The 144,179-nt window shown below is 40.4% G+C and overlaps 6 protein-coding genes across 7 annotated transcripts; all 6 read right to left on the reverse strand.

The window, feature by feature from the left end:
• Window positions 1-16,832: 16,832 nt before the first annotated feature.
• Window positions 16,833-34,063, reverse strand: stk40 (serine/threonine kinase 40). The gene is made up of 11 exons (XM_068735650.1): window positions 33,853-34,063; window positions 30,237-30,361; window positions 29,570-29,655; window positions 28,786-28,929; window positions 27,457-27,681; window positions 26,927-26,979; window positions 22,877-22,992; window positions 21,247-21,391; window positions 20,890-21,009; window positions 20,587-20,671; window positions 16,833-20,370 (listed from the first exon to the last, which is right to left on the reverse strand). Exons 2-11 carry the CDS (start codon window positions 30,352-30,354, stop codon window positions 20,152-20,154), a joined length of 1,311 nt encoding a protein of 436 aa, XP_068591751.1. The 5' UTR covers window positions 30,355-30,361; window positions 33,853-34,063; the 3' UTR covers window positions 16,833-20,151.
• A 2,208-nt stretch (window positions 34,064-36,271) lies between these two features.
• Window positions 36,272-42,073, reverse strand: oscp1b (organic solute carrier partner 1b). Its single transcript, XM_068735629.1, has 10 exons — window positions 41,853-42,073; window positions 40,612-40,766; window positions 39,997-40,164; window positions 39,515-39,595; window positions 39,294-39,397; window positions 38,766-38,894; window positions 38,563-38,632; window positions 38,191-38,330; window positions 37,991-38,054; window positions 36,272-37,140 (listed from the first exon to the last, which is right to left on the reverse strand). The coding sequence occupies exons 1-10, from the start codon at window positions 41,962-41,964 to the stop codon at window positions 37,021-37,023; spliced, it is 1,143 nt and encodes a 380-aa protein (XP_068591730.1). The 5' UTR covers window positions 41,965-42,073; the 3' UTR covers window positions 36,272-37,020.
• Window positions 42,074-43,389: 1,316 nt separating this feature from the next.
• On the reverse strand, window positions 43,390-45,344 carry LOC137891171 (cornifelin-like). Its single transcript, XM_068735649.1, has 4 exons — window positions 45,238-45,344; window positions 44,331-44,478; window positions 44,066-44,202; window positions 43,390-43,848 (listed from the first exon to the last, which is right to left on the reverse strand). Exons 2-4 carry the CDS (start codon window positions 44,440-44,442, stop codon window positions 43,750-43,752), a joined length of 348 nt encoding a protein of 115 aa, XP_068591750.1. The 5' UTR covers window positions 44,443-44,478; window positions 45,238-45,344; the 3' UTR covers window positions 43,390-43,749.
• A 1,028-nt stretch (window positions 45,345-46,372) lies between these two features.
• mrps15 (mitochondrial ribosomal protein S15) lies at window positions 46,373-51,071 on the reverse strand. Its single transcript, XM_068736335.1, has 8 exons — window positions 50,840-51,071; window positions 48,766-48,834; window positions 48,600-48,675; window positions 48,426-48,474; window positions 48,178-48,262; window positions 48,005-48,063; window positions 47,382-47,573; window positions 46,373-47,084 (listed from the first exon to the last, which is right to left on the reverse strand). Exons 1-8 carry the CDS (start codon window positions 50,973-50,975, stop codon window positions 46,986-46,988), a joined length of 765 nt encoding a protein of 254 aa, XP_068592436.1. The 5' UTR covers window positions 50,976-51,071; the 3' UTR covers window positions 46,373-46,985.
• Window positions 51,072-52,308: 1,237 nt separating this feature from the next.
• Window positions 52,309-61,743, reverse strand: csf3r (colony stimulating factor 3 receptor). Of its 2 annotated transcripts, none has more exons than XM_068736251.1 (17): window positions 61,636-61,743; window positions 59,589-59,690; window positions 58,748-58,822; window positions 58,269-58,562; window positions 57,832-57,964; window positions 57,513-57,679; window positions 56,853-57,022; window positions 56,047-56,197; window positions 55,664-55,746; window positions 55,338-55,545; window positions 55,040-55,228; window positions 54,723-54,824; window positions 54,300-54,446; window positions 54,081-54,221; window positions 53,879-53,975; window positions 53,721-53,799; window positions 52,309-53,125 (listed from the first exon to the last, which is right to left on the reverse strand). In XM_068736251.1, exons 3-17 carry the CDS (start codon window positions 58,809-58,811, stop codon window positions 52,652-52,654), a joined length of 2,499 nt encoding a protein of 832 aa, XP_068592352.1. In that variant the 5' UTR covers window positions 58,812-58,822; window positions 59,589-59,690; window positions 61,636-61,743; the 3' UTR covers window positions 52,309-52,651. The 2 variants fall into 2 exon arrangements, with proteins under 2 accessions (XP_068592352.1, XP_068592351.1); XM_068736250.1 differs by having other exon boundaries at window positions 58,269-58,565.
• A 5,817-nt stretch (window positions 61,744-67,560) lies between these two features.
• Window positions 67,561-68,959, reverse strand: LOC137891460 (uncharacterized). The gene is made up of 3 exons (XM_068736065.1): window positions 68,905-68,959; window positions 68,744-68,802; window positions 67,561-68,604 (listed from the first exon to the last, which is right to left on the reverse strand). The coding sequence occupies exons 1-3, from the start codon at window positions 68,931-68,933 to the stop codon at window positions 67,928-67,930; spliced, it is 765 nt and encodes a 254-aa protein (XP_068592166.1). The 5' UTR covers window positions 68,934-68,959; the 3' UTR covers window positions 67,561-67,927.
• Window positions 68,960-144,179: the final 75,220 nt, after the last annotated feature.

The following is a 144,179-nucleotide window of genomic DNA, read 5'->3' on the forward strand; positions in this document are numbered from 1 at the left end:
CGGCTTTTTTTTTTTTTTTGGCTGTAAGCCACAAACAATTGTACAGCCTTGGGAGCACAGCACTCTCAAAAGGCTGCACATAATGACATAGAAACTGGCATTAATAATATGTCAACAAACAATCTGTTTCCATTCATGCTTTTCCCACAGTGAAGGGTCTAACATGAACTGGAGCCGGGCTGCACGGTGCACATATGCCTTGCAAAACGAAGATGCCCTTAAGTCAATTGTGATCGCGTGTGGAGACTTTTTCAGCAGTGTAAAACCTAGGTGTGGCTACATGCACAAGTATAAGTGTATTGCATTTACATATATATGCAAGTGTGTGCCCTTTAAATGTGTGTATGCACAGTGTGTGTCCAATAGTGGTGGCCAGAGCCATTAGATGCTGTCTTTTTTTGCCTCCCTCTCATTAAGGTGGAGCCCGGAGGAGTGTGCTGAAGGAGTGTAATCGAGATAATAACACGGTTGCACAGACAGCTGCTGATGGGGACTGCAGAGCTGAGCCAGGTTGAAAGTCAACACTGCTGATAGTCAGAGTGCAGGTTTACTTGACAGCGCATACTGCGGACAGGATCCAACAGGCCAGGAGAGAGAAGAGAGAAAAAGCAGATGTGAAAGGTAGATGAAGTAGTGCATGTATAAAGGAATAATCCACAAAAAAATACTCAAATACTACTGGAGCCTTTACGTTCTGAATAATTCAAGTTTGTAGCTTCTTTCTTCACTGAGGATGGCAACTGTAATCAGCTTGGATTCACAACTGTTACATGCATCCCATCAATTACCCAGCAAAGCAAAATGTTAAAATTTCCACTGAAACTTCTCAAACCATCCCTGCACCAGAATCCTCCTCTTCACCATTCATCCATATCTTCAGTGTGTTCCGCAACAAAGTTTGTCCACAGGACAGCAAAAATTAGATTATGCTGCAGGAGGAGAAGTTTCTTTGGAACATGATTATACTGTAAAGAAAATATGGCGCTGTTTCAAAATCAAACTATGAGTGATCAGACTACCGTAACATTTGAAGTTAATTAAACAGTTTGTTCAGTTTAAGTCATTTCTAAAGCGCAAGCTTTAAACTTTTCAAGCCTGCAGGCTGCATATTTTGTACTTTAGAGATTATCAGTGCAGTATATGTACACATCATTCATGCACACCAACATCACAATCTTACACACACACACAAACATCCGCCAACACTATAATAATTACAGCAGTCCACACTGACATCAGTTGGTAACGTTTTTTGCTTCTGAATCACTCAGGCATCTGCTTCCTGTTTGCCCCCACCCCAGGAGCTTAAGCCCCATGTAATCGTTCAACACCATTGCACTTCCTTTCCTCTGTCCCTCCATCCTGCCATCCCCCTCTGCTGGGAACTGTTGACTCATGGTTGACTAAATCAACAGTTTTGGGTCAGAGGCATCCATCTGGACTGTGGTCGCCGCTGTGCCCTGCTGGTCATTTACCTCTTCACCGGAACAAGCCCCTGGAGTTACAGTCAACACGCATGGACACTTGTGATAACAAGCTGAGCTGCTTTTTATTGGAAATCAAGCACTTTGACACCGTCGCACAGTCGGTGGAGCAAAATCGTGTCAAAAAGTGAATGAACAGCTTGTTAATGTGCCAGAACAAGTTTGTCACAAGTTCTGTTTTCAAGACCCGAGGTTTTTTTTTTTAGGGAAGCAGGTGTCCTTCCATGCTCTGTTCTCACAGAACTTCTTTAGCCTGCAGATGAGCGTGACCCTCCTTTCTTCGAAGAAAAAAATTAAATAAACAATTTTTGCGAGCCAATGGCTTCATTCAGAGTGAAGGAATTCTCAAAGATTTTAATCTGTCAGCATCTGTCTTCAGTGGATGCATGTACACCTTGGGGTTAGCAGCTATAAAGTACTTAATGACTTTCTCCAACCTTTGAGGAGCTGGAGCAAGAGCTGACATGTACAGGACAAATCTCATCTTTTTGTGAACCCATTTCAAAGCACCTTTTTATCGTAATCTATTGCTTCCTTCAGGTGCAGCCAAGATTATATATTATTATTATTATTGTTATTACTGTCATTCAAAATGCAGAGCGACAGAGTTCATGAACCATTTGTTCTTATTAACATGATAGCATGTCTGCCGCACAGACAGGTCGGAGTAAGATGATATACAGTATATGAAGAATGTGGAGACCCATCTTCAAGACTCAAATTTAAATTTTGGTGGTTTTTGAAAAAACTATTTAATCAGAGTGAAGCTCTGGGGATTCAAATATCTGCACACGCAGCACTGCATGAACAGCCACACAAAATCCACCCTGACAATCCCATGCTTTTCACAGACATTGTTTTTTTGATAGAAGGTCCCTTCAAGCACGCTAACTCGAGCACCACCTAGTTCAGGGAGTGCGGTTAGTGAAAGTGTGCACACGCAAATATGTGTGTGCTTACACCCTTATGAATTGCACTGCATGTGCATGCGCGTGTACGTGTTGCATTGCATTTTTCAGCTGACAGGGGAATGCAAAAACATAACTCCCTTGGAGTGGAAACCATCTGCCTCACTTGTAATCAGCTTGTGCAGTGTCAGGGTGTTTACATTGAGGCTGCATGCTTGAAAGAAAACAAACGGGCAAGACTTCATCAATCAGTTTCCTGTTTAAACCCCCAGAGTTTGTGCGGCCACAGCATAGTGCGATGCTTATCGGGGATGTAATGAGTGACCTGCAATCAGGAAAACAGCCAAAATCCTTTGCCCACATGCAAAAGCTTCTCAATTTTACTGGTTCTTTTAAAGTGCTGTTGTGTCTTCCGGGTGTTTTTAGATAGAAACTAAAAGGGCACTCGAGTAGCGCAGACCTTAGCCAAGGCCAAATGAGCTGTGTAAACGAAAGTGAAAAATAATCTGTACATCCGTCCTGTGAATCGGATCCGCTCCAAATATTAAGGAATTCTTCCTTGGCCCATGCTTCACCCTTCCACCAAGTTTCATGAAAATCAGACAAGTAATTATGCCGTAATTCTGCTGACAAACAAACCAACCGAGGTGAAAAAACAGAACCTCCGTGGCGAAGGACACAAGATGGCGAGGCTTGACATGTTATCTATTGGTTAGTGTGTTTAATCGTTGTCTTTTTTAGTTGGACTGATTTTATATCTGTGAAAAATGCATGAAGTCTTTCATTCGTTATGCACCGAAAGTAACCCCATCCTTCCTATATACAGTCCATGATCCAAACTCGCTCCAAGGAGATCCTGTCTTTTGCTTCAGTGGTTGAAATGTAATTGACGTCTCCTCTGAGAGAATGAAATTCCAGCACTGCAGCTGTGGCGCCCGACTATAATGCAAGCAGGCCAAGACTGCATGATTCCCCTCCCCAGACGGTTCACCTCTCTCACAGCATGAAGTCTACTCCACTTGCTTTTTCGACCGCACTTCTTCTGGATCCAATCTGAGGAGCTGCAGCATGAATGCTGTAACATGAGGATGAAGCGAGTGGATCGATGGGAAATTAAAGGGATTTAGTGAAATCTGCCTTCCACGTCCAAGAACAATGTCTATAGCTTGAACATTCATCTATATGGATTCCAAACCAAACAGTTTCCTCTGATTAGGTTTCATTGAATGTTAATTACATCAAAAGACCTTTAATTTAATACAGTACGTGTAACTGTAGTTGCCTTTGGATCTTCTCCTTATGGCCTCAACAATGTCTTCTTACACAAACTTTATCGAAGGAGTGCTCTTGGTCAACAGCAATCTGTATTTTCATCATTCTTAGCTCAAGTTGACTCATGGTCGCGTCATTTTCAGCATCCAGAAATAGAATCAACGACTGTTTGGTTGGACAGTACAGTACAGGGGGTAATGTTAATAGCCTGGAGGCTCCTCGAGGCCAGACGTGCAATCTGGAGAGCTCGACTGCTGAGTTCACCCCAGGACACATGAGAAAATAAAACATTACAGGCCCACAAAGTATTCACTTGAAGCAATGGGAGAGTGTGTGTGTGTGTGTGTGTGTGTGTGTGTGTGTGTGTGTGTGTGTGTGTGTGTGAGGGTGAGAGAGATGATGCATACAGGTGTGTAGTGGGAACAATAAACACAGCTTGAAGCCTTGAACTCTAAACCACAGGCTGTTATGCCAGTTTTAATACATATTGGAGCATAAATACAGCTGACACCTTGTCAAAGTTGAAAAAATGAAATCTAATAATTTCCCAGGACACCATTCTCCCTTTGATTATAAACATGTTGGTTGAGGGAGGCACCAACTACGCAGATGAAATACAGTGTTATTGTGAAAATACTTATTCCCAATCCGCACACCAGTAGAGAAACTGTTCATCTGATCTTCAGAGACGTTTGAGATGTTGCCTTTGAAAGTTATTTCTTTTCTCCTCTCTGTAACTGATCCCTCGCCACTCTCCCGAGACATTAATCTGTCCGGGTACCGTTCACCGTCTGAATCCCCGACGCTCCAGGTGTTTGGAATAAAAGCCTCTGAACCCGCTGCTCAGGTGGCGACTGGTGTGAGTGCAGATGACGGAGGAATGGAGTCAGTGGGAGCCTAATAAATAACAGTCAGGCCCTCTAAAAGCTTATTTTACAGTACCAGGGATCATTTACAACAAGAACACTGCAGCAAAAAAATGCACTCTGGGCTTTGGTGCAAAGCAATTCCACAGATGGAGGAGAAGTTACTGTTCTGGTCAAAATGGGAGTCCAAGTTTCACTATGTGCAGAGAGACTTCAGACATTTCAGTTTCTGTTTCATGCTTCTATTTATTTGCCAATCAAGGCAAGAAAAGAAGCTTATTTGTAGAGCACCTTTCAACAACAAGGAATGCACATTGCTTTACAGAAGACATGAAAAGAAATAATGGCAGGATATAAAAGAAACAGATAAATATTATTTTAAATGATATAAATAAATGGAATGAAACATAACAACATAACAGAAACATGTTAAGCCTTGATTTAAAAGAACTGAGAGTTTGAGCCACACATGCCTCTCCATGCTCAATTTTGACTCTGGGGACAGAACGCAAACTTGTCCTAGTTCATAATGTGATGAAATGTATTTTGGCTCTAAACTATTCAGTGCTTTATGACAACAGAAGTGTTTTAAAAGCAAACAGGAAGCCAGAGTCAAAATATGAGAACTGGCCTGTGATCCACTTTCTTGATCACAGTGAGGACGTCAGCAGCAGCTGTCTGATGGGGTCTTTAGAGGGACCTGCAAAGACAGTCAAGCCTACTGCTGAGACATACGTCCTTAAAAGGTGCAGCAAACAACATGCTATATGTAAAGAAGAAGCAGAGTAATCTTATGATAGGGATGGGCGACACCGCAAAATGTGGTTTTGATCCGATATCAGGTACTACAGGGACAGAATCGCCAATATCTATAGCAATACTTTTTATTATTTATTATAAGCACTTTGGGCCTATGTGCTTTCATGTTGCTTTCTACTAATTCATGATAATAACTAATAATAATTAGTTACTAAATCACATGCATGTTAAAACACAGGGCACTTTTTAGAGGCAAATTATAAAAATATGATTTTTTTATTTTTGTAAATTGAATGTGCTAACATGTTTTTGTTTTTATATGAACAAAGTGCAGATGTTTAACTGTTGAGATAAGATACGTTTTCTTTTTAGTTAATCACAGCTGTGAAGTAGCTCCAAGCATGCTCCTTTTTCGTTCAGCCATGATGTGTTGGTAACTATCAGCTCGTTTGTTGCTTGAATGCACACAAAACAGTGAGGAGCAACGAGTACACTAGAACGTTGTTTGCACAGAGAGTTCTGCTTTTTGATGAAATACAATTGGTAGTAAAGAGAAACTGATCTCCTCTTTTGTATCAATCGTGTTGACACTAGAATCCATCTTCAAAACAAGACATAGGTGTCTAGTCTCAATAATTTCAGATCCATCAGTTCACTCCCTGGGCAGAGAGTGAAGTCGCTCACCCTCTGGGTGTGTTGTTATCCGATCTTCTCCTTGCTTTGTTGATATAGCCGGGTCGGCCGCACATGCTTTTAGTGCATGTTCGTGCATGTGAGCGTGCCCTACTGGTTAGCTCTCGGCCGCTGCTACACCAAGATTTCTAGCTTGAAAGCAAAGTGAAGTTGAGCTCATGGCTTTTAATTCTTGGCTCCACAAACAATTATTTCTATTTTATCTTAGTTTAAGTGGAGGAAGTTTTGGACGTCCGATCACTGATTTGTTCAATACTGACATCAAATTAATAATTACAACATAAAAGTGTTTGGTTCCAAATCAAACACACACACAAAAAAGGGCAATGCAGAGTTTAAAGTGTTCCCAGAGATGAAATGGCTCTTTTGGTTTCTGAATTCAATTAACACAGGAAGAGATGCCATCTGTGTAATATTCAGGCTTCGGAAACTGCTCCTTTATCCGTGTTATTTCAGTGTACTTCACACACAACACTGTGCGTCACTTCCAGAAATGATATAGCTTTGCTGCCACACTTTTCAAATACAATCATTTTCTCAGGGGAAATGATAGCCTCTCAAGAGCTTCAGCCACTGCTGCCTTTAAAAAGGCATGAAAAGAGCAGGTCCTAATTTTCTATGTCTAAACAGAGCCAAAGTACACACCCTGCGTGTGCTGTAATTCAGGCTGTCATCTATTTCTGTCAAAAATGCTAAATGATTTTCAAACAATGTGTGCTGCTTATGAATTATGCATGCAACACAGCTTAATGCGTGTAAGGGAAGTGTTAACATAACTGTGATGTTAGCAAAGTTTGACAGGAAATAGTATTTTATTACATCTCCAGATAAAGTAGCTGCAGAACACAAACACAACATAAACACACAGTTAGCTTCTTGGACACTGAGAGACCTGTCATGACAGAGTCCAGACTGATCCGTAACTAACCAAACCTCCGGAATGACTGACAGTGACCGCATGTAGAAAAACAGTCTGCTGAAAAAAAATCCACCAGGTAGCAGCCACAGGGCTCCTCCAAACATGGACATGGTCTGTGCTGACGACAGACATCTGGAGACTTCGTTCCTGTTTCCTACATCCATCCTGCTGTTGCGACCCCACACAAAAACCATGGAAGTGCAAAGCAAACCAGCAGCCATGGGACCGATCCCAAACCAAACCCCTGAGGAATTCACATTTGGGCCAGCGTGTAGCCAGAGTAACGGTCCAGACTTGTTTCTTCTCCATAGGTGCCTGGCACCACTTGGGAAATCCTGGTTGGGTTTTAGTAAGTGGCACTCCACCCATGCCTCATTGGGGTTGAAGACACAACCACAAGAATTACACCCTATGTGAATGTTTGTCACCCAGTGTCTACTCTAAGAACCGCTGTGCACCCACTTCTCTCTCGCTGAGCAAGAATAGACCTGAGGAGTCATTCAAGCGATGCCCTGGGAAGCCTGTAATGACTACCTCCGGTTCTTTTTGGCTTTCCGTGGGAAGAGTGATGGCGCAGAGAGAAACAGAAACACTAGGTACAAAAAAAAAGAAGTACTTGTGTAGGTGGGTTTTTGTTTTCTGTTCTTGAATTATTCCACTTGTTTTGTTTTTCTCATGCAACAAAGTCAAAGAATGTGTGGTGAGGTTGTCAAAAAGGTCAACATGTACTAGTTTGTAATGCTGAAACATCTGAAAATAAAGGTACACATACACATACCAAACTAAGGAAATGATTATGGCCTAAATTAAAGATTGACCCGCTTGAAGCTTGAGTTAATACAACATATTATCTTGGTATACTTTCAGTTACTGACCATTTTTTTTTAATTTATGCTACAGAGTTTTGTGGTTCTTAACTCCAGCAACAAACTGTTATTTTATCTTTCAAAAGTCACAGTGTCCCTTTAAACTAAGACACTATGTGGATGTAGAGAAAGGTCATGCAATATGGTGTAATCCATATTTGTTTATCGCATAAATGAAATCATAAACTCCTTCTTACTACAAACACTACCCAAAGTTGAAGAGACGTGCACTCACTCTCTCTGTCACTTAACTCGTCTGCTTCATCCTGTTCTTTGATGTGTGTCTCAGAGATTAGACCGAGCTCTGAAGTTTGACGCTTTGATTGGAGAAGATATATTTACAGCACACACAGACATGTCTCAACCGCCCACACCAAAGCTCCCTTATTGAAGGGGCAGTGAGAGGAAATCCAAGGGCTGTTTGCCACCAACAGATACAGGATGAAGGAGTGAGAGGCACTCAACAGGAAGAGGAGGAGGATGCGAGAGTCAGAATTTAATCAACATTTTGGTAATCTAGTGTCTTTACTGGCATAATGACGAGCATAAAGCCCTGTGGTTTCTCAGCACATTGCTGGTGGGCTTTATTTCCCTCCACATTCTTATATGCCAAGTAAAATCACTTGATTTCTGTAAATGATTCAGCTTTTAAACGCCCACGCGTCTGATGCTGAGACTCATTGTCTCCTCAACATGTTCAGCTGACTAAAAGTTGTGGTGTCAAAGTAAAAAGAGCTTTTTTAAAGGTGTTGAAAACAGAGAAAACAATTGGCATTTTACAAAAACAATTTTGAACATATTGTATTTCAGGAAAGTTCTATAGAGATGTCTCGAGAAGGTCCTGACATTCATAATTACTTTTCAAAACTCATTCTATGCAGATAGTGCATGAACAAAAACATAAAGACAATTATTTATTACAAAAAAGGCAGAGGTTAAAAAAGAAAATAATTATGGATATACTGGACTAAAAGTTTAGAGCCAAACTAGCGACTGTGAGGCGGTAGGCACAGCGGTGCTTTAAATAATGTTTGACATGTTAGCATATTTGCTAATTATCATTTAACACACAGTACAGCTGAGGCTGATTGGAAAGCTGAGTTTATTTTCGCAGGCAGTTGGTCATAAACCTAAATTTTGGTCATTTCTAAATGGACTTGCATTTGTAAAGTGCATTTCTAGTGTCTGAACCACTCAGTGTTGTACACTCATGCCAGCATTCACCCACACACATTTACCCACTGATGCCAGAGGCTACCATGCAAGGTACTGCCTGCACGTCACGATCCTAAACTCATTCACACTTATACTCCGATGGCACAGCCGTCAGGAGCAAGTTGGGGTTCAATGTTTTGCTCAATGACATTTTGACAACTGGGGGAGCCGGGGATCAAACCGCCGATATCTCATCACCGGCCCGTTGATTAGTGGACGAATTGAAATCTTGACCTGCTGTTGGAGGCAGATAAAAAAAAAGTCTAGTTCACCAAAGTTTCTGCAATTCATCCCGGGGGAAACATGAATATCTGTACCAAATTTCATGGCAATTCATCTAAAACATTGTGGAGATATTTCAGACTAAACCAAAGTGGTGGGCCAACTGACTGGCCGGCAGAGATTGCCGTTGCTAGAGCCTAAAAGTTTACGTTAGAGGCAAGAGGATCTTGATGAATCCAAACGAGGCTATAAATTTTATGTGTAGCTGTAAATTCATCCAGTCAAATGGAACCTTTATATTCCCAATATAGTCATCATTCTCGCACTTCTCTGCGCCGCAGCTGCCATCAGGAAAGTACAGTATCTGATTTAATAACGTGTCTCTACTGTTTATGTCTCTATGTCAGAGGAAGAATGTGGAATGAGTCCAAGCATCATTAGAGACAGAGAGGTTCAGACAGACAGCTAAGTTTTCCTGAGTTTTTCCACAGCATACATTAACAGTTTTCTCTTCGCTGACTGTGCTGAGTGGGGACAGCTGCAATATCGTAATCACCCGCGATGGATAGCGGCTCTTTTCCCAAGCTAACACTCCCCAAACCCACAACTTTGGGGAATGGCTTGGATGTAAGTGTATTTGGGATTGTACACATTCACTTTCAGTATTTTTCATTTGGAGGGCAGTAAAAGGAACAAAGACATCAGACTGTAGGACAGTTAAATGTTCCTTCACAAAAGTGTCTCAGAGGCCAGGACCTGATTCTGTCATTTTGAATTTGGATAAAACCAAACAGCCTCTTCATTCAGTTCCCACTTGATTTTACATTGATTGAGTCTTGCTTTTTTAATGACAAAGAATATATTATCTCATCAGCCTAGTTCAGAGGAGTGTCCCATTTCATATAATGGTGTCCCAAAGCAAGTTTTGCAATCAATGTTTGCACTGCTACAGAGCAGGAAATCTAGCTGCACAGGGAGCTACGGTTTAAATAATGTAAGCAGCTCTAAACTGCAAAGGAAAAATCTCCATTTCCAACAGTCAAAAAGAAGAAGAAATTGAGGCCTTCAAACAAACTTTTGACTACTTTTTGAGACTTTTCAGAAATGAAGTGTATTAATTGAATATGTGATGTGGAAACATTATCTAAGTACAGTGATTTTTCAGGCCAAGTTCCTCTTCAGCGTGCTTAATGTCAGACACCAGTTCACATGCAGGAGGAGTGTGCTGTCACTACTTACTATGTGCACAAGTAAAAAGAACCAAATGACAACAACTCAGCATCTCTAGCTGACTAACTGGAAGACTCTTCTTTATTTCAACAATACATTTATGCACCTTCATCGGGATGTTTTAAATCCCAGTAAATGGGTAGTGAATGAATTAGTAAACACGATGCATATGGTGCAATTACAAAAAAACAAGATTAGGTGTCAATTTTAACAAAGGAGCACGTTTGCATCCCCACATAAAGGAGAGAAGCCTCATAGATCAGAAACCGAACCACATGTAATTCTACAAACACCTGTTTCTGTCTGTAAAACCAGGAGAGCGTTAAAGACAAAATGTGCTTTGCTTAGTGATACATTAAATTGCCAGTTTTTTCGCATTTTAAGTAAGTTAAACATGACTTATGTAATCTCAAAAAGACAACTTTCCCTTTCCCACCAAGGTTCTCATAAGTGCACTTTGCCATATTCAGATGCCTACAGTTGGGTCTCTGTGTGACGGGTCATTAATACATGGTGCCACACATGGAGGTTCCATTCAGATATTAAGGTTTAAACTGGTATACACAATTAAAACAATTAAACATTTATTACATTTTACATGTTGTGGAAAGACTGTTGTAGTTTATTTTTGCATCAAGAGGAGGGTTCAAATAAAACAAAGTGAAACATAAAGGTTCAGCCTGTGGCGGTTCCCCAGATTTTCGCTAACCGGCTTCCAACCACAAAATACAAAAATATTCGGAAACAAGTATCACAAGTGCCTTCTCAATGAAAAACACATTCTTCAATAATAATGAAATGTGTACAAGAGTTTTTGGATGGAAAAAAACCCATTAAAAAAAGACAGGCTTTAATATATTGTTAGGCAAGCACACACTCTGGCACTGATAGCACTAAGGCCTGCCTTGATGCAGGTAACCTAGTAGAAGATGTTCTTTAATATTTATTCCAGCTAGGTTTCAGAATGCACCAAATCACCCTTAATCATAAAATTGAAGACTGCAAAGAAGTCTCAAAATGGCCTAGGATGGAGGATTTCTGGGTGAAAATATCTGCTGAAACGACATCTGCATTGAGACAAGGAAGGATCCGAAAGCTGGGGATCCCCCACCTCTCTTAAGCCCCAAAAAAAGGGTGTTGTCACACCCTGATTGGCCGATGAAATGCACCAAGCTGCTCTCAATTCTTAAGTAGGAGCAGGAAACAGGTGATCTGAATAACCCTCCAATCAACTCAGGAGAATTGTGACATTACACTAAACAAATTAGTAAAAAGGAGAAAAGGGAAAAATTCAGTCCCTATCACACCTCATGACCTGAACAGATATCCATAATGTTATTGATTCATGTTTTTTGATGAATAAGTTTTAAGATACATTAAACACATGAACTTTCTTGCTTATCAGATGCTGATCAGTTGTGAAATCTGTATGTGTCCTGATCATGGTTTTGGTTATTGCACCGGATGTGCATTGTTGACTAATTAATTCAACGCCTTTTTATTGCTGCTGCATGCTGAAGAAAGGTTGCCCTTTTTTATTGCAGATGGAAGAAAAATTCAAATTACAGTAACTCCATCCACAAACATGTGAGTCGATGCCTGTTAAACATCATTCCAGTATGAACACTATCGGTCACGCATTTAAAAACACACACATGCCTCCTTGTTCACCTTGTGGCGGGCTGTTCTCATGGTGTCGACAGGGGAGACAAGGCCTCCCATTGACAGGGTCACCCTCCTCCCTGTAGGACCAGATGTTCAGAGTTAGCGGGCAGTTTGAAAATGACACACTCATTCTTGCGCCATTGTGGATTTACCACTTTTTTTCCTGACACATGAGGTGAGGAGGTGAAGAAAGATAGAGGGAGAAGAAGGAGTTCAGTCAGATGTAAGTTTGCTGCATATGTAGGGGAAGAGGAAAAATAGTTCAGAGATAGTAAAAGGACTTTGAAAAGACAAAAAGTCTGTGAGCAAACTTCCTCAGCTGGTCGGGATCTTCACAGCGTCTTCCTCTTGAGATTTATGCAAGCTATTTCTCAACACAGAATAAAGCCATGTGTGTAGGCAAAGTATGCAAATGATGGACGGACCATCACAACCCTTCTGTATCACATCAAATGCAAACATACTGAAAACATATTACAGAATGTATGAATGTCCCAGGATGTCATCCTAAAAGAGACAAGAAACAGAGGTGTTCCAGTCTCTCACAGAAACAGCACAAGGTCACAAGGAGACACAGAGCAGCTGTAAACAATCTCCTGCAGCTCACTGATGGGTCTCAGATGAATATGAGTAAGAGGGGTTGTGCCCTGGGTCCACATGAGGCTTTATTAACAACACCTTCTGGTAAGAGTCAAACCCACAATATATATCAGACTGTTGATGAAAAAAAAAGAACAATACAGTAATAAAAGTATGATTCTTGGGAAATACGTTTATTTGCTTTCCTTTCCAAGAGTTAGATGGGAAGATTGATATCACTCTAAGGGTTTTCAAATAGTTTATTCAAGTTTCGATGTAGGAGGATGATCTCCACACATGAAGGAACACTTCATCCTTCAGTTTATCACAAAACCAACACATTTAAGCAACATGACACTTCAATTTTGTATCGCTTAGATCATAACTAAGAGCAGCCACGTCGGAAACACGGCTCACGTCTGCTCACGTGGTGATTCTAAGTCTTACAAGCTAGAGGCAAAATGCCGGCAAATTTGGAAAAAATCTATTAATTATATAATACATGAATGCAGCAGACTGGAAGCAGCTAAGATAACTCAGCTAAGTGTCTCCTGATTCCAGTTCTGTACTCTGTACACAAAAACAACAATAATCTTCTTATCTAACGCTCGGAAAGAAAACTAACTACGTAATTTGATTAATTCAAAATTTGCGATTGCAGTTTAGGGTATTATTGAGGTCTATAAAAAATATATTCACTCAAACATTTGGCACAATTTTCAGTATTTTTATGTAAAAAGAGTTAAGTGCTGAGAGAAATAACCAGTTCATCACAATAAAACAATTATGATCTGTATTAGACTTGGACAGTTCTCTGGTGGCGTTGCTGTAGGGCACACCATGTGTAAAGTGCCACAACAAAGTCTTTGCTTCTGCTGGCACCAGATGTAGAACCACATCTGAAGTCACACTGTCTGTCACTGAATTAGACTGCACTCTTTAATGTGGGAGGACGAGTAGCTTTGTTACCTCGTTTAATTTATTGATTTAAATGAAGATATCATGTTCAGAGAACTTCACATGGTATAAGAAACAAGAGCACTGAATTTGAAGTCACACAGTATTAAGTTTAAGAGAACACGGCGGCGTGTGACTGTAATCAACTGAACTGTAAAGTTAGTGAAAACAAGGATGAAACAAGGATATCTGGACACTTCAGAAGATGTATACGTTTGTGGTCACTAATTGCGTTTGTCATTTTCAGATCTTCTGTTTAATCATCTGTTTTAACAACACTCAAATATGAGTAACTAGACTGAAAACAGAGTGTCTTTAAATGAGTAAAGAAAGACCTTGAGCAGATGTTTTCCTTCCTTGTTGCACATCTGGGGACCGTACTCTGGCCATGACTCTGGCCATGACAGCTCGCCAACAAAAATGAACTTAGTTTAGCATGTCTGTGAGTACAAATCATAATGCTGCTAATCTCATTTTCTCTTTTCCTTTTTGAGTCTTTGAAGTGGAAGAATACTGAAGCAATTCCATTTGTTTCCACCTCAAATAGGATCTACTACACTGGATATTAGTTTTATAGATTCACTTTTTTTCTCCAAGTAGTATTGTGAGCTAAGAGGATAATTATCAGCTGGTTGTTTGATCAATCTGTTCAATCTTCTAGAACAAGATATTTTAGCAACCACTGGCCAGATTGGCACATGTATTCTTCATATTCATTGTCGCCAGAGGATAATAAAGATTTTGGTTAGCCCCCCAACAGGCCAACCGTTTTCACCTTAACAGAATAAACTGTGTGCATCAATGCCCCTCTGAAGTTGAACCTTTTCTACTTTGGAAAAGTTTCTCTCCAGCAATACTTTCAGGCCAAAATTTCAACTTTACAAACACAATATCTCATATTCTGTCATGAAATTTCCTTAGCAACTCTTTTGATCGTAATGATTATGAAACATTTGCTGCACCTTCAGTAAGGCTCTGACAATAGATACATGATCGATACTTCCAGCACTTTTATTTTCAGGGGTTTAGTGTTCACTGCAACCCTGAAGGACCTTTACAGATTATTATCATCTTTGTCATTGAGAGGAAACATTCCTCTTGCTTTTTTCTTGATGAAGAGCATACACAGCAGAGATTGGAAAAGGCTAAACACTGTTTGATTATTATCCAGTGGAAGCACATGTCCAGAGGTGGAACTTCCACCAGCAGCTATTCACAGTGGTGGAAGAAGTATTCAGGTCCTTTACTTAAGTAAAAGCACTGATACCACACAGTGAAAATACTCCACTACTACCTTAATTAAAGCAACCTTAAAATTGAAGAGGGTTTTTTAAATAGTTTATTCAAGTTGCGAACACTTTATCCTTCAGTTTATCACAAACATTCAAAACAAACAAATGTGGAGATACATGGGTTTCACTGGACAGACAGGGTATGAAAAATTGTACTCTGAAAAGTAACTAAGGCTGCCAGACAAATGAGCATTTCCCTCTGAAATATGTGGAATGGTAAGTATAAACTTACAAAAAATGGAAGTAAAGTACCGGTACAGTACTTGAGTAAAAAGTACAGTACAGTACTTCTCAACAGCAAGAAAGCTGATATTGAACCCTTTGAGGCATCGATCAGCGAGTTCCATGTCTTCTTATTCTTCTTAGGCAGCTGAGAGAACTTTGTATCTGTTACTCAATGTAGTGAATAGTCACATGTTTTGTGTTTTGCTCAAATACAAAAGAGGTTTGGTTTTGAGTGTTTGCTGGAATGTCTTGACAGGGGGGTCATAAAGCCTCGGCCTGCTGGACACAGTTGGAGACACATTCACACACTCTGACAGACATAAACACAGAGTGATAATTACTAACCGAGCAGATGCAGCTGTGCACTGAAATCAATTATTTCTAATACATTTTCAACATTTTATATACACTGCTACCAGTAAAGTACACAGACACACAAAGCTGACAATACGGTTACATACACACATCTGGATCTCTGTTCATCCTTTGTCATCCATGTCCAGCTGGATAAAGCCAGCTCTTTTCTAGAGAAACTGAACACGTAATGCTCTCCAAGGTAATTAAGAAAGAGCATCGCTGATGTCTGACGTAGCCTTTAATGAACAATCGTTTGTTTGAGACACATGAATCCAGGATGGACCTCCTGAGAGCCAGCTGGTTGTAGTTTAAGGGGACAAACTTTGTGCAACTTTGACCCTTGAGAGTTTTTCGCCCTGTTTGACGTGTTGAGAGAGGAGTGTAACGCTCTAGAGGAGAGACCCACTTGAGACAATCTCTGATGTGAGGATCTCAGAAGGGTGGGAAATGTTACTCATAACCCCGTTATTCTTTTGTTGAGTGAGTCAGCACATAATTTATGCCTTTAGTACCTACTAAATGACTAAACGGCTCCTAATTTGTCTTTCAATGCCACAGTGTTTGTGGGTTTAAGATTAAATTAAATTCCCTTCAGTGGGAGACACTTTTTTTGCTCAAATCTTTTTGGAGTCACAGTTAGCCGTGCATCAGTGGGCTATAGAAAGGACCAAAAAAAAAAAGTGCTGCATAGTGGCTTAACATGAAACATTTGCACATTATGACAGATTTAATCCAATATGTCTGTCAGGCCTGCGTATGATGAGATATCCACGTGTATTCTTTGGCATGCATGACAGGATTTATAATTGAATTAATACCCTGCTCAAGAGTGTGTGTGTGTGTGTGTAGGTGTGTGTATGTATGTTCAAAGGCCTGAGTTGAGGTGGGGGAATTGGCAGAGCGGCCCACAGGGTCCTGCAGTGCTGTCAGAGTCAGGCGGTTTCCTGTTCGAGTACCTCTACCTCGGTTTTTGGTCCAAAACCCGACTCACCACAAAACTGAGGCGGTATAGACGCACAGAGACTCAATTATTCTCTATTCTGTTCATTCTTCACACAAGTCTCACCCTCAGAGGCCTGAGACAACATCATGTAAAAGCACATATAGACGGCTGGCACTGTGCAACTGAACATTTTCTCTAGATTATATTTTCCACATATGGTAGTGAAATATGTGGAGGCCAACAAAGACTAACGTTCAGTAGAGCTTCCTAATGCCAACGTTAATTATTGTGGTCCCACTGCCGGCTTTAGTTTCATTCTTTAAGAAAGTGCTCCATCTTCTGGAAGTAAAAGGAAGTGTCAGAACACAAAGACAAAGATGAATGTTTCCATATCAAAGTTTATTGCTGACATGCATGTAGAGATCTGATGAAGTAGAAAAATATGTTTTTTTTTTATACAAACGTGTTTTTCATCTGTACAATTACGCTGTTTTCCGTATCTAGATGCCCATGTCCGACCAAGCAGCTTACAACACATATCCCATTGGGTTTAAACCACACCACGTTTCTTATCTTACAACTACTATCCTAAGTTTCCAGTTGAAACAGTCAGCAATATATCAGTTACATACTGCAGACATAGGACTTTAGAAGCAGAGTGAAAATCATAAAAACTGAAATTTGGAAAAATGAATAACATTTTACTACTTCTTCAATTTGGGAGTTTTATCTACTTTGCTTTGTAGTTTCCTGAAGGACACCGGAAGAATTGTCATTATCTGCAAATGTTCAATCTGTTGCTCTGGCACACCTTGCAAGTTTAAAATCATGCAACAGTCACGTGTTTCACAGAGTTGAACCTCGCACTATGTCCACGCTTTTCAGTCCACGTTGCAGTCTACCATTACAACTCCGTAAAACGAAAACATTGAACGTGGTACAATCCACTAGCTAGAAAGTGAAACACTTTTTGATTTAGGGCGGGGACAAAATGACATCTATATCAAGGGTCTATTGAACCTTTAGTTACTAATCTGTAGTTGGGCATCATGGAAGATTGCGTAAAACACTTTCCACAGACAAATCAGCATTCAGCAATGGCTACGGTGTTCACGAAACACCCGTCTTCTGATGAACAACCTAAACTACTACAATACTGCTGTATACCCATGGAATTCACATTGAGGTGGGAGAGAGCCGACCGCTCCCTTTACATGTAATTTCAGCTTCTGGGTGTGGTGGTTGATGGCCAACGTGGCCCATAATGCACGTCGATCGGCATGTGTTGAAACAGAGTCGGTGTCTCGCTGGGTGGAACTACATACAATATGACTGGCGCATTCATGATGGTACATATTTACATACTGACCGGAGAGTGCAGCCTTATGTGGGGGTTTTTAGGGGTAAATGATAGGGGGGAAAAAAACACCCTCCTATAAATCAAGATAATGTGCGAGTATCATTTTTGTTTTCTGTAAAAAATATAACTATGCAAAGTCAGTCTTGTTATTAGTGTAGCTTAAGTGGACCACAGACTTATAAATGGCAAGAAAAAGAAGAAAAAAAAAAGGGGAAACACAAAAATTAGATGCTACTCCTTCGTGAATGTGGCTGAAAATTATCAAAATGTGAACCACTGTTGGAGTTACCAACACTTCTTAAAGCTGAGAGAGCAAAGAGGTTTAGGGCCCCGTCACACTGGCACAAGTTGCGCCGAGTATTTGGGGGATGGGCGGTCTACACAAGAGAATAAATAAATCAACATGAAATTACAAGGAAAAAGAATAAGTAAAGACATTTGAAAATATTTCAGAGCCTATGTTCATGCAATCAGTTATAAATAGGAAGAAGTCTAGATAACCTAAAGCAGGTACCAATACGCAAAGGCAAGTTGCAATGTACAGATGCCTAACAGTCACTGGTTAGTAGCTTTGCCATGGTTTGAAGAAACCCCTTGGATAAAAGACAAGAATGCATTAATAGCCAAGAAGCCCCAGCAACTAAACTAAGAATCTGAGTCTGTATTTTCATTTCTCTATAAAATATTACAGTATCAATTACCGGCCACCACCTAGTCTCTCTGTATAAAGAGACTAGGTGGTGAGATAATACAAGCATGTACGAGTTGAGCTGGAGAGAAGGCTTGAGAAATGGCAATAGAATGTGATAGTTTTCTATCTTGAAAGAGAGCATTCATGGCAAATCGGTAAAACATTCAGTCAAGCCCCGTCTCAGCAAAGCCTGCTCTGGTTTTCACAGTGTCTGCCACTGAGGCAGGCCAGATAACAGAACACAATGATTGGAGGTTAGCTTAAAGAGTCGGTGGCTGTCAGAGGTGAACAGCTCCACAGACTCAAAGCATAGAGTGACAGTTCACATTCATACTGAAAAAAAACAAACAACTAAAAACACTCGTCTCATTATCTTTCTTGATAAAGAGAAACTGGGAAGTTGGAATACCTGGAAGCCATTTGATTCTGAATGAGGCTGTGGGTACCAGTTTCCTTGGCTAAGAGTTACTTTAAGACATTATTTTTGGCAATAGAAACATGACAGTGCTTAGATCTCCACTATAATGGCACTGAGGAAGCGTTACCATCAATATGCCTTGGCAGGGAGGATCCAACAGTGTTTCCCATTCAGTTATTGGCATCGTGGCTTCCAGGTACCTCACACTAGCTGCCTAATGCTAATAGATTTCCACAGGGATGAGCAAAAGCAGGAGACCATGCATTCTGCAAATATCAAAAAGGATGCATGTACACATTCTTTGATATTCATTATCTTCAATCCAAACGGTAGGGATGAAATGCTACTTATTAAGGTTAATATGAGAAAAAGCTTATTCAGATTTTGTTTTTGAAACCACTGAAAAAGGTTTCAAAGCATTATCACTCTGACAGAAAACGTTAATGCTTTATGTCACTGGTGGCATCAAGACTCCATTGTTACAATCCCTTGTCTCAGAACAGTGAGCATGGTTTACCGACAGACAAGAGAGACAGAGAGGTAGATTGATTTGAAGTCAGAGTTACAGACGGGACCAGTCTCGATCATTTTCGGTACAGTAAACAATAGAGAGGAAGAGGAACGAGTGAGAGGAGGAGGGTGGAATGGAGGTATAGAGAAGTGACATCTGTGATCAGGTGATCTGACTTGAGGCAATACCATTAACCACTAGGAAGAGGGGGGTTGCTACATGATTCTGGCCTGTGTTGCTCAGGGGATCCAGAGTTGACTGGGGGGGGGTGTTACAGTAGGGAGATCTCACAGGAGGAGGAAGAATATGGGGTTTAACGTCTCTTCAACACTGCAGACGGAGCCTTGTGTTAGCCTCCTGTGGGATGGTGCCGTCAGGTTGGTTGCACAGTGAGATCTGACTGTGGGTGACCTGAGGGCAAAGGAACCTTTGGTTCAGATCTTCCTCCTGGTCATTCCATGTTTCGCTGGAGGCTTCGGATTCGAGGAGTGAAGTTTGAAATTGCCAGTTTTTGTTGTGGCGCCCAACTCACACCTGCTCCACCTAGCTTGCGCAAAGCCCACCTACGAATGGGGGCTGCCTGTTCCCTGGTTCGGGCCTCCTGTATGCAAGTTCAGTTTTGGGGGCTTATCCTCCTCAGTCCTCTCTGGACTCCACAGGTCTCTGTACTCCCTGGGGAGGTCGGGGGGGAGGGGGGGCTGCCATGGGTGGTTGGGGGACTACTTCCGGAGGAAACGTTGTGCCAGGATGGCAGCATCCAGCGGGCTGACAGGCTGTGCGTCGTGGCCCAGACGCCTTACAGGTGGGATGCTGCCAAACTGGCGCTTGGTGAGAAAGCTCTTGGCCTCGTGGATAGTGTTCTTCTCTTCAGCCAGCAGCAGCTGCTGGCGCATGTAGTTCTCAAACTCGTACTGTGAAGACTCTTCTATCACCTTGGCCTGAGGGAAGAAAATATAGTCTGTTCAATGTGCTGCAACAGCCGAGCTGAAATCAAACATGTTCTCCAAGTTTATCAAGGACGTAATGTAGATATGAAAACTATAGAAATACATAATTGCATCCAAGTAGTGCTCTTTCTTGAGTAGCTGTATTTTAGCTGATCTGGATTTATCCATATTTGAGATCGGTCATGTCATGTTTTTCCAATAATTTACCTCCTGCAGAAGTTCTGGGTGATTGACCTGATCGTCAATATCCGGCACCACCTGCAGAGGGCCACTCAACGATGAAACAGACTGCCTGTTATTAGGAAAACACAACAAAGATGATGATTAACACCAGTGATCTTGTCATTCTGAAATGTACTTTCAGCAAGATACTTATATCTGCCTACATGGCGGCTGGCAGTAGACGTTTTACACAAAGTCATTATAATTATTTCTTCAACAATAAATCATGACTTGACAATCAACACGTTTGATGACATTTTTCAAACATCCAGCAGGGGGAGCAATTACCATGAGGCAATGATGCCACTGAGAGACTCCAGCACCTCTCCTGCAGTAAGCCTCTGCTGAGGGTCCAACACCAGCAGCTTTCGGATCAGACACACCGTGTTCTCCGACACACGGCCGTCCCTGTGAGGAGGACAGAAAGGGACATTTATTGAAATGTGACTGTTAGTCACAAAGCCACTATTGGAAGATTATACTGTCATTTCTTCAGGTCCAAACTGAATATGAAAATGTGGTAGATTCTCAGCAAATGTTCTGCACATAATGTCTTAATCGCAGATGAAGTATGCAAAACTATTTGGTAAAAACATATGTGTATAAATCTCTAACAAATATCACATGGACCGGACAAATACTCACTCTGGGATGGAGTACTCGGCAGCCTTGATCTTGCGGAAGAGCTCTTGAGGTATGCTGTCATAAAAGGGGAACTGGCCATACAGCATGGTGAACAGAACCACGCCAAGAGCCCACATGTCACTGGGTTTACCGCGGTACGGCCGGCCTGGAGAGACAGGAAGGACAGGGGATCTGGATCAGTGTCTGACGTCAACAGAAGGCATTTGATATGGTGACAGCAAAGTGCTTTGCTATACTCAAAAAAAACAGATTCAAATCAACGTTTTATGGACTGCGTGACTCAGGGGTGATCAACCCTTTCAGTTGAATTCCTGTCATATCACCGGGTCTAATGATTAACGACATGAGTAAACAAACAGGAGCTACGACTCCACATCCATATATATTTCATAGAAATGTCCAGCCCAGCGCTGACTTTTGAAACGGGAGCTGGGAACTGTTTTCATCATCAACGCTGAACGTTGAAACCAGCCATGGATCGGCGATGAATAAACTGGAGCCGTTGAAGGTGGAGCATCATGGCTGTGCATGACCATAGGCAGTGTTGTTAGCGCCTGGCAGGCGGTAGCAACAGCAGCAGGCAATTATGTTAAAGCTTGTGACACACACACACACACACACACACACACACACACACACACACACACACACACACACACACACACACACACACACACACACACACACACACACACGGGGAGGGGAAGGGGGTAGATGGGAGTAGTTTCCCTCCAGTGAGTCATCAGTGCGTGAGTCACTGAGGCACTGTTTAATTGTGTGCCTGTCACGTTATGCTGATATACAGGCCCAGGTTTCATCTAGTTTCTGAGTTTGTTGAAATACATATTCTTCTCAATCTTGTGCACTGTCCAGGACTATGTTCTGGACATGGCATTGGGGTCTACCGTGGAAGTGCCTAAGGCCTAAGAATCAACCCGATTGGTTCGTGGCGCTCAGGTCTGCACGTTTACTGTGACAAATGAGCATTGCGAAGCGAAACAATAAAATGGATTTCTGCTTCTTCTTTTTTTTTTTTTCCCACACAGAGGAAAGCCGCTTCCTCTGCAGACACATACCATGAGCAAATGCAACATCACCATGATTACACAAACAAAGACAAAAACTAAAAAAAAAAAAAGCCGTTTCTAGCTACATCCGAGATTGCAACATAAACCCTTTCTTGTTGCCCAATAACCACAAAATCAAACACAAGACCGTCTGCTTAACATTACACAACGCTTGTTAAAAAGAATCCCAGGATCCCTTCTGGACCCGGATCTCAAGGGTCACTTTTCTAACCAGAACCAGGTCTGGCATTTTGTATGCGTATATAATGTACATTAGACAATTGTTTCTCACTTGCAGTTATTACGCTTCACAACTCTATTTCACATCTTAAAGTGGACGCGGCAAATCAGGGGCAAGTGAGGAAGGTTTTCACACCCGTGTGTGCACACATGATCAGCTGCTGCAAAAACAGGTGCGACTGTCAGTTTTTAAAAAGTGACAAAAACTGGGTGATGCTGACTGGTTTTCAACACTGTTCTTACGGTCTGACTGGCACCATGTACGACACATAAACGGTCCTATAAAAACAACATGCATGCAACACATTTGTTTTGTCACTCACCACTTAATACATCAGGGCTGATGTAGGCCGGACTTCCTCTCTGGTCTTTCAGCAGGTCGTCCTCGCTCACCAGGTGCTTTCCCAGACAGAAGTTGGTAATGGTGATTCGGTGAGTCCTGTGAGCACACACACACACAAAACGCCTGATTAATAACTTTTATATTTTTAATCAAATAATGACTACTGATGAACACACACCGAGTACTCTCCTCTTTAACGTGATCAAACCACGGCAAAACAGTCTTACTCATCACAACAAATGTAAGTTTAGAATGTGGGACACTGCACTTATCGCTCAAAGCATGAAGTGAACACAGGCTGACAGAGATGAGAAGAACTTGCAAGCATGCCTTGTTGTTTTAATAATCTCACAGTTCACTGGGCCTTAATAAAAATACATCAGTATCTCATGACTGCCAAATGCAAAACAGTGTGCACACTCAGTCTACACGAGGAAAGTCTCCCATCTTCCTGGGTTATCATTGCAGTTAAGATACAAGTTGTCTTTTTCTTTAAAAATTAAACACAAGATTCTTCATCTCAGATTCTGACCAGCACTATAAACTGACAGAGGGTCTCCATGTCCACAATGTTTCCACAATTTCCGATTTCGATTCAGTAGTTCCTTGTAAATCTGTTGTACTATTCCTCTGTAGCAGCTGTTATAGTCTCCATTTTTCTGCATGCATGTTTATCTCCAGGTGTTGATCTTTAGTGGTTTCAATACAAAATTCAGAGCGTGTCTATTGCCTCCACACGGCTCTCAACATGGCGACGTCCAAGTTGGCGGTTTGCGGCCATGGATGTTTAAAGTGAACTGAATACAGAGTTGAAGTTGTGCAAATCATTCCTTTGAACGTTGCTCAGTGGTGCATGAAGCCAAAAAAAAAAAAGCTCTCTTCAAAGTATAAAATTCTGATTAAATTATGCCAATGGCCTCATGTGACAGAGCAGGAAATTTGTCAAATTTGCTTCAAATCCCGAAGCTCTTCCTGCGGACATTAAGTATCATCAACATCACTGTGTTACGTGTTGGTACACATCAGGCCTGAGACATAAAGATAAAAACCCTGCCAGACACACTGGCACTTGTAACAAGCAATGTTTGATTAATTTGCTTTCTGTGGAAACAACGTGGCACTAGAAGATCTTTCTCTGAGTCATTAAGGTCAACTTAGTTTGCTTGTGGTGGAGTGAACCCGACAGTATTAAAGATGAGGGACTATGGACGGTTCCATATCACAGTGTTCTTTCAGCAGAGAAAGAGAAAATAAAAAGCTACACTTTGACAAACATATGAGTCAACTTGTGGCTTGGGATAATTGTTCCGATGACTAAGCCTGCATGGTGATGGGTTGCCAAACGAGTATATGAAGCTCACGCAGATTTAAAATATGTACAGATACGCGCAACTTCAAGTGCACCCACACGATCACTCCCATGGTGAACACGCACACACACGAAAACACACTCTAAAGCAAATGAGTGCAGACAAAAGCAGCCAGGGGCTAGAGCCCAGGTCCTCTCTCGATCACACTCCTCACCCACATCCGCTTTCTAAAAAGCCTGAGGTCAACAGCTTCCCCTATTCTCTCCTACTTTCACACCCTGCTCCATCTCTCACACACACACACTGCTCCTATAACAGCATCTGGAGCCAATTCCTGTCAAACACTCTATTTTCGACTAAATGCTCCAATCTCAATTTCCCCTTAGAACATTTGGTTCAAATAATTTCCAGCTACTTATATGATCCGACCCTTGAGCAGCCTTTGTGATCCAAATCTCTATAACCATACAGTGGCCTTGTGATCTGCACAGGGATGGGCCAGAACAGAGTGCGACGCTTCAAGGACCCTCGGCATAAAAGCTTCCTTTATAGAAGAGTCTGTTCTTTTGTCCGTCTGCATCACGACCCGAGCTTCTATTCTTGCACCGGAGATTGGGTAAATGAAATTGCATGTTTGCCTCGTGAGGCAAGGGTCCCTGAGGACCGAAGAGAGACCACACCATCTCTGCATCCTGTTCATGTGATCCCGGGTAAGCCGGGAAACTAGAAACCAAAACAGCCCCCATGATTTATCCTCCCTAGCCGCAACAGTTTGCTGAAAATACAACAGCTGACGAGAAGGGAGGTTAAAGGCAGGACAACTTCTAAAGATCATTTTCTCAGAATAGTGATTTGGAGGGTTATAGAAGTACACAAACTTCACAGAAGCAATTCTTTATCACATTTTTTAAAGTTGATGTTATTGAATTATGGCCACTGCTTGTCTAATATCATTGCATGTTTCAAAAACAGTAATATAATATAACAAAATTCATCGATTCTTGAGACAATACAGCATATATGGTGATGCAAACTGTCTGGAAGAGATAAAAACAGAAAGAGCACCTTGCTGTGGTGCGTCTCCATCTATGGAAGTCAACACAGATCTGACATACAACAACCCTGCAGATTCATTTATGACGTCCTGCTTTCATAACAGCTGGCTCTGCAAGAGGAAATCACATCATTCATGTATAAACTGCTGAGCTGGTCGATGGCATCGGTGCATTTCCCGGAGTGACGACGGGCAGCAGGGGAGGACAGGGGGGATTTTAGGAGCGGTCTGCGTCTAAAATTGTCCCACGTCCTTCCCGTACGGAGAGTACATTCATACACATCCAGGGTGGAGTGACAAGAGGAAACATGCAAGCAAAGCAAAAGTATGATGCATAAAGCAGGCGGGAAAGGGGATATGACGAAGAGACAATAAAAGCAGGAAAGGGATTGGGGTGTAAAAGAAAAATAGAGGAAAAGCAGAGTAGAGGGTAAATAAATGATGACTGTGTCCACGTGTGTGTGTGTGTGTGTGTGTGTGTGTGTGTGTGTGTGTGTGTGTGTGTGTGTGTGTGTGTGTGTGTGTGTGTGAGTCAGCTCAGAGCTATGGGGCCTTTGGCAGGACTCTCCTTTGTCTTCAGCTGGGACGGAGTGTTCCGCTCGTCTGCTCCTGTCCCCACCACCTTCCCCCCCTGACCAAAACACTCCGGTTTCATCACCACCACCACCACCACCACCACCACCACTACTACTACTACTACTGCTACTGCTACTGGTGGTGGAGGAGGAGGACACAACAGGCTCTGACCTGAGATGTGTCATGTGGTAAAAAGGTAAGCCGGGAACGTGACATCTCAATGCATGTACTCACACTGACAGATAATGTATAAGAAGTGACCTAGTACATTGTGAGGCAACTCCATGACTACGCTCACTAGTGCGTGATGAAAGCATGCTCTATGTTTGGATGCAACGGTATGTTCAGCAAGCGTAGGAGCAGAGTGTGTGTGTGTGTGTGTGTGTGTGTGTGTGTGTGTGTGTGTGTGTGTGTGTGTGTGTGTGTGTGTGGTCACATCCTTCCAAATGAAAAGGTCGGCTTTGTGGGATGGTTGTCAGAGTCTTCAAGAAAGTGCGTGCAGACCTCTGCTGTTTGGAGGCAACCATCCACAGGTTCAATGCAAAAATCTAGCTGAATCATCTAAACTTGCCTAAATGCATAAAGTACCAGATAGCAGTCAGATAGCAGCCACTTTCACACTGTGAAAGTGGCTGTTACCCTGAATACAAACACCTCTCTTAACACTCTGTGCAAATGGTGTTAGGAAAGGGTTTTAAATAGGAGGTGCACTGAGGTGCACTCACTGTCCTGTGAGCTACACAACACGGCTCGCTCTTCCACTGAGAACAAAGCAGTGGCTTATTCTTTGCTCTGTTTTGCACCAGAGTCCGGTTCACCCTCCGCTTCCAACAATCCAACCATGGAGAGTAAATCAACAGCCTTTGCTCGACACAGACACGAGAGCAAGGCTTTGGGTTCCTACCACTGATCTCAGTCTTAGTCTGAGAATGTGACCCCTGCTTGGATTTGAAGCCAAACGTACACTGGATACAGGCTGCTGGGGGCCACTCGCACACATGAGCTGTATGAGCAATATACCTAACCTGGTATAATGGGAGAGGTTATTGGCCAGCTAACTGATTGGACAAGTTTGAAAGTTTCATCTTACCGTTTGTTCAGCACCATGTTTCCCAGCTTGAGGTCTCTGTGTACAATGTTTTTCTGCACGGAGGAAAGAAAGAGACGAGAGGAAAAAAGAAAAGAAAAAAAAGTTTGCTTAGATTGTGCTTCGTGAATCATTGGTATCAAAACAATGCGTTTGTTTTTGAGAGTGACACACGAACATGGGAGATGAGTAATCACAAGGTAAAATGTGAACTTAACTAGCTAACAATAACAAAGTGATTACATCATTTTCTGGCACGCGTCCCGGTTTCACTATGGCGAGTATAACAAAACTTTAAGCCTCACCCACTTGCCCGGGGCAAATAAAACGCCACGTTGGGCAAGTAAATTTGGCAACTCACTTGTTGTATCACGCAACTAGTAAAAATAATAATCACACACATATAGCTGAGGATGGAAGTAGCTACGGGGTGAATTATCCTGGAAACAGGAGTTTAGTTGGGTGAAATAGAGGATGAAGTCTAAGTGCATCTTTTCTTTGGAGTAGTTTAACAAATTCTATCGTAGACTCACCTTATGAAGGGCTTCCACCACACGCACCACATCGTAGAAAATAATGATGGCTTCGCGCTCGCTTAGTCTCTTCTCCTTTATAACGTAATGCTGGAGGTTTATTAGATCTGCCGTCTTGTCGCTGAAGTCATGAGCACACAGGCAGTCCAGCACGAGACAGATCCGCTTCTTCATCTTGCGCACCTTGTTGGCCTCCATGTCCTCCACTATTTCGTAGGCTCGATCCTGGAAGGTGAAAAACAACAAAGAGAAGCGTGAGCAGCTATCTTCAGGAAGGGACTTACTTTGTAAGTGAACAGAGTTGTTGATGCATTTTAGAGGCACTTTCCAACAGCGTCCAATCAATATAGGTTGAGGCATTCATGAATGCATCAAACTGAATGGATTCCTGTACGATGCCAGCTGATCGAGCCGATTCATTCAGCTTAGGACATAGATTCACGCAGGGTAGAGGACATCAATCATGTAGCCAATGAATAAGACACGTCCACCCCGACGCATCGGTTGGTGGAGGATGAATAACAGAGCTCATTCCTCGAATTCCAACTCCAGTCCCAAATAGCAAAGTCACCACTTCTTATTGAGAGCTGAATCAGGTTGTCAATTGCAGTCAGCGCCTCTGAAAGTGTACATTATGAACTGGTTCTCTCACATTAGAGATGCACTATATTAGCCAATATCAATATCGCAGGCCTAAATGAATCGGAGTGCATGGCTCAATGCTGCTATTCTGAGAACACAGGCAGAATGGAACCGACAGACGTGAAAGAGAGACAAAGGGGGGGGGGGGGGAAGAAAGAAAGAAAGAAAGAGAAGAGAGAGAGAGAGAGAGAGAGAGAGAGAGAGAGAGAGAGAGAGAGAGAGAGAGAGAGAGAGAGAGAGAGAGAGAGAGAGAGAGAGAGAGAGAGAGAGAGAGAGAGAGAGAGAGATTGAAGAGGCAGATGGAACAATAACAAAGTTAAAGGAGGAGGCAGACGGGAATACAGGTGGGTGGGGGGGTCATTATGAATGGATGGGGCTGTGGATAGAGAATGGCTACAGATATATATGGCTTTTAAATGGTGCTCCCACTTCTCCCTTGAAACAACCCTGATAAGGAAAAACACAAGCAGCTGGCAGGACTAATGACAAGCTCTCCGCTGCCATTACCGGGCTGATAAGAGCACGGTGTTAGTTGCACTTACACGGTGACGGCACATTCTGAACTCAATAAAAAGTTACAGACACGTCTTCACGTCTAATGTTGGTGTATTTAGCATTTGCAAATATACAGGAAACGCGGCACACACAGTGCCGAGTAATACAGTAATAATGCAGGTGTCGGTCTACCTGAAAGAGGCCGTGGTGGTGGACCACGCCATCCTGGTTGTGCAGCAGAGAGAGGAGGGAGTACTCCGTGTGCAGCAGCATCTTCCCCTGCCTCTCCTCCTGAGTCTCCCCAGCGGAGTCCACTCGCTCCTCCAGCGTAAGGATCTGCCAGAACCACACGGGAGAACAGAGCAAACATTAGCAGGTCACAAGACAAGAGCTCATACCGGATCAGACGGCAGAACGACAGCTTTAACCATTTAGCATGAAGCTGATCTTCAGACACTACAGCGGTTAAATAACTGAAGGCATTACAGGAAGATACATCTGCTTAGCATTTAACAGGAAGTTACAAGCCGTGCAGTGGACATGGTATGAGAGGTTTGCAGCTTTAAAATAGTGGCTCATAGGTAAAGCAAACAAGCTGTGCAGCAGACAGGGAGGCTCTGTAGTCACGGGTATGAGGGGAGGGTCACGCACTGACTCACTACATGGTCGTGGGGGTTAAAAGTGGACATTCCAGGTGGGGCGCTACCTTCCTCCCTTCCATACACCCCCCCCCTCTACAGCCCCCTCCTGTATGTAACAGACATTGGATAGCCCCAATAAACAGATTGCCCAGCTGAGATTTTGTTGTTTGCACCAGACGGAAACAGGGGGCCATAAAATGAACACCAGCGAAGGAAGGTCAAAGGTTCAGATGTCTACTGGGACATCATAGCTTTGTTTCGAATTACGTTTTTATTGAAGCATGCGCTTAACTCTGAGTTTGTGAGAAAGAGAACCCCCACCAAGAACGACTTACTTTGAGCTGATAGAAGTCATCGGTGCCGTCCTTTCTGGCCAGACATTGCACTATGCTGGGCACGGGTGAGTTGCCCAGGCGAGGCCCTGCGAGGATAAGAAAAGAAACAGCTGCATGACCAAAAGGCAGGCTACAGGCCGGAGTGTGTGCTCCCACCGCAACTCATTAAAGGCCGCATGTGCACGTACCCATTAACACCCCTAGTGTAATGTTTTCTTTGGCACTCTGCATTGCAAATAGTGGAGGGGTCGTGTAGTAGAAAACATAGAAGTTTGAAAGAAAGGCAGAGACATTTCCCAGAGGGAGGAAATAACCTTTCTCCAACACAGACTGGGACCTTTCTGGCCGATGTCAGGGGGGGGGGGATCAGCGAAATTCTTCACATTTTTGTCCTAGGCGTGCGTATACACAGGGACACCCCACGACTCTCTCTCTCACACACACACACACACACACACACACACACACACACACACACACACACACACACACACACACACACACACACACACACACACACACACACACACACACACACGATCTCCTGCACACACAGATGACATGTTCACAAAATTGCACACTGGGTACAATCTCAGCCACTCAGACAACTTTGCATTCCATGTTCATACTTTTGGGGCTCGTGCAAAAAACATAGTTGCTTCCTTACCGAGGATGAAGGGCCCAGCTCTCTTGGCGTTACTGCCGGATATCCCGGGACATTGAAGCTTGCTGGCCTTGCCTGATGTCTCTCCAGCCCCCCTCTCCGACGAGCGCCGCTTGGACATACTGGAGCTGTACAGGGGAATAAATCTGATTAGTGCACAGGATAAAGATAGTCAATGGTAAGAGCATCCACGTGACCGCATGGACAAAACTCTTAACCGATGACGAAATAAATAGTGGCAGCAATCTGTAACCAAGCAATGGCTTTATAAACAGTCTGTTTAGAAAGAAAGACCATACCCAGAGCTTCAGCAGTAGTACTACAGAATGCACTTATTAGTGAATAAAGGAGAAAGGAGGTAAACTTCAGGGCAGCTCCTCCCAGCCTATTTTAAATACCCCTCCCACACATTTACCGACACCTCAGTGTGAATGCGAGGCCATTACGGCTCCATTCAGAATGATGGCTGCTGGCGTCAAGGGCGACACCTCAGATTCAATCTCCCCAACAGGCAATGCGAATGTGCCACAATCTGCAATTTAAATTCCAAACGCTGACATGTAAAGGCATGACACTGGCGCAGAATTTTTTTATTTTTTTTTTTAAAGCACATTTTTAAATTTGAGTCTCAGCACTGAACCACATTTCCTTCTCCAGCATTTCCTGCTGTAGTGGACATGGGTTTAGAGAAGAAAAAAAAAAAAAAAAAAAAAAAAAAAAAACTTCCACTCTTAATCTGCGTGTTTTATCTCAAAATCTGTCCAGTCGGCTTATCTGGCATACCTTCATCTGAAAGGACATGCGTGTTCGAACAAGGCCGAAACAAAAAAAAAAAAAAAAAAAAAAAGCCAAGCCCTTACACCACGATAAGGAAATAGATTCACATGCCAGAGGGACCTGTGACACAGTATGACACATCATCATTACACAAACTACTTTAACTGCCACAGTAGATCTACCTCCCAGAACTCAGAGAGCAAGAGGTATGCTTTGTTTACTGACTGAGTTCCTATGTGATGAAACCCCGTCTGTTTCCCGTAACAGGGAAGTAGTGCCTTGGACCGAGAGGAATGATTCACCCGGCTGTCGTCCTCACTTTCCATTGGACAGAAATGCTTTACTGGCCAGGTGATGACACCAATGATTGTAAGACAAATGCACCACCAAGCCTCTGACATGCACCACATCAACTGAAAAAAAGAATCACCTCATAGAAGTTACGTCCACAAGACAAGCGACACAAAGTGACATATCTGAAGTAAAAATGTCACTTACTGATAGCAGTGGTGTGCATATGTCAGCCAACTTAACAAGAGAGGTGATTCAGACTAATAACATCCAAAATATCTCATAAAGTGCAAACCAGACATTGAGTGGAGAGCTGACAAAGACCAAAACTACTTCAGGATATGAAACCAGTCTTGCAAATGGAACAAACTTAAAGAAATGTAATATTCTTAATGAATTAGGCCCTCTTCCTGTTTCAAAACTAAATCGTGCGCCACTCGCCAGTTGGCGTTTTTGGGCAGAGAGGAGGCAGGACAGTTGGCAGTCAGTATGGGCTGGTATGAATTCTCACTTCCATGAGGCTTTTTGTGATCCCAGACAGCAGACAGTGTCATCATCATGTCTCTCGCCCATCTGTCTCCATCTCCACTAGTCATCACCCACTGAGTCTGATGAGCTGAGGTTTTCTGACAGCATTTATGGCACAGGCCAGGGTGACACCGTCACCCTGCCAATAGTAAGAGAGCATCTCACTCTAGAGCATGCAAGGCGAAGCAATGGATAATCAACTACTGCAATTCATGAGGCTCCTGAAGAAAAAAAAAGAAAAGGAGGTTGGCAGAATTGAAAATGTACATACCACTCCCATTGCTGCCAGATTAATATTAAATTGTTGGTTGAGTGCTAGAAAGGCTGATATATGAGTAAAATAAGCAGACTCAAACTAGAAAAAATACAAAAACATATGAATCCAAGCACCTGAAAACACACTAATCAGACTCTACTCATGCACAACACACTGCAAATGGTCCCATGGCCATTCATCTACCTACCAAACACCAGCTATATTGCTGTGGAGCCAACCCCTGACACATCTAAGAAGCAAAAGGTCAATGCAACCAACTAATGCACACTGACCTAAATGACATCAGCGCAATGACAGCACACAGCTATCCTTGCCTCTCTGCACAGCCAGCGATCTGGCAAGCAAGGCTGCCTCTGCCTCTGACTGTACCAGAGGGAGGACAAGAACAGATACAGCCTCTGAATCATATCACACAAAAAAAAGAGGAGGAGAGACACGCTGCCGGTGCCCACGAGAAATGTGGGCTCCTTAAATAGTATCTGAACAAAACAACCATGTAGGTGTCTCAGGATCCACCCACCCAGACTCCAGGACACTTGTCTGGCTCCATAAGAACAGCTTGATTGCAAAAAAAAAAAAACTCAAGATAGTATCAGGATGGACAAAAGACAGCATAAGGACACTAGAGCAGGTAGTAAATATACAAGTCCATAACCAAATCTGGAGTGATCATAAAGCCGGGGGAGATAGTATGATCCGAAAATCAATGAACCCACAAATAGATCAAACAGGACAAAGAAGTAAGGCAACCCGGAGGTCACACAGGCTTCAATCCTGCTGCTTTGAATGAAATGTCAATCATTCATGTCAGCTCTTACACACATCCACCGCTATCAAGCCTATAACCCTGACTGCAGTTGTTGACTACATTATTGCAAAAACAGCGTCCTTGAAAGCACAACACGTCTGCGTACGTGAGGTCACATTTACAAATGACAAGACGAAATATAATTACTAAAGCGCGCGCACACACACACACACACACACACACACACACACACACACACACACACACACACACACACACACACACAGTCACACGTTGATTGGTGCCATTTTGCGACCACAAGGTCTGGACACCGTTCAGTTCTGGAGTAAACGACACGAGTAAAAACGCTGACGTTATGCCTCACAACTTGTGCAAAACCTCTCCACAGGCAACCAATAACTCCAGTAACCAGGTGCTAATGTGTTTTGCCCGCAACAATTAATTAACGTTACTATTTGACCACCTAGAGACGTTTAAAGCCACGCAAACTAAACCCGCATTTACACGGTGTGCGTTAGTGTCACCGGGTAGGAAACGTCTGGCACGAAGTGGTTACTTACGCGAACACAAAACATACATATTTACCATGTATATGTACGCAGTGTATTTGCGTAGCTTTGTTGTCGTACTAAGTCTGCACAAACAGACAAAGCTGGCTGAAATAGCCAGCTAAAGACGCTGCCCGAGCTCCAGGCACACACCGGCCACACAAAGGGGCACACAACACAACAAGGAGTTGGGCTTTCGTAGCAAACTACACAGGGTTAGCTAGGTTTACGGCTACTTACACACGTAACGTTATTCGTATGTTGCCACCGGTGTTACTATCACGATTGCATGCGAGCGACGTTAGCTAAAGCCCAGCCTGGAGGCAACACAGCAGCCGGGAGGCCATTTAAACACAGTGGGTATAACATTACAGCTGGCTAGCTTTGCCAGAAAAGCTAGATAGCAATGCATTTCACCACCTCGCTTACCTCGAGCCGAAACCGCCGGGTAAAGTCTTGCGTTGTCCGCTTACAACATGGATGTTTCTTTGGGGTAAACGCTGTGGTGGATACGCGGAGCTTCTCGGCGAGACCACAAGAGGGTTGGTTTCGGGGTTGTTTAGCCTTCTGTTACTGAAATGAGCAATTAAGGAAAAGCCTCTTGCTCTTCGCTGATCGCATCTTTCCACAGCGACAGCACCACCTGACAACGGAAATGACGCACACACTTATTTGATTGACAGCTGCGATCGACCAATGCAAACACCTGTCTGTTTTTTTTTTCTTTCTTTCTCTCTCTCTCTCCTGGAAAATGGTTGCGCACCGATGATGACATTTTTTGCATAATACAAGTTGCAAAACCAAAGACATTACATCATAGTTGTTTTTCACAGGAAAGGTTTAGACCATTAAAATAAAGTTTGTTGGACTATGAAGCAACACCACTTTCAAACATTATCATAGTTATTTATTGTGGCATGCAAATATATTCCAAGCACACATATCATTGTAACGGGGGATTATTTGTCAGACAGAACATAACTTCTTACGTTTAACATTAGGCATCTTTGCAAGCTAAGCATTTAGATTATCTATAAATAAAATCTGCAACAACAAAAAAACACAGGTTTAAATAATCATCCGGCCGGAGGAGGTCGTCAGAAAACAAATGGAGCAAAAGTGTAGCTCTTATATTCAAATCTAATGAGCAATATAACATGAAATGGAATTAATCTTCAGTCCTATCTAAATCAGTCTTTTTTTTCTCACGTGAAACAGCATTTTCTCTTCAGGGAAGCTATTAAACTTAGGTGATTTTTACATGAATAACTGTGCATAAAGAGATCTTTGACTGTTGGTTTAACATTGTTGCTTCATAGAAAGCTCTCCACTGACACATATTGCACTTAATTCACTTTAACCAAATGACTTAGTGAAAGTTTAATTAGTAAGTTACTCATAGAATTTCTGTACCAATGCTATCTTTGTGTCGAAATTGCAATGAAACAGGATGTCATTGCTAATACACCCACCAATTCAGCTCACCAAAAGGAAAATTACGTGCTCATTTACTCAGCAAACATTTGAATGACAGTGACATTTATTAAAGCCCACCCATGTTCCTTATTTAGACTCCACTGTTAACCTTGAATTCCACCCACAGCTACCAGTTTCATACCAGTGGGCAGGTGTAACAGAGAGGGCAACCTAAATGGCAAATGCTTATTTGAGTTGCACTCGTCTTCCTGCATTGACTCAGCAGAGCATATGCCCCCTGCCACATGAAACACTTGTCATCCTGTGGCTTTACAGTGTCCTGCCCACAGCCTTTAAAGAGGAAACTGAATCATAACTCGAATGCAAGGTTTGTGAGAGAAACACATTTGAGCATCTCTTTTGGTGTGTTTATAGGAACTAAATCTGCTGTACTTTAAAGACTTTGTTGTTTTTAAATTCATTTTTTTCCCCCTAATGGGACAAACAGTGCAAGTCTTCCCTTTCTAGCAATATTTAAACTTTGTACATCTCTTTAAAACGAGTGACTGTTATTCATTATCTTAGAAATCCCATTTATGGTTTTATGAATATGCCAAAAAAATAGAATTATCCTGATTATGAAATACATTGAAGCAATCTTGCAAATCTTTATGGTGACATGTTTTCTAGTGAGCTTGGTGACTCCGGTGAACAGTCTTGCAGGGATGACTGGCATGAGCTCTGGTTTCTGTTTGTTTTTGTAGGTAGGTTGTATCCTCAGGGCACGCAGTGTTTCTTGTCTCTCCTTTGCCAAGATTATTCGGAAGACCTCACCAGAATCCTCCTCCCCCGGATCAGATCAGAGAAATGTCTCAGCATGTCTTGCCTGCATGGTATGCACCACGTTCAAGTGTGTGTGTGTGTGTGTGTGTGTGTGTGTACGAGTGTGGTTTACTGGGGGAGTGCAGACTATCTCACTTTGACCCATGTGCAGGCAGACTTCACACAAATATCTTGCATACAGATAGTTGTTGCTTCAGCAATTCTCATAGGTTTGTGCTTGTGGATGGGAGTCTAGTTGGGGATTACATTCAAGCATCTTGCTTTTATTGTTCTGGTTTGGTGGTAGCTATAGCTGAATAAAATCAATCACACTTTTATTGTTTTACATTTCAGTGAACCCTATACACTCATATACTCCTACAGCAAGTGAGTTATTTAAAAAAAAATGCACCGTAGCAATGTGTGGTAGTCACTTTGGACGGACCACACACATTACACGATTTATTATTTATTATTATTATAAAAGGTCAGACAGCTCCCCCTATTGTTAGAGCTGTTAAACTGCAACAAGCTGTTACAAGGTTCACGCCATTGTTAACACTCAATTGCATCAGTACCAAAGCCGAAGATACGGTCCACACAATATGTGTAAAAACAAACATTCATCTATTTATTAAAAATCCTACATAGCACATTTTACAATTTACCAACTGTAGCAATATTTATACAAATAAAATGCATTTAAATAAATAAAGTATGCAATAAACATATTTACATATTAGACAAACACTTAAATTGCAATACTCTATAATAATAACATACTCATCAATGAGCAAATTTCTGGGCCGTACGTCAAGACTATAGACATCACAGGATAGTGAAAAAAGCCTTACAAGTGGCTCCTCATACTGTTTTATGGACGTACAGTGTGATGCAAGATAAACATATTTCTTACCAAAATAAAGATTTGAGGGAATTCAAATCACATCAGAAAGAGCACTTGGGTTTCCTCCGATTCCCCCACAATATCATCACTTCTTCATAAGAATACAGCAGAAGTTAACATGGTGTGACATGGAATTACGGACCATAAATAATCAAATCAACTAAAACTGAGATGAGAAATACAGTGTCTTACAGCTTAAAGCTGGGCTCACCACATTCTTTGCAACTTAACTATGCAAATCTGCAGTTTGCAGTTGGTCATTTGACAATCAATGGAAACACCGGCTCACACCTGCATTTTGAAAAAGCACCCAAAGAAGAAGGATTTCTAACTGCATGTGAGGTTTCTGCAGTGTATATGCAGGTACAGACAGCAGACTGGCCTTCAGTCGAACATGCTGTTGACGATGCATTGCGCCGCACTCCCTGGGCATTTCTGTCAGGGTGACCCCGTCACAGCCCGTCCATCATGGCCAGAAGGTCGTCTCCTTTGCTGCTGGAACTGGGAGATTGATCTCCAGACTCTGTGAACTCCCCCATGATCTTGGCCAGCTCTGCATTGGCCTGCTGGTCCTGAAAGACAACGGCCCCATTCAGACCTGGCATTGACATTGACATGGATCTGGGATGACCCCGATCACAAGTGGACATCCGTCAATCGCAGTGCCAGAGTGGTGATCACAAGAACGTACACCTTGTTACAGTAAATCCTGTTAGACTGGCAAAGCCTCAAATCTCTGATCACTGACTGTATAAGTACTGTAATAGCCTATCATTGAGATGATTAACAATTGGCCCTGAGTCCTATCATGGGTGTTGATTATCAAGGGTAAAAGACTACAATATCTTTATCCATGATTTGTCTGTCCCAGACAAACGTCTCAGTTCTGAGATAAACAAAACTACAACCTTGAGCCATTCTGTGACGGGTCCTGCCCACGTCGTGAGCTGTCCCAGACGCTACGTCACTTTTTAAACACATTTGATTTCACCCTAGCCAAAAACAAGATGCACTAGTTGGGACACATTAGAGACCAGACTGAGATGGGATGAGAGCCAATCAGAGGAAAGTAGACAGTCCAAAATAAAACAAACGTCATAGCTACAAAGAGGGTTAATATGAGGATAAGCGTTTGACCTATTGAGTGGACACGAGAGATGGAGGGGAGGCTCCATGAACTCTGGCCCACTCAAGCTCCATCACTAGCCTCGTAAACAAACAGGACATCATTTTCGGTGAGAAGCAGATTTTCAGAGTCTTGTAGTCTGCAATTGCCCTTAGATGACAGAAAACTGACGGTATGGTCAGACGTTTTGCCACTAAATGTACAATAAAGATTACATTTTCATGACACAAATAATGGACATCCAATTACATTAAACTAAAATGAACAGGTTGTGAGGACAGATAACTAAGCTTTACCTTCGTTGCTTGGATGTTTATGACTCCATATGAAAGGTCATCTGGTCTTGATATTAATGCCTCTCTGAAAAAAAAAAAAAAGTCACAATGTTAGTTTTGATTGATTAAAACAAGTTAAACAGTTCAATGTTAGTATCAGTTTCATATGATCAAGTGCCACACCAGCCAGTGACGGTACACAAACAAAAAAGGAGACTCACTCTTCTTCCTCATCGGTGGCGAAGAGGTTGACTCGGAAGCCGTTGTCTGCATTTCCTGGCTTCTGAACTTCTAACCCTCCCATTAACTTGGCCAACAGGTTCAGCTCCTCTTTGGCTAGAGGATTGGGAGCAACGTTGACCTGTTGATACACAATGGCTTGTTTACTTCAGTAGTATTGGTGCTAAACCTATTTTTTTTTTTTTACAAGATCCTGCAACTGATAATTGTGCATCTGTAAGCAGAGTATAGCTCTGGACCAGGGTCACAAGGTGTTAAAGACAAGGTGTTAAATGTGCATGAAGTTCATGCACATTTTGTGTATTCATAAAATCAGGATTATTTTTACAGAGCTGACAGTGAAGCTGTTTCACCTTAGTGTGCTGAGCAGAATTTTTAGATGTTCCTGACATGTGGGTTTCCACTGGGCGGCTTACACTGTACCTGAAAGAGAAGATGAAAAAGAGAGAATGAACACTTCAATGCTACATAATGCCAAAGATGATCTGTGTACTCATCCAGAAGGCTTTATACTTTTACTGACTAGCATTTAAATTTCTACTTTGCAGCGTCTCACATGTTTGTGCCTAGTTTGGTGACTCTGTCTCCAAATATCTCGAAAGATCCCTCCCGGAGAGCAGCGGTATAGTTTCCTCCATTACTGAACTGCCGCCTGGTCACCTCTTCACCGCTGCAGCTGAACATCCTGGAAGTACCAGATACAAAAACATTTAATATTACAATACTTTTTTACATTCAAGCATGTAAACAAGTTGAAGTAGAAACCCAAAATACAAGTATGAACCTGGAAATGAGCATCATATGTCTGTCTCCTTTAAACAATTAGATCCAAGCTGAACATACAACGAACGCATCTAAAATTAGAATGTAAATTCTTGTTCAACAAAACCTCTGTAATGCCATTAGCTGCAGATAGGCCTACTTAACTTAAGATTATGGCGTCTGGGAAAGGTCAACAAGCACATGGAAGACCAAAAAGTAAACATTGAGAACGTTGGAAGGACCAACGGTACATTCTACTATCCAAGCCACTCAGTAAAGTCAGTGTTTGGGTCTGAGTGAAAACAGCCATAGAATGTGGTACCTTATCAAGCACGGGACTTGTGATCCATAAGGCACAGGACCACTGGTGGGAAGTACAAAGCGGCCATTAGAGTTCTGCACTTTATCCTTGAGGAAAATAGACACCTGGCATAGAAGAAAACATAGGCTTGTAAAAGAAAAGAAAAGAAAAACAAAGACAACTTAATATTATCCAGTATATTTACTCCTCATGACTCAAATTTGAGAACAAAATGGACTTACTCTTATATGCATGTCTTGGAAGAAGATAAGGAGAGTTTGTCTGATCAGCTGGAATTCTCCACTAGACAAGGTTGTATACATCTAAAAATTAAAGATAGGATAAGATAATCCTTTATTAGTCCCGCAGTGGGGAAATGTACAGGATTACAGCAGCATAAAGAAACAGCTCAGTGGTGAGCAGGAGCTGCTGTAAAAGGCTGCCACTCGTGCGGCACCGGAAGTCTCTAAAAAGTAATTTAATTACAAACAATTTTAACACAAACAATGAAAAAATATAACATGTGAAATCACCCTGTAGTCTGATGTATGCGATTATAATCCAAATAGTTTGACATTTAGACAGCATAGTATATATCACTCGAAAATATTGAATCAGGAAAGTAGATAAAATAAGTCGGAGCCACTTAAATTGCTGGCTTGATATGTTGACATTAATACTCGTTTTGATCATAAGACGCTGTTGTAAGTCACACGTGGCATACCTCTATGAGCTGTCGGTATGTCTCATCAACCTGGCCGAGAATGCTGGGAGTGTCTTTCACAAAGTCTTTGATTGCGTCCATGTGGTTGAAGGAGACGAGCAGGATGTCCTTAGGTCGAGGACAGAGAAGCACCTGGTACTTGAAAGCCATGGTCATCAAGTCATAGAGCTGTGAGGAGGGACACACATGCATGACTTCGCTGACTAAAACAATGCTAGTGTTGTATAATTAACAGCAGAGGGAGCCATATACGGCAACATGCAGTCTTTAAGACATCAATCGCGCTATACTTCAGAATTACTGTTGTACTCTACGCCTCAAGGCAACAAATTATCCAATATTTGAACACTTGTTGTATGACTACGAAGCATTGATTGATGTGTAGATGTATCTAATGTAGATCTGTAGTATGCTTGACTCTAAAATACTAATGTAGTGTGTCTACTGAGGCAGCAACGACTGGGCATCACTGTGCTGTTGGTGAGAAAGTGATTAATGTGTGGATAAACTGGGAGTACTGAAGTGAAAATTCCAATTAGACGAAAAAAAAGGAACAGGGACAATTCAAAGCGTGCATGATGCAACGGAGTGCTACACGACTACATGACGAGTTACCTTGTCCATGCTGGCTTGATTGAGTCTCATTATGGAGGCATGGGCGAGCCTATCGAACACAGTCCGCAAGGCTTTTTTGGAGTAAAGCTCCTGTGGCTTGAAAAGCTCTTCTAGGAACTTTTTGTTAAACATGGTGGTGATGATGTCATTCATAACTATTCAAGCAAACAAAACAAAAAAAAGTCCACAAAAAACTGAGGTTAGACGAATGTACTTTCCACACAGTAGGCTCCAGAAGCAGGCAGCATTTTATACTATATGTTGGCCCAAAATCATTTCATCCTAAGCCTATCCCAACGGCCCTAATGAAGCAGTAGCTTGGAAGGCCATCAGCGTGTGCCCTAGCAGGGCAACAGCCAGATCGGCCATGTAGTTTATGTTGCACGTGGGCCTGTGAGGTCGATTGAAATGCTCTTTAATTTGATTAATAGAACTTGCAGATGTCAATCACTGTTTTACAACAACTCCCGTCATTGTTAATGTGGAATAACCAATAAAGTTTATGGACAGGACCTGAGCATTTGATTAGAGCAACCGTCTAGCTAGGGTGCAGAGACTGCAGAAAGATTATTTGTGAGCTGATCTGCGCAAATGTCGCATCTGTTGTATATTTCTCATGCACTACTGTTTAAATAAGCGTGTTGCTTCAGTCTAAGCCAAAGCGGAGCAAAGAGCCACAAATGCATCCAGTGCATGATTATGCTGAAGCTCTGCAATAATACCTCTCCTTCTGTCATCCTCTATCCAGTCAGCTATTGTGAAAACTTTGTGATGTGAAAGGAGATAGATAAACGAAATGGTGTTATGAAAACCAGATTGCTCAATGACAAATGACTCAAAACTTAAACTTAATGCTGTTGCATACCACAGTTGAATATATGCTAAAATTCTACATATTCTACACATTTGACAATGGAGTATTGAGAGTTAGCTATATATTTAAATGTACTCAGGGCTCATAATTACAGTGCCCAATGCAACAGCAACTATCTATGCGAGTTATGATTTTATCAAAATATGTGATTATATAAGACAACCAGTTGACTCACTATTGTTAACTCTTGACCTGAATTTATAGCTTTGCTATATATTGACTTTCTGTGAATTCTGATTCTTAATTCACCAACCAGTAAACGGACAAACCGACTGAAATTAATGTGCGGTTAACGCAATGCAACACTAACGTTTTACTGCAGGGTGACATTTGTGTTGTGGTCTGGGTAGCTGCTAAACTAGCTAACCTTTCTTAGCTTTGTCAGCGGGGATATTCTGAGCTCGAAGCCGTTGGTCCAGGATGTACAGCATTTCTCCGCCGAGGTTAATGAATAGCAGAGGCAGAGTTCTTGAGGACATGATGGTATCTGGACGGTTGAATCTCTCCAGAAGACGTAGGCAGCTAGCGGTCGTAGCTAGCTCGAATGCTGGCTTGTAGGGGGTCTGTCTGTTTGGTAAAGCCTCTTCTGGTTGCCAGGCCACGAAGCAAACAGCCAATCAGCGCGCTGTGCATTGTGGTGAACGCCCCCCATACTAGCCAGAACCGTAAAATGAGAGAGTCGCGTCAACAAAGGTTCCAATGCTAGATGGTCACGTGATTCATGTAGACTTCAAATAGATCCAGGAAGTGCTTGACGGGCAATTTCCAGGCGTAGATATTGGTAGAAATCAGTACAAACAGAGTTAAATAATTGCTATTTTTGATGATTAGTCGTCAATAAATTAATCAATTTACAATATTCATATGGAGCAACAACATAGGTATTTAGATATATAAATTTTGTGTTTTAAAAAAAATTGAATTAGCTAATATTTGAGGATTAGTAAGTGTAACAACTAGAGTTACCTGCCTTGTTAACATGTTTTAGGCTAAAGTTCCCTTGTTTAAAGGAACAGAGTGAGATGACAAAAAGCTGCAGTCAACTCGGTCTCAAGCAGCCTTTAAAGAATATATACAGGAAGTCAAAGAAATAGTTACATCCTGTTAGATCCGATCTGTAGGCTACTTGTAGTTTGCAGATCACATTCGGATTTATTTATATTTGTTTGTATATATTTTTGTACAAATGTGTTTGTATCTGGCATTGTATTATATCCTTCATTATTTGTACATCTGCCTTGTAAAACACTTTGCTGCTCGTTGTGATAACAGCTCTATGGATAACCTTTATTATTATCAACCACACAAGATGTGTTTAGATTAAACCTTCATTGCACAACATGAGACTAATAGCCAACCCTCTAGTGTTAAAGATTACAATTACAATTTACAAAATGTGTTGTTTGTGTTCAAAACTAAGAACCAGTCTGCTCTCTGATCAGGTGACAGCCAGGCTTTTCCCATCATGCCCTAGGTCTTGCAGTTGGTGGAAAGCAGCAGTGGTGCCTGGCTCCAAAATCTTAGGCTGCCTTGATGTCGTGAGGTTATCGTTGCCCATGTGTGCATGATGTCAGAGCAAGTCGGGATCAGGTCGGACACAAACATAGACTGTATAGAAGAAGACACAAATCTAATATTTGAGTATGTAATGCATAGTTTGCAATTTCGGACGCAGCAATTATGATTTCATCATGTCAGAATAAATCATGTTGCAGCAGTGGTTCCAACCCAGAAGTCACAAGACACTGTTGAAAAAAATAATGCATATCTTTCTGGTTTTGCTGTTCTTGTGATACTGAATACTCTTTACTTCCTCTGCCTCTAAAAAAAGATCTGCGACAGTGTCTCAAGTACACTCTTTACTTGAAGGGGTCACAAACCACAAACTTTGGGAAGCACTGAAATGGTTTCTATTCACCAAAATAAGTTGATTTTTTTTTATTGACAACGTTGTACAAAATGGTCCATGCTTAAATGTAATTAATCATGTTGTGAGTGACTGAACAATGCAGTTTATTTACAGTAATGCAGATCAGTTTTTAGCACTTTGTTAGGCAGTTAGACAGATACACAGAAGGCAACAGGTAACATATTACAAATAACCTGAATGCATTGTTCATTAGCCCCCCCCCCCCCTTATTTGCGGTGTGCATGAACGCTAGGCCCGCTACAAGAATAAAGAAATGATTTCCACAATAGCTGGACAGAATCAACAAACTGAAAATGCTGTATATAGTGGACCAGGATATTTTGTCTTCTTGTGATTATATCTCTCCATTCCTGATGTGGATTTCTCGAGCCATCCTGCAGACCTCGCAAAGTCCGCAGCAAAAGGTCATCAAGGCGTCATTGGTTATTGTTCCCTGTGGTTGAAAGAGTGCAAACACAATCAAAATAGGGAACATCAACCATTTATGAGGAAATGCACTTTCTCAATTGCAGGGAACACCCAACATTTCCACTGTTTTTGAAATCTCTGTCTTTCACAAGATATTGAAAACGTGAGACTCAGAGCATCACCCGAAACATGCACAAACAAGGGTCTACTAGAGAGTTGTGATAATGATATAAGTCACTTACTTGAATGCCGTAGGTCAGTCTCATATGAGTCCTTAAAGCTGCTGTGCCTCCTGGCACACAACCCAAGCAGCAGTTTTCTCCATACTTATTAGCTGTGTAGCAGCTCAGCGCAATTGGACAGATGCAACCAAGAGCACCTGCACGACAGAGGTGTGTCTCATTGTGAATTTTTGAAAGAGGAAAATGCAATGAAAGTGTGCCTGAGTGTGTCTCAGTGTGTCTCAGGACAAAAATGTCAAATGTAAGCATTTTGAATGGTACTCACAGACAAACAAGTCACTGAAGCAGGAGCACAGGCCTGTGCTCCACTCTCCTGTTTGGACATTTGTCCCAAAGCTGCCTGCACCTGGTTGATGGGTGACCACTGGGTTCGACATTTTTGGATTACTGGATCTCCTTCTTGATTTTGAAGCCTGTAAGAACATATTCAGCTGTTAGCACTAGAATAGAGCAAAACGCTGCTGGAGAAATGACATAAATCAATCTTTCCATGTGCCACAATTGTTTTACTTGTATTGTACTTTTCTACTATACTGAGTATAGGTAATATCACAGTTTGAGTTTTCAAAGAAAAATTCAGAGGTATAAGTAAATATATTTTAGTGCTTTCCAGAATAAGAAGACGGAGTTCATGTGTTATTCATACTCTACAGCTCAATCAGCATACATGAATCACCCTGCAAAGCATAAAATACATGTTTCATGGGCCGCTTCCTTAACACAGCACGAGACACAGTTTGTGGGTTCTGAGAGCTCTTGTGATTTACTAATTGATTAACTAATTAATAGATAAATATTTCACATGGGTTCTTAATCAGAAATATACTTTGTATTTTAAGAAAATCCTTCTCTACACAGTCAGTGTGTAACAGCTCAGCGACTAATGTTGCTCAGAATATTTTGCTTTGGTAATTCAATTTCAAACTTGAAATACTTGATAATGATTTATGTGAAGGGGCTACTTCTGTGCTACTTCAGTACAAAAGAGCATGTGACAGCCCATGGTGTCTGGTATTGGTGCTGCCAGAAGAAGTTTATTGGCGATGCAGAACTTTTAAAGTTCTAAAGTTTAAAGATTTGTAAATATGGTTATAATAAGCAACAGTTTAACTAAATTAAAAGTGAATTCTTATGTGAATCTACTGCGAGAGGAAAAAAAAGGTGTCACTTACCAGAAGAGTCTGTCAGTGTGCAGTCCTGTTGCTCAAACTGACGAGCTGCACACCACACAGGAAGCTGTGACGAACTGAAGCTGTGAAATACTGGTTTGCAGACAAACTGCTGATTCTGAGGATGACAAAGATCTTTGGTCATTCACTGACAAACTCAGGACGATTTACTGCAACTGCTGCTGTGCTATGATGCTGTTTGTGGCTTTAATCACAAGCAGCTACAGATCACACAAACATTTATCTGTTAGATTCAAATTAAACGGGTTTCCAATCTCACATTAGATCATCACACTTCAGTGAAATCTCACAGTTGTCAGAGTCTTTCACACCATGTTTTCATACAGCAACTGCAAATGCATCATGAAATGCATCATGTCCCTGTTGTCAACCAGCTTACGGTTTTAATCATATACTATGTTTCTAATGCAGTTTGTAAAAAGAAGGGATGGGTTTAGTCAAGACTAGAACCACTACAAACCTTCCTGCAGCTGCAAAAACCTTCTGATTGATTAAAACGCCTGAGGTATTTAAAATGTTCAAATGGATGTCTCAGTTATGTATATATATATATATATATATATATATATATATATATATATATATATATATATATATATATATATATATATATATATATATATGCACACGAGGCTGCATTTGTTAGTATGCTAAGAGTTAGGTGTGAAATAACTTAAATATATGAATGAAAAAAATGTAATATAAATGTGGAGCAGTCATTAAGTGGTGATACTGATTTCTCAGAAAGGTTTGTTGTACAGCATATGAAACATAATGATGACTAGTTAGTTACTTGGGGAATAGTATGAGGTCATGTTGTACTGGATCACATTACAGTAAGACCCTTTTGGTATTTGGACAAAATAAGAGAGACGTTGCAATAAAATAAATAGTGAACAGTTTCATCAACATCACATTGTGTCCAACTCCTGTGTGACGGCTAGTTCAAAGCCTTTTATCCGCAAACACTTGATCTCAAACTAGTCAAAGAGAGTTTAAAAAAAATCATCATATTGTAACATCAGCAGGCGCTCTTGAAGATAATGCAGGGTGTTGGCATAATGTGAACTCACATATTCTGCACAAGGCCAGCAGAAAAAAATGTCAAACCAGTAGATAGATAGATAGATACTAACTTTATTGATCCCGCAAGGGGAAATTATTTTGTTACAAGCAGCAATAGGTTACAGTACTGAAACAGTGAGGAGTACTTCTGTTTTGATTGCTTAATATTTAACATTATGCAATCACTTGGTGGAAACATATTTCAGCGATTTATTAGTTTGACGAATGTTGAAACAACAGGAATTCAGGCTTTGTAAGCTGATTGAAAAATACCATAGATGGAACATAGTGGACACGTTCGACCCAAAAAGAGGAGCCTATAGTGGAAAGTAGAGTAAAACATGAGATCAGTGAGATCAGTGGCAGCCTTATTTGTTTTGTGCAGATAAATCTAATTTAACACCTCTAACTGATAGTCACATAATTCCTCACAAATAAATATACAAAGTCAATTTGAATACAACTTTCTGGAATATTTTATTTTCACAATCATTGTGAAAGCAAAAGAAAATAACATTGTATGTTGGTAACACATGAAAAAGGAAGCTATTTATCCACATGCCACATATCTGAAGGTGTCAAAGTGAAAATGTTAACACAAGCACGATGAATCCATTGTTGTAATATACGGGACATTGTCTTTTATTCATTGTCTTTTATTGGGTTTAAACAGCTTTTATCTTGGCTGCCTCGGTGTCTGCGGAGGCTAAACTTTGCTTCATCAGCCTCTGCTCTGCTTTCTGCTTCTGCACTTCCTTGAAGACCTGAGAAGAGACACACATGACCAAGTGTCAGTGGAGGCACAAAATAACACCTTCCACATGTTAGTCAGTGAGATGAGTGTACACATCAACCCACAGAAAGCTTGAGTCAAGCTCTCAGACACAATAAGCATTATTGTTTCACTCGTGTGGAAAGAAACTCGTTAAGTGTTTAAAGTCTTTAGATATGAATCAATTGAAACCATTATTATACACCGCAAATGAAAAAAACAAAACATATGTGTATGAAATATATAAAATATGGATGTGAACAGAATAGAGGGGTCATTTGTTTGCTACCTTAATGCAGAAGGCCTTCTTGGCCAGCCAGCGGCGTGTGGCCCGTCTGTAGTACTCTGGAGGGAAAGTGTAGGTGATGCCCAGCTGCTCGCACACTTTCTCAAAGGCGTCATAGTTAACCAACCTCAGGTTTTTCAAAAGCTTTTTCCTTCGGTCGATAGCCATGAGCATCCGCCTCTTGTTAGCTTTGTCCTGGAATGAAATAACACATGACAAGAACTACAAATGTGATTCAAAACAGGCTAATATGGGAACACTCATCAGCTTATGAGGAGACACTTGGTTACAAATGCAACACTATCTGTGTCAATTTCAACAATGTTTGATGTATGACGTAACGTGGAATTTTCCAACCATGATCATGCTAAGCATGTTCTTATTTTATGTGGGGGAGTACACAGGAAATCCTGTAGCACACGCATGCCTCAAGCCAGAGGAAGGCTCAGAGGAAATGTGAAAAGACGTATTCATACGTAAGCGGCCTTAGTGGTGCGAGTAGAGTACGATATGATACGTCATCTGACATCTTTACAAAAACCTGTTCACAGAACAAGCCATTCTGTGAAGCTTTCATTGGAGGAAAATGCTGCTTAAATGCTGTTGATTGTTGGTCCTTCACTCACTTTGTGGTGTTTTTGCAAGTGCTCCTGATAGTTTCGGATTCTTGCAGTCAAAATAGCCACTGAGGAAAAAGAAATGAAAACGAGGACTGAATCAATAAACAGTAAAAAAACTATGTTACATCCTGTGTTTGTATTTCAGTGAGAACAACATCTACTGAAAGAACGCAACTCACCCCGGACTTCCACTGAGCTGCGGTCATTCTTGTCCCTCTGGACTTTGGCTACCAACTGTTCCTTTTTCAGCTGCAGCTTTTCACTCTGGAGACATGAAAAGCAGACGTCATGTTTACGACTCCAGTTGTTTTTAACCTGGCACGTCAGCGTACGTTTCACGAAACGTAATCATCATCATCATCGAAAAGTAGTGGGACACAAGAGAGCAGAGTAAAATATGACGAGGCGTTCTGACATGAGAACTCACATGACTCGCCAACTCCAAAGACAGAAGTCTTTTGACAACATCATCGGTCCTATCAACAGAAAATACTCTTGTTAGAAGAAATACAATAATGCATATATGAATGCAGATTTGTAATGAATTGCGACTATACTTCATATTTTAATCAGTTCATGTACGGTATAAACGTCTGTTTACGTTTGAGCGAGGGGCACAGCTGCATAATCCATCTTCAGCATAGTTGAAGGAAGATCGCTGAGCTGGCTCTCAGGGCCTGCAAGAAACACAACATGTTTGGATGAAAAGCGAACATTTCAAAATGTCCAAAAAAAACACGGTGCGGCGACACGACGAGGCCTCATACCCGTCTTCTTTTTCTTTGCAACCCGAGCGTAATGTCTCACTGGTGGTGGAACAGCAAAGCCGCCTGCAACTGAGGAGAGAGAGAGGGATTGATGGAGGGAGTGAAGTAAAAAAACACAACTCAGACGGAGACGTCGGAGCTTATTTGAGCCCAGAAGAGGTTCAACGGCTGGTCCCCGACGAAAAGGTGAAACCAAACTTTGGGATGTGATCTAATGTTGCAAGACAAAAGGAAGACTTGGGAAGACTGGCTCAGGAGAGGATCACCAGCTGCCGGCCAAAGTCGACTGTGAACTACACGGAAACTACACGTAATGCAAAAGTTACAGAACTGAATTAAGACATCTGTGGTGCAGTTTCAATTAAAATGCATGTTGTGACCCTCACAATAAGGAGCATGAAAGCTGGAGTGTGATCAATTTAATATTTTTGCTTGCAACATGCCACTCAGCATGGATAGCGTGCGATGAAACACTTGTTTTTGATGTTGTGCTGTTGAGAGGAAAGTTACAGGATGATGAAGCAATTGATTCACAAGTTGTAAGATGCACGATTAGAAGAGCACAACCGAGATAATCTGCAGAGCACTGGCTGTCCCTCACCCCAGATAAAAACACAATTTCGCACATATCAGATGGTGAGAGGAAATTGGTTTTCAATATCTAAAATCATCAAAACACCAAATGATGTCACTTCCCCCAAAGCAGCGGTGCTTCATCCCTGCAGAAACCCAGAAACACGTACAGCTGACATGATGGTGCACAGCAGCTGGTCTCTCAGTGCTTTCTGTGCATTAGAACAATAAACTGATTTCCCAGCATTTGTCATCTGGTTGAGGAGACAAGTGATCGGCTAGCTTGACGCAGTAAAAGTGATCTGCAAGAAGACGGCAACTTGTTCTGTTAACGAAGTGTGAAAACCAGCTTTCACATTGTAGTAGACCTGAGGGGCAGAAACAAGTACAGCTGCTCTAGATGCTCTTATGATCACCATGAAGCGAGATTGGTGCATCAGATTGAGCAGAAACAGACACTCACATAAACACTAAGCCAAGTTTGGAATAGTCTGTTTGACTTTGACAGGTTGCCTGATTTTAGCTTGTCTTGTTCCTATGAAATTCACTTGTCTTCATAGTTTTTACCGATGAGAGAAAATGGGATTTTTTGGGTTTACTCATCTACATTAACCATCCAATAATCCACTTTCCTTCTTAACTTACTGTTCATTTCTATCATACTTCTGGTCTAACAACTGTTTATGCGATCTCTATTTTTTCTGATTTGTAATCACTACCATATCATTTGTTTTCCAACAATGTTTCCCAAACTGCTTTCAGTAAAAACCTCCTTGACTTTATTAAAAGCCATAGTGAAGGCAGACGAGACATGTCCACTCAGATCTATGGTGATATCGGAGGCAAGCTTGTAGTTTTTCATGCTGTTGGAATGTATTGCATAAGTAGAAGTGTTTTTATTATTTAGCCAACCCTCACCGATATAAATGAAGGTACATTAAAAATACTACACATACTTTTGTCTAGGTGTGTAAAATAAACTGGCAACTAAGTGTAAATATCAGTACGCCAATCATAGGCAATTATTCTGTATGTTTCAATGATTTCAATCAGTGCAATACATTGTAAATGCACTTTATTTAATATCCTTATTTAATATGAATTCAATGTGACGCATGGCTTCTGTCTCAACCTCTTACTGTTGTGAAAGCGTCTTAGACATTTCAGGTAAAGCCTTAACGCTGTCTGGAACCCACAATGTGTGACCACACTGTACCAGACCAGGTCCAGATCTAAAATCCTCTATATCTAGACTTGTCAAATCTGGACTAGATAACCCCAGAGAAGACGGAGACGCTTAAACACAGTTTTAGATTTGTGAAAACATTAATCTATTTGGGAAAAAAGTAAAAAAAAAAAAAGGGGTTATGGTTTCACTGATATAGGTATTGACAGACAGTAACGTTAGTGTTCGACACAGTGAACAGTCAGGTGTAACGCATTAGTCAACACATCCAACGTTAGTCAGGTCCCTCTGGTCCTCTCTGTCGCTTCCACTCACCACAGCCGACTCTCGGTCCCGATAATAAAGCCGAGCTGCATGTCCAGGGTTTCACTGACAGAGCGACGCTTTCTCGCAAAACACCAACTGAGGACTTGAGAACAGCTCGCAGAGCTCCGTTTGTTAACATGGCCATCAGGACAGCTCACGAGGCCGAAAATAAACCCCCCAAAAACTATGAAAATGTGATAGTTTATCACACTCGACCCCTAGATGAGGTTCGCCATTTTGACTAGACCGCACTAGCTGAGTGAGGATCGGGTACTCCTCTTTTTAGGCTAAGCTAACAATCCCAGAACACATCGATTGGACGAATAAAGAGAAATTCGTTTCGGTTTCTGTCATGGAAAACAGCAGTTAACCGAGTCGTTGTTCCACTACTGCTTTCTTTTAGCATTAAATATGGGTTGCTTAATAACTAAATCATTCTAATTTACTTTTTTGAGAAGTTTTTTTTGAAGAGTGGCTTACATTTTGGGAGACTTTGGGGTTTCAGGTTGAGTGGGATTTTTAGTACAGGATAAATATTGTATAGTATAAATATATTATATAAACAACCAATATCAATAAGTTAATGAATCAACATATTATATATGTATATATGTGTATATATATATATATATATATATATATATATATATATATATATATATATATGTATATATGTGTATATATATATATATATATATATATATATATATATATATATATATACGTATATATATATATATATATATATATATATATATACGTATATATATATATATATACATATATATACATATATATGTATATATATGTATACATATATACATATATGTATATATGTATATATATTGCAGTTGAAGCTTGTGTGTTGAATTAATGATCCAACATAAAATTGCAAATTACAAAGAGAAAGAGGAGAGAGGAGCTAAATCAAATCAAAATACAATATAATGAAAAGCACAATAGTACAAAGGGGAGTCGTTTAACAAATCTTGTATTTTAATCCCGAGTTTTATATCCAATGCATTTTTATCACGTTTCAGTTTAATATCCATTACCTGCATGTTATAAAATGAAATGGAAATTAAAAGCAGTTTGGGTTTCACTGAAATTTTGGAGTAAACAAATAGTCGTTATGGAATTAAGAGTCCAATTTTACCAACAAAAGATAAGAGTAAATACTGTACTTCCAATTGGATTTCACTGCAGTAATGTCTTTGAGGACCTATTCAAATAAAAAAACTAAATATGGACTAATGCTCTTAAAAAAACATTTCCCAACACCCCAGGCTGATTTGTTGTGTGAACTGATTGTCAGTTTTTACTGGAAATTATTCTGCTTCCATTTTAAATTATATCCATTAGCTACAGAGAACAACTTTTTTTGGCAAGCACGGTTGGTAAATATCAAAAGTAAAGGTATTGTGATGAATAATCAGTCAACAGGAGAATTGTTTCTGTCTTCATACAGTTTCTTTTATTCAAAGAAATAGTTTTAACTCCAAACTTGGCCTAAAAAAGTAATTTTCATTTTTATTTTGATGATATATGTATAACCCCCACGACAAAATCATCTCAACAATATATTTTTTTTCTCCAGTAAAAAAATTTATTTGTTAAAGAGGTGACATATCTACAAAGTGTGGTACGAACAAAGTGTGGACATTATAATCATTAAATATAAAAGTGATTTTAGCATTAAATCTTGCATGCATTTACAGCTATGTGCTCTGCTGAATCAACTTATCACAATCGGCTCATTTCAAACTCAGAACTAGATGAAGATCTTGCAAAGCAGCTACTCTTATAATCACCAAAGTGCTTCTAGACATTTTGAGTATCATTCAAGGATAATGCTCGGAGAAAAGGAAAGTCATCCCACACTATGGCTGGATCTGCCCCTTTTTCAGGTACACAATCATGGGAAGGTCCAAAAAAGCATTGCTCACTCTGCATCCTATCAGTTGCCATGTTATGGTAGCACTTTGGGCTGAAGGACTCTTCAGCCTCCAAGAGGGGCTGGGTGGACTCAGACCGCAGGTAGACATGAGCTGTAGGGCTGTTACATGGACCAGAGAAGACCACAGTAGCGTAAGGAACAGAGTCGCTGTTGGAACCGGAGTAGTCAGGGGTGAATGGTGAACCACAAATGGACTCCCCCAGGTCACTGGTGTTCTCTGCACTGCTTGACCATGGGTCATCGTCCCCTTTGGTTAGTTTCACAGGGAGGTCCAGGAAGCTCAGGTGGGACAGGTACATTGGATTGGGCTCCTCATTGTCCAAGGCAAGATGGGAATCCTGCATAAGGAAAATAAATAAGGCCTGTATTTTGACAAGTATATCACTTAAACATATACGCATACATAAGTATGTTACAAAGCAGAATTTGTGTCTTGTTTACGCGCATGGCTACTTTGGAACAAGCTTTAAATGATGCACTGAAATATAAAGTTGTGGTAACTGGCTGCTAAATGCTCCAATATGATCATCAGGTATTTGCTAACTTTGTCCGTCTGTCTGCTGTTTGGTGATGGGCAGGTGGTGCACAGAGAATTTATCGAAGACTTTTTGCCAAAAAACAGCTGTATGAGCACGTATCGGAGTCTGAGCCTGTGACTGTGTCCACAGCGGAGACTTCAGATGTTTTATTTTGTTGGTTGTTGGGTTGATGAGAGCACTGAGAAAATGTGCGGCTTGTAAAACCAAAACAATGAGTTGAAAGTGGAGGGGAACTGCAGAGCTGGTCATAATTATCTGTGGGTTCATCCTTTTTACCAATTCCGTTCACATTGCTCGTAGTCATTTGATCCATTGTTAAAATAAAATTGAAGCTTTTGAAGTGGGTTATTATTGCACAAAAGCATTTAATGCTGCAAAAGTAAATTGTCTGCACCTGTGTTGATCCTGACGTCCATCTCTTGATGCTGCTATTAGCCGGATCTGGAACAGCAGGCCAAAAACGCCTCTTTAACCTGCAAAAGAAAGAAAAATGTTTTCAGAATAAATGGCACCACAGCTTCACAGCTTAGGTCAGCGTGGCAATGATCTCACCTTTTGTTGTTGGAGAAACAAGTCATGACGATGAAGACAACCATCAGTAACAGTCCAACAACAGACACAGTTACAATTGCCACAACAGCAACTGCATCTGAGAGGAGAGAAAGAAACGTTCTGGATGACATATCTGCTGTGGGAACAGACACTGTCTTAATCTCATGTTTCTAGAAAGCCACTGCTGAATGATAATACGAACCGAAGGATTTCATTTGGAATTCAATTGTTGACCCGTTCAGGCTCCCACCAAACGTGCTAACCATCATAAAAGCTTCATACAGAAGCACATTGTTGAGGTCTCTCAGGATCACTCTCCTCTTTTCCAGGTCAGCGTTCTCAACTGAAAGAAGTGTCACACATCAGGATCAAGTAAAGAAGAAAATGTTTTAGAACAGTTAAATTAAGGTCTTTAACCTACCGTTAATGGGTCCCTTTCTAACACAGTAGAAGACTGTGAACTTCTGGATAATTCCGTTCCTCTGGTCTAATGGTATTTCATCCCAGGTGAGCTCAACATGTGACTTCCAGATCTTTTCAATTTTCAATTTCGGAACCATGGATGGAGCTTAAAAAAATAAATATTGTGAGTGATTATTCCAGCTTTAATAAGTGTTTATGCTCATGATTTGAAATCTTCAGGCCAGCAAAAAAAAAAAAAGTATTCATTTCAATCCACAAGAGGGCATTATTACATCATGTCTCAGCTGTTTCTAATAGATTGCACTGTTTTTGTGAAATCATGTGGCAACCTCTTTTCTCACTTCTTCAAAGTTGAGGCAGCCCAACTCTCACACCCCTGCCTGCTCTCTGTGTGATCCTCTTCGTGTCTTTGGTGACTTACCCTTTTGTCTCGAGTAGGCATTAACAGTCTGAGGAAGGCCGATCCCATCCTTAAACCTCGGATACACAGAGATCCCATAGGGCTTGTAGGGCTCAAAGCTGCCTATTGATGAGAGTGAAGAGGTTAGAGTGTATCAGTGCCCATAAGCTCCTAACAGTGTGTACAGGCAGGGTGTGCACAGGAAAAAGAAGACATTGTATGAGAGTGGATTCTCGGGGTGAAGGATAAACACTAGATTAGGAAAGTCAAATAAAAGTTGAGTAAAATAGGAGGGACATGGATCCCAAAACCTGCAATACAAATACTATAAAACATACCTGTTATAACAAGGAATGTCTGGTTTCTGTCAATTAATTCAAACTGGGTGAAAGAGAGGTCCGTCTGTAACAAAGGTCTCCATTCCACCACAAAACCAGTGAGACTGGAAGACAGCTGGCTTCTCCACTGTACCAGCAGGGATCTGTCATCCTGAGGAATGACTGTGACGTCTGATATCACTGGACGAGCTAAAGACACAAAACACATCATACACATTGTGGGACAATGTATTAATCTGTATCATATTTGAGCTACTTTCTAAACCAGTTCAAGCAGGTTTAAAGTGGTCAATTTTACCTCTAGGAGGGCAAATCCGCACTTCAGTGGGGGGGGATTTCCCCGCTGCATTAACAGCACTCAGGTACACTTTCTTTGTTTTCACGGGAAGCTGGAAAGTACAGTAATTCCCCATTGTAGAGCACACCTTTCCATTTTCACCTGGCAGCTTTTTCACCGAGACAATGTATGACACATTTTTGCCGTTGGCACGAAATTGTTTTGATGGCTAAAAAAAAAAAAAAGTGAGAGGGCATTTTAAAAGCAGACCTCGCACACTCAACAAGAGCTATAACAGAAAATACATCAGCCCGTGACAGGTGTCGAGCAACATGTGATGTGTGTACCTTCCAAAACAAGAGTATGTTGAGTTGTTTGTTCATGTGATCCCCTGATACCCTCATCCACGAGTCTAGGCGCCCAGTGGGAGCTGAAAAGAAAGAGACGGCTGTCAGCTTAGTGGTTCGTCAGAAGCTTGCACTTCTCTCCTCACTCTTTAAAAACTAAAACTTTCCTCTATAAGACAGGTGGCTGTGGACTATGGATTCACTGCCTGAGTGTGCGGCAGAACTCAATACATCAATTCTGCCTGTGCTATAGAGCAAAGCAATGGGAGATGTAGACATGGCATTAGCATATATTGAAAAGACCAGGGAATGGAAGAAAAGGCAATAGATTAGAAAATGTTAGAGTGACTGATTGTGTCACTGTGAATTGATCTGAGCCCTACCACTGTCCAAGGTGACTCCAGAGTGGCTGCTGCTCCATTCACTCCAGGGGCTCTGCTGGTATCTGACTCTAATCTGGGCGAGATATTGAGTCCCATGGAGGAGACGGCACTGGTCCACGGATCTGGTTGTTTTAACCCGGTTCACCAGGATCTATATAATAATAATAATATATAATATATATAATATAATATAATATAATAATATGTAATAGCACTTTAAAAGCAAACAGGTTTCACACTAAAGTGCTTCACAAAGATATGTACGCTTATATTCAACCATTGAGACACATATGTGCATGGAAATAGATAAAACAAGATAAACCCAGGGAATTGGATAAAACAGGTTAAACACACTTTGCAGCCAGCCCACAGGGTGGATCTGAGGGGTCTGGTGGCGCTGTAAGGGATGTGAAGCTCTGAGATATATAGGCAGGGGCGTGAACATGAAGAGATTTGTAGACAGTTAGAAGGTTTTTGATGTTTATCTTGAAATGAACAGGGAGCCATTGTAAGGATGCAAGGATAGGGGTGACATGGTCTTGTTTTTTGGACTTTGTTAATAACCGGGCAGCAGCTATTTTAATTAGTTGTAAACGGGAAATGTTAGCCTGAGAAATGCCTAGATAAAGGGAGTTACAGTAGTCCAGCCTGGATGACATTATGCGTTTGTCTCAGATATACAAATATGACTCCAGGCAAGCACATTATGAAGTTAAAGCATGTGTTATTACTGCATGGCTGCTTATAGCTACTGTGTCAAAAGTTAAAGTTAAGTTTATCTTGACACTGGAATGAATTTTACTCACTGGTTGTTCATTCCATTGGCTGCTGTCAGCAGTCATAAGCCGAACTTCCAGGTTTAGGTGGAAGACAAACATCCAGGACTGATGCTCAGATAAGCTCCAGCTCAGCTTTAGGCAGCCGTACCTTTTAGGCACCGTTTCCATCTTCAGAATCGTTGGTGGGTCAAACTTAGCTGTGACAAAACAGTCAAGAAAGCAAAAGCTGTGATTAAAATGCAATTCATTTTTACTTTTACTTTTTCTAATATGTGTAGAAAAAGTTGATATTAGATGTATTCATTTGTCACAGAGCTAGGCATCAGCTTTTCCAAAAGATAAAAATAGAGGGATCTTTAAAATATCCAGATGGTCATATAACAACACTAAGGAGCCGGTCTGAAGGTGTTTCCAGAATACTAAAAGCCTCTTCTAACCATCTGGATTAAAAATACATATTCCTTAATAAAGATTTTTAACTAATTTCTCAAGTTGCGACCTCATTTCCCAGTCCAAACAAACCAACACTGACTCAAATGACTTCACTTGAGGCAATTTGCCAGATTCGCTAATCTCCTTCTGGAGCCACAAAAGGTTAGCATGTAATACACATCTGCAGTAGTACTCTCCAACAATAGAAACAATCAAATATTTTTTCAACAGATGCATATCTTCTATATTTCTCACCTGCGCCGACAGGTTCCAAAATGATAGGTGCTGATGTTGCTTCTCCAAGTTCATTCACTGCCTTCATATATATCTCCATATCTGAGAAGAGGCCGAAGCCAGAGCGAGGGATGGTGTAACGGTGGACTCCTGGTTGGAGCTCGTAAGTGTGGTTCTCGTTTGAATCCCTGAAATGAAATTAGAATTTGGGAAACGCAGTTTGTGCAAACTCACAGACATACTTTGTCACACTGAACATTCTTGACACAAAATGATGTTTGCGTTCTGGTAAGTGCTTCAGGCTATTCCTGGTAGCTGGCATTTACAGGCAGAATATTACCATATCTCGGTGTGGAGGGAGTACTTTGTGCGCAGGTGGGTCTCCTGCTGCCCAGGGTCCCAGCTACAGGTCAGGGTGTTCGGGGTGGTGAGATTTGTCTGACAGCTGAGGTTTTGTGGTGCTTCTGGCGGATCTATAGAGGAGAAATAACGTGAAAAAGGTTATGAAGTTGTTACATTACATTAGTATCCATCTCCCGATCCATTAACAGGTGTCAGATCTTTTAGATAGGTGGACAAAAAGATATACTTTTAAATGAATTACTTTCGGTTTTACTCTCTATTTCTCTTTCAAAGTCCTCCTTACTTAAAAAGTCTTTTGAACCAAATATTCCCTTTTTTTTTGTTTTTCACTGGTGGATCATGAACAAGCTGTAACGGCAATTTAATTTGATTATAAACGAAGAAACTTGCACAAGAATTCTAAATCGTTCTCACATCCAGCTCTGATCTCCACTCCTCCTACTACTTGAAGAGGAGAGGCCTGGACACAGCAGGTGAGGAACTCCCTGGTGCGATTGAAGCTCGGTATAACAACCTCAGAAATCCTGCCGTTCTCATTGACCACGGGGCTGCTGGGGAGGAAACGATTGCCAAGGCGCCACGTTATGTGAACAGCTTGCCCAACGACCAGAGGGCAGTCGTCTCTGATGACACAGGTGGCTGTGACAGGTGACCCCAAAGGCACCACTGAGCTGGACGTCTGGACCTTGGCACACGGCTGTATGTCGTCTTCTAGCAATGAGAATGAAAATGAATTTAGACGTGCCACGTTGATGAGAATCTTAATTGTAAATGCCCAGCTTTAAATTTAGTTTGGAAGAATCTAAGAGTCAGAAAAAGAAAGGTGTAAAAACAATCGTCTCTGTAAATTTTACATTTAGATTTTCGTCTTCATTCTGAGAGCACACACTCACCATTTTTCGCACCATTCACAAACGCCACGAGCACGACAATCACTGACACTGATGTGGATATCATGACGATAAAACCTGTTGGGCAGCCAAATTGAAATGCATTATTCCTAAATTACAAACTTTCATGCCCTATCAACACAATATTTGAATTGTCGTTTCTTCTGAGCGACACTGTGCGTTGTGTAATGAAAGTATTGAGAGTGATAATGTCCGTCGCTTGAAAAGACATCATCAACGTGGTGTTTCAAGTGTTTGGCATGGCAGGGTGATGTGAGCAAGGATGTGATCTCCATAATGCATAATATTTCAAAAATAAACGGACAGATAGAGAACGCATCCACTGCTTCACAGCGTAATAGTTGAGAGAAACCTGCAGTGCTGCCTGTGTAAGACACATGACGCACTCGTGAATATAAAAATCAACATTTATGACAGCTTGAGTCCACATTTGTGCAAAATTATTGCACAAAATATGTGACATTCTAGCTGTTACACAAATGAAATGTAAATGCTCTGTAGGCAGAATAGATAACTCTCTCCTCTTACACTGTTCTATTAAAGGGATGAGACTCCTCCAAGCAGACAGGAAGGTTTTGATTGCCAGTTGTTAGAAGGTAACCAGCCTTGTTGGGTGTGCGCTCAATAGCTGATTGGTGATGTATAATGAACAGAAGACAGGGGCCTGTAAGCCAAGCAGATGGGAGCAATTCTACAGCATATTAACTCTGATCACAAGTCAACAACCTGGTTCTTAAATTCAAGGATCAGTTGGGACCTCAGCTTAAAAGTGCAGGTGTTAAGTTGAAATTAATTTTGAGGAGTGGGTTTTTGAAATACTCACCATTACACGACTACAAAGCGTTAAAATTCAACAGAACTCTGGTAGCTGGCTCACAAAGCAACACCAACGAGGCACAGACATGCCTTCACAGCATTTCTGTGTCTGTGTGGGAGGAAAGACAAAGCAGTTATTCATCTGGAATCACGTGGAAACAATTAGCTACCCTCTTTACGTATATGAATTAGTTGGTTGATAGACAGAAAGCTGACAAAAGAGTTAATTTATATGTAAAACACCATTTCACGTAGAATCCACTGAGAAACTAACATCAGGTAGTTTGAAGTGGTGTTTCACATGTAAGGCATCCCATGAGAAAACAAAGATTTCACATGTAATATCATATGTAATACATAAGTTCACTTATCGTTTATCACAAACAGCTGTCCGCGTGACAAACCACACATACAGACTTGTGGTTTTTAGACATTTCACAATGTATTTCACAATATATTTCACATATGAAAACATGAGGATATTGAGTTGTTTCAGTGATTTATGAAGCAAAAAATGCTTTAAAAACTTTGCAAAGTTCAATTCAACTTTAAAGGCAAAATTAATTGAGATGATTTGCAATTAGTTTTCCATAAAACCCGCTTCCAAGTATTTTTGGTCCAGAACAATTGTCTACCTTTTGGCAGAAATGTTCAGACTGTCAATTTAGCTGATAAGGTATTGCTTTAATAATTTGAAACTATCACTCAAACTCACAGTCAGATCGCCTCCCTCAGCGCACAACAACATACTATTTGGAGAAGTCCACGTTAAAGCGATGTGAAAGAAATGCAATTTCTCCCTGTTTCTTATCAGCCGTGTGCATAAAGGCCTAAATTTCCACAGCTTTCCTTTCTAGAATTTCTGCTTACCACTAATAGGTAATTGCCTGTGGCTCTGACAAAAGGCAGTCGAGATAGAAAGAGGGAGAGAAGAGATGTGATATTAAATTTCGAGTGTATTTTGTCAACAATCACAATTTGATTCAGGACAGCAAAAAATAATGCTGGATATTTTAGGTGTGTTGGCCTATTTTGTTCCTCATGTATTGATGAAAATGTTATCTGGATTCATGTTGGTGTGTCAGTGAGTCATGTCACTGTGTGTAGAGGTACATTTCACTAGCCAACATATGTTTCCTTTCCCGTTACTGTTGGGGGTTACAAAACGCCCACTATCAGGATTTGGCAATATCCTTGAAACATGTGCAATGACAAACTTGTCACTATTTCCCCTTTTTGGTGATATTTCTCACACTAAGTATTGTGCTTTAACTAAAGGAGTTGATAGGAGTTTTTGTTTTTTTATTTAGTCACCTATCAATCATAGAACAGTTCCTCCAACCTCAGACAGGGTGAGCTTTAGTGTCAGCAGATATAAAAGTCCAACAAGCTAAAAAGGAGGAATGTAACCTGTTTCACATCCCCTTTTTTTAATGGATGACCAGAACATATCTATGTTTTCTTTCACTTAACATGCTATTGTTACTTTCAGAGCAACACTGGCCATTTCGAAGAATGCCACAATCACAAAACAGCTGAAAAAACACACAAAACGATTGTTTTCATAAAAGTAAAGCAAACTTTTTTTTTTTTGTATTATCTTAAAACTCATTAATACGTTTTACATGTTTTCAGCATTAAATTTCAAGTATCTTTACTTTGAGGGTGTTGTCTTATCTTAGAATTCCTCATTAAATCCTTAATCTCTGAAGATCCTCTATATCTGTAGTATTCCATGTTTGTTAAAAATGTACTGGCGTTATTAGACAGGAAACTACAAAGGTTGATAAATGGCACAAGTACAATACAGAACAGGCAAAAAAATAAAATGAAATCTGACTAAGCAAGTGTTGAATTAATAATGAATAATTAAATGAAGTTGAGCGGTCCGTAAAATGGATCAGAATGCAACTCTCCAGCCTGAACCTGTGTCATTCAGAAACAAGTTTTGTGAAGTTTCCCTTTTCAATCTGGCACAAGTACCAAAATGAAAGGAGCGGCAAATCGCTTGATGTGAAGATAAAGGAGAGCCATCAGAGAGGCTTGCCACTCACCACACAGCAGCTGCAGCAGACCCAGAAAGACGAGAGGCTCTCATCAGCCCTGATAGCACTAGATGAAACAGTGTGGCTCAAAGCAGCTCAGACTGGAGGACATGTGTATGTTCGCCAAGCAGCAGCAGCAGCAACATCCTTGTTTTGAATTTGTGAAACTCCACTATTTTCCAGGAAGAAACACATGACTGATGGGGCCCAGTTACGGGTAGAAACAAAGTGGGGTGTTTAAAGCTGGGTCATTCTCGAAAGAAAAGAGTTAATTTATGTTTTGTTAAACCTTTATTTTCCAGGATAATCCCCTTGAAATTTTAAATCCCTTTTCTAAGGGAGTCCTGGCCAAGACTGCAGCATGAAAGTTTCACACATAAATGCACAAATAACAGACTTAAAGACAAAACTGAAAAAAAGTTAAAAACAACAATTTCACATAAAAGAGACAATTAACAAAAAAAAGCAAATTAATCATAAGTACAAGCATATCCAGTGTTCAAATAGTCCTTTAATCCTGTTTTTAAAATTGTGCATATAAATAATCTAGTCTAAAATATCTGTAGCTCACACCAGACATTTTTTATAGGCAAATGAATCAACCTTGGACAAATTAGTTTTTTTTTTTACAAGTGATATCGGTTTATTTATTCCTATATTATATATTGCATTTGTGATTGCTGATGGAGTAATAAGAACAGTCCTTACAACTCAATTTGAAGCAATTTAATGTAATCTCTAGACAGACGAGGTGTCTGGCCTTGTATGAGAGAACGGAGGTACTTCAACTCTACTTGACGGTCTTTTTTCCCACCAGGTGTTAATATGGCGGCTATCAAACACCCTATGATAAGACTCCAGGGAGCCGTCTTGAGGAATGGAGTAAGTCGGGTTCAGACTGACCCCTCAGTGTTGAGTGTGACCTATGAAGTAACGGATCTGCTGTATCAAAACGCAGTCATCTCCCTCTGTGAGCCTGTCCAAGCTTTTGTCAGCAGGGTAATAGAACAAGCTTCTTAAATGGGATTGTAAACTGTGCCTTGACCCCCCAAGGGCACTTCAAACTACTTGCCATATCAGGTTTATTAGCTTATTAAATTGTAAAATGATTCGCTGAGACCTCATTTAAAATGGTGCACAAGGCAAGCCAGTGAGCTCACCCACTCAACTTTTAATCTCACGGCTCGGCATCCCGCTCGGTCACTCCGCCGCTCTCAAAAACATAATGGAAGCTAACTGTTAATCAAGAGGCGCTGGAGGAGGAATTAAATGCACACAGGGGTAGGTTTGTGAATGGGAATCAACAGGAGAAAAGAAAAGCATGCACTAATTAAAAGTACATTAACTGGTTATCATGCGTTGACATATTTTGCTTGATCTTTTTTTCCTAATTGGCAGTAATGAACAAAGCGCTCTCCATCTATTGGGTATTACATACTACGTTTCAGTGAGCAGTAAAATTAGCTGAGGGCCTGCAAGCTAAGTTGAGCTGATGACGCTTTGCTAGGTTTGATTACGGTTCTTGTACTGTACTTAATAGAACGCTGTCTCCTCTTTAGATTGTTATTCACATTAGAGATGTGACTAACCCCAAATTAGTCACTACTGGGAATATCCTCTAAAATCTATGTCCTATTATACAGATAATTACAGTAGATAACTGCAATCACAACTGCTGTAATCACGACATCTGCTATTAATGGAAGCTTATATTCAAATCTAAAAATGTTTAAGGCCCGGTGCCTTCTGATGAAACATCCTACTGCTCTACTCAACCCCATAAGTCAAAATCAATATACTGCAGCCAAGGTTTAAGAGTAAAGTTTTGAGTTCTGAAAGTGTTCTCAAATCAGTCCTTTAATCTCCAACTATGAGTCAGAGATATTTATGTGCTTTTAAATACTTAATACCTGCCTCACAGCTTACAACAACGTTTGAGTGCTTTAGTGCGTTATTAGGTGCAACGAAGAACAATCTAAATTGTACAACAGCCTGTTTAAATTGGGGCTTATAGCTTTCATGTGTAAATGTGTCTCAATCAATTGAACAAAATTGAATTTCTTGAGTGCACCAATTTAAGAAGGAAATGTTTTTTTTTTTTATGTAAAGCTCAACACAAAAGTCAAGCGAGAATTCAAAGTATAAAAACATAACGGAATATAATAAAGTAAGGCTCTCAGGCATTCTGTAGTGCTCTCAAATATGTATTTTCCTGTAGATCCAACTTTTCCTATAATGTAATCTCTGTTTAGTCAACACCAGCGTAGGCATGATTTACTTTTCTCTCCTCTTTTGTGTGTTTTGTTTTGAGGAATTATTCTCTATAAAAGTCCATATAGCATCTAATCACATCAATAAGATATCAATACATTTTAATGACTTTAATAGCTTATGTGTTTGATGGTCAAAACTTTCTGCACATTCAAAACGAACCCCACATATGTGTTTTCTGAGATTGCATGTTTTACTTGAAAAAAGTTGTAGTATTTTGATAATAAAGCTGCAATTTAATGAGAATAAAGTCATAGTATAATAAGAAAAAAATCAACCTGCCCAAAAGTCTGCTGTGCCATTATGAACTTCACAACCTACTTCTTCTTCTCCTTTGGTTTTACTGGAGGACTACATAACGCACCAATGACACGATAAAGGCCTTTGAACCTGTAAGTGTTTGTCCCGTCTCTGACCGACAATTTCTCAAAATCTAATGTTGAGAGCTAAACATAATTTCATAAAATAACAGCAGACCTAATACATAAATAATCATTATTTTTCGAGTTGCTAAGATGAAATTTAGGTGTGCTTGAGCATCCCTTAAAGGAGTCTAACATTGCTAATGATGCAAGCTAACTCGCTTGAGAGTAATTTTTGATATTTTAATAAAAAAAAGTGAACCAAAAACCCCAAAACCCCGAAAAGTCAGGGACTACCATAACAATAGAGATATTCAAGTCTGGACCAAAGCGGTGGACTGACTAACTGAATTCATACAGACTTCTGAAACTGTATTCAGCAGTGAAGGCTCAGACATTTTCTCTACTAGCTGCCCACATGATCAAAAACCCCCAGATGGAGCGACCATATGTCCTGAGAAGTGACAGTGTGGAAGGTGCATGTCCCCGTCACCGCTGTTCTAATCACATGTGTACGGATGCTGTTTGCATATGTGCTCAACAAAGTGCCCTGCCATATGCATTTTATTCAGATGAATGTAACCTATCTATTGTAATGTGTGTCTAAGAATTATCATATAAGACAAATTCTGATTAGAATCACAATCATTTGTACTGTATTCAATATACATATTATAAATATATACATATTTTAACATTGACGCTAGACGACACGTAATGCGTGAACATACACCTGAGTTGTGTTTTTGGTTGAGCTAGACAGTGAGAGAGAGAGAGAGAGAGAGAGAGAGAGAGAGAGAGAGAGAGAGAGAGAGAGAGGAAAGGGGTAAGTCAAGTGCCGACTCACGCTCCGGCTCCTTACATGCACCCAATCCACTCCTATCTAGTACCTGTCACACGCTGGCTGCAAAATGGAATTGACTATCGATTTCCTTCTTACCACAGGTCAGTTGCGCTGGCAGGATATAGTGGGCTCACAGAGAGCCACAAGAGGAGAGGAGAGGAACACCAGGAGGAAACGCACACAGAACACAAAACTCACACAAGAACAAATACACGTTCTTATTAACCACCACTGTCTGGGATAGTGTAAAGGGAGACAGCAAAGGTTTCTTAAAAAAGAAGTGTGTGTGTGTGTGTGTTACGCCAAGTATGGACTGAGGACGTGGCAGAGCTTTGCTCAACTGTGGTGGGATTTGTTTTGTGAGGCAGAGAAAGTTAAACAAGCGTATGTGTGAGATGTTGCGAGGCATTCCATATTTGCATGCTAGATTGTGTCAAACTGACACAGAGGGATTCATAACTTTTTAAAGTAAAGCTACAGGTTATTACCAGCTGTGACAGTTGGAATTGTTTTCACTTTGCTAGACAGTGTGTGCGTGTGAGTGTGTGTCATCATGTTGAGATGTGGTCCTAGAGAGGGAACTACCACAGAGGCGGTTTTGAGTACTTCTGTAGACCAATTTCGTCAACGTGATTGCGACGCAACTGTGCTAAATGCACCCAGGGAACTTTACAGATGATGAGCAGGGGTATGAAAAGATGGTGAAAATAACCATTGATATTTGTCAGAGCACAAAGGCTACTATTGATGTTTGAAGTGACAAAAGCACTGCCCTTCCTCTCCGATGAAGTAGTCAGGGTTGTTTTGGGCTTGAACCCTTGGGTGCATTTTGTTGAACAGAAATGAAAGAATAGAGCTGAACTACAACTTACAGTGGTTCATAATATTTACACTCACAAAAACCACCAAATCATGGCTTGTGAGAAGGTTGGAAATGTAATGAGTACCATCCTAGTTATGTTATATTTTAGCGCTCAAATGTTACAGATAAATATAATTTACTGCTGCTCATTCCTAGATCTGCTGAGTAAAGCTGCCAAAATAACCATAAAGTAAAATCAAAACCCTTCGAAGCATTAACAAAAGGTATTCCTAGTACACATCATAGTAACACTTGTGTATGCATTTTAAAATTACTCTACAGGTATAAATAATATTCTGTCTACCATGCGCACATCAATGTAGTTCTTATTTTTCTCCAACTAAACCGACGCTAATATGGACAAACTGTCACTCCCTCTGTCATGTGAAGACACTGTTTTCTAGGCTAACTGCTCTCCATGAGATATGTGCCGTCAACCATCTTATCTGTCAGTATAAAAGTTGAGTTAAACTAGATAACTGCAAGGGAGAGGTTCTGATCTAAAGAGGTGTCAGACTTATTTGTCACTTTATGCTAATAACCCTTCCATCTTGCATGTTTTGACATTAACCCAGCGAGCTGCTGGCGATGTACGCTTAAAGAAAGTGCAGGTGCATCTCAAGTTGCTTCAACCCACACGTTTGTACACAGCAGATTCTCCTACTTGCTGGCTTTCACCGTCCATTTTTAAACCGTACAAGGGGTCATTAAGTCATTGATCGAAGGTAAGGAGGCGAACAACTGCAGGATGTAATGGGAAATGTGTGTGCGTGCAGCAAACGGGAACTGTGAGGCCCAGCTTGAAGGGTTACTATCTCTCCATGTACTTAGTGTGTGATGCTCAGAGATCAACATTATTTATGCAAGACATTCTGCTTCTAGGTTCTGAATACTGCCTGACATTACCAAAATGTGTGGTCTCCAGGTGGGATTCAAGCCAGCTGCCTGCAGCTGCTTAACATCTTTTTTTTTCCTGCCCAACCTGGCATCTTGTATGATGTATGGCTACTCTTCGCAGCTCCCCTTAAACTGTTGATTGCGTTACTTTGTTCTGTCACTCATTTCCTTATATGCGTTCTGGATGAGCACTCATAACAGAGTCCTTTTGACACACTCACTCACTCAAAGCCAAGGGGTTGACATATGAAGGGTTTCTTCAATTAATCTTGTCTAGAAAATACATCTGTGTTTCTAGGTCCTGCTCTCCTTTGGTAAAATAATGAGTATTAAAAAAAAAAAAAAAAAAAAAAAACATTTTGCTGAGATGGTTACACAAGTTCTAAATCCAAGGTTACATTTTAGAACCTCAGTGTCTCCATTTGAAATACCAGACAACCAGTGAAACATCACAGCATCATTGAAAGCCCAAGATTATTTGGAGACATTAGCATAACCACTAGTAGTACTTGCAAACAGCAGCTTGTAAACAGATTAGGGCATTTGTCACAAGCTGACCTTCTGTTAAGCAGCACCTGTGTTCAACAATGTGAGCCAAAGGGATAACTACCCATTAGAACCAACAGAGGGCACTCTGGTAACATCCAGACCTCAGCAACACATTTATGATGGGGTGGATGGAAAGAGGCACTGAGAAATACAACCATTAGTCATTTTATATTCGAGAGAGAGAGAAAATGTCTTTTTAGAGTTACAGGTGAGGAAGCAACAACGCAGGAGCTTGCACACAAATAAGTTGGACAGTTTTATTTTTTTTTCTTCAATCAAAAAGGTTTCGAGAAACCCAAACTATACAAATACATTCTGAAATCACATTCCTCATCCTTCACAAAATGCTTGCTTCTTAACTTTAACAACTCTTCACAAGGACACCATTTGACAAGACAGCCAAGCTATGTGTCAGAGCCTTTAGCTCACTGAAGTCTAACTGGACCCGATTTTGCTTTTTATCAGACGTCTCAGAACAGGGTTACCTTGAAAGAATTGTTTGACATTGAGGTGTCTCTACAGGGGATGAGCAAGACGGCCAGAGAACCCAATCCTTTCTGGTCTACCAACAGCAAGGTTTTGGCTGGACGTCGCTCCGTTGGTGAAGCCAGATGAACGGAGGACAGGGACCTGTCTTACCCGGCCATATCCAGTTAGAACGCTCGGGTAAGCGCCGTGACCCCTGCTTTGGGGCAGGGGGAGCCCACTCAGAGACATGTCACGTCTATTTGGGACAAACTCGTCAACAACACTGTCGTGCTCATTGTGGACAAACGAGAGCGGCTTGTTGCGACCTCGGGGATCCCAATTCACAAGGTCTGGCTGGCCCGGGGCTTCAGCCAGAGTTGGAGGGGCAACATGCTTGACCTCCTCAAAATTGGACTTGCGGTTAAAAACCGAGCGTCCTCTGGGAAGGCTGAGCACTCGCTCGGAGGCGTATTCACTTTGAACTGGACTGCGAGTGCCATGCCGAGTCCTAGAGTGCGTTTGTTTATGTATTCTGTCATCTAGGGATCTCACGTCTTGTTGACTTCGTTTGTGGGAGGCCATGTTAGGTTCAGTCTCATCAAGTTTCTTGTAAGGTTGAGGTCTGAACGGCATCATGCTGGGGTGCATCCCACGGCGAGCTGGTCCAGAGAGATAAGGGGCTCCATGGACTCCAGGATAATCCAAACCCAGGGCAGCTGCACGAGCTGCAACAGAACAACATGCAGAAGTATTGATAAAATGTATTTATTCTGTGTGTGCCGTTTCATCGTTCTGAATTTCAAATAAACCCGCTAATGGGTAATTATAAGAGAGTAGGAACATCAATCGAAGCACACTACATACCTCTGGCTGTTTTGGCACAATACACACCTCCAGCTGACACAGAGTGAAGCACAACAGCGCTGCAAAAGACAACAAAACACTGAAAGACAAACAGCACAGCACTGAGAAGCTATGGTTGTTTTTTTTCATTTAACCACAGGACACATCAAGTTTTAAAATACCTGAGAAAGAACACCAGTGGTACACTCATCCCTGCAGTTATGGCAGCATAGACTCCTCAGCAACACAATTACTGTAAACACTTGCCACTCTTGACTTCTTTTGTAGCCACTCTGACTGCCCAAAACCTCACTCTGGCTTGATTTAGTAATTACAGACAGCTGGTTGTCATAGAGACCAAACCTCAACCACTGAATCCAGTCAGCCACTGGCAAATTGCTTCATTACAGGCAATTAGTTAAAATGCTTGCTTGAAGCAGAATTTGGCAAAACAAGAATTTTTTTTTTGTTATTTTTCCTTTTTCGTGAAACATTTGAAAACATGTCCGTGTGAGCAGGGATGAGTCATGCCAATATTTATGGTTCAGTGCAATTTTGTAATCTCTGCAGAGGAAAAGGAAAAAGGAAAAAGGAAAAAGACGCGTCTATAGGTGCGAGTAAAAGCCGATATTATCTATTCTGCAGTCCTAGCATAATTAACAACATCACCTCAGAAATTTTAATTACCTGAACAGGTAGCTAATTACAACTTCTAAATCACCAGGCCTAAAACCCTGATAATGATATCACATTTCTGCAGGATTACCATAACCACCACAAATTTAAAATTATCTCATTAAGCTTGACCTCTTTTATCAAACGGTTCAAGGAACACAGAAAGCATTTGAAAGCAAAGGTAAAGCAGAAACAGTGGGTGTTTTTTTTATTTTGTTTAGCATAAACATGTACAGTTCAAGACTAATTGCAATAAAAAGCACAGTCGCTTTACTTTGAAAGAGGAAGGAGCACAGCTTGTATTCTTGCAGCTGGGTATGCCTGAGCCAACAATGAAGCAGCTGAGAGTCGTGGAAGCATTTAATAATTCACTCAAATTATTTCTGTCAGGACTGACAAGCTAAACGGAGACTTGATTTAATTCTGTAATTGCACGTTCACCTTTACCCTGAGGCCTGAGCTTTATTTGAAGTGTGGCACGGCAAGTAATGGAATTTAAATTACAGGTGATGTGAGACCAAAGATGTGAACGCCCGCTTGACCAAGGAGCTCCTGTTATTTCCCCAACCACAATGTCACCCTGCCAAAATCAACCTACAGACCCAATCCTCTTGGAAGGACATCTGTTGTTTAGGGTGGACTCTTGAAGTTTGCTATTTGACTTCCGTACAGTGCACAGTCCTGATAAACACACAGCCCCACATATTCAAACTGTCTGATAAACACTGGTGGCGGCGGCGTGTCCAGCAGCAACGTGACTGTACTTTGCTTGGAGCTGGCCGACATTTCTCGGAACACTACAGCAGACCTATATCCCATGTGGCCGAGGTTGAATCGCTTGACACGCAGCCTTTGGAGGCGGGTGATGCTATATGAGGTCGGCAACAGAGGATCAGTGCTCCACCTCTCAACCTCGGGGTGACGAGCAGCGCCCTCGCTCGGCTCCCATCGTCCCCTCTGGGCCTCATTTGTGATGAGCAGGAGGTCCGCGGTGTCATTTCCACAGGATGTTGACAGAGGCACAGCCGCCTCGGCATACTGCCAAGTGACCAGTGAACTCTTGACACCGCAACGATACGACGGTCCGGTAATGGCCGTTTCAATCCGAAGCACGGCACGTAATGGGCTGCCATTAGATTCATGATGAAGCCACTCGCATTTGTTTTGGACTAATTCTCTAAACTCGTGTAAATATGTATCAGAATCAATTAGGCCTAATAATATACAGTCCTTAGAGGATTCACATCAAAGCACATAAGCACACAATCCAATTAAGAGTGTTTACTGTTTAGATTGAAATGCTCAGCGTTCCGCTCTTAAACCCAATCCGCATATCAGTAAACAATATTTGCCGGAGTGTCTTTTCCAGTGGCTGTGTGTGGGCGTGTGTGTGTGTGTGTGTGTGTGTGTGTGTGTGTGTGTGTGTGTGTGTGTGTGTTTGTACGTACGAGCCGAGAGAAAGATAAAGAGTGAGAGTATAAGCAGCCTTCCAATCTTTATGTTTTTGTGCATTTGTCTTCTGTGTTAGTAATATCTCCAGGACCCTGAAACTGAAGTTGCAGACCACAAGAGAATTGGTACCCGGGAATTACAAAACATTTTATTTGCTATTTTAAAGTGCTACGGTGAATTTTATTGTTGACAAAAACAGCTAAAGGCAAAGTGCATACATTACTCTTAAAGCAGGATTTAAAAAAATTCTGATGCAAGAGCACATATCCAAGACAACAAAGCCTCCATAAATATACATCTGCATATATTTGCTGTTTATATTCATCATAATATATAGGTGGGAACCTAGTTGTGCATTAGTCCCACGTACCATTACGGGACTAAAACTGTATAGGATCAAGAGCCTGAATAACAGAGACAAAGCACACTATTGAGGCTGTTTTATGTGACATAAAAGTGACACAATACTGTTTGATGAAATTCATCCGGTAAGCTTGTATGTACTAAATATTTACAGTGAGAATTGTTGCTTGAAACAGTATTACCAGTTTTTATTGTTCTCTTGTTACTGCTCGCAACCTCATGTGGATAAGAGCACAGGATTCTGGCAACCTTGATTCTCAAATGATCAATAATCAGATGAACACACTGGAATTTAATGAATTTCAGGATTCTCAACTCTAACATTTCTATTATTTTACTGCTGCTTCCACTTTCTCCCTCTCACCACTGTGGACAACAGATACTGAACTCTTTGAGCTCTAGGGCTCAGGCTGCCTCCACAGCATGAATATCAATCAGCAGAGGGAGCGAGGGAAAGGAGCGGAGGAACAGAGACACATATATACACAAAGAGCAACAGTTTCTGTGAGAAAGAAATGGTCAAAATACACACTGAGTGAAATATCTAAAACAAAAAAAATGGTTGTGTACAAGAGGAAGCAAAGCATTTGTTTCCGCATTACCAAATTAGAAAGCGCTCCAATTCATCTCCTGTTCATACAACTTTCATTATAGAGGCTTGCCTGCACCAGGCATGCTGAGCGTGCAATTTGAGACAATAATTAATTGAACTTTTTTGAAGCCTGTCTCCTCATTCTTTAACTAACCGAGCATAGACTGTTGCTTGCAATCTGTCCCTCTCTCTAGGATTTCCATAAGAAGAAAAAAAAAGAGACAACAAGATGCTGTAAGGCCTAAAGTGTAATTAACAATGACACCACCAGGATGGTTCCTTTTAAATAACTTACCAATTAGGTAAAAGAGCAGTCAGCAAATATTGTTTGTGATATCTTGAACAAATACCCCTTGTGGTTGGTTCCAGCACACATGCAGTGGCTTGCATTGGGGACACAGTCGCCTGTCAGGCCTCATTTGGATGTCGTGGATTCCTCTTTGCATGGTGCTGTCCCAAACCATCTCCCCACGCGCAGCTCAGTGTCAGGGATTAATTAGCTATGTCTGGTTCTACAGAGGCCGAGAAACCCGAGCAAGCTAGTCAAGGAAAGAGAGTAATGATGAAAAAACAGTGGTGTCTTCCTCGCAGTGTTTTTGCTATCCAAGCAAAGACGTCACCCTAATTTTCAATGATGCTCAGCAGCAAATTCTGACAAGCTGAACTGGAGCAAATCAGCATGTGTGCCAAAATGCAACTCTCCTGTATGGTTCTAGTCTGGTAAATTAGGTATATGCATACTTTCTTCCATCAAAAACTATTATTGTATTTTATCACAGTTTATTGTCTTCACATTCTGTATGTTTTCCAACTACACATATTATAAGTATTCAAGGTTTACTGTCTACACTTTCTACTTTTCCTTGAAGGCAGAATTCAAGTAAGCCTGCTGCCTCTGTCTGAGCTTCATATTGTTTTCATAAATAGAACGTCTCTCTCGTTATTTTCACAACTGCATTAATGATAAAAAAATAACACAAATAAGGCAGAAGTTGTACAGCAGTAGCACGTTCATTTCAGTTCCACTTCCTCAAATTAGTTTTCCTTCCTTCCATCCTCCTCTTCAGGATTTCATTTTATATTCATTTTCACTTTGTTTGTTTTAAGACCTTGAAAACTAATTTGTGTTTCCTTCAAGTTTGAGCTCAAATGATCAGCTAAATGAGTATGCAAATGACAGAACACAACCAAACATAAAAAGGTTACACTCGTATTCAATGCCAACAACCCTGATTTGTAATGTTGTTGCCATTGAAATGGATGATGTACTTAACTTTACTGTTTCCATGTTCTCCATGTGTCCACTATCAGCCATTTGATCGCTGCGTTTGTGGGGGATGACAGATGGTGACAAGCATTTGTGATGAATACTGTAAGTGGTCATAGTGGTGTCATGTCTTTGGCACTGAATTCATCAAATTCCATCACAAAACAATATCATCATTATATAATGTGCCATCTGTAAAAATCAGATTACGGTTCAGGCAAAGTTCAGCGATGAATCCCCTTTTTTTGGTTTTGCAGAAGAGGCAATTAACTCCTGTGAGCGAGTCAGCGGGATGAAAGTTACTTGAACCTCGATCAGCTTTGAATGCTCCACAACTGGGAAGCCGGGAGCTTGTATTTGCTGGCTGTGACATCCTGTGAATCTCCTAAATGTCTGTGGGTGTGGGTCCTGCTGGTGACGCCGGTCTGATCCATTGCACATCTGGACATGCCCTGCAGTCATAGCCATGCTGCTGGTGTGGTAGGTTGCAATGTTTCGGGACGGCTTTTGCAATGGAGCTACACACAGTGGCACAGTGAGGGAAGGTCGGCAAAGAGAGGGGAGGGGGGGTGGGACAAAATGAAGCCTAGAAAGGAAGAGAGAAAACCGACATAGACAGAGAGCTGTGATGGCTGATGCTTGAGATTACTGCCATGCCTTCATTCCTCCATCATCTCTATCTCCCTGAAAAACGGAGGGATATTTCTTTCAATGGCAAAGAAAGGCTGGAAAGTTTTTGTGTTTTATTCTTTTTTTGTTGAGGATTGTGAAGTGGTATAAAGTCAAGGTCAAGCACTTCTTCCGCTGTCTCCTTTGTTGGCCTGCTGACAAAGAGTGTGCCTTTAATGAAGCCGTGGAAGGTGGTCTGGGCTGTAATTGGCCTCTGCCTCATTAATGAGAGGTGGGCAGCAGTTGTAGAGGGCAACGCATCGATTGAATTGATCGTATCAAGAGAAATATGCATCACAAATAACAGCACTCTCTGTCTTCACAAGAAGACAGTATTCAGGTATCCCATTGCAGGCTTTTGATACTGCAGGGAAAATGTTATTGTCTAACAAGCTTCAGTGATTCACTTATTATACAGAATTAGATGTTTTCAGCAGGGGGACTATGATTTAGCATGTCTTCTGAGGAATGCCTAACATGGTTGCCATTGTTACAAAAATAGATATTCAAATTCTCCACTTGCTATCGCAGCTTCAGTGCCTGTTTTTCACAGAGCTGCTGTGTGGCAGGAAAAAGAGGATGCGATGACGGCGGGTGGAGAAGGGTGGAGGGCTTTTTGAGCTGTACTCCATATGTTGTGTCATTTGGGGACTTGCTGGTGTCTGTGTGTGCTTGGCAGGTCTTGGCTCCTTCCCTCTGTTCATGGTGTCTGTGCAACCGTCTCTGTCAGCACCCACCTGCCCTTCTGCATCTAAACCTGGCACCGCACTGCGTTTTACCGCTTGAAAGGGAAATGAACTTGAAAACAGAATTTTTCCAATGAAAATATAGTTGTGATGCACATCGTGAAGCACACAAAACTACTGTTTAAAAAGTCATTTTCCATGACCTTTTAAAGAAATATGGCAGATGTTATTCTTTCGCATTAATTACCACAGTCTTGGTATATGATGAGAAACACTAAACGCTCTAAAAGTGCACCAGACTGATGCATTCGACTTTAAAATGTTTTCCTTCCGAGGGAGCATGCTTGACCACCGGATTGCCTCCCTACTACCACATGTTGCCTCGAACCTCAAGCAGAAATGAGGAGCAGGCTACAGAGGTCAGGTAAGCTCACATACTTCTAACTCCACAACACAACGCTACAACTTTTCACATATTCAGCAAAACCCCTTATCCACCAAATTCCGCAGGGATATGGAGGTTTTTTTGAACGTGTGAAAAACCAGCTGGAATAGGCAATTGACTCCCATTGTAGATGAGTATGTCTTTCTATTTAGTTTTTTTGCTGGCAGGTAGCCTACAACATCTCAAAAAAGCTGGAAAACTGGATTAGAAAACAACAGAAGGCAGCATGGAGTCCAGTGAAAATGTAACTGGTTACGTATTCAATATCTCTTCAAACTCTGTGAGAACTATTTTGGAATGATGTTCGAGGTAAAGGGCCGAATATTACAGACAAAAGACTTATGTTAGTGGGTGTTAGAGGGGGTTTTTTCCAGTGGGAAAGGGGCTCAATACTCCCCGAGACCTGTTGACTTTGATGTGTAAAATCATTAGAGTTCCCCCTTAATTTTTAAACAAGAGTAATTTAAGGTAATCAAACATTTATAAAACATTGACCAAGTATTAATCATGTATTCTAAGGATTAGATCTAGTCAGTCAAGTTTCTCTTAACAATAGCTGCATAGTATGCTTAGAAGGTGTCATATGCGACTAGTGTAATTGTATTGCAGCAGGAGTCCCATCCTCCCCTATGGCGAATTTAAACAGAGCTGTCGACCATCTGGAAGCTAACCCCTAAACTTTTTAGAGGAAGTTCAGTCCTCCACACTGTAAGCTGCTGCACAGCAGTCAACAGTCATTTGGTTTTGCTGAATACCACAGATTTCCAGTTTTTAATTGGCCAGCATCCTTGTGGTGAAAGGAGACATTACTGCAAATACAGCGGAAATCTACTCCAGGAACCACCACAGCTTCATTGAGCAATGTCTTAATTGTGCTGACAGGAAATGTCAATGCTGTTGAAAGACCGGCACTGGAAGCTGCTCTGATGGACTGATTCCCTTAAAAACAACAACAGTAACAACATCAATAAGCATAAACACATACCAAATGTATATCTGCCACTAACGGTGATAATGTATGAAGAATTCAAAAGGATTTTGCACTGCTAACGCCATGGGTCAATTTGACCATCTGGAGCAGTTTGACAGGTCAACGGGGCAAGGAACAGAAAGTGGCTACAGTTCATTAATGCTGTAGGGTTGGATGGACCATGTGTTACAAACAGCATATACATTTGACTTTTTGCTGCCTCTGGATTGCAGTACAGCAGAATTCTCCACCCCCAGCTTGGTACAATGTCTCCTGGCTGGAGGATGCAGGGAAATCCCTTCCAGGTGAGGCTGCAGGTGTAAAGCATGGCCTGCTTAGGAGTGCTGGCCATAACTATGAGGTCATCTAAATGAAGAAATATCTAATTCTCTAATGCCTTCTCCACCTAAAAACAATCTCCGATCCTCCGTTGCTTTGTCGTCCTGCAGCTCCTAAAATGACGGATTTTATGGATTTCAGGTGACAACAGTTAAACATAGTGCTGGTACCATTAGAGGAGACAAGCAAATTAATGCAAATACCAATATGCTGCTGTTAAAGTTGTCAAATCCATGCATCCTGTTACAGACGGTGCTCATAGCACTATGGTTAGTCTACTATTAATTTCTACTTGTTTACTGAAGCGTTTAATTGCCTCGTTTTTAATTTCCATAAGCAAACATGCAGGAAAAAAGAAATATGATCAGAAAGAGAGAAATGACACTAATACATGGAGTTAATAATATATGTACAACGTGCATGGCCACAGTCCCCCAATCAGACAACTGTGGAAAACACAATGACATTAATTAAAGTCTAAATGGCCGAAACAAGTCACTCTGCTACAATATTCCCACATGCCTCTCTCATTTGTAATCAGGTGTGTGTTGCGGTAAATTGCTTCAGCCTTGGAAGAGCACAAACCCTCCTGACAGAAAAAAGCATTTCAAATCAGCACTTCAATACGGCAACTTGTTAATCACAAGCTGTATTTGTAGAAAGAAACAAAAGAGAGCTGGGGTAAAAAACGAAAAAGAAAGAACACCAAAGACAGAGAGTAGACCTTGATTGCTGAGCACTCACCTTATAATGTATGATACCTCAAGTGGAGCCTAATCACAGCAACCATTTTAACAGTCACTGTATAATTAAGTATTCAAAATGATCCCCATATTTAAAAAAATATGTCAATTGCTTTTCATCGTTCAACAGAATTGCAAACTGCACAAGCAAAGCAAAAATGATACTAGGTAGTTATAGCGGACTGATATGTGCTGAATGTGATTCCTTCATTCAACATGACGTGACAAGAGTTACTTCAGCAAGAATGTGAATATGAGGTTTAAGTTTGAGGAGGTTTAGCTTTTCTGTCTCACCTTCCTATTTCTTATTTAATAAAATATTGATTTATTGATATTTTTATCTTAAAATATTTGTAATATTTTTTACAACTTGGGTTTTTAGTTTTAGTTGTAACTTAATTGTTGAGACATGGGGTCATGAGAAGATGTGCATGGCAAAAATCATACACATAAGAACGTGTTTGGTAGGGAAAACAAAGTTGCTTGTTTTAAACATTATCTAGAATTTCAGAAGAAATTCCTTCTTTAAAGTGTAAATACAGTACAGAGGTTCCTGGGTATGATCACATCTGATTGCTCATGCAGTTAACCTGTGCGTATAAATAGTGGCACAAACCACTAAAATGAGACTCTAAAAACAAGACATCTGCAGTCATGCTAGCACCACTGTGAGCTAAATGCTAATGTCAGCCTGCTAACATGAACATTATGACAATGCTGACATGCTGATGCTTAGCAGGCATATTTTCAAAATGTTTTTCCCCTTCTTACTTTAGCGTGTTAGCATGATAATCTTTTGCTAATCAGCACTACACACAGAGTACAGCTGTTGGTTGTCAGTAAAGCAGGTGGCAACCTCCGGTTCTGCCGAGTAAAGCCAATGAAGAAGTGTCTAAAAACTTGCATTCTCGCTACTAACCAGCAAGGGGCCACTCCTCTAGCTGTAAAAAGAAGTCTGATTGTATGGTCTCTATGAGGAAACTACCCTACTTCTCACTTGATTTATTATCTTAGTAAACATTGTAAACATGAGTTTATGGTCTCAATCGCTAGTTTCAAGTCTTCTTCAATACTTCATGATGTTCATTTAATACAACATGGTCCCATTTAGGGTAAAAAACACCATGGGTGACGTCACGATGACTTGGTCCATTCCTTACACAGTCTATGTAGTAAAGTCATTAGTTTTGCTGTATTGGGGTCATAAACCAAAGTGCTTGAAAAATAGACATTTTGACATGATGATGGCGCTAGATGAATGAATGTCTGCACCGTATTTCAGGGCAGATTATCCAAAAGTTATCGAGATATTACACTTAAAACCACAAATGTCAACCTCATGGTGGCGCTGGAGGGAAAGCCAGTTTGCTGTATAAAATGTAAGTGCAATCCATCCAATAGTTGTTGAGATATTTGAGTCCGGATCATTGCCATCCTAAAAAATGTTCCTTTTAAACCAGGGCTAAAAATCACTCACCGTGCCTCTTTGTTTTGCAGAATGTCAATACCCTTTCGTTTTTCAAAGTGATAAGTTGCCATTGGAGATTTTACAGTTTTGATGTCCCTATTCTGGGTATTCATGTGACAGCATGCCACACTCCACTTCAAGATGCTGTGTGCATTTGTGTTTCATTAACAAGTGAATAATAAACTCCAAACAAACAACTCAAACTGTGGATTGGTGTGCGCCTGGAGATTTCATCAGAGGAATGATGGAAAGGTGTTTAGAACACAGGCATTAGTATGCTAACGCAGGAGTGTTTGTGTGTGTGTGTGTGTGTGTGTGTGTGTGTGTGTGTGTGTGTGTGTGTGTGTGTGTGTGTGTGTATGTGTGTGTGTGTCTGTGTCTGTGCTGCAAGCCAGCTGGAGAAGGGAGAACCAGTGACATTGGCTTCAAGTTGAGTTAATGCTGAATATTTCAGCTAGTCTTTTTACACTGAAGAGCGGGGTTCCCTGGAGAGAGCCGGTGATGTGCTCTGATTCAGAATGGCCATACCTGCACTTTCACATCAAGGTGAGTATGCGAAGCATTGAGCTGAGAAGGATCAATCTCACTTATGAATTCTGTTAGTGTATTATTCATCAATTCATCCATCAGTCTATTTATCGAGCCATATATCCGCCTATCAAAGGCTTCTCCCCGTCACCAATTGAAATTATCTTACATTTTTCATTCTCTGGAGCCTTTCTTTCCTGGTGACCCCACTGATCAAACAGGTGCAATGCACAGACATGGCAACCTTTGCTGTGGCTTCTCATTGTTTTTCAAAGTTTAAACCTTCCTGAGCTCATTATCGTGACTCTCAGATATATGAGAAATTACTTTTTTTGGCAGAAGGGATCATAAACATTTTCACAGTAAACATAAACTGACTGACCTGTAGGTTAGCAGGTCTTGAAGAGACAGAATAATGGACTTAATAAATAAACAGAATAAAGCATCTCCTGGAACTGATTGATGCCTTAACGGGAAAAAACATTTTAACCGTAATGATTACACCCGATTCATAAGTGACAGCCAGAGAGAAAAGAAAAACTATTAGCGAACCACATTTCTCACCATGCAGTGTGGTAGTATTTGAAAAATAATCAAATTTTCACTTACTGCTACTACTCCGAGCAGGTCCAAACACAAAAAAACACTTATAATAGACAAATGCTATTTGACCCTGGTTTAATTAACATGCCACGCAAATTCATTAAGTTCTCTTTGCTTAAAGGCGCAATAACTAAGATATTTATTGTCTGATAGAATTAAATGACCATAATATATCTGCAGGGCTGGTTCTTTGCCAGCTGGTGATATCTGGCTCCGAAACCTCTTTTGTTGTGGAACACAAATTCAGCTGCTCATGTTTTCGTTTGCTCAGCAACGCCAGACTGGTCTTCAAGTGAATGACCTGCATAGCAACACATGTCCTTGAACCATAAATAAATACACATTATATATTTAAAGGCATTATTTTACTTTGAGTGTAAAACACTGTTCCATATTACCTTTTTAATATCTCTTTGTCTTGACTTTCAGTTGCAATTAGCTATATTTCACCTAATTCTAATTAAAGTTAAATCAACTAAACGGCATATTTGACATAATGGTGGTTAAAGTAATACATCTTTTATCAATTTCACAAAAAAGAAAAAGAGGAGCCAGTTGTATATACTTAATGCTACTTGAACAGCTCTGTGTCATTGGGGTTTGAGATGTGTCCACTGTCAGCCATACATACCTTTCAAGTGGACTCAAAGATAAAAAACAAGCTTCAATTCAAAAGACAATTGTTTATTTATGTAGCATATTCTCACCTGCTGCATTATTTCTTACGCTCGCAGGAGCAGCATCTCTTTCATGTGAGTGAATGCAAAGTAAAACATTGATTAGAAGCCAAGGCACTTAGCAATCAAAAAGGAAATTACTTTTCCTATGAATGAATAACATATCAGGATCAATTAATGTGCCGGTGTCTTATTAACTCACAACAGATGAGGAATTAATAAACATGGTGGAGGGCAAACCTGATGCATAGAGTCTAGCACTTTACTGACTGGTGGAGAATTGATGTGGAATACAATTAAGACACCGTAATCACAGAAACATGACCTTTACCTCTTAATCTTAAGAGTTGCTATGGGAAAGAGTTAACAGTCTGAGAAGTATAAGCAACTCAAAAAGTAGATTTTGATAAAAGTAAGTTAAAATATAAATGAGCTGCATTATGTGCTTATTTGAGACACTTTAAATAAGTATAAAAAACAAGGCTCTGTTAACTGGGGAGACTGTGGCTAAGTGGAGAGCAGGGTCGTCCTTCATTCGGCGGTTCGATCCCCGGCTCCGCTAGTCGCATGTTGATGTGTCCTTGAGCAAACCCATACATCAATTCTACAGTGTAGGAATCTGATAGAATCTGATAGGCAGTTGTCACTTAGCCCCTGCCATCACTGTGTGAATGGGTGAATGATGACAAAGCGCTTTGAGTGGTCAGAAAGACTAGAAAAGCGTTATACAAGTACAGTCCATTTACCATTTAAACTGTCTTTTTTAAAAGGTTCTTTTTAACCAATATTTGTGTTGCTGAATACTATATTTTACTGTTGGCATTTTTAATAAATAAAAGCCCTGATTAATTCCATGTTTTCCAGAAAAAAATAATGAGCCCCAACTTAAACGCATCAAGTCGCACCTGTTTTATTCTGGCTGAGATTCACAGGGAAACAAAATCCGACATCAGTTTTAATCTACAACAATCGGTTGCAGTTTGTTAGGTGAGGGCTCTGCCATATGGTGCACATCGTAAGTGAGACTGTAAAAACCCTTTTAACCTTTATGTTTGCACAGCTCTAAACTGATCCATTCTCATTAGATACCAAAATAAAAGTTCTTTCACACTATGAAATCACACCTTAAAATGTTGACACACAAGCTGACTGAGAGTGAACAGCGTGTCACAGTGGAAGCGGTCCTCCATGCTTTCCCTCCCGATTCTGCCTCTGTGACACCAGGCAGTTACCCAGTCGGAGTGGAAATGCGTCCAGGGCTCATGTTGCTGAGCTGATGCTCCCTCTGCCCACCTGCTCACAGTGTGCTCTCCAGAGGAAGGCCTCCCATCGACACTGTGCATGCACCTCCATGATTTATGAGCCATCTGTCGCGTCTGATGTTCCTGTCGCTTAAGACAGGATGTTCCCGGCTGGCATTCTGCACTGCTCTGCGTGGGCACAGCCTGGGTATGCCAAGGTCCACTGTAATTAAATTACACCAAGTGGGAACAGAGTGGTCTCCGTAATGCAAAAAAAAAAAAAAAAAAACTTCAACAGAAAGAAACAGAGAAGGTGTATCAAAGAATATCTCTTTTATGTTTGCATATGGATCTATACTGCACAGTGAGCAGTTATTAAATAGTTGATTATCAGAAGTATTTTTTCTCTCCTAAATATGGAAAAAAATGGTGACCCTGAAATGGCCACACAAAATGAAGTAGAAGCACCGTCACCATTCAAGTTGCAGTTTACATCCATGTCTTTCCAAAATGTCATCACTTTATCATTTTATCTGTTCATATCGTAATCATAATCGTCATATGAATTCTTGAGTTATGGAAAAAAATGTGTTTGGTTGACCTTTGACCACCAAATTCTAATCAGTTCATCCTTGAGTCCAAGTGAAAGTTTGTGCCAGATGTGATGAAATTCACTGCAGGCATTCCTGAGATATTACATTCACAAGAATAGGACGGATGGAGAGATACAGTGACCTTTAACCTTTGACCACCAAAATGTAATCAGTTCAACCTTGAATCAGAGGGACGTTTATGCCAAATTCAAAACAAAATTTCCCTCAAGGCGTTCCTGAGATATCGTGCTCAGGAGAATGGGACAGCAGAAGAAAACATATTGCAGGCATAAAAATGTCAATTAAACTAAAGCAAAACGTATGTTACTAATGGTAAGACACAGAACTTGTTTTGAGTTTCTCTGCAGCTTTACTGCTGAGGAACCCAGGTGTGTCCTCCTGGGAGGCAGAGGGACGCATCAGCATGCACAACATGGCAGCTACAGAAACACAGGATGGAGAACACAATCCCCAGAGAAAAACAGACTCGGATACACACTGCACTTTTACAAACTGTTGTTGTCTTAGCCTACAAAACTATTATCGAAATTAGTGCTCATCGTCAGTGATGAACTAAACAGTGGAAACTGGGATGGCTCGTGTGTGTTAAGCTGAGATAGCTGCAACTGACAGTGTCCACCGTCAGCAAACAAAGGAAACAAACACATTAGATATGCATTGGTCCCAGTCCTGTCCTGTCCTGTCCTGTCCTGCTCAGTGATGCAGTGTGTTTTGTTTACCTTTGTTGTCCTATGCTACCCTGTCTTGTCCTGTCATGTCCTGTCCTATGCCTTCCTGCTGCGTGTGGAATTAACCTGGCCTGATCTCTAACACGAGTGTCACTTCACCTGCAAGGTTGGTGTGTTGTCTCTATTACAATTTCCCATTAAAATAAAAATGAAAAATAAAAAGTCTTAGTTGTGGTGTGACAGGTGAATTGCCCACTTGTTTTGGCTGCCCAAAATTATGGGACTTTTGGGAGAGAGCGAAGGTTTAAATAAACACAGATAGATATGTTGGACAATGTTCGACATCCTGAGAGCTTCGGTCTTCATTGGGTTTAGCTTAGTTCACATTGTGAAGCATTATGAGGCTATGCTTGATTCTTTTCAGGGAAATGTATCATGTACATACAGTATTTAATTAAGGATGAAACTTAAAGTTACGCGTAACAAAAAAAAAAATGCAGTCTAATACAACAGTCCTGGAATAAATCCTACCTTTATGAAGGTTACACTGACAGGTGTTTCTATTATCATTTTGTCAACTGCATTTATACAAACGAGGGTAGGCTAAATAACAGAAACATCTCTCTGTATAATGGGAGTGCAGTCAAAGACTACAACTGTTCTCTCAATAAAAGTAAAAAGAAAGAAAAACAAGAAAGCTAAGTTGCTTTTGGTCACGGTGGCTAACATCTGGCAGCCATGTAAACAGACACTAGATTGATAGGTCCACCTGTGCACAGTCAAAAATGATTCTCTTGGGAAAACATTAGCTAGACTTCAACAGCTTTTCCTGTGAAACTAGCTGGCATCATACTGGCTTTGTTTTTAGTTTCTTTTTTAATCTAAATGCCATGTGCCGTTATCCATCCAACACAAGTTTCCAAGTTAACATTCATGCTGCCCTTGCCGTTAACCTGTTCAATGGTTAAACTGTTTGGAAGAGGTGGTTGGTGATTGAAAAAAATCTTTTGCGGTAAAGCAGCATGAAGTTATTCACATTGGCTTGAGTTTGACCAGGCAATTCTATGAGAAGCAGTTTCATGAGTCTTAGTGTAACCACCAACAATTCTTCAGTGTCAATCATTTATAGAAAAAAAAAAAAAATCAATCAAGGAATGTCATTTCTTTAGCTGAATTTCACTGAAGCAAACTTTATCTCCACAACACTGTGAGAGTTTTTTTTCTTTTCTTTCATAATCAACTGAAATTGATACAAGATATTTCCGGCGGTACATTAAGTCCTCTTTACAAGAAAGGTTTAACATTTTTCTACAAGCGCGGAGGAGGTCATGAAAGGCTCCGCCACAGAGCTGCGCAAAAGGAGCACAAAGATAGGTTAAGCTTTAGAAAATGATTGAGGCTGAGAGGAACGGCCTTCAATAGCAGCCGCAGCCCCTGGTATCAGATCCACCCTCTCTGCCCTGCTTATTCCCATTCATCTAAAATCTCTGAGGCTTCAGGTAGAGTTGCTTCATTCTCCCCACCCAAAACACCAAACAGGTTCTCTATTGATGCTATATTTATAAGGAGGTATGTTGCAGAGTGAAAAGGGATGATGTGCCTCAGGTCTCCTCACCTGCACCGTGTCAACTCACAAGTTCCCCTCTGCAGCACAAGAAACTTCTGCTCAGATTCACACTGACATGCATCATGTTACGGTGTACATGTGACAATGAGGGTGCTGATGCACTGGTATGGGTGCCATACAACATCAAATGTGTACATACATGGTGAAGGGGGTGACGTTCTGGCCTGCTCACCTGCATTTGGTTGCATTTTTTTTTTTTAAACTTGGATGTTCAACTCAACTCTGTCAACTATTGCTGCAGGCATAGCAGGCAACAACTTCACAAGTTGAGGTAAAGAACAATCCTGAGCAGACCATCCATTCATCCATCCATCCATACAAACACAATATGCATTGAAGCTATTGTTGCATGATCACAGATTGCAACATGCCACAGCCATATGGTGTACAGTTTCTTTCCTGTAAAAAGTGTGTAATTCTTGTTGCTGACTGTATAATTAAATAACAAAAATTAAAAAGCTGACACATTTTGCAGTGTAAACCATTTAATGTGCTCAAACAAAGGAAGTAAGAACGGCAACAGACACAGACAGACATAATTAATAATCGCACGGTCTCTCCAAATGTTCATGGTGTTGTAAATTTCCCATTTACAACTTTCCAATCCAAATGTTTTCCACCAAATAATTAAAATGTTGAAGCTAAGTCAGTTCAACAAAAACAACAACACTAGAACTTAGCATACTGAGGAAGAGGAGACAACATTATGATTCAATGAACTCTGTGTCTCTTTGTTGTCTAGCCTGGGGCAATATGAGGAGCTCCTGAGGAAACATCTGGCATATCAAGGAAACAGATTTCTCCATCTCACTTTTCCACACATCCAAAACAAATCCTTGAACACAGTGTTGACGACCGCCCATAGTGCCTTCTCTCTGCACCACAGCTTGCAACACAAATAGCCTACGTCGGATGATGTGATCAGCCTCCTTATGCTGCGGATTCTTGAATGTAACTCTTGTCCTTAAACACTTTTTTTCAGAGGGTACGCAGGTGTTTTTGTCATTAATGTATGCATGTTTGATCCGCTAGCCCTGAGACATAAAGATGCCAATGTGCTTGCTGTGATTGGTAGTGTTTGTCTAACTATCTATCTTGACTTTCTATGGATAGTCATGATCCCCAGAGGATGATTCCCGTTCATTTTGTTGAATCTGTGGCATTTCTTCTAGTGCCACTACTGGCCAAAAATGTCTACCTGCACACAAGATATTGAATAACGTAATAGCCTGATGCCATGCCATTTGATGAACACATTTAGCCCACCCGGCACTTAATTTACGTTTAATTGTTCTAAGTTTTGCTCACAAAATCTATCAAACTCATTCTAACATGATCAAATTAAAGTCCTTTTTTTAATGTAAGACAAATAAAAACACCAAAATAGCTATAAAATGAAGGCAGGAACATCTGTGAGCCTATACTCTATTTAAGGGGAATTTTTAGCATAAGGGATTTGCAAGATGAATCGATATGCTGCCTGCAGGCTGAGATAGTGACACGGGAGACAAAGAACAAGGCTATTCCCTTAAGGAATTGCCTGGAGCATGCTGCGAATGAACTTCAATAATGTTTCAGATGAAACACCAACTGGCTCACAGTATCAATGAAAACATTGTATACATTGAGGTGCATACACAGCAGAAGTGGGACATCCACAGTATGTCCCTGAGAGGGTGTGACACTCAACTCACACACAAGTCACATACCGGTTTCCTAAAAGTTTGCCCCATTCAGAAAATGGTGGTCTAAAGGTTAATTATGTGTATGCCTAAAGCAATGTGTAGCACAAATGAAAAAAATTCCTTTGCTCTCAGCTGCTAGTCAGTTTTCACATTGTTGTCATTATGCTTCACTCTAACTTGTATATTTTGGATGTGACGGCCCTGCCTCTAACAGCGGTCGTGGCTGATCACCTGATGCAGAGCACCTGGTTCTGGAGCGTAAAAGTCCTGCTCCAGTGTTGCTCTGCCCTGGTCTTTCTCCGGTGTACAGTATGTGGAGTGATCTCTGCCAGTGGCTGCAGGTTATATTTTGGTTTTGGTCTTCTCTGGTTTCGCTGACAACACCCTTCACTTCATCACACACATTCACTTTTACCTTACTGATGTTACTGACTGGCACACTTCACAAAGGTAATTACTTCTTTATTAGTTCAAATAAATACGTTACTTTACCACCATCCCCGGTGTCTCGTCCGTATTTGTCATGGCCTAGGAGCCAGGTTATGACATGGATGAAAATGGAATTAAACTGACTCTTCAATGACAGTGAAATTAAACTATATTTCCCAGAAGGACATCGACCACTTGGTTGAAATTGGTAACTAAGCCTTTTCTATGATGGATTTCTCCTTGTATAGATAGTGGTGGTGTTAGATGTTTATCAAAGTCTGATCTTCAAAGTTTGCCAAGTTTTGCAGGAATGAGAATAAAATACACCAAGATAAAGCCAAACAGTCTCTATTATACCTTTGAAGTGAAATATTTCAGCGATGTTGCTCATAGAAGATGGTTTGACACATTATCCAGGTCATCTGTCCAGCCAGTTATAAAACACAAAGTTATCCAACGTCAAGCTGCGTTATCTGAAAAGAACAATGATCGGTCCTCTCCAACACATCCTGTTTACTGTGTGTCATCAACTATCAAATGTGATCATAACGTGAACCCATACAGACATAGACCATGCAACAGCAGCAGTGCTATTAAAATAAAAACTAAATGTGCACCTTGACTTCACAAATAATTACTCCAATCAGTCAGAGGCATTTATAATCTTTCCTTCAGAATGGCATACAAATGAGACCCAGGGAATTTCACCAGCCGTATCTGGTGCACACATGCTGCACTGACTGTCTACTGACTGAATATTGCTGTGACGACAGGAATACAAAAAACACACAAGGCCTAACATCCCGTAACAAGAGTAAGTCTACAGCCATGCCAGTGGCTCTGTGAGAGTGTTCTGAAGCACAACGATGCTTGGAGCTAACAGCTAACATGCATGCTAACATGCTCACAGTGACAATACTGTGAGGCTGATGCTAAGCAGATATGATGTTTACCATGTTCACCATCTTATTTCAGCAAAGTTAGCATGCTAACATGATAATTAGCATGAAACACAAAGTAAGGTTGATGGGAATGTCGTTATTTTTACATGCATTTAGCCATTAACCAAGATACTGAAATCTAGACCAGATGGTGGCACTTGATGAATAGTTAAGGGATTATCAGTTAAGGTGCATTATTTAAAATTTGCAAAGCAATCCATCTTATAGCTGTCGAGACCTTTTACTGAAAACCAGAAAAGTGACATCCCGGCTCTTAGACTGTGACAAAAAACACAGGTATAGTAATGATAAATAAGCATGTATTTACAAAATTATTATAAAGAATGTAACATCAGTCATGTGAGCATGAAAGGATTTGTGAAAGTGTATACAACAAACAAAACAAAGCAACAGCCGCACCTGCGATCAAAGAAAGAGAGACTCCGTGGGAAGGTATATCAAAAATCACACCGGGCCCATGTGGCTCCTAAATAACGACCCAGAGAGGCAAGAAATCTTGGAGCATTTTATTAAACATAATTCGACATCTACAAATATGGGTCTATGCCCATCTCTTGTCAGCAGACGCATTATATAACTTATACGGCAACACAAAATAAAACTAGCACACTTCAGCCCCACTGATAGAAAAAATACTAGAGGAAACTCTCAGTAAATGACTAGTAAATGTAACTTTGGGCTTCATGTGCTAAATCCCTCTTTATTATTTTGATGTTACCAGCTGGACCTAATGGACACTAGATATGTTCAGTAAATAATTTTAGTGATATTTCACAAATAAGAATATAATTTAACAGAAATAGGTCCAAGCCCCCCAAACATGTTCATATGCATACATAATTATTTCAGAACATTTGGAATATTTTAACTGTGACATTGGTAAAAGTCACAAAAAGCCCCCAAGAAACACATTTTTTCCAATGAGAATGAGGACAAGGGCTCCTAGAGCTACAGTGACCTCTGTAATCATCGGGTGGGTAAATTGAGGTTACATTTGCTTTAGGTGTTGGCAATTAATTCACACTGGGGCCCACTCCACACTTTTGTCCCCATTTTTCCTCGACAATACGGTGCTCCTTACCTTACCTCGCTCACCGCCCACCCACTCAGCTTCCACACAAATATACTCAAAAACAATTGCATGAAAACAAAATCAATTGCTTGCACTCAGACACTTTTATTTGTACACATTTATCTATCTTTCCTTCTCATTTTCAGAATCAACAAGCACAGCGTATGAATGAGCGTCTGCTGGGTGCAAGGTATAACAAAGCAAAATTGTTATTGCAATTATTATTATTATTATTATTATATGTTAATTCTATTTTGTTATTATTGTTATTTGCATAATTTTGCTTAGTAGGACTCAGGACAGGTCTTTTTACGTCGGCCCATGCTACACATTTGATGGTGACTCTTGGTGTTATTCGGCTAATGTAACTCAGTAAACCCGCCCAAGGTCTGAGGGGAAAGCTTCCTCTAAAATACAACATCAAAGCAGGAACATACCTTTCGCATTAACGGCTCCTATATAGTTACAAATAAATATCACATTTACTTTGCCTTTATTTATCCATTTATCTAATTTATTTCAGGACAAGTATCACCTCTCATCCTGATGTTTTTTTTGCATTTTACAAGACGAGAATTGTGTTTTTCTGTTGAAACCGTTGTATTTTCTCACATCCCTCAGCATTGACAGCAGCTACAGTGCATTTTTTTATATCTGGTCAAGTGAATCGGTAAATTTTAACCGCAGGAGAACATAAGAACAGCAAGGTTTGACTTTCGTGACAAGGGTGTACTGAACATGAACAATATGTGCTCAGTGGGCAGGAAAATTGATGACAGCATATATCTGGAAGCTGTGTACCTGCAGTGTTAAAGATGTCACACCGCTACTGGGGCCAGTTGAGCGCTGGTGATTAAAAAAAAAAAAAAAAGGGACAAAGCATTGCTACTCAAAAGCAGGCACTCCAAGTATGATGTTTTTGACAGCTCCTCAACCTCGACACATTTCACGGTACTTTGTACCTTTCGCTTTTTGCTCTCTTGGCTTCCTAACAGGCTGGGTCTGCCCTGGTAGAGACATTCTTGCTCCAGTTTTGGTTGCATCACATTTTTTTTTTCCCAAATAGGATCAGTAAGGGATTAGTTATGTGAGGAAGAACAGAATCAGCAAACACAGTGACACGTTGCCTTCTTTTCACCTGGAGAGGATCGGAGGCATGTGCATGTGCTGGAGACAGATATCACCTCTCACCATCTGATACCCAGAATGCACACCTGCATAAATGTGGGCGACACCTGCACGATACTCAGCTTTCAGTATAGGTTCCCTCCAATTTTATTCTCTCCACCGTTGCCTGAGGCACCTCTAGATGGCACTGTGCAGCTGTTAGTAAAAGACCATCTGAACAGCGATACTACGCTTCTTTCTTTGTGGCTCGGCAGTCTGGATCCGCTGCTGTGTTCTGAGGGGCATTTGAATGCCTCATTTCACTATCTCGCAATCCCTCTTTTTTTGGTTATTTTTGTTTTTCACAGCCAATTGTGCTTAGAGAAAATGGCACTTTGGTCCGTCAGTAGGTCAATAAGTGTTAAAGCATTGCTCAGTGGGAATTTTATGCTTGATCAACTGTGTCTCAATAGTTTGCCTTCGTATACTTTGGTAAAAAATGACTGACGCGTGTCTCGATTTTTTCACAACACTCAACTTCACAATGACTGACAGAGACACCGAAAAGCTGACGGTAAATTACCTTGGAGCAACCTCTGGCGAAACACCCAAAGCTGAGCTCCAAGTCTGGTCAAGGTCACTACATTACTCTCACAGAGGGTGGGATGCTGTTCCTGATCCGTTTCCACTCTCAAAATTTGATCCCATTCTGCTTATTATACAGCCAGCTAGATATGACCCACCTGGATACATTAGTCACCTCCCTGCAGCCCCTCTGTCCTTTTCTATATGCCACACAAAGGACAAAAAGGAGCCACGCAAGCAGAGCGAGGGGAAGCCTGAGCCACCATATTGTCTCTCCCAACTGAAATTAATCATCTAATATCTCTGGCGCTTGTTAAGGTTTTAGGGTGTGTGTGAGAAAGTCTGTAAATGTATGGCATGTCTTTACAGCCCAGTGTAAAAACTAAACAAAGTGGATAGGACTGGATACATTGTTTATTTTTTAAATGTCTGGAATGAGAATGAGAAGTGAACGGTTCACTTTTCTATCAAAGCTCATTTTCCAGCAGTATTACACACATGGACTGGCAGTGGTGAACTTTAACTAAGTCAATTTCATCAAGTGCTGTTCTTGAGTACACTTTTGAGAAATTTTTACTTTAGTCAATTACTTCAATGTTAAATATAAAAAGCTTGGGATTTAAAACATCTATTATTTCATGCCAAGTGGCAAAGTCAATCTGCTGAGGAGCATCATGTGACATGATCGAAAGCCCTCACCACTACTCAATGGTCCTTGGGGAGGAGTTGTTCTGGCATACTGTTTCCAAGGTCAAGGATGAACTCTGGAACTCAAATTTAATAATATAACACTCATCACCAGTCCATTGATTTTAAAAAAAAAATAATTTAGCTGATAATACTGTACTTTTTACTCAGCATGATTTGGATTGTTTTACTTGTCATAGAGCAGTTCTGAATAATTGCATTGCATATGAAATTTGCATATTTTTTGCATCAGAGTGAAGGGAAAGAGATAATGTTCCCTGCTCACATGAACTACAATCCCCTACTGGATCAGCATTGCACTGATATGTAAACATCAGTGTTACCAGCAGTGAACTTAGTGCAGGGCTCATCATCATCCTCTCTCCCTTCGGTGAGTGACGGAGCCCCCTGTTTCTGGCGGGGCTGTGAAACCGGGGTAGACTCTCCACGCCTGAGCTGGTGGCTTGTAGCTAACAGCGCTAACAACACAAACTACAGCAAACGTGCTGACAGAGCTAATAGTGTTTCCTTAGGGGGAACCAGAGAGTCGATGCTACGCTTCAATAGTTGATTCATCTTTTGTATTAAGAATCTGAATCTGAAAGGTTGCCTAACTAGTAACTAATATTCTCAAATAAATGTAGTGAAGTTAAACGTATACTATTTCACTCTGAGATGCAGTGGAGTAGAAGTATCAAGTTGCATAAAATGGAAATACTCAAGTAAAGTACAAGTACCTCAAAATTGTACTTATGAACAGTACTCGAGTATCCTAAACGTACTTAGTTACTTCCCACCATGGCTAGAACAAGAGCACAGAGTTCTTCCTAGATCCAGTCTCTTCATTTTGCACTCACAACATTTTCTACCACACCCTCTCAAAAAATCCTCTGGGCAAACACTGAACATTATTGTCTGAATGCATATTTCAGTCAAACGCAGTAAAACTCCTACAGATCAGTGTCCGCCACTCCTGGCGAAATAATTTCACCACTCAACTGTGACTGAAGTATTTAATCTCAGCTCCTACGTTTGCTTACATTTGAATTGTTGGGGGATCGTACAAAAGCCAGTGGGAGACAAATGGAAATATGGAATGCCCTTCTAGTGTGTCCATGTCAATAACACCTGTAAAGTTGAGTAAATGTATTTGAGTTTCCTGGAGTTCTCTCTGACTAAATGAGGGAAGATAGCGTTTAATACTGGGACTTGGCAACAGCTTTCACACTTTAAGATCCCACAAATCCATCTGCAGAAAAAGCAAGAGTAAGAAAAAAAAAAATTCTGGTTGTTATTGTCAATTCCCACTGGAGCTGTGGCAGTACTAAGACTGCAGAGGATACTGATAAGACGGCAAAAGAGACTCTACACCTTATCTCACAGGCACAGCCCTTGTTCACTCAGATTCCTTCCTTGCTGTACGTGAAAAAAACCCAAACCAAAACAAAACACATTTTTTTCTTTTTTTTTATTAATTAATACAACAATTTCTTATTGTAAGAATCCAGACAATCCCGGCAATACAGTTAATACTGAAAAAGAGAACACTCTGTTTGACAATGATGATTACCAAAATGGTGGAAAAGATTTCCTCGTTTACATTTTCAACATTTTTTAATGATGTCTCTCAGTGTTTTTTCCCCCTGCATCTTTTGAAGGCGTACACTCGTTGCAAAATCAATTATCTGAGATCATAACCAACTGTTTCTGCTGCTGATGATAAGAGCATCTGCATCAGGCTGATAAATAGCAGAATAGACCCCATTTTTAGAAACACATTCTGACAAAACAATCTGACTTTATTAAGGAAAACTAATAATGGAGTCCTTTAGATTTTACAGGCTTGTGTTGAGGGCCATTAAGCCCACCAGGGTCCACTTGTGAGAAACAGCACAGCTGGGATGGTGACAATGACGAAGTTGGTAGTTGTAAACATAAGTAAGGGTTTCTTTCTACCATCTGATCTGAGTGCTTCGTCTCACACATGGGATTTAATGGGGGGTGATACACAATCCATGCAGACATGCTGGAGACCTGAATTGTTCCCGGATCTAGCTGCACTATTGTGACACTGCAAGGACCAAGGGTGTAAATCACATATTTCAACACAATATGACATTATTTAAATTCTTTTGACAACGACACAACATTTGTTGATACCATTAACTCTGCCACGATATGATTTAGATTAGATTCAATTCAGGGCCTGTAATCGATCCCAGAAAATATCAAATGCCCATTTGACACAACCAGATACATTTATATCAATTCATAAAAAGCATCTTAAATATGATTTGGCAATTTTATTCTGGGTTCTGTAGGAAGGAGGTGCCACACACGGGCCATAGGAATTTCAGAATAAAAGTGTATATTAAAGATGACATGTATTGGAGATGCACCGATTGCAAGTCTGACCTGCTGATTCAGATTTTTGCATATTTTCATTTGAAGACTAACCATTCTGAACAATATTTTCAACTGCACTGAAGTCGGTGTAAAGAATTCTAAATGTTATCTTTTTACATTGTTATTGTCATCTATAGTGGTTATTTGCATAAAACACATTACTCAACTCACTAGGATATAAATGATTGTATTTTCATTCAAATCTTGGCATTAGTAGAATCATTATATTTAAAAAACTGCATGGAGCTAGTGTTATTAATTTAAACATTTCATAACTCCCTCTCTATTCATTTTATATTGCTGTGAAAATATCTCCTTTCAAAACTGTATATATCCAAGTTTCTTGCCAAAAACTATATTTTACACAATTACATTTGAACACAGCATGAGAGCGTTACAATATGCCTTCGCTCAATACTCAATTGAGGCTGAACTATGATACATTCAAGCTCCACTCTTTTTTTGGTCATCACTGCAACTACACTGAGCAGCATGCATGGGAATGAATTACATTATAATAAGTGTTTGTAATATACATTTTAATAATATCGATGTTTGTGCTTTACATCAATGATATTGGATCGTTGATCATTGTATTAATTGAATAGATAGATCCAGATCAATCGTTGCACCCATAGCAAGGACCTGCAGTCATATACTGTACATCCTGCAGCTCTCTTGCAGACAAAGGAAGTTTAATCAGGGAGGCATACTCTTATCTGCCACCTGCCCTATATATGAATGACTTTGTCGGACAAAACCCTCTATAGCTCATTGAGTATATTATAGCTCATACATTCTCTGGGTCCACTCATGCTAATACTGCATGCACTTGCGGTAGCAGCGGTACTATAAGTCACTTTGGATAAAAGCATCCACAAAATGGAAGACATCACGTTTCACTTAGAATCTACTAAATACACTGTCACATAGAGAAAAAAGGTTCAGAATCAATTTCCACGAGCAAAAGCATATCATTTCACTCCCCCTCAACATGCGGAAGATAAGAGCAAACAAGTGGGTCAAGCTGAGAAGAGACAATATTTTTGGGAGGCGGCCATCTTTCTGTCAGGATCAAAGTGAAGTGGATGTGCCTTCTGCCCCCCCGGGGCTTTTCCATCAACAACTCTTTTAGTCTAAAGGGGATAATCTGAAATGTAGGTATTATGAACGCAAAGCCATTTCACTCTTGTGGCGGAATTTTATGTGAAAGCTTTTGAAAAAGCCACACATGACTCGCATAATTAAAGATCCACATAAACCTCCACATAACAAACCGCAGCATGTTCCAACAACAGCGCGCCACTGTAACCTTTAAATATTTCAACAGGCATGTTTACTTGCAAGTGGTGTCATTTATTTCAATATAAACTCCACACTACAGGTAAGCATGACACAGTATCGGAATATCAAACTTTATTCCCCGTATTATGCTTAACAGACGTCTACTCATGTTGTGCAAGAATAACCCGCCCTTGTATCAGACCCACAGCTGTCTCACATTTTACAGCACTGTGTTGGATGGTGTCAGTTGTGTAAAAGGGCTTCACCGTGCTTTAGGCTTAATGAACTAAACATAGCGAGAACTTTATGGCGAACTCACAGCTGACACTGCAGGCATTGCTGAGACTCTTATCAACTCATTATTAGATAAAACAGATTTGAATCCTGATTGGCTGCTGCTTGCTGGAGGGATATGTCTGAGTCTATGACATTCATTAGCATCCCACTATCTTTATCATTAAAGAAGGGTATTGGAAATTTATGAAAAAAACAGTTTTTAGCTGTGTTCTTATTAAACTCTATGAATAATCCAAATTGGATGACAAATAGCTACCTGCTGCTCCATTTCCCTTCATGGACAAGGACAATCTTCAAAGGCGGAAGAGCATAAATGTGTCTCTGCTGTGCGTGTCATCCACCACCCTGTGCATCCCGAGTTCCAAACAATTATGCTGAGACAACAGCTATTACTGCCTGTTATCCTTTATGATTGGTTTTCACATACAATATGACTTGTTAATAACTGTGCTGAGGACATCAAAAGGACACCTGCCCCATCATATCAGCATCACCGTCAATGAGCAGCGGTCCCTACAGCCAAAAAAAAATTGAATAAAATATTTCATTGCATCACAGTTGGCTTGAAGTGGCTCACGACTTCAGGCCAACTTGTTTCTGTGTGGACTGACTTCAGTAATGCCAACGCACTTGTAGGAAAAGATGAATAGCAGTGTCAAACTGGTACTCCACATTGTACGTTAGGGCTCATCTTGATAACATGGAAAAAGTTATTTCTGTTCATGCAGAGTGTATGTATGTGTTAGTGTGTTTGCAAGCATGAGTGAGTAATTGAGAGAGAGAGAGAGAGAAACCTACACACACACACACACACACACACACACTCATTCTCTCACACACACACACACACACACACACACACACACACACACAAAGAAACAGTAAGAAGAATATGAAACTCCATTGTGGTCTTTTTCCCCCTTACAGCAATAGTTTTTTAAGAAATACGCTTATTTGTTTCCTTGCCAAGCGTTGATGAGATTATTGATATCACTCTGTGTCTCTGTGCGGTGAATATGCAGCTGGAGCCAGCAGCCGGTTAGCTTGGCAAAGTATAAAGATTGGAAACAGGGGAAAACTAGAAAACTTGGCTCCGGCCAAAAGCAACTAAATCAACCTACCAGCAACCTTGCAGCTAATTAACATGTCATATTTATTTTGTTTAATTCGTTAGAAAAAGAAATGCACAAAAAGTCAGATTGTGGTTTTACAGATTGTTATGTGCCGGATTATTTCTTGACCTGCAGAGGCAGGGACTTCTTGAAGTCTGATAACTGTGAGGTTGCCAGGCAACCAGTAGAGACTTTACTGACAAGTTACTGCTCTCAGCCAAGAAAAAGCCCAAAAACATAGTCCCCCGTAAGACCACCACTCAGACAACACATGTTAAATTCTGGCTTTAACACTGGATGTTTCTTACACTATTATACTGTTCATTATATAATAGTGGTGGGGTTGGGCCGGTGTAAAAATCTAAATCATGTCAAACTGATTTGAGATAAAAAGGGAAAATTGGCAATCTTTTACATAAATGTCCAATCAGTGCTGATGGTAAATGCAGTCGATTGAATAAATAAATCCCCAGTGTGTGCTATATTATCTGAGAAAGCTGATCTCTCCTGCTGCGGAGCCCTGCTGGTTGTGCCTACATGTCCCAAGATGCATTGCACGCAAGTTTGTTACATTACACAAGTCCTATTTGTATGATAAATAAACAAAATAAACTCAAAAAACATCAACAAAGACGATATTCTTACACCAAAACCTAAAAATAAAACCGTCTCCTTTCTGAATGTAAGTTGATCTTTTACAACAAACTAAGACATGCTTTAACTGCCTTGTTAACTCATCGTAAAACACACTTCATTAACACTGGACAGAAAAAGGTTTTTCTACTGTTCCAACAATCAGCATAGAGGAAGATGTAATAATACGCCTTGACTGTGGGCAACTGCCCCGCTGCTGCAGCTTACTTCTTCTTCGGACACAGACCATTAAATTAGAACAATCCAAACAATGTCAAAAATCAACTCTAAATCTCCCTGCTGGTCTTGGTTGTCTTTTCCAGTTTATCTTCGGGATCCTGAAGACTGTCTCCAGCACACTTTTGTCCGAGTGTTGAGGAAAACTTTCACATAACGCACACAAGGGCAGCTCTCTCTTGGTTTGTCGTCAGAGACAGCTTCCTACAAAAACTACCCTCACTGACATTCATTAGAGCGGAACGATTCTGTTTCTGTTGGCATCGGAGGGCAAGTAGGCCTTCGATCTCTCAACTTAGCAGCGCTCCACCGAAACTCTGAGGGACGGCTGTCACTAAAATAAGAATAGCTGGTCATCCTTTAAGGTTATCCCAACTAGCCCAGTCATCGCTAACTTTGGGGCTAACCCGCTAACCCCCTTCTCTTTAATCAGGAGGTTGCATGCGAGACACAAGGAGCTTGGCTTGGGTCTTATGGAGTTGTAGCACTTATTGACTGACAAACACCCTAAACTGTACACACACTGCAGTGCTACGTTCTACTATAACGTTGCTGCTAACTTCCTGCTCACATCAGGCTTGCTTGCACGCTCACTCCTTCTCTCTTCCTTTCTTGACCCACACTCGCTAACGTTACAGGCTGCCGGGCTTGCAATTCACTGGCTGGTGGAAACCTGTCTTGTCCCGTCACACTCAAACTCTAAAACTTTATAGTAAACAAACATATCGCGCCCAATTTCCCCCCACCCACCTCTACTGAAATTAGATCTCCTTCATGTTGCCGGCCTGGTTGAGTAATACATTGTCAGACACTGTTAGTCTGTTTTTAAACTAACATAATATTATGTTTATCATGTTGTCATATTGCTTATTACTAATGCAATACACACTGGATAGAGCACTGTGACGCCGTCGGTGCAGGTTGCTGATGTAGGCTACTTTTTAATTTGACAAATGCCAGTTCAGCTAATTTGCATAAAATAACGGTGCAAGTTTGTACACGAGAATGGACCGGCAAAATCAGAACTCCATCCAATACAAAATTATATATTATATAAAATTATATATATATATAATTTTGTTCGTTGATCATTATCCACAGCTAACCACGGTTAGTCAAACTCACAAGTGTCAATTCAGATGTGGGCGTTAACTCTCCAGACTGGAGGCTCGATGTGAACTCCAGCCAGTGACAGGGTGGAGAAAGTCTCCCTCTTGATTTCCCTGTACTGCTTTTGAGCCACAGCTTGACAGTTTATTGATCTCCCTCTCGTCTAATCAGTAGCCTTGTCACATTATAACAAAGGGTAGCCTAGCCAAAATGAAAGCAATTTACTTCAGCCAAGTGAAGATTGCAGGGCAGGGTATAGTAGTTTTCTTCCCCCTTCATAGACAATCTGATACAGGCAGTAGTGGAGCTCAGACTCAAATCAAAACAATGTCTCAGCGTATTCAGCCTGGCAGGGTGAAGCTGGGGGCAAACAAACACTCCAACCGCTTGTCCATCTTAAAGTCACCCATGAATGCTGCTATTCAGTCAAACCAGTTGGTGAGGACGAATGTTAAAATGGGTCACAAAACGTGACTGAGTTGGTTAATGTTTAAGATTCTATGGCACAAGATAGTTGAAAGATAAGTCATGTTACAAAACAGTAAGTCAATTTGAAATAAATTAAGAATTAGAACAGGAGCTAAACCATCAGTTGCTATGACTCCATCCATCCCCAAATAACTATTTATGCCAAATACAAATTGGAGGCTGCTTTACCAGGGATTAAACATAATCATTACGTCAAGCGTCCTGTGAGGTAATGACGATATGCTGGTGAGGAGCGTCCTCAGAAGGTACAAATATAACACTACTGTTTGAAACCACAGCAAAAATAAATAGGCTCGCGATTACCATTTAGATTGTGAAGCCTGGCCTGCAGGCTAGATACATGCACAAATAAGTAATTGAATTTGCACTTTCCCCTGTATAGGAGAAGCAAACCTGTCTGGAAACAGCTATACTTCCCAATCCCAATTTCTGCATCAGCCTGTTGTCATGTAGCTGAGGCCATCACTTAAGTCCCACAGGCAATATAAATAATCATAAAAAGGAGATGTTTAGACTAAAGCGACACTCTTATCTCATCTTCATGCCTGTTTCCCAATTTCACACTTCAAAATGAAGTGTGCTTTCAGAATAAATGGGCCACTGAGGACAGTCACCCGAAGCAGCTCTAATGTGTTCTAATTGGCCCCATGTATGTCCAAATAGGATGTGCGTTCCTAGTGTGTTATTGTATTGAACCAACTAGCCTTGTGAAATAAAGTGTGTAGTTCTCTGTGTACAGACAGGCTTTGCGGTTTAGACAAGTTTCAATGTAGAGTTCCTTTGGTAACATGAAATGATTTACTTTTTTATCCTTTGGGTCATCACTGGAGAGTCTTGTTTACAGGGTTTACAAGGTTGAGATTCCAAAAGCGGCAGAATGACTTTGAAAGCAGTCGCTATGCAACCGAGGGAATCGGTGCCTTGTGGTGACCTAGCGGGTGACCCAGTCTTTCTTGCTCTGTAAGCAAAACTCACAGGAAGTGAGCTGACACTGCACCTTCTAAAGCAGAAAGAAAAAAAATACCATCAACACAAAAATCTCCCTTCACAACACCTCCTGCATTTGTCTGTGCTTCTTCGTGTCATATGTTCCACCATGAATAGTGTTGTGAAAATGTTTACAGTGCATCCCATTCATCACAGCCTCCTCACAGCCTAATAAAAATGCCCTCTAAAGGCCTTATTTTCAGTCTCTGGATTTAAAAGTGCTTTTGATTTTGGTAGCGTGCCCTCTGGTTTCTCTGGAGTCCGTCTCTACTCCTTTGGGATTGAGATCTCTTTGGACTTTAGGTTCAGAGAGCAAATGCTTAGGGACTGCGAGGAACATAATAAAGTTAGTGAGGTGAAAACGCTGAGCTGAGTCTGAAAGAGAAAATACAAGGTCCATCGGTCACAGGCCTCTCTGCATCTGCTGCTGGGCTTAATGCAAACTGACAAAAGAGAAAAAGCTAAGAGGAATGAACTTGAAGATCGCTACTTCCATTAGAACAGCAAAGTTGAATATAGTAAGAATATATAGTACATTTCATGTGCATGCAATGTCAGAGTTTGTGCTAAAAAATTAGTATAGGCAAGACCCACATTGATCACAGCGGTGTCAAATTTACCAGCTGTTATTTTTGTTCTTTTTTTCAAATCAACAGCAATTCAACAGCATCAATCTGTATCCTCTCAAGGATAAACTCTTCTAGTTTATTTCCTCACAGCATTGCTTCTATCATGCTGGCAGGAATGAACCCACATGTCGTGCCTCTGTTAGCGTGAATGACACCTGTAACAATGCTGTTGTGATCTTTGATCTCTTTAGATGGTTCACTCACTACTGATGTAAAATGTGTATTGACTTTAGTGTTGAAAATAATGTTTTATATTTAAGAGACAGTGATATTATTGCTGATTGCAATGCTTGGCCTTCTAAAACAAAACAAAAAAGGGATATTTTACTAGCAGGGCTTTATTCAAGGTAATATAAGGTAAACTAAGCATAACCTCTATCCAGCACCACCGTTGTAGAAATGTTGTAATCAAGCACTCTGGTGGAAACCACTTTAAAAAAGCGTCCAGAGGGTAAAAAAAAACCAAGCCTTAAACAGGTTCTTTCAACAACAATAAAACCATGTTACTCCTCGATCAGACCAGAGGTGGCCAACCCTGTGTAATGGAGAGCCGACAGGTTGTAGGTTTTCATTACGACCAAAGACTCCACCCACAAGTTATCAGTGAAATAATGTGCTGAGGTGATCAGTTGAAATGATACATAATTCTTAAGGTAAATTACAACCAAATTGAAATTCTATCCATTCACGGTGCCTGCTTCGAGTGTTTGACAAGCTAATGTGTACTATAAGGCAAATGCATATTATAAAAAATGTACGATGAACAGCCTGTGGTGCTTTTACACTAAGAATTTAGACTTTTAACAGATTTTAACATATCAAATTTCAAATGTTTTTCACAGAAACAGAGCCTTAACATCCAAGTAAACCAGCAAATTGAACCAGGGAGAAGCTCTGAAATATAAAAGAAAAGAATGAGGTAATATTTGGTCTACTATAAAAATACATTTTCTCTAAATTGCCAGACAATGCACTGATACTGAGAAGAGATTATTCAGTTCCGGCCACGTGTTCATCACCCGAGTATCCCTCGGAATTACGACCACATTGGATGATTCTGCACATCACAACTGGATGAAATAAAAGTACATTGTTAATAAACAGAACCAGGAGTTTTGAAAAATTCTCAGAAATGTATATTTTTGCCTGTTTGTGTGTATACACTCAGTTGCTAGTGTATTCCACCGAGCTAAAAAAGAACCCGGTCTAAAACAATGGCACAGAGGTGTTAACATTTATATTCATACTTGTATGTAAAGGCAGACTGCATCTATTTGTTCATCTACCCATTTATCTATCCATCCAATATTTTATCTGAATACTGCCTGCCATAACTTGAATAGCCATGTTCACCATGTGTTTCTCCTCCCTTATGGCATCCGTGAACCTTTATTTCCATATCCATGTTTTGTTATAATCCCAGTAATGCATAGCGAGAGTAATGAAGCATCTGCGCATTTGCCCGGGGGTCACATATAAGTACATTACTGTCATGCCATAAACATGAGCTGCCTTCACCTCTCTTCTTATCACAAAACAGAGGCTCCTCCAGAGCTGTGGGTGTTGCACATCTGGCGAGGAAGACATGGAGTGACTCATGTGCCTCTGACTCCATATTAGTGGAGAGAGTAAAAAAAGAAAAAAGAAAACATTCTAAATGGTAGGCATCAAAATGTACTTTATTAGATTGCAGTTTTTTGTTTTTTTTCCAGAGTTGGGATATCTGGATTCTAAGTATTTAGGATACAAATCTTTCAGCCAGATCTGACTGGAAGATAGAAATTTAATTATGGGATCAACATCGGCTCTTGAATGACAAAGAGATGGATTAGAAGAAATGGAGGCTCCCTGTCGATAATCCTGTGAGAAAATAGGAGTCACTGGACCGTGAATGGGTTTCCAAATCAAATGTAATGGAACAAGGGGCACGGGTTCAGGAGGGAGGTGAGGAATACATGAGCAGGATGTGATTTTCTGCTCATCCAATGACACATATCAAAGACCGTAAGGTCAAGTCCCTTAATTAGATATAACGCACGTCCATACTATGTTTACAACCCTCAGTTGCAAAGCTGTATTGAATATGGATCATTATTCCACAGCTGTGGTAACATGATTTTCAGGGTCAAGAGACTGACCTCGAGATTGTTGGGAGAGACACAGGAGATAGAACTTCATTTCATTCAAACATCCCAAATGTTCAAACCGACTCTATTAATCTGTGACCGATAAGGCTTTATGCTACTCTTGATGGCCTTCATCAGTTAGATCTCATTAGAACCAGCGTAATTGACTGCTTGCATTGAACAATGACCCAGGCCCTTCATTCTGTTCTCTGTTTCACAAATTAACCCAAATTAACTGCATTTCCAGCCCCTGAAAGCAGACCATGAATAACAGCAACCGAGAGACTCCGCTAGAAGAAGAAAAAGAGATGAAAAAAACAACAATCAGCATCGAAACCTCGAAAATTGGCCATTCATTGGGAAAAGGTTGTTTCAGATTGGATGTCACTGGAGAAGCATAGTGCATCCAGCAGCTGTTGTGAAGCAAATTCTTAACATCTAGTGTATGAGCTGCATGTAAAGTACAGCAGCATGCATAAGTAGGTGAAATAAAACCAGAATGTGTTTCCCCTCTGCACCAGATACATTTTCTTTGTTTTTTTGCCTGGAGGCAAAGAAATAATCACGGAAATGTGCAGTAAGGAGCAATTCACTATTCCAAATTGTCCTATTACTTCTTAAATGAAGCATTGCATAAACTGACCTTTTATTTATTCTAATTAGACCTTTTACTTTTGTTTTTTATATACGTATTTTTTTTCAGCTGAATATGATGTTCAGCACAATCTTCCTAACAATAATATAATCAGGTTTTTTACTTTTTTTTTTATGAGCCTAAGTAGAGGGTTACTAAAAATGCTGCATTGATGAGGGTGGAGCATAAAAGCATAAAATTCAGCTCTGCAACAATTTCACATCATTTGACATTTCATATCATTTGGTTAGATATTATGGAGCCTGTGGCATTATCTTCAGTTCAATGCCTTTTCCAATTTGAGATCCTCTGCCTTCCTGATTTTACCCTCATTTGTAAATGTCACTTAAGTAGAAGTGATGGAAATAATTTGCAGTGGTGTAAAAAGAAAGATATAAAAAACAGAAAAGAACAAAAAATGGGAGGGAGTTGAAGTGAACATGGCAAACGGTGAAAAGCATGCGTCTCTTGGTGATTTAATTTTAGTATCTAAAGATAAATTGGAGGATTACATTTATTGGTTAAGAACATTTTCCACCCTGTTGAGGCTAAAAATGTAAAAATCCATTTGATTATGAAAAAAATGTATTCTTACTTCCTGGTAAAGTTGAAATACAGATTTTTCATTTGACAGCTACAATGAGAAGATTTGTCATGTTGTCAAAATATTTTGCATCGACTTGTCTGCAGGAAATAAATGAGGCTGTCCTCTGACGATAGTTGAGTCCTAGAGGAAATTTCCAAGCATATGGCATTGGGAACCTCCACCCTAAAAAAACAACAACATATGGATAAAACCTAATAAAAACACAACATGATGTGTTCTTTTTATAAGAGTGAAACACTTCTCAAAACGCTTAGTGTAACTGGGAGTCTGTCGTAGCACATCCTAATGCCCGTGTGCATCCCATCACGAGCTGAGCCAGGAGTCCTGAATGAGCTGCTTTTTCTTGGTGATGTCAGGCAGAGGCGTAACCTTCCATTATTAGTCTATTGTCGCTGGCTTTTTCAGCCAATGTGTCACACATACTCTCCTTCCAAATTCTCCACATTCAGAGCGTGTCCCGCAGGGTTTTGCTTTGCCCTTCGTGTCTTAAACAGGGTGTTAGGGTTAGAACTGGCTATTATGCGGCACATAATTGTACTTCGTCATGCTGCAGATTGTCCCAGTTGGGAGAGTTGCAGCAGGGGACATTTATTTGAAAGGGATATACCAGAGGAATAATACCCAGTCATAGCAAATCCATCTTTCTGTCCCCAGGGCGATGTCATGCATTCAAGCAGGAATGTTCTCCACAGCTATTTACTGTATGTATATGCTGGCAGGTGCAAATAAGAGGCCTAGTCGTCTCCAGAGGATCGTAATTGGTAGGAGAGCTCATTAGGGGTGCGTCCGATTGCCGGATGGTGATAGAGGAGGAACGTCGCGCTCCAGTCAAAAGGAAGTGATGGACAGAAGGATGTGACCTCGCTCTGTCACCGCTGGGAGCTCTCGGCGGCAAGCACAGCTCACAGCAGCAGTCAAACTGCTGAGGCAGTGCAGAACTGCTGACAAGCTGAAAAACAAGATTTCCTCTACCATTAGTTTACCCTGTGTTTATCTCTGCCCTCAGTCTTATTCTATTTGTCTGATGTCTCAACTACTTTTTTGGAGTCTATACCTGAACTTACAACACAATACATAACATATACTATATTCTAAATTCTTAGACCTTCCATAGTCCAAAAATTGCAGGTTGATTGGAGATGAAATTGCCCTTAGGTTTGAAGAACTGTTCATCTGTATTAGCCCTGTCATGAACTGCTGACCTGTGCATGCTACTGCCTTACATGCGTGGTATGTGGTGATACTTGAGCTTTGTTTGGAGAATTGGTTTTGACAGCAGAAGTCGGTGTAGCATGTTCACCAACAGAGCTAACTACTCAAATGAACGTTGGCATTGGGTAGTTTCCCCTCTTTAAGGTAACAGACTGTAAGCAACACTGGTAATTTGGTCGCGTGTCCTGATAGACAATTTCAAACAAGACACCCTCAATATAATTTCTCGACATTACATTTTCCTCACTGTAAAGCCAAAGCACAGCTTGGCCTAGAACATGACGGCCAACAGTTGCTTGTTGATGCACATGCTTTTTGGCAGAGAATGATCTGCGTTAGCTACAACAGAGAGAGTTGATTGATGGATTGCTAATCGTGTCCTTGGTAAGCAGCAGATGCTCCGTCACAGATGCTAGAAAAAATTAGACTTGCCCCTAAAAGAGCAGTACAATTCATAACATTTTAGTTTAGCATTTATAAGCAGTACGTTAAAGAGTAGTATATGCTTTGTAGTACCTATAATGTAGCTGTGAGCAAATAAAAGACTTGACTTAATATGTATCAGGACAAAGTTTTTAATCTGTCAAAGATTTGTTTAGAAAATGTGTAGAAATAACTACACATGCTTGCCATACACCAACCTTCAAATCTAGGTACCTGTACTCAATGACTAAATAATTAAATAGTTATCGACCGAAATAACCCACCAAGTAGTATGAACATTTCTCCAGTCAAATATGCCTGCATTTGATCCTGTTTGTACCAAGATCTAGAATGAGTTAAACTTTTTGTGTGGTTTTGCTCTCAGTCTATCACCGTAAGCGTTTCTCTAATTTCATTAATTCTTTAATGCAACCTGTGATTGTCCCACTAACACAACAGCTACAACCCATACAGCGAGTAAAAGCTGAGCTGCTGGTGATAGAAGTTATCGTAGAATGTATAACCCTGTCCTGCCTACAATGCTGTGTGCCTCATATGAAGGCCTATTTGGACGAGTCTCACTGGGTTTAAATACTTATGGCCATTTATTAATAGGAAGGAAATAAGTGCTCTTCTTCCATAGGTTGTTGCTACAGGCGCTGATGACATTGTGTCATGTTTTTTTAATACCTGCACAACTTTATGCTTTATAGTAGTATAATTGTCAGGACTTAGCTTTGCAGCGCTTGCTGTTTGTGTGTGTTTGAGCGGGAGAAAGAGAGACAGAGAGTGACGAAGAGAGGTAAAGAGAAGATGAATTGTGACATGCAATGTTTCTGCAAGATATTATGTACTTAATTGCTTTGTCACTGTGTGACCGTCCAGCTGAAACCTATGATATTTAGGAAGCTTCTGTTGAAATAGCTGTCGGACCTTGGTCGGAACTGGCCGATGCTTCGCTATGACCAGTCTTTGTTCGAGGGGCGGGACTAAGCAAAGGGTCAATTGCCTGGGAGGATTGCATTACAGCCCATTTCGAGGCTGCCGGCTGCAGTGCTTTCGCTTAATACTAGACCAAGGTAAAAAATTGCTGTCCCCATTAGTCACTTAGACACAAAAACATAAGAAAATATGGTCCAGGTTGAGAATCCACTAAATTAAGTTGAAGCCCCTAGGCACAAACAACAGCCACAGCCGTGCAACATGTAGCATAGAGGCAACCCTCTGGTTCTCTGGGGAAAACCCCACCACAGCGGTGCTCAGCGGGGGGCTTGTGAGTACCCCACACCCGCCCAGAGCTTACTAATCACTTACTATAATTATTATGTTAAAACGTTACAGACATACAGGCAGACGGGTAATTACAAAATATATACATTCTTTAAAAAGTGTAATAACAACACCACAAAAACAATTGTATGTCTAAATTATTCAGATTGCAACTGGTGCCTTTAAATATTAAAACAAACCAACATCATTGTTATACATTTTGTTATTACTATTTTTTTCTATCAGCATAAATGGTGACATAAATACAAGTAACATTTTTGTTATTGTCAATCAGTCTGTCTTTGTTATCATATTTAGGTAATTCCAATACATGCTTCACCCCTATGACTTGCTGGTGGGTCAGTCACTAGCAGATACTCATGATGTGAGGACACGCCTCCTTCAACTTTAAAATTAAGTTATGTAGATTTGAGAAAGATTCCAAAACTTTCCAAAAATACAAAATATATCAAGCCAGATCGTTCAACTTCACCTTACAGTCTTCATCAGTGGATGGAGTTTGCTCAGCTGTGAAATAAAGTAACTTGAATAATATGTAGACAGAAAACACGTAGCTATACAGTGTGGGAACATGTTCTGACATTGCCTTTAATGTCAGAAATACATCTGGGTTAAAGAGTTATGTAACTTCATGCTGGGTTAAATATATATGATTATCGTTTGTAAGAAAATATCTAACATATGCTCTCCGCATACTGTAAAGTGCCTTATATTCCCTTGTGTAAACCACAGCAAGAACTAAAGTGTTAGAATAATCCTGTCATCTCTGTTAAAAGCCTGATCTTGAATTCAGAAGTAGGCTATAAATGTAAAAAAAAAAAAAGCCTCTGCTAAGGTGAAGATAATACAACGAAAATAATGCACTATGAGCTGAACTGAGCAGCTATGGCTTGGAGTGATTTATTTCCTGAGGATCCTCTCCTTTCCCCAATCAAAAGAATACAATTTGAATTTAGAAATTACAGTAATAGCATAACCAGGCTAAAATAAGAACATCCTTTATTATTACTGTCTTAATATTTGAAATACTTTAAGGTTGAAGCTGAGTTTTCCTTTTCTATATATAATATCTGAAAAAAACAACAAAAATTCCAAGACATATTATGTAATAACGATAATTTTGAGAGTATTTAATTAAAGCTTTCCTCAAAATATGCATTAAATGTCCCACTTAAAATATTTTACCATTTTAATTAAATGAAGTGTCATATCTTGTCTTCTTGTGTGAGCATACCCCTCATTGCTCCCCAGTTTCGTTTGAAGTTGAGCAGAAGGCATAAGATAAGGGAGCGATGCTGGTGAATGTGCTTTTATGGCTTCCTCCCTTATATTTGTCTCATTAGAATCTCTTTCTACCAACATACAAACGACCATTTCAATCAGTCTCTTTCTTCTTACTGAAACATACACAGGTTTTGAAGCTGCAATCTTTGAGGATAATATATATATTTATTTATATATTATTTATGTATTTTTCATACGCCTTGGATTGGTTCAAATTAGCAGGATGCCTTCTTACCTGATATTGTTTTATTCATTTTTCATGGTGGAGTGGATGTCAGGATTATCCAGCATCATTCAGTTTATCACTTAAAGGAAAACCGCCCCGGTGAGCCTGAGCCAGAGTTTGGCGCTAACCTTGGCGCTAACCCCCGCTTTAAGCAGCAGGTGGCTGGAAAGCAACACACGGAACGACAACAACGGTGAAGTCAGTGATGGTTGGAAATGGAAAGCAGCTATTTCAGACCAGCAAAGTGATATAAGAAACTTAAATATGACATAAATATTGGGGCTTAGCCGACTGTAGCGGAGTCTGGGGGGAGATTTTTTTAACAACCTCGCAGCAGTCTAAAGAAAAAATCAGCATCCCTAAGTGGATGGCATCGATTATTTTGACTTTCATTGGTTCATTTGTGTTTTGTATCATTATAAACTGAATATCTTTGGCTATTGGACTGTTGCACTGACAAAACAAAGGATCATCCAAATATGTCACCTTGGGCTCTACAAACTTGATGGGAATGTTTCACTTTAACTGCATTTCATAAACTTAATTACGTTACAGACATATAGGCAGACGGGTAATAAAAAAAAAATACATTCTTTAAAAAGTGTAATAACAACACAACAAAAAGTATTTTATGTCTAAATTATTCAGATTTTAACTGGTGCCTTTAAATATTAAAGCAAATAACAGCATGTGGCCACCTTGGGCTCTACACACTTGATGGGAATTTTTCACTTTAACTGCATTTCATTAAACTTTAATTGATTTATGGAAATAAAGCATTGGTTGCAATGTAGATTAAATGCACAATGTATCTCCTCTTGAACATTTAATGATGGAATGAGAACATACTACTAGTAGCAGTAGTCATAGTTATTACAATAATAATACTGCAGATCTGCAGCATTGAGATGCTTTTCTGTCCTGAGTGACTCAGATGGGTGCATTTAGCATAAAAGCTTTACAAAAAAAAAATGTGTTGCTCTCAAAAGCTTGGCCGTTTGTTGGAAATAAAAAGCAGGAAATGAAATGTACATAGTGAATGCATGCAATCACTCTGCACCATTGCCACCAATTCTTGAAAATCACTCAATAACAGCTTTTTATCAAAGGCCATTCAGCTGCTGCCTTCTTTCTGATGAAATGTGCTGATTTCCTCTGTACTGTGCCGAGCATTTGTGTCCTCAGCCTTTGGCCGCTCCGAGCTTCCAGTCAGCTGGTGGCGTCTGCAGCTGCTCTGCCCTCTGCCCTTCGACAGCCTGACAGCTAGGCTTCAAGCCACTCACGTCACTCACTTTTCCCTCCAAACAGGAAATATAATACTAACCGTTATATCCTCTGACTGTGCTTTGGACGAATCTTTTGGGCTAGTAACAGCTTCTTTGTTCAGACACAAACATAAACGTAAACACCTAACAATGTACCCAAAACCGCTTCTGTGGTACTTCTTACATCTGATGACTCATACGCAGACTCACGAGGTTAAAACAATACCAGCATCACTATTGCGATCATCTCAATGGTATTTTCCCTTTACTTCTGAAGGGAATGTACAGTAAGTCATTCTGTAATGAGTGCTCTTGTGTAAATCTGAGCTAAGGGCTCTGTGCTGCAGGTAGATTTCAAGACAGATTCATTTCAGAATTACATATTTTACATCCCAGCACTTAATAGGGAAGGCCTATAAAAGACCTTCTTCCAAAAAACAATGGTAGAAACAGGCCAAATTAAGAGGAGACCGTAAGGTTTAATTACGTGGAGCTGCACTTCTACACTGCCCAAAATAAAACAAAAGTGAACAAATGTCATTATTGTGTTAGTATATTGCAAACATCAAAATTCAGTTTTCCTCAGGCATATACATGCTTGTTTCCTAAACTTTCTGTTCAAATAATATTCATTAGGAGAAACTGCTCAAGCCAAAAGTGAAGTGTCGGCAGTGTGTGTGTGGGCTTGTGCGGTTTCAGAAGTGTGGCACTGAGCCAAGGTGCCCTTGGAGCCGCTCTACCTCTCAGTCCAGAACATTCTACAGGCGAGAGCCCAGAGACCTCATGATGGTTAATTATAGAAGTCCAAATAAATAGAAGCTGCCAATCAGCGCAGATTCTCACTGTACTATCCACTGCCTAAAGAGCTGGACAGCAGAGCAGAAACTTGTATCTGTGTGTTTCCAAAGGTATTTATTTTATATTAGCACGAGTTAACATATAACTGACTATGTGAGCCAGTTTGATTCTTTAACAGGACATGTTTGGGTAAACATCTTAAATTTGATATCAGATATGATTCCCTTTACATAAATCTGTAACATCAACATACTTTGAGTTGTGACTTCACTGAAAAGATAGCATTAAATCATCTCCAAAAACATGTGCTTTACTTAAGTTTTGATTTATATCAAGGGAAAACACCCCATCTGGCACATTTGTCAGTTTTAGAGCCTTATGTCTACGACTGTTTACAAGGAAAGCAGCTTTCACAGATGTTTCAGTTAAGAAGGTGGAAAGTGAGAGAAGTTTTCTTTTCTTTGAAATACTCTGTTTTTAAGGTCTTTTTTCCAGGTCTTGTTGTCACTGTGAGAGCTTTGTATGTCACCTTCGATATTAATTTTGATTTCCCTGAAAGCACAACATATAGCGTGACCCCAAAACCGATACGTCCTAAACTACAATTTGCACGGTTTAGTGAGGCTCCCGGGTATGCATTGATACTTTTCGCCACTAAACACAGTTCTCGGCACGAGAAAAAAAACAACATATACTAACTTTCAACTCAACAGGAGGAACGTATCTGTTACTTTCAAAAAACGATCTGAAGTGGAGTACTGTATCACTTTAAATCAAAGTATAAGCTTCTGTAATGTAGCAGAACTTTGGAGTGAATGATTTCAAGCTTGCAGATTTGTTGCATCACACTAGATCTGAAGCCATTAATTTCACATTCCAACTATAGTGAAGATAAAATACTGGCCATAAAAACTCGATAGACCCGGCTGAAGCCAAATGCACCATGCTTAGCTAATATCTAATGTTTATGGTATTTAAATAGTGTGGCTCTGTACTCAGGGAGACTGAACATGTGTGGGTTCGGCCCTGTGGACAGCCCATTCACAGCAACATTTCAATAATTAGATGCTGGTTCATGTTATTTTGAATCGTTATGTTATGATCCAAACTGTGAGTAACCCGTAACACCTTCTTGCTAAACCCATCCTCTGTTTGTTGAAGCTTTCTCAACCCACCCTCCCTTTCCTCTCCATCTTCCATGCCTCTTTCTCCTTACCCAACCCCTCTGTTAGCACATCCATCCATCCATCCAGCCATCCATCCATCCATCCATCCTCTCATCCAGCCTTCTTTCAATTCTGTGCCTGTCCCTTTTTCAGGTAATGTCTAGGAGAGCAAGTGGGCTTAGGTGACATACAGATGCGAATGTGACATGTGGATGTGAATATTTATCTAAATGTGGTGTGAATACAGATTTACTGGAGAAATTGGCTTTATTTGGCCGGAACAAAACAGCAAACAAGGGAAAAAAATAAAAAATGAGCAAAAGTAGGATACAAAAACGAAAAAAAAGGAAAAACAAATTAAGAAATGATAAGCAAGTAATGATTAGAAATTGGATTTCTGTCATTTCACAACTGAGTTAATCAGGAAGGGTTTTTGTCCTGTATTTGAATGTTCTCTATAAATCGTTATTATTTTGCATTTTTTTTAACAAAGTGATTGGTATGCTGATGCACATCTAGAAACGACTAATCAGACAATTATTCATTAATGTATCTAGCAGACTGTCCTCAAGTAGCGTATTACTTTCTACGTCTAGTCGTAGTAAGAGTTATTCAGAAACTACTTGGTAACTCATGAAATACCAATTAGATCTGGGTTTAGTCCGTGGTAAATATTTATGATTTGCATGTAGTGTTACTAATGAGTAAATAATAAAGTCAAAAGTTAATCGTGTTATTTGTGGTTTTTCCAATGAATCCTCTTCAATTTTAAAATGCTGAAATTAAATAGTTGGTAATTATGGAGTAGATATTAATGCTATTCATATCAAGTGGCTTCACGACATACACTTTATTTTACATGATACAAGACAGAAATAACTACTAAAAAGGTCAATGCTTCCACTAGTACGAACAGGATTTGTGTTGGCGTTAAAGGCAGCAGACAATACCTCAGTTTCAGAAGATGATTTCCAATTTCCATCAGCTATGAATGAAATCATTATGCTGCCAATATTGCTGCCAAGTTAGAGCGACAGAGAAACAATAGAGCTAAATCTTCTGTTTGTAGTACAAGGAATGAAACTGTCACCTTCCTGTAACGCTAAATCACAGACATTCATTTAGAAGTCAATACTGAAACGTTGATGGGTAGAGGAGAGCACAGCGTCGGGAAAACAGGCATCAAAGTCAAAAGTCTTTCAAATAATTTCTTATGCATGACTTTGGCAATGCAAGTCAGTGCAAAGTAGAACAGCCAGTGTTTTGCTATGTAAACTCAGTGGTACAAAGGACGTAAACAGAAGCTGCCAGACCTGTTTAAATATTAGCGGGTGCTACTGTGGCAAGAGTGCGAGTTATTACTGTATCTCAAAACTCTGAAATATTTAGTGGATGATGAGCGTGTTACATATTGATGCAGAAGCACAGCAAAGACCGAGACAATAAGAATTCTTAACATCGCACTCTGTTTTGAAGCTATTCATTAGGAGTGAGAGATTCTCCAAATCCACGCTCAGCTCAGACCTTGATTTATGAGCCACAGGTCGGGCGGGAGGGGCAAACTTTGTCCACTCATAAAAATCTTACAATGGTCCACAAAAATATAACACAAATGAAATTGTGTCACATTGTCCTTGACCAAGGCAGGTGGGAAGTAGGCCTACAGGTTTTGGTTTTGTGAATAAACACCGGTTAGCAAACTCCTGGATAAGATGCTTTGTTGAACTGTAATCTCATGTTAATTAGCAGCCATCCTGAGAGCTCCGCCTTGTGTCGTGATGAGAAGCTCAAAAGCCTGCAGTCGCGGGAGAGCGCCCCCTCATATCGCAATGAGTGCTCATGAGGCAGCAGGATGACCGCAACACAGAAGGAGGAACCGGCACAGGAAACCGCGGACGTTTGTGTTGCAGTTTCGCGCTTCGTTTCAGAGCAGTGACAACCCCACTATACATAAATAAAAAAAAGTATAAATGACAAATGAATTGGGGCACCACTTGTGTGTGTGTGTGTGTGTTTGTGCATTTGTGTACATGTGTGGCAAAGAAAGAGAAAGAGAGCGAGGGAAAAGAGAGTGTACATACAGTATGCAACTGCACATGGCGGAAGGAGGAACGAGACAGAAAGGTGGGAAAGAGAGAGTCTCTGTGTGCAACCCTCTGTTAAGATTTGGCAATGGACGATTCGACTCATCCACTCCTATCTCGTTACTGTGACACTCCAGCCCATTAAATAGAATAGATTATTGATCTTGCTCTCTTCGCCTGCTCTGAGATTTTCCATCAGGCTTTCTTTGCAGTAAGAGAAGTCCTGAAGGAAAGCACTAGTCATTATGTGTAGCTACTGTCACACAAAGATGCATCATTTATCCAAATCGAGAGGCTTACATGAAAAACCTTGTCATAGCGGCAATACACTTCTCAGGAGGCTGAGGGTTGCTATGGTGCTAATGCAGAAATTAAGTCCAAACCTCTCATGTGGCATATTGATTCGAATGAGAGCAGGGTTATTTCAAAATGCACATGCTGTTTTTGTATCGATCTTGCGTCACAGAAAAGACAAGGTGAGCCCGTTTGATAATCAACAGAGGAGGCACTGAGAAAAACTCCCTGTTCATCATCAGACTTGGATATTGAGTGATGACATCTCATCCCCAGGCGCCCATCACAAAACTGTTCACTTGGCTCAACTCTCCGCGAGAAGAATTGATTTACTACTCATAATTTAACTGCACTCCTGTTCTTGTCACTGAATATTTTTCATTATAAAATCTCTCATATTTTTTACCAGTAGACGCTAAACCGCTGTTGTTTTTGGTAAAGGCCATCATTATTTAAAGGTAATGCGACCGTAATTACCAAACATTTTCTGGTTCAAGTGTCTAACCAGACACTTGCCGCATTTGATTATTTTTATGATTTTTATGATTTTTTTAAGGACTGCAAATAATGGTGATTTTAATATCAATAAATTAGGCTGCAATGAAATAATCGATTCAATTCAAAACCAAATACCATCGATTTTTAGACTGCTGGTAAAAAAAAAACAGCAATTTGAAGTTGTCACCTTGAACACTGGCAATTTGTAATTGGCATTTTCACTATTTTCTGACATTTTATAGCCAAAACAATTAATAGTTAATCGGAAAAAATAATTGACATACTAATCGAAGCAGCCCTACACTGTATAAACAGTGTAGACATTAAGGTACTAATGCAACAGGATTCAATGCATACTTGTATTTGCTATTAAATATAAATACTGTATATAATATTCACTGGAGACTATGTAAAGTAAAACAGAAGACAGAAGGTGACATATAGTATATGTCAACCTGTCTAATCTGAGATAATTATTGTGAAAAAAAACAGGGCTGTCCCCAACCATAGAAATTCTTAGTCGACAAACTCTCGACTGATCGATTAGTTTACCAGAGATCTGTTCATAAATTTCATGGGAGTAAGTAATTTATCATGAAAAAAGCTTAAAACCAATCGAAGAATGAAAGACATCTTTGTCAACTAAACCCAAAAGGACTGATAAGTAAACTAATGGACCAAAAGGGGGCAGCCCTAGAAAATGGGGCAGGGGCAGCTCTGAAAAAAAAAGAGAAGAAAAATAAGCAATCTTGTGAGTTTATTGGATGTCACACTGCTGGATGGGTCTCTTTCTAAAATTCACATATTAATAAGTTTATATAGAGACTTTGTTGTTGTAAACATTACTGCTGCTGCTGCTCTAGGAACAACATTCAGCCTCGCTTTATTCAAAATATTCTGTTCTAATCCTGTTCTGAACTTAAAGACAACCAGGCTGACGTAGGAATCGTATTTGATATGCACCCTTCAATATTAGTTTATTTATCGCAAGTCGTATCGTCATCGCAATACTGCGACAATGATATTGTGTGTCGCAGATTGATCCAAAACAAAACACTTTCAACACTTTGTTCATTGTTGAAGTGCAGGCATTGGGTGTCAGTATAGCATTAGCACGCTGCCAATTAGATCCAGAAAGCAAGTGCAGTGCAGCAACAGCAAACAAGGACACACAGTGTCATTGATGGGATGCACCTGAAAACCGGCCCAGCCAATATCATACAAGTGAAGAGCTGCAGCGCCAGCAGCCTCACGCATGCACTTGGCCAAAAGACAACCAAGACAAAACCATGAGGACAAAAGTAAGCAATGTGGCTCCAGTCTTTGGTTCTGAATATATTGACTGCAAACATTACATGTTTACTCATTATGGTTGGAGAGAACAGGTGATTATTAACACTTGATGGCTAATGAATAGAAAATACATGAATGAAAAATGAAGGATTTAACAAAAACAATGATTATGTGAAATTATGAAATCTTCAAAAGCCAACATTTGATGTTTTTTTGCAAGGAGCTGAATTATATTATATATATATATATATATATATATATATATATATATATATATATATATATATATATATATATATATATATATTGTACATCATCCCAGTTTGGAGTGATTCAATAACATTACATTTTTAATTGATAACATTAATCAAAAATATTTTTGTTTTCCATAACATAAAAAAAAGAGTGACAGCAATTTCTGTATTTGTTTCAAGGCGAGGACATCGACATGTCTCAGGTTTTACTGCTGCTGCAGCTGCTACTTTGTTCACCTACATGTGGAGCATGTTGGCATGTGTGGACCTGACAATGACCAAACAGCTGGAAAACCTGTTGCCAGCCGACACGAATGAGTGAATAAATGTGTTTGTGAGCTTGTGAGTGAGTCAAACGCCTCACTGTGATTCTTTGCATCTTAAGCAGTGCTCTTGTCTTCTGCCTCCTTCTCTCTCAGTCGAACACAAAGGCACGTTCAGCCGTAGATTTGGTGGAATTTGTTGTTCCTCTCTAAACAGTTGCAAGTGAAAACTTCTGAATGGGGCTGTGAGATGAGGCTATAATTGTGCCTGATTAGCATAGATAATGCAATTAATGAGTTTTAAAGAGTCTATACACAAAGTCAACTTTTATGTTGTGGGGCAGTCCACAATCGCACAATATATAGTGGTCTTGACCTAATGAAGGAAAACCACACACACTATAATGTATCAATACACACAATGTTTGATATTAAAATGAAATGAAACAATAAAAGGCCGCTGCACAGACACCATTCTCTACATGACAGTATTGCAGTCTTTTCTACTGCTGAATGTTTTGGTGCTGAGAGCAAATAAAAAAGGGCTTTCACTAGTATTCAAGTCCATTAAAGATTTCAGTAAAGGAAAGAAGCGCATAATTGATCAATGCCATTCATTAACCTGGCCAGTTTGAATCGGCACCCAGCGAGCAGGTTGTCGCTGACAGCTGCAGTTAGTGGGTGGGTCTGCTCCTGTCTCATTGACAGAGATGATTGCTGTGTTGATTACCCATAATAAAAAAAAACAGGATTCAAATTAATGGCACTCACCAATGACAGATTGATTCCTGTTTTCCCAAATTGGAATGCAGTTTATTGACATTGTGAGGAGAATGGTTAGTTCTCTTATCTATATTACGCTGTAGACCAGAAGATTTATCCTAAGAGTACACAATGTGGTTTGACATTATCGTTTAGAGTTCAGTAACATAAATGTTTGCCAATGATAATGGTACATTTTTTTGCAACATCAGTGAATAACTGGGTGACCTCTCTGCAACTTCGCTCTGCTTCCTCCTATTCATCACCCTTGCCTGTGACTTTTCCTCGACACATCTGTTGTAAATTGTCTCTGCGCCACTGTGACCTGATTTTTGTTCATTAGCTTTCACTTTCCCTTCCTTCAGCGCTGCAAAGGCGAACTCCTCTCCCTTCACTGACTTGTCTGATAGGATTTAGTCCGCTCTGTGCTGATGCAATCTGGGCAGCTGCGATTCTGGCCCGTCTCCTGGTGATGTAGCACGCCCCTCCGCCCTCAGCGGACATACACCTACCAGTCAGCGTTCTAGTGGGGATATTGCCACTTTCATTACACAGACATATAGAATTAAAGCGAGGGCTGCGCGGCTCACCAAATGTCAACAACAGCTATGTCAACAGTCTTTATCAGCTTTGCAGGAAGTTGGAGCTTGAGAGAATTTAAGAAATAATATAAGTAAAAAAAGCAGAGTTTTTCACTGACATTGAAAATTCAGAGCAGCTTTGGTGAGGTGTGTATACGTGTGTGTGTGTGTGTGTGTGTGTGTGTGTGTGTGTGTGTGTGTGTGTGTGTGTTGAAAGAAGAGAGAGCCAGAGCAACTAAGAAAGGAAGCAAGACTGAAAGCCTGGAAGAGAATAAGACAGAGAGGGAGAGACGGAAACATTATGCAAGCCTCTATTTCCCGACCACAATCAATTTCTGCACAACTGTATGACCTGCATTGCAAAGTGGAAGGTGAGAGATTTTTCATGGCAGCATTTCACTTTTTCTTTTCAGTTCTACTGCCACTTTCTAGGGGTTGCAAACCAGCCTGACTCATTCTTTCTGATGCAAATCCCCCAAGGAAAGCCTGTGGTCTGCCCCGGGCTTGTGGTGAAATGCCACCAGTAGTGAGTGCTATAGCCTCACATTCAGCTTCCCCGCATTACAGCCACAAAGCCCGGCAAAGCATCCCAGAGGCTTGGGATTGAGGAAATAATGTTAGCTACTCACACACTCCTCTACTACCAGCAAAACAAGCAGGCCACACACGTCTGTAAGGAATATGGGAGCGGTGTTGGTGAATCAGCTCTATGCGTGCCAACAGCTAAAAGAGGTGGATATAATGTGTTTATATACTAACACATGTATCTTTACTGCCCAGCCTTTATTGAATTGTAAATACAAATTGGCAAGACTGTTTCTATGGTGTGCAGACAGTTTTAAAAAAAATACGAAATGCAACTGCTTATCCGATTCATCGCTCTGTTTGTCCCTTGTTGATTAAATGTCACAGCATTAATGTGAAATTACTATCTTCATTCAGATTGGTGTAAATGGGGGGGGTGGGGTGGGGGGGAGGGGTGTAATTAGCAATTCTGTACTCAGTTCAACAGTAATTGTGTTGGAATATTAATCCGTACTGCATTTAATGCAATCAACTGAACATTCATAAGGCTTAAGGCCTTTTTTGTGGTACATACAGTTCAATCATTTTCAATGGCAAATCAATGGGTAGCTAATAATATTATTACATATATTCCATTGCTTTTTCAAAAAAGTTTCGTGCAAAATATTGAAATAAAAGACCTAATACTCTAGAATGGGTGCCGTGAATATTATGAACTAAAAACTTCAAGTATGTTTGATTCTAATTGCAGGGTAGGCTCATGCAGGTTTGTGGCTTCAGCATTATGCATATTACGACAGCACTTGCTGTGTCTTGACAGGTTGACAAATGTCGGGGAAACACGCTGATTAAATGATGTGTTTTCTATCTAATTATTGCAGAGTGTCAAGAATTGGTTTAAAAGCACTTCCTGGTGATTTGTCAAACATGTGAAGCCCCTTATAAGCACCCAGATAACCAGGATTTATTAATATATGTCATACAGGCTTTGACAAATGACTTTCCAAACATGAACTATTCATATTTCATTCATATATACAAGTCTTGATCTCAGTACTGAAGAGTCAGGGAAGCTACTCAAAAGGCAACATTTGTCTGTCATAATGTTATCATACTTGTATCTTTTAAAAGGTCATTTTGACTAACCATATGCCACCATGTAATGGCAAAATGAGAAAGCTAAATATATTGTCTTTTCCATTTGTCTGCAGAGTGCCACTCCTGGGAGGTAGTAGGAGTGGAAATCAACTAGTGCCAGGTTAAACACTTTGATGTGATGAATGACTGCAACAATTCAGTTAATGAGGAGATACAGGAAAGTAAGAAGAGCCCAGGCACAGAAGTAAGGCCTTTAAATATCTAACTCCAAAATAAAGGGATATTTATAGCTGCCCACCAGCTGTTACTCACCAAAAGGTTCCTTGCTCAAATTAAAAAGCAATTGCATAACATGAAGTCATCTATTGACTTTACTTTGGCATGCAGGTGTATTCTCTTACACCCTTAGATTGGTCAAAACCCATCCACTTTAAAACATTGACATTTCTATCAAATGATTTCTACCAGTGATTAAGTATGACAAATTTAGGAATTTAAATCCATGTTTTTTCTCATGAGTGTCAAGGGACTTAAATTTGCATTTTCAGTGGTCACTTAATGGGGAATCTCGAGTTAAAAATTGACTGTTTAAAATAAGGAGCTTGTTGAACCAGAAAGGGACATATGGTGCGTCCTCAAAATAATCCCAAAGCTGCGCCAAGGTGAATGTATCATAATCATTTCCACCCCTGTACTACAACATGAGACAGTGGCCAACCAGGCTGCTGCTTTACATACACAATGTTGAAGCTAATATATGCAAATACAACCCAGAACCGCCTTCCAGCTCTATCTCTGGGGGAAGCCTTTCTCTCCTGACCTTGGTGAGGTCGCCGATGCCTGCTCGCAACTTCCAATCCCTCTCCCTGCAGAAGTGATAATGTGCAGCCCATAGAAAATGACTTTGACGGCCAGGCAAAACAACTGTTTACTACTCTCATTTAATGATGTCTCCAAAGCAAGGTCCTGGCCATTCATACTTTAAAAAAAACATGAAAGGTGCACTCGGTAGAGTGCAGATCATTGCTCAGTGTGTCTGCAATGACCACTGCTGTGTTGTGTGATTGAATCATAACCCATAATTGGCTAACCCCTCATCTAGGCACCGATGGCCTGTAAGGCGTCGTGAAACACATTTCATTCAAACTCAAAAACAAGCAGCGATGAATGCAGGCAATCTGCTCAAAGTCGTCTGACACATAGCAGTGGCTGAGTTGTGTAAAGGTACAGCAGTGTGTGTACTGGTACCGTTAGCTGTTGAGCCAAACACATTGTACAAAACATTTAAAGTGAGCCAAATGATAACCGGTGATGTACACACGGTCTCGTAAAAAACACTCAAAAACAGGGATGTATGATAAAAAAGCAATACCTTAAAAAACGGTTTGGTCCTGTAAATAGGTTTTTCAATGATGCCACAGACCCTATAGATACCCTTCATATATTTAACATGTAAGCATTTCTGTTGCTAATTAAACTATTATAAGCTGAACACATGATGAGGCATTTCCATGCTAAACTAGAGCTTAATGGGGCGTCCTGTTCTTTCATTCTCTAACGGACCGTATTCATCCGTACGGATCCGACAAAGGAAAAATATGATGTGTTCAAAGGCAATCTTGTAAAATCTAGTTTTAGACGAGAAACTTGAAAAAATGCAGTTCTTTGAAGGAGATGTTTTCACAGCAACATAAAATAGTTATCTCTAGACAGCAGAGATTTTGTAGTAAATGTTCAAGCTTGCAACATTAATGGGAGAGAAATAAAATGCTCAGTGTGCTCTCTGCTTAAAAGTTTACATAGTAATATGCCTCACATATTCCTTTGGCATAACAACCAAGGTCATTTTATATATCTTCATTTTTTTACACACTTTCTGTCTGTTTACACAAGGAGCTTGTGTTGTTAACAAAGAGTTATCACCACTCCTGTGCCCCACTGGTATATTCTAAAGCAATTCACATTGTTCTCTTTAAAGAGGAATTATACTGCAAACCAGAACCATCCTGCAACTGTTAATAGTAAACAGTCGAATAAAATACAATAGGAATATTTATTCCTATATTCTATAAAACTTCCATATGTAGCAGCCTTATCTATGGCAGATGTTCCCTTAAGCAGAGCTTTCCATAAGCGCCAGCTGGCGGCCAAACAGCCAACTACTCATGTAAGTCCAGCTGGCTACTTTATCATATTAATTTGATTCTTATAAAATAGTCACAAGTTGCGATTCGCTATGCGAGTACATTTTATGACAACTAGCCTAGGCAAGCATGATGATAGAGGAATCTGTACATCTGTCTGTATCAAAAACAAATTTACTTAAGAAAATAGTTAAATCCAAACCAAGCCATAGGCTGGATAACACATGCGAATGAAAACCTGCCCCCCCTTCAAACAACCTTGTTTATTTTTGTTGAATAAGAGTGCATTCAAGTTTCTAGTAAAACCCTCCTATCTGGCTACTTCCTCCTACTGGCTGGCTACTGCATATCATTGAGGAAAGGCCTGCTAGAGATGCAACAGCACTCTGGTGGTTGGTCTAAATTCCCTCTCATCACATCTTCCCTACGTCCTGCCAGCTTCCTCATTGACAGTCGAGTCACATCCGAAACAATCCTCAGGCAATAATTGCCATAAACAAAAAAACCTGTTTATCTGGTCGGAACAGCAGTCCCAATGAATACATGCTACCATGGGGAGTGAGGGGAAAAACTGGAAAGAATGAAACCTTGATATTCATACAAAAGAAGGAAATCAATTTGAACCAAATACACATCTCCCTCTGTTTAGCTTCTTTGATGCTTTGGCTAAAATAATAGTTCCTGCAGGTTTGAGTGTACAAGCAGCTCCCTGTCTGGTTGATAATTATAGATTAGTTTGGCACTGGCATTATCAGTACTAGGGTAAGCTGTTTCCTAATTATGTGAGGAGAGATAAAAACATGGTACTGCACCTGCTATGGACAGAAATGTTCTTAGCGTGGTAAGTGAGGCCTCTGATAGCCCACAACGTGGCAATCGTTTATCTCATGGCTCTAATTTGTATATAAAGAGGTAGTATTTAGCTATGTTTAGTCCTCTAGCTTACACATTTATTAGACGCTTACAAGGATCGGTTTCTGCAAAATGGTTAAGGGTCGGTGTCAATGCATCACAGTGTCATCCACGCTTATTGAGTGGGTCGGGTATTGGCCGATCGACATTCAATTGTTTCTTTTGACAAAGTCATGGTGAAACTTTGTCGGCATGTAGCCTGAGTTTTACATATTCAAATGTTTTCATAAAAGGAAATATTTGGCTGGTCTTCTTTGTTTCTCTCAAATTTAGTATCAGGCCAAAAAGCTATTTTAAAAAAAGCTATTTTAAAAAAAGCTAATTTAAAAAAAAGCTATTTTAAAAAAAGCTATTTTAAAAGCTAACTCATGATGAAGCTAACGCCAGTCTACCTTGGTCCTTTACACAATGGAGAGAAAACAGACAAAGCATATTTCTGTTTGTCTTTAAATTAACTGTAATCATGCGTTTGTCACAAATGCTGGAGTTGGAGTTCTTGGTGTACGTCATGCCATTAGTCAGAGGCAGTCTTATGCAAATCCTTTATTTTTTCTAACAGAAAATTGAGCAATATCTGATCAAATATATATTTCCCTTTTATTCTCAGTGCATAGCTGCATCGTCTATGACCATTTACTTGATTTCATTTTTGTATTGTAGTAAAAGAGCATTTTACAAGAAGACGAGAATAACTTGTTGTTTTTAATAAAACGCAGTCAATACATTTTTTACATCAGATTAATAATGGACTAATCTGTCAATTAATTAATTATCAAAATAGTCATTAGTTGCAACCCTAACTGCAGCTCCCTTAAAGAGACGTGAAGTCCCTTATGTTCATTTCATCCTCTGTCATTTTTTACAAAGGAATATGTTATTAAGTTAATTTGCAAATCAACCAATTTGGGGAGAGCACTGAAGCACAACTAACAGAACTAGCATTTCTTTGTGCAGCCTTTAGGGAACTGTACCACTACAAACATCATGCCAGTAGGTATCGAGAGTGGGAGCCAGGAGAGTCCTTTGCTTGAGAGGCAAAATTACATTTTTGTGACATTTATTTCCCTATCCAGTGTTGCACAAGGCTCATTTGGTGGTGCTGTGGGGCCTGTTGGGTCTCCCGGTAGTGATGTTGGGTCCATTAGAAAAGACTTTCACTTTACTTGTTGAGAAAAAAAGCTGGCTTGTCAAGGCCACGGTTGTGAATTGCTGGGTGTTTTAGGGACAAGCCTCTGTGGGTGGCTTCAAAGTGCACTTTATCACCCCAGGGAGTCAGAGAGAAACCTTTAGTAGGACATTTGCTTTTCCCTTTTAGAGGAGCTCTCGTGGACGTGAACGTGAGATTCCATGACACTGAACGCACTAACCGGGTCATAAGGATGCTGTTGTATTTATGTTTTTTACACCTATGAGTCCCCATGACTATAGTATGGAATGTGTGACGCAACTGAGGTTAAGAAGCAGCTGGGAGCACAACGTATAATTGCTTCACTGAGTTTGTGGAAGCCTTTAAAATACTTGGAATACAGGGACTGTGCATATCTGAATAGGCCACATGTTTCTTTCTGTTCATAAATTGCATTCACCGCGTCAACTAGAGGAGCAGACTTGCACAGCTGTATGGGAAATCTGTGCCATGTTGGCCAAATTCCTCCCAGGCAATGGTACCTCATTTGGTGACATCATTAGATCAAACCCTCGTAGCCCCTACGGAAGAGCAAGAGAGAGAGGAGTCTGCTGGACCAGTACCAGGGTCAGAACACTGCTGTGGGAGCATCTGACTGCAAGACACTGATGAATGTCGGGAGACTGAAGCCCACCAGCCATCTGGCAGGCTGGAGACACTGATGGGAGAGTACCATCGATCTGTGTCATGTCTACAGGCTTGGAGCCTGAGATGTGGCAAATGACAGTGGTCAATTTGTGAAATTCTAACAAAGGGGGACGGTTGCCTGTGCAGGTGAATGAGGCTTTACAAAGAAATCCTGAATTGGTCTAGAGATACAGTAAACTATGAAGTACAGATAATAGAGATACTACAAATAAATAAAAAGGACAGACTTTTTCTTCATTATGCTACCAGCTTGAAAAATAAATCATTCTAAATGCTCATTAAAAAGTCAGACTTAATTTGCAAACGCAGTCAGGAGACAGCTAATTAATTATAGAAATGATGACAAATCTGTTACATTGCTTCGTTATATTTTCTAACTAGCCCACTTTGAACAAACTCAAATTTCTTCTGAGCCTGTTTTCAAATGCAATCCGATGACTCCACGTTCTGGTCTTTCGTCCGCACCCAAACATTGTTTGAGGTCCACAAAAACAGGGCTTTTTAAAAACTCCTGTCAGGGGGAAGATTTTCAGAAACTCGGTTTTCTGTGTGGACGTGTAGACAGGGAAAACAAGAGTTTTTGGTTTGAGTATGCGCCATTATCCTCATTGAGAGGAGTCAATAATGAGGCGAAATTGTCTTGCAACAGCAGCATAAATACATTCATGAACGACCGATGTGGCCAAATAAACTTGCTAACAGGACTTTCAACATGTTGACACATACATGTACAGGTATACTTTCACTATATTGAGAAACAGAGGCATTAGAATGAGCTGTGGAGGTCACTGCTACTTATCCAATGCAACACTCCCACAACACTACTGCCTGTGTGTGTGTGTGTGTGTGTGTGTGTGTGTGTGTGTGTGTGTGTGTGTGTGTGTGTGTGTGTGTGTGTGTGTGTGTTCCAACCTGCCCACTGGCCTTGACAGTTCTTATATGTTTTTGCGTCTTCACCTTGACGGAATATTTATTAAATCGTGCTTGACTTCTTTCATCATTTGAAAGACGATAGATAAAAAATGCTGCAACTGGGCTTGTTATCATACCACTTGCATTCCATAAATAACTATTAAGGACTAGTAGTCACTAAGATTAATCAGGGTATGGCATTTTAATTAAAATATATATTCACAAATCAAATAGGGTCTGGTATAGATAGGTGTCACGGGGTGTGGTGGTGGATTCAAGCACAGGCACAGACCAGGGAGTACGAGAGCGTAATGGTTTTATTACAGGGAAGACACAAGGGGAAAATAGTCAGGGAAAAACGGGGAAATCCAAGGAGGGCGAGGGTGGAATCCAGGCAGGATGAGGCAGGGCAGGCCGACTGGGGAACCGGGAGGATGAACCAAACTGCAGGAACAGGAAGACAGGGTCAATGCAATGAAAAAACATTTTGAAAAAACTCTGAACTAGTCTCTAAACAGAGCAGCCGAGAACGAGCAAACTACCACGTAAGATGTAACAACGATCTGGCGAAGAGTGGATGAAGAACTGGGTTAGATATACTGTTGAGCAGTGGCAGGCCGTGTATTTTATACCTGAGCCTTATGTGCTGTCCTACTAGAGTTGAATAACCTAATTATGAGCCACAGCTACGGTTATTATTTGTCTAGGGGTTTAAAAATACACGTATTTGTATTAAACCGTTCGGTACAAGGCTTACGAACCGAACAATACGTTTGAATAATACTAGTGCGTTTGGAAAATGCAGAAGCTTAAATTGTGGGAAATATGTTTTCGGTGGACTGCGCTCACGGCGGAGACAACTGGCTGTGACCTCTGAACCCAGAACAAAATAAACCACAACAAAAAACAGCTGAGGCACCGCTAAACTAGCTTAATGGGAAAACAATCGCGGCAAACCCCGCGGTGACAGGATGCTTCGTCATTAATGGAAAATGCATAGTCAGAATCAATGTAATTAACATAACAAGGACAAACTCACATGAACCAGTCACGTATATTTATATGACAACAAAGCATGACAAATCAATCCAGCGCTAACACGCTAACATGCGTATTCCTATTAACATAGAGGCTAAATTTGATTGGATAAAAGCTCTACTTAAAACAAGCTGCACTGGAAGCAGCGCTGCAGGCTGGAAGCAGAGCAACTGAGGAAGAGAGGAGCTGTGCAAGTAGAAAATAAGCTAATGGGAAAAAAAATTAAATACATTTAGTGTATTTATGAAAAATGATTAAATTATAAAATAGATGTAACTTTGTGATTCTGTTTAGGCCAGCAGAGAAGGCTTAGCTGGCCCTGATGGCCCACTACTGCTGTTGAGTGATGAGTTGATGGAAGGCAGCTGGGTTTGACTGGGCAGGTGAGGTGAATTGTAATCAGGAGGCAGCTAGGAGGAGACCAGCCCGGAGCCACGCCCATACCACACACACACACACGCACACACACACACACACACACACACACACACACACACACACACACACACACACACACACACACACACACACACAGGGAAGAGCAGGAGGCATGGCCTGGCCGTGACAGACAGGTCAATGCAAACAAACATTTCCAGATGTTCAGCATATCGTCTTACCAAAAATACATCTAAAAAAACAAACAAAGAGTGATATTACAAATCTACACTTGTAGTTATGGTATTAATTAAAGCACAAATTAAAAAAGTGTATTGCAAAATTAGTGTAATGTCTGTTTTTACAAGAACAAATAATCAAACATAATAATGTTTCTCATATTGGATCATTGTCATTGTGAAGCTGGATCACATGACGAGATGAGACTTGGAAGGCAGGGAGGATGACATTACCCTCTCAGCATGGGTGAGTGGACTGAGATGGAGATTTCAGGAAGAAAGAAATGTCTTTTTTATGTTTTTTAACCAAGTATTTTTTTTGTGTTGGGAAACATTCTCACAGATCATGATATTGTTTTCATGAATGCTGCGGATGAATGAATGTAGTTCCTGCGCAGTGAAGTGTAGCAGACACATCAATTTTGTCAAATATTCAGTAAATTCATACTCGACCAACTGGCTTTGCCATTTCTATATTATGACAATGACAACTCATTGTTTTGTGCCTATCTGCTATTTATAAGTCAGCCTGTTTAACAACCACTACACACAACTACAACCAAATAAAGTTCAAAAAATAAATTAATGTATGACAGTACAATATAATTAGTGGAACAAATACAGAGCAGCCATATGTTGCTACCAACTGCTTTGTCAATTTTAAAATGACAAATACAGTAAGTCTTCTTAAGCTCACAATGTGTCTCCCTTTGTATAAATTATAATTATGGTGTGGAGATCTTACTATTTGCCTTGTTATAAGGAGCCACTGCACCAAGTAAGTTAAATACATATTAAGTAATGATACCACTGATGGTATCCCACTAAGTCATGACAGTGAGTCAGCATAGACAATAGCAGGATCCTGGAAATAAAGCACTTGAATTCATATCTGATTATAGTTATTGACGCCTGTGCCTGTACAGAGAATTGAGGATGTTTCTGCTGAAGCACACTGCCTCTTATGTGCACCAGATAGACTGATACGAGATACAACAGAGTAGAGAAATGTCCAGAGACAACTCACAAAATCCCCATTCATTTTTGTCCCACAGACAATTACAGGAGCTGTTGAAGCAGCTCCTTGTTGAATCATCAGCGCCTGTGTTAGCCCTACAGCACATCTTACAGACTTCCACTGGGAAGGCACACAACACAAAGTAACCAACAGACTAGCCAGATAGCTGAGCGATCAAACCGGAAATGAATAAGCACCAACACACCAAATAGAGCAACAGACACTTTGATTCGAGTAGCGTTACCCAAGCACACCACAATGTGGCCAGCCACCAGTTCTACTCTCCTGCATGATGGAGAATTTGTCTTTGTATGGTAAATATTTGCAAGCCTAGATATGTTTCAAATGCATACACATTTATTTTACACTTTACACTCATTTTTACAGATGCAAGTTATTTAAAATAATTAAGATTGGGACAGAGCAATACAATTATTTTATGTTTTACATTCTACAAACTTTTTCCCCGAAAATAATATATTCGGATGTAACTCTTTTGTAATCACAAACATCTTGATTAGTAACTGTAATTTAATAAATACAATTCCCAGTAATTGTAATTTAAACTCATATTTTTTCTCAGTAACTAAAACTGCTTACAATTCCATATATTTTGTAATTAAATACATAACTCCGTATAGTTATTCCCCAACACTGACAGAAACAAAAGTGTTTTGTTTTTTAAGCCTCTGCCATTTTGTTTGCGTTTCCACAGTAGTGAATTCATTTTAACACCAAAAGAAAGCTGAGCTACACCTTTTGAGACGGAGCGTAAACCATGTTTGAGAAGCAATGAGAGACAATCTACTGGTCTACTGGGGTCCCAGTGGATATCACTGGATAGGTTACTGAATTAGGTTACCAAAGCTTGCTAAAAGTATGGAACAAGGCCGAAAAGGGGTTTGTTTTATGGATTTTAAAAACAGTGGGAGCGTTTGACTTCCAGCTGGTAAGGCAAACCTGCAGCAAAAACAATTGAATCAACATCTGTCTGTGGCTAATGGGTTGCGTTTTTACTTTTCATGGCCATTCATGGTAATAGAAAAAAAAAAACGAAAAAGAAGAAGAAGAAAATAGCTGATATAAAAATCAGTTTATTTGCCTTATGGCTTAATTTTGCATTACTAAATTATAATACTTAATGTATTCTAATCCTGTAATCTAATCTTTAAAGATGTTTTTCCTTATTTAATGCCACTTCAATTCAATCTAATTTACCATTGATAATCAGACAAGTGATATGCAAATATTATTATCTGCTCTCCATCCAGCAGTGACAAACATTACTGTAGAGGAACATCAGAGACAGCTTAAACCACATTGCCTTTGAAGACCAGGGCTTTTCTTTCTACCAGATTAGAGGACAAATTCCAGGAAAAGCATTAGCAATTAGATGTCCAGCAGCTGTCAAGGTAGGTAATTATAGGCAATGTGTGTGATTAGGGTAAAAGGTTCAATAAATTACATTAACATACTTTCAAAATCACAAGGGAGAGTCTACAAGGACCCTAAAAGAGGCAGAATGCACGTATTGATTTCCCTTCCCCCAATGGAAATTTATTTGGTGGCTGCTGAGCAATGAGGGCCGTTGCAGTGCTCAATTACCTGACACAAACAATTGAAACTCTACAGAGGAAGTAAGTGCTCTGCAGAAAATGTGACAAGATTTTTTTGTTTTTATAGAATAGAAACACCTCTCAAGCTCCAGGCTCTTTTGTCAACAATTGTTGCTGCATTTCTTTATATATATATATATATATATATATATATATATATATATATATATATATATATATATATATATTTCTACTCTTTCACACAAAAGTCTGAAGCATATTCTTTTTTTCTGCCTCATAATGTACAGAGAAACAAAAAAACAACCCACTTTTTCTCTTGTTTTGCTGCCAAAATGTGTACCCGGGTCATCAGGCACTTTATTTTACTTCATTTGAACACCAGAAGGCTCATGAGTGCAAGATGTAGAGGAAAAAACAACCCAGCAATGGCGGAACACCGTGTTTGCCGGCCGATTTCATATTTGCAGTGTTTCATCCACTGCCAGTTGTGTCTATCTAATGAATCTGATGAAGTTTGTTAATAAAGTGAACACAACTTGCTGACAAGAGAACACTAATTGATGGGACAGAGTGATAAAGTTGAAAGGCTGATTAAGTAAAGTTGTCTTCATTTTTGGGCTATGTTGATGCATACAGCCGACAGCTCCAAACACTTCTTGATGTCAAAGCGTGTGCGTGTGTACGTGTCTATTGTAGGGTTGCCTGGCAGAGCCTGAAACGCAGCTGTTGGCTTTAATCGACTTTTCGGATAGGGAAGATTTTCCAGTCCAGGGACACACACCTTCAAATCGGCTCAGAAGCTTGCTGGCAGGAAAGGGAGCCCCATCTCCATGGTCAAATGGCACCTTTCAACCCGTCTGCTGACGGGCTGGCTGGGAGAAGATGCTCGGGGTCCAGGGGAAGGGGCTGGCAGCACCAGCATGGCAGTCTTTTACGGTGGAAGAACCTAATTGCACAAGGCATCTCCAAACCCCACAGAACTGGCAGCTGTCCACACCTTTCCCTTGAGCTGGCTTAGAGGAGTGCATCACACGTATGAAAATCATGCTGGAAGCACAAACCTAGGGTTTTTTGAAAAACTTCACCTGAAGTTTGATTCTGTAAACGGTCCCTTTTTCTCCATTCCAGCTACAGTTTCCTTTGCAAACTGCCTGGCAATGGAAACACTCAAAGGAATATGTTTAAAATCTCTAAAAGATGGATAAAATGAAAAGCTTATGTCAGAGATTCTGTAGAGAAAGCCACGGTGTCTTCTGTCCCTGCATGACACAATTCACTGTGAAAGATGTTGCCTATTTAACATGCCTGCATGTCAAATCCCTATTCCACTATTCCACTTTTTACAACTGGCCTCCGATGTCCCATATCTACTGACACCAAAGCTTACCTCTCCCTTCTTGATTGTGTTTAAAAGCTGAGCATTCTTACACTTCAACCACATCACCCCCTGTTGTCCATCTTCCAGCTGTCTGGTATGTGGGCCCTGGTGCTCCCGTTAACTGCTTGGAATAGCAGTTTAAGTGGAGTGTCAGAGCCCACAGCAAAACGGTGGCCATTCTTCAGGAGGAAAGTATGCGGCACATGGCATCATTAAGCGGATGAGACCCTCAAGGTGATGTAGGCAGTCTCCATGATACTCCTTAGTACCATCAATTCTGCTTATGGAACCACTTACCTCCCAATGGCCCAGTAATCTATTTTTAATATTTGCCAGATAAGTGCACTCACAGACATTCTTCAAGGAAAGGCCAGACTTTTTAGCATTAGTCACTACATAAAAAAAGAAAAGGAGACATACTGTATGTTCTTTTAAATGTACAACAGTGGTCGGAGACACTAAATGTATCCAAGCTCTCTGTATTTATTTTAGTTTTTCACTTGCATGGTTATGAAGACATGCATATTGGCAGGTGAAAGACATAATGTAAGGCACAAACACACACAAAGAAATGCTGTCAACCTCCAGCTGGTGACTGACCTTGCATCTTGATGTGTATGACGCCTCATTACATGCATGACTACATATAACTCAAAGGCTACACAGATACAGTGCGTCATTCCCAAAGACTGGGTCGGGACCAATAGGTGGGCCGCAGGAGATTTTATAAGGGTTGCCAAGTACATTTTCCAGAATTTCTTACAGATTGTGATGGTTTGTCATTTTTCGGTCCTCATCTGCCTCCAAAATGCAGTCGAGCTCTAATCTGTTGTACGTCTAAAGTAATAATATCTGTCTGTACATCACATTGTCTTGCAGTGTATTATTGCTTACAGTTAATAGAAATGTCATCGAGCACCACAGTGATCACCAAATGAAGCAGACGATGTGATGAAGTTCCTGAACACCTCGCTGCTCACTATTATGAGACGCCTTTGCCTCCCTCCTCCCTCTAATCAGCGCTCTTGACTGAGTGCAGATGTCATAATTATTAATCTGTACAGACGAGCCTCTGATGATTGATGAGAGGCACATCCTAATCAATGGCGAATGCATGATAAGTGTTTACTGTGAAGATTATAGCAGCAGCGCCTCAGGTGGAGTGGCTTTTCTCCTCATTATAGCAGCAGCACAGCACCAGCAAATAACTCACTGACACTTAGAGAAGATCTTTAATCAGGGATTATCTGGCACTTGACATTATTCTCAAGAATATGTTATTCTGCCAGATTCTTCTTTGAACCTCAGACAGGAAAACAAATGAGTTGTTTCTCCCTGACTGGCTTTGATGGAAATACTTCATCGTATAAGTATTTTGGATGCCTGTGAGGCGATGTTTTTCCGAGCTTATGTCCTTATGGACGCAATTTCACCATTTTTGGGGTCCAGATTTTAATTTAGACTTTGTGCAATTTTCTTTTGGACCACGCTGATAACAGAACCTTCTGTTACATTTGCCTGTCATGGTTTATAATGTTCAATTTCTTCCTGAACATTGGTTGAATTACTTTCGTGTTCATTGACTCTTGGAATCATAAGGCCTCAGTGCTGCGGAATAGGAAATAGCAAAACACTGTCACCACAAATCTTAACAAGAGCTTTCAAAGTCTGACATTCCTAGCTGAGGGCTCAATGCAGAGACCCACAAAGCACAAGCAAATGCTGCCCAAGAACGCAAATACCTTTCGTAAAAACCAGCACCCGACCTTGTTTGGAACTGCTCAAGACCCTTTGAGGATGAAAGGGAAAGAGGTGGATTTTTGGGTGAGATTGTCTTGGTAAAGCCCCCGTCAATCACTCCCCTGGGAGAATGGTCGGATTGAGAGAGGAAGACTAGACGGCTGTGGCTTTCTGTGCACATCCTGGCACAAAGACCTGCTGTTTGTTTCAGCCGTAACGGCAATGCCAGCAGAACAAAATCTTTTCATATCCACCAAACCAACCGTCATAATTAAGTTGCACATTGGCTAACAGCGAGATTCCGTGTTAAGTCCTGCAGTGACTTCAAGTTGTATTTGAATAAATACAACATACAAAAGCTAAAACTATTTTATATGCTTGAACAAAAAACAAGCAGCCCGATTTGTGATGAATGAAGTAAGTCTATAGGCTCATACGAAGATACTGAAATGTGAATGAGAACGGTTAGAAAACTATTCTGGTTTGATTAGTTACATGATGTGGTAAATACAGAAAGCCAAGATTTCCTGGCTTTTTAAACATTGTGAATTTGTTTATATCATGTTAATGGAGTTAAATCCCTGCACTCACTCATATCCTCATACCTCTCTGACATAATCACAAACAATTATTTCTGTTGTTAAGTGATTACATTGCATATAGTGTTTTCAACCTCTACAAAAATAAAGCAAAGAAGAGTATAGGATCAAGTCTGCCTGCCTGTAGCACAGTGGAATCCGATTACTGACAATCCTTAGATGGCAGTATTCAACCATTGCAGAACAACAGGAAATAACTGTAGAGAGGGAGAAACTGTAAGCTTCTCGAAGGTCAAACTCTCCTCCTTTAAAATCACAAACCAACCATGTAGATGCAGGGAAAATGCCTTTAATATGTATAAACTCAGACAGATTATAGGAGGGGACTCTGTTATAGGGGGAAGAACTCACATTGTCTAATACTAAAAGTATGGCATATTGATCTGTATACAGTATTGCACCTGTGGAAAAGTGTGACGAACTTGAACATATTAACACGATCATGTGTGACTGTGACTTTGACTAAGGAGTTGCAAAAGTAGGTTTTCAAAGGGTTGCATTTTCACCCAAAGGTGTGCCATTAGCCCTGTGAGTGCTGTCAGAGAATCAAACTAGGCAATCAAACAATAAGGAAACAGGGACATTATGAAAATATGAATGTGAATTTAGTAGTTTCTACGAGTAAAAATGCAGCAGTTCTGCAGTCCAAGTCCAAAAGATCAAAAGTACCGACAGCGACTGAACATACCACGGCACAAGAACAAATGTCAAACCATCACCGAGCCGCCTGCAGCAGATTTTTTAAATTCAATATAAATGGGTTAAAAATTGTAAAATCTCTGGTATAACCCTTGAACATTGATATATGACATGCTAATATAAGGGCCACACTCACTTGTCCTCATAAAAGGCAGAACTGCCTGAAGCCCTGACTTGACAATGAACTGGAAGAAGTGTAGAATACTGTTAGCCGAGCAATATTGAAGCTGAGTCTCTTTACTGCGGTGCCTTTCACTGTGGCCTGCTTTTGACTGGACTCATTCCTTAAATACTACAAACAACTGTTATCAGAATGAACTGTTCACCACTGAGCAGGTGTTAAGTAGTGTTCACAGAATATACATACGGACAAAATAAAGGGAAGACCTTAAAAAAAGTAGTATCCATTGTCCAGTTGTTATGTAGTTTATAATGCTTGTTGTGTTTGCACAGCTATGCAGCTGACATACGCCTCTGTAGGAGGATGTGTTGCAGGAACTCGGGCTAACAGCCTCGTTAACAGGCTTACTCACCAAGCTTGACTGGTCGAGGATTCACCATTAAGGACCCCACACGTAATCCATGCTGCATGGCTGACGGAGACACCTGTCCACACTGTGAGACAATGTGTCCAAGTATAGTTTTAATGGATTACAGAGTGTGAGGGCATTCTTATTATCCCCAAAAGTAATAGTGATTTTTCTTCCTCTAAAGACTACAGTGTGTAGGATAATAGGGGAGATATTGGCAGAAATTGTATATAATATTAAGTCTGCCACGTTTCTACAGTGGCCCAGAATAGACAAACTAATTCTGGCTCTAAAGCAGGCTTTTTGTGTTTTGATGCTACCTGAAGGCCACCGTTGCAAGTGTGAACGGATGGGTATTCATTTGGTTGCAGTCTGCAGCCTTACCACTAGATGCCACTAAATCCTACTCACTGGTTCTTTTAAAGGCATGACGTTGTCAGTATTGAAAGCTCAATAATCCTTGACATGTACAGTATCCATTCCCAAATGTGAGTTCCATGCAAGTGAATATGATGTGCCTTGAATATGCACAGAATATACTCAAAATTGATGCCGAACAGACCACAACAGACACAATCTAAGATTGAAACATAAATAACTAATTTGACTTGATGCACCATCTCGGTAATTCCACAATCTTTACTCTGCTGGTGAAGGCTTCAGAGTCTTGGCAGAGGTAAAGAAGTCAAAATAATTGGATCAGAGCACCACATATGCCATGGCTCATCCACTTGTCTGTTATTCATGAGATGCCTTTTTTTGTGCCGGGGTTGTTTGGCCCCTCTTTGGTTCAGCTGGCAGACAGGATTTGGATCAGTACCCTTCAAATAGGAATATTTTAAGGGATGATTACCATTCTAATGTAAATATTAGCAGTTTCAATGTTGTATTATTATCTGAGCAGCATCGCATGGTCTAACGTAGGCCATGGTGTACTGTTTATAGCAGCTTGTTCTGACAAGTCCATGTTTAACCTTGTATTGTGTGTTACAAATGACCCATTTAATGCCCATAAATGTGATCATATAAACGTCCATGCTTAATGTTTTGTTGTTTGTTGTTTTGTAAAGCAAATTATATATGCTTTTGTTTACATGTTTTTGCAACCAATTTGGATATACATCACAGCTGATTTAATTCCAAGAAGTCTCGTATTTTGAAAAAAAATTAAACAAAACATTGAATATATTAAATAACCTTACAACCTGGAGTAATTAAGAGCATTCATATTTTTTAACTGGACATGGTATACATGTGTTTAAAATGGTAGTTGTGATATTGAGCTATATAAAAGTACAACAAATGTACTTCAATTATTGACTATATCTAAGCTGAAGCAATACAGTTTCCCAAAACAAACATCTGAGCATCATCTCTAGTAAAACTATTTTATATAATACACTAAAGGGATTCACAAATGCTTCCTTTCAGGCAGAGAATAAAGAGAAATGAAATCCTGTTGATGTCCCTATCCAGATGAAGGTGTCCCATGAATCATGCAATATCACCCCTGGCTTGTTCCACTTGCTCTTTAATAGAAAACACAAGGGCCAATTAAAAGAACCCACACAGCTCAAATTGAGAGTTTGATATGTGAATTATTTAGCAGAGTTCATACATATGACGCATTGCTATCTAACAAGGTGTATGAACATGAACTATGAGCATTATCTTGTTTTCTCTCTCCGTGGGGTGTTTCCAAAGTGAAGAATTAGAAAAGCTCAAGGACACCAAATTACTATTGAATTAATTTGGAATGCCACCATAGGATTACGAATTTGACGGATAAATGTGATAACACTTTGTGAACTCAAAAATATGTTTTTATCTTTGTGATCAGCTCTTTTAGGGGTAGCATTGATGTCAAACGTAGCTTTAAAGCAGCTGTAATCAATATATTTGTCTTAGTGATGAATAGCTTCATAACAACTTTCAGATTCATATTTTGGCTTTACAGCTCGCAAATTTGCTGTTTTGGTTCAGTCTCAGCGCATTCATGAACGTTGTTTTTCCTTTTACGTTTTTAGTATAAACTCAAGAAAATTCAAGTTACTGCTGGTTTGAAATATTTTTAGATGTGAACAAAGCAGGGAATGCAATGTGTAAATAAACATGAAGGTGGACTTTGATATTAAATGAAACATCTATATTCAAAACATGTCCAATATTTGAAACTACTGAATCAAAATTCTAATGTGTTATAAATTATATAAAATATAATTGGTATAGTATTTGTACAAAATAAAAGCTGGAGAATGAATAAATGAGAAATAGATTACTCCTCTTCATTTTTAAACCCACACTGTTACTGTATATCATATATACTACATATATTCATACCACAAATTACATTTAATCAACTTAAACAAGTGGACCCAGTGCTACAGCATGTACGAGACTCTGTGGGACGGTCTTTAAGGACATCTGAGTTTACATTCACCTCTGTCATATAAATAACACATACAACCCTTTACATTTCAAACACTGAAGAGAAGTGATGCAGCAGAGTACCGGTGTGCAGAAATATGGAGAATTTAGGAAGTGATCCTTATCATTATCTGTCAGGAGGCCAGTGCTGAGCATGGCAAGGTCACCAGCATGACAGCATAAGGTCATCAGCACCATGCCAGTCCGCCTGCTGCTCCTCAAGCCTGACCTTGTCAAAGTCAAGTGTTGAGTTGTTAATGCCGCTTTACCCAGCGTGTGCAGCACAGGAAGCTCTCACCGATGCTGCATGGCCGGACGTTGCCGCTGGCATTACTGATGAAGCTGAGGCTCCTAATTGCCTCTGCGTGATTCCCAGGCCTGACCCAAACTTGGCCGCCACTTTATCTCCCTCTCGTCTGTCTCCACTCTGTCTTTTGCCGGAGCTGCACCCATGGCGGGACAGCTGGCCCACATCCAGGAGCATCAAAATATTGTCAGGACCACTCTCTGTGCTCCCGCTACCCTCCTCTCCAAATTAACCTTTAAATCAAAGATGGAATCCTATCCTCTCCTCCCCTCCCCTGTGTGTCCCTCATCTTGTCCTCTGGGTGAATTAATAAAACCCTAATTTCCTCATTAGCCCCGTCAATTCATGCAGGGAGTAATAGGCACTACTCGGGGAAGTGCTCTCTTACATACAAAAATGTACCGTTGACAATTAGCTTCCTGGGAGCTTTTAGGGGGGAGGGTGGTCTTTTGCTCTGAGAGCGACTTTGGCTAGACTTTGTGTTTTCAATTGTGTGTGTGTGTGTGTGTGTGTGTGTGTGTGTGTGTGTGTGTGTGTGTGTGTGTAGGGGTTGTTCAGACAGCCAGTGTTCCTGCTGATTATTTTAGAGGAACACTCGCTGTGTTTTCTAACTATTATGAAGGAAACCTTCAAAACAGGATGTTTTGACCCTTGACTCACCATCTCAATCAAACCTTTCACTCAGTCTGTCCAGATGACCACAGCTGAGGTCATGTCCTCAGTATTTTCACTGGGAAAAGGAGGGAGGTTTGAGTAAATTTACATTTTGTAATTACAAACTGGCACATGTTTTGTATATTTGAATCTGATTCCAGTATTTATATACCCAATATGTCTGAATTTGACAACTTTTAGGCCAACCGAATGATATAAAACAAGATTAAGATTCCATTAATTTGTTCTTAGAAGTGCTTTAAAATAAATCTTATTGTCTGGATGCTAACTTACTTATAGTGGCTATTAACATTCTGATGTTTAGCAGGTATACTGTTAACTTTAATTACGTCTTTATACTTAAAAAGAAAATAAAAAGGTGTTTGGTTAAAATTTGATGAGAGAATTGGAGGATGTTTTTGAGGGATTTGAACTTATGATCTCAATATATCTTAATTCCTGGCTTCAGTTCTACACATGCCCGGACCTTGAGTTTTTGAGAGGGGTCTGACAACTCAGTATTTCTATAACAATCGTCTTTCTGCCATTTTTCTGCCTTTTGTGGCCTTCCAAGTGGCCGATAAACAACTTAAGACAGTTTACTACCCTTAAGGGGGGCATCGAGAATAATAAATGTGTCTGTGTGTGCTACATTCCAAGCCAGTGGATTCTAGTTTGAGAAGTAAATTGTGAATGAGTTTAACACCATCTTGTCACGCTAACGCATATTTTTAACTTCACAAAATCTCAACATGTACTTACAACCTTTTCTTTTTTTTTGCAGAGCTTTAAACTGCATCTCATGGTTTTCCTCAGCAGAGAATTTCCCATCTTCTCCATGACAATAAAGCAAATTCCATTTGTTAAGAAAGACTTCAAGATACAGTTGAAAGTAAAAAAACCTAATAAGTGATGTTTATAATAATTTATATTTATAAATATTATCTTGTTTCTCTTGCATTTGATGTATACTACGGTTTAAATCAAAAATAATCAAAGACGTTTTAAAAAGGTCATCTTTGCATTAAATGAATATCTGTAATTGCATTTTCTTCTTTGTTATCGAGTTTTGATTAGCATCAAATCTCACTAATCTGTATAACACACATTTCACATAATGCCCTGTTCTCCCGGAAATTACTGTATAGCTCCAACATGTTCAGAATGTGTTTTGAGGGTGTGACATTTGTTCATGCGTGCGTGTGAAAATATGTGTAACATCAACAACCTTCGCAGACTAGCAGCATTTCTCTGACATGCAACGAGACCCTCATCCCCCTGAAGGCAGAGTGGCTGACAGTGGTATACTCAGTTGCCCCTAAACCTCTCTGACAGGTCACATGATGACTCATAACTGTGAGTGAGTCACATAGGAGGAAAACAATATAAGGTGGAATAACTCAAGCTTTTTGAAAAGAGGTCTGTGTTTGGATGGGTAAAGATTGGAGTAACAGGTCCCATGTTTCTCTAAGGTATATTGTCACAAAACTAGAGAGGTGTTGTTGTTTACGTTGAGAACTTTAGGTTCATGTTATGTAAAAAAAAAACTGTAATTTTGCCATTTCTTATGCCCTGCAGAGCAAAAAGGTATGTTTCCAGCAGAGTGAAAGGTAGCCTTGGTGCTATTTCGGGGGAGATGCAACTGTGTGAGCTTGAGAGCAACCTGTAATTGTCTCTGCAAAACAATATCTAGAGTAATATGAAAAACCAGCTTAAGCTAATATTACAACCAAGTTACAACTAGTTTTAGGATAGAGCCAGCGTATAAAGCAATGTTTAAAGTGTCCGTGTCTACGTTGACTGTTAGCTCATGAAACTGGCTTTGTAATAGTTGTTATAAATATGACCGGATTTGACGTTTAAAGCATATGCTACATGAAAGCGTGACGATTTAATGAAGAAAAATTATATCATTTTACAGTAAGTCACTTTTGATGTGTCAAAGATCTGATGTGAAATCACTGACAATCTGACGGTAAAAGTCAGAATTTGATGGCTTTTAAGATAGCACTTCGACAAAAAGCATGTTTGATTAGCAAGACCCAGCAGAACTCTGTCAGAGTCATTTTCCAGATAAATATGCGATGTGACGGTTGACGTTTGTGATTTCATGTGACTTGGGGACTCAGTTATGCGGCTGACGTTCAAAGCCGGCACACAGGGGGGGAATGAGCTTGGGGTGGAGTATTGGCCAGAGGAGCGTGGCTGGTGATGCCGAGGGAAGATGTTTTTCTTTGTTGGAAGGTGTTTTCTCAGTCTCAGCACAGCAGGGCTTCACAGTCTTGCACTGTCAACACATGCCTTTAATGTTGCCGGTTTTCAAAAGAAACATCAAAAGGCTCTACCCATCCTGTTGAGTTATTTTATTTGAATCTTATGTTTTTACAAATCATCGGCGGTGCTCCTAAATCGTGAGAGCCTTTTTGGATAAACAGTTGCTTTTAGGAGCTCACAGCCAAGCTGCCCGGATGGCATGTTGTCGGCATTTCTAAGTGAAAAGATTTGTTTTGACGAAAACACAAAATAGCAAAGTAGCGTGAAGGACAGATGAACATGATTGGCTATCATGAAAGTAATAAATCATTGGTCAAGGTGAAGAGCTTTTAATCCTGTTTTGGGGAGGATTTGGGGCTGAATCCTCACATGAAAAGTGCGATAACAAGTTGTAGCTAAATTATAGCTGTGATATGATACATTTAAGTCTAACTCCCATACTATATTATCCATTTTAAGAAGTTAAAAGATACATTTGCAGATTTTATATGATTGAAACTGGTAGCATTTGGTGAACCGCTGACCATGGTCCTGAATCTGCTGCTACATTATCCTCCACATCTATGAAGGCAACAATTGACTGTTTGCTAAACCTGAACAACCGTAACTAGGCATGGCAGTTAGGCTAAAAGGCTCTATCAAAAATAGAGAGTAAAAATCAACAACCTTACGGAGTGGTGCTCAGAACAACCTACTGCTCAACGTCAGTAAAACCAAGGAGCTGATTGTGTTTTGTTTTTTTAAAAAGAGGCGAAGACGCACACAAGTTAGCAGCTTTAAGTTCCTGGGATTTAGCAACACAAACAACCTGACATGGTCATCACACATCTCCATTATGGTGAAGAAAGCTCATAAGTGGCTGTATTTCTTAAGGAAACTTAAGAAGGCAAAATTCCTGTCTCAAGTTCTTGTCAACTTTTACAGAGGAGCAATTGAATGCATCCTGACTGCAAACTCACGAACTGGCATTGGTAATAGTGTTTTTGTTTTTTGTATTCTTTCCTATGTAGGAAATTGGGACTACAATCTAAATGGCGTTGTGCAACCCTGACGTACAATGACAAATAAAAACCTTGTGACCTTGTTGCTGTCAGCCATTGTCCCTCGACTGTTTTCTGGACATTGACTGAGGAATCCAAATCCAACTGTGTTTAGCTAACGCTAACATTACTAGTTCATTCTCTATCTGATAACAACTCATGTTTACATCATTGTGATGTGCTGTTCAGTTTAGTTCAGTTCAGCTTTATTATCCCTCTGCGGGAAATTAGGTTTTCAGCGACAATAAGCCAAGATGTGTCCACATAAAAAAAAGAAAACAATAAAAATCAGACATTACAGACAGCATATCATCCAACTCATCAGAGTGTTTTCTTCATTGCCTTTTTTCGAGAAAAAGTGAAATAAACTGTTTGAAAATACTAACAATGAAGCATAAATCTAAACTAAATGTGTTTTTTCTAAAAGTGAACATCCACACAGATGCCAGAACAAAATAACAGTCTGAGCTTACATAACCCAACCCCCCCCCCCCACACACACACACACACACACACACACACACACACACACACACACACACTATAATACAGCAGACAGATCTACAAAGCTGCTCCTTTATTTGCACTTCTTCTACATGGTCCATCAACTGTGAAGATATTTCCCCTCAGTGTTTTAGCATTGTGTATGTAGCCATCAAGTGTATATTTAAAACCCATTTACAGGGCTCATGATTTAAAACTAGTCACCCGGAGACAGTTTTTAACCAACAAATGGAGTTAATGTAAATTAGCTAGTTAACCAGAGATGATCAAACCTGCCGGCAGCAGTTGTCATTTCTGCTGCCAAACCAGTGGTGGCAAGCCAGAAATGGGAAGCTGTTTTTGTCTGCCTTTGTCTAAAATTAGGACTCTTTGTTTCAAATATTCCAATGAACTTCAATTGCTAAATCTGCCGCAGTTATTATTGTGAACTGCAAAGGTGCCACTCCAGAATGGAAAGCTCGACAGGCTTAGCAACGGTAACGAAGGAAGGTGAGGCCATAAGCGAGGAGTCAATTACACTGAACAAGGTTGATTTGAAGGCTTTAAATGTTGCTCCTTGTCCTACTTAATGGAAAGTCATCACCATGTGTGTCTGCACTCTTACCTAGTATTTGCTGTGCCCGCATTTCTATTTGCACCTTACATGGCTTGTACGGAAAGTTCCAAACACAAACTTGTACTTTTTTTTAAAATCTCAAAGTTTGTCGCTTGAAGTCAGTTGTTACCTCTATCTCACTTAACACTTGCGTTTCCACTAACCTGAAAAAATACAAAATGATATTTTCAAGGCAGAGTGCTTTGAAAATGTTTAGCACAGAAACACCTTTGAGGTACTGGAGTCGAGTGCATATCCCCCCCCCCCCCCCCCCCCCTCCTCCTCTCTACCCTCCTCTCAGTGTTTCAAAGTTGTGATAAGATGTGACAGTCTATCAAACCTCAGTGAGGGTTTTATACCATCCGCGCTGCAGTGCTCAGTTATCTTGGTGGCATTTCGCTGGCGATATAACAGAGAATCAATTATGAGTACACAGATATGCGAAAGGTTTAGTCGGCAAAAGATGCTTCTTGACAGTTTGATGATATGATGGCGGTAAATAAGCTCCATACATTTTTCCTGAGCTAAAAATACTATCCCCTTGAGCAAACGGCTGCATGTTAAGATAAAGAAAGGATAACAGCCTGTACAAAAGCACAGAATGCAGAATTAGAGTCATGAAAAGAAATAACTGTAATGATAATAATGTTTTGGGTGACGTGAACTCCCAATGCTTACATTTTTTGTCCAAATATTCATTGTCTCTTGGTGTCTAAAACCTCATTGCTATACTTACAGTTAATCATAAGTCAATATGACTGAAAATCAACTTCTCCAGAATAAATACCTGGCAATAAAAAGTAACCAATAGAATAAATAGCCGTATTATTTGACAAATACATGCTACTGTTTGACGAAGAGCATCCACCAGAAAATCTAATGCAGACATTTATGCAAACTGAATGATATGAATTTGAATGTTTTCCACTAAATACACTAATCCAAAACATTACAAATTGGTGATGTAAACTGTAAAGCACAGGCTGCGTGAGATTCAGTGTGGAACCGATTATCATAGATGCATTCAGTGCTGAGACGACATGTTACTAAAATCAAATGTGTAGGAGAAGGAATGGGGATCCAGGTTACTTCAGCTCTTCATTCTCTCTAAAGCAAGAAGCAGAGGGTTAGTGAAAAGATTTTAAGATGGAATGACACACCTTTTTGGATTCTAAAAGAAAAGGCCTTGGAGGCCTCACAGCTGCTATTGATACAGCTCCACTGAGCTGCAAACACTTCAAACGACTCAGGAAAAGGCATGTAGGAACTCCCAAAAGGCTTTCTAATCAAATGTCACAAGACCTTCATGGAAACAGTGAAGCAATTCAGCCTATGGCAATGCCAAAGAAATGGCAAAAGCCAACACATCAAGGGAGACTGTGTTTGTTTCTAAGCCTCCTTAACCTTGTCGGCAGTGACCAGATGCTGACCTTGTGATGAATTGTTCGTTTGGCCGAGTTCATTTTTTATACATAACTGAACAATAATAGAATATCGACCCAACCGTAATAAACTGGTGTGTCAAACATAGTGTGTTTTACAACAATACTTCAATGCCAGACTCAAATAGTTTCAGAAAGATATTCATTTTGTCAAAATAATAATAAAACATGTTTTTTTAGGCTAATAAAAAATAACAAAACACAACTTTTATCTTACCCTTTCATTTTCATTTAACACACCCTTACACAGGCTACACTCAGGCTACTGTATATAAAAGGGAATTGTGCTCTGTCATGAGAGGTGCTTGTTTGTTCCCAAACACACTGCTGTCCCTGGGGACTTATTGATTGTTGGGGGTCCTCTGCCTTGCTCCCAGCTGGAAAAGCACTGCTTCAGATGGGGTCAGAGAGGATCTTGACTGAGTAAAAACCGCTGCTTCGTTTCCTTTTGCTTTCCGTCTGTCTGGGTTTGACATGGAGATTCTTCAGGCAGGAGGACGTAGAGTGGCAAAGTGCCTTTTGGCCTTTTGTGGAGTTGCAGTTGACAATAACAGACAATGCTCACATCTCCACCTACGGGTGGAGGACAGGAGCACACTGGTGTGCCACACTAGCATGCTCACCCAGTTGCGCATACGCCGATGACAAATGGGAAAGGACACACATTAGCCCTCTGCGTACCTGACGCTGCTTCTTACCCGGTAATGGATTCACCTCTGAGCCATCATCACCTTCTATTAGGCCCAGGACAGAATCAATAGTTTTCTAAATGGAGCTGAATCATTCATCATAAGAGGCCTCGTGCTGTCCACCTCATCTACCGCCTGATACCTCTCCAACCTGCCTTACTCGTTTTCCCTCTTCATATAGAGGATCGAGTACCCATTTGTGAAAAACCCCCAAAGAGGAATGCTTGATCAAGCTGCGAAGATGTGTCATCCATTTCACAGAGCCCGGCCGTCTAATGGCGACTTACCCAAATCAAACACCAAGACTTTCAGACTTCACAAAAGCACATAATCTTAACTGACATGGGATAATCTTCTCTTAGAACCCGGGGACATTTTGATACACATGAAAACACAATGCATCTGATGGCATTGTCTGACCCTTAAAGACATGTGTCTGAAAGAGATAAGTTATTAATGCAGCAGCAGCAGCAAGAAAGTTTAAGATAAAAGTGGCATTTTTATGGAAA

The sequence above is a fragment of the Cebidichthys violaceus genome, unplaced genomic scaffold, assembly GCF_023349555.1.
Source record: "Cebidichthys violaceus isolate CVI_PGR_0920_01 unplaced genomic scaffold, fCebVio1.0.p SCAF_7, whole genome shotgun sequence".
Taxonomy (NCBI): domain Eukaryota; kingdom Metazoa; phylum Chordata; class Actinopteri; order Perciformes; family Stichaeidae; genus Cebidichthys; species Cebidichthys violaceus.

Excerpts from the sequence above, each read along its gene's own strand:
- csf3r (XM_068736250.1), bottom strand. The coding sequence starts at position 58,811 with ATGATATCCACATCAGTGTCAGTGATTGTCGTGCTCGTGGCGTTTGTG. Across the intron at positions 57,023-57,512 it reads TTTGGAACCTGTCGGCGCAG|CTAAGTTTGACCCACCAACG; the intron begins GTGAGAAATATA and ends GTTTTGTCACAG. Across the intron at positions 55,747-56,046 it reads TGGAGTCACCTTGGACAGTG|CTCCCACTGGGCGCCTAGAC; the intron begins GTAGGGCTCAGA and ends CTTTCTTTTCAG.
- LOC137891460 (XM_068736065.1), bottom strand. The coding sequence starts at position 68,933 with ATGAGTGTACCACTGGTGTTCTTTCTCAG. Across the intron at positions 68,803-68,904 it reads CCACTGGTGTTCTTTCTCAG|CGCTGTTGTGCTTCACTCTG; the intron begins GTATTTTAAAAC and ends TGTCTTTTGCAG. Across the intron at positions 68,605-68,743 it reads TTGTGCCAAAACAGCCAGAG|CTCGTGCAGCTGCCCTGGGT; the intron begins GTATGTAGTGTG and ends GTTCTGTTGCAG.
- LOC137891171 (XM_068735649.1), bottom strand. The coding sequence starts at position 44,442 with ATGTCGAACCCAGTGGTCACCCATCAACCAGGTGCAGGCAGCTTTGGG. Across the intron at positions 44,203-44,330 it reads CTTCAGTGACTTGTTTGTCT|GTGCTCTTGGTTGCATCTGT; the intron begins GTGAGTACCATT and ends TCTGTCGTGCAG. Across the intron at positions 43,849-44,065 it reads GACTGACCTACGGCATTCAA|GGAACAATAACCAATGACGC; the intron begins GTAAGTGACTTA and ends TTTCAACCACAG.
- mrps15 (XM_068736335.1), bottom strand. The coding sequence starts at position 50,975 with ATGGCCATGTTAACAAACGGAGCTCTGCGAGCTGTTCTCAAGTCCTCA. Across the intron at positions 48,475-48,599 it reads GCTGTGCCCCTCGCTCAAAC|GACCGATGATGTTGTCAAAA; the intron begins GTAAACAGACGT and ends TTCTGTTGATAG. Across the intron at positions 48,263-48,425 it reads CTTTGGAGTTGGCGAGTCAT|AGTGAAAAGCTGCAGCTGAA; the intron begins GTGAGTTCTCAT and ends TCATGTCTCCAG.
- stk40 (XM_068735650.1), bottom strand. The coding sequence starts at position 30,354 with ATGTCCAAGCGGCGCTCGTCGGAGAGGGGGGCTGGAGAGACATCAGGC. Across the intron at positions 27,682-28,785 it reads ACCACCACGGCCTCTTTCAG|GATCGAGCCTACGAAATAGT; the intron begins GTAGACCGACAC and ends TTCACCTTCCAG. Across the intron at positions 26,980-27,456 it reads TGGTGGAAGCCCTTCATAAG|AAAAACATTGTACACAGAGA; the intron begins GTGAGTCTACGA and ends TCCTCCGTGCAG.
- oscp1b (XM_068735629.1), bottom strand. The coding sequence starts at position 41,964 with ATGTCCTCAAGAACTCTGCCTCTGCTATTCATTAACCTCGGCGGAGAA. Across the intron at positions 38,895-39,293 it reads CAAGTCCCGTGCTTGATAAG|GATGTTCAGCTGCAGCGGTG; the intron begins GTACCACATTCT and ends TGGTACTTCCAG. Across the intron at positions 38,331-38,562 it reads ATTCTGCTCAGCACACTAAG|GTCAACGTTGCTCCCAATCC; the intron begins GTGAAACAGCTT and ends GTGTATCAACAG.